The sequence below is a fragment of the Eretmochelys imbricata genome, chromosome 18 (genome assembly GCF_965152235.1).
Source record: "Eretmochelys imbricata isolate rEreImb1 chromosome 18, rEreImb1.hap1, whole genome shotgun sequence".
Taxonomy (NCBI): domain Eukaryota; kingdom Metazoa; phylum Chordata; order Testudines; family Cheloniidae; genus Eretmochelys; species Eretmochelys imbricata.
The window spans coordinates 4067042-4211220 of NC_135589.1; positions in this window are offsets into that span (position 1 = coordinate 4067042).

The window sequence follows — 144179 nt, forward strand, 5'->3', positions numbered from 1 at the left end:
TCCTCCAGCGAGGAGACAGTCGTAGCCAGAATGATTGAACTGTGCCAGTGGGTGACTCAGTCAGCTGGTTCCCGGGGGTGCTGGCGGGGGGGGGGGCAGCATGGAGGCCAGTGCGGAGATGGCAGGGAGAGGAGTGAACAAACACGCCCTGGAGACAAACATCATGAGCAGAGCGCACGGGTCAGGAGGACACACTGAAGGCAGGCATGCAGTGGGGGACGGGGGACTTAGGACCGAAATGCTGGCCACAAGGTGCTGGGACTCGATGCAGTGGAGAATAGGGTTGCCAGTTTTGGTTGGACGTATTCCTGGATGTTTTGTCACATGACATAACCTTTAATTAAAGATTGATCTTTAATTCCTGGAGACTCCAGAATAATCCTGGAGGGTTGGCAACCATGGAGAATGGGATTCAGGGTGAGGGGTGGCACGTTCAGAACAATGGGCACAAACCATCACTTTAGCAGCTGTGTCTGGTATGAACCAGAGGGGACTGTGGGGATGGGGGAGGATGGAGGGCTGTGGGTATTGAGGTGGGGGCCTGGGGACAGGGGGAGCTGGGGAGGTGGGGGATGGGGGGACTGTGGGTACTGAGGAGGTGGGGGTTGGGGGGCTGGGGGTACAGGGGAGGTGGGAGATGTGGGGCTGTGGGTATTGGGAAAGTGGGGGGTGGGGGGATGTGGGTAATGGGGAAGTGGGGGATGGGGGCCTGTGGGTACTGGGGAGGTGAGGGGCTGTGGGTATTGGGAAAGTGGGTGATGGAGGGCTGTGGGTACTGTGGAGGCAGGAGATGGGGGACTGTTGGTACTGGGGAGGGAGATGGGGGCTTTGGCTACTGAGGAGGTGGGAGATGAGGGGCTGTGGGTACTGGGGAGGGGAGGAGGAGGGCAAGGAGGGCTGTGACCCTGGGGATGGGAGTGATCCGGGGCTGTGGGTACTGGGGAGGTGGGAGGAAAGTCTGTGGTAATCAGAAGACAATGGGGCATGGAGAAGAGTTTCAGTTGTGTGGACAATGCAGACAGATCAGTCTTAGAGCTGTTGTTCTGTAAGCTGTGGCCTGGTTTGGGCACAGCCTGGGTGTGCCAGGAGTAGGCAGAGGAAGAGTTCAAGGGATGGAGGTAAGGCCCTTGATCACAGCAGAATGGAGAGGACTTGGGAAGGAAGGTGAAGGAGTCAGTCTTGGCCATGTTTAGCTTCAGTTGATGGTGCAATATCAGAGGGACAGGCCAGGGTTCATGACTGGAAGGAGGGAGATGGGTCAGGGATAGATCTGAGGGTCATCAGCATAGAAATGGCAGGTAAAGCTGTATGAATGATGAGGAGACCCAGGGATATGAGGAGTGGGACAGGGATATAGCTCTGTGGGACTCCCACAGAGAGTGTTGGAGGGGAAGGGGGATCACCATGTGAGATGCTGAGGGAGTGATCAGAGAGGCGGGAAGCGACCAAGGAGAGGGCACAGTCCTGAAAACCCAGGGATGGCAAGATGTCAGGCAGGAGAAGGTCACGGACAAAAGCAGCAGGGAGGTGAAGGAGGATGGGGATGGAGCATAGGCCCTGGGCTGTGGACAAGAAGAGGTAAATAAAGAAAGTCAGACAGCTGCTGGGCAAGGATGGACGGGCTGGGAAATCACTTTTCCTTGGTGCTTGGCTTGATCTGAATTCAGTCACTGTTCATTGTATTTACTCCATCAGAGAGGCAATGTGTGAAGTGGTTAGAGGAGGAGACTGGAAATCAGGATTCCTGGGTTCTGACGTTAACTTCTTGTTTGCAGTGTTGTTGTAGCCAGGATAGTCCCAGGCTATGATAGAGGCAAGGTCGGGGAGGTAATATCTTTTATTGGACCAACTTCTGTTGGTGGAAGGGACAAGCTTTTGATCTTCACAGAGCTCTTCCTAAGGTCTGGAGAAGATAACCAGAGGGTCTGAGCTAAATATGAGGTGGGATGGATGTTAAGCATAAGGGGTTCCCACATGCTGTAGGAAACCACTTAAAATAAAGTGGGCAACTAAGAGTTAGCAGGCAACAAGGTGTATTACAAATTGAGGTAATGAGTCATAATCCCAGTGTCTCTGTTAAGTCCTTGGTTTTCAGTGTCCAATAGAGTTCTGCAGCGGGCGATGTGATCCCTGTCCACATAGCTTGTAAAGTGTTTAGGCTCAGAGATTCGGTAGAAAGGTCAGACATTGCTAATACTGATTGCTGGGGGTACTGTGTTCCCATTTGCTCATTTGTGTTAGTGATCCTGCTCTGGCTATAACGATAATTAGCACTAAGGATAGCTTGCATTGCTACAGGCTCCCTCCTTAGGAAAAATCCCAAAGTGCCTCACAAATTACACATGTGCAGGGATTGCTTGATTTGCCCCAGCGACGCAGCCACCTCTCGGGTGTGAGACGGCAAGCTGACTCTAGAACTCTCTGACCTGCTCTGGTGGTTCCCACAGCCCCAAGGTGTTAGGGTGATTTCACTGACTCACCAGGCCTGCCTGAGGGGGTGGGGGGGCTGGCACAGCTGTGACTCCGGCAGGGTGGAGTTTAAAACCTATCAGTCTGTAAGTTCTGAGGGAGGCTGCATTTGCTGAAATGTTCACTGGATTTTTCCTGTCTGCTGGGGCCTGTAAATCTGGCTGTGCAGAGGCCATTCCTGCTTCAGTCGCTCAGCAAGCAGGGCTGCTATTTTTCTTGGAGGGCTGCACTGGTGTAACCCTCCTTCCAGCACCTGCTGCTACAGCTTTAGCCACATTCCAAAGCAGCACTAGAAAACGGGCCTGTCTCTAGGTGTTTGGGACGCTGGCCGCTCTGTATTACTGCAGGCTGGGGAGCCAGTCCCATCCCATCTCAGCTCTTCTGTGGCCACCAACCCTGATATCCTATGATTCTATGATCCTATGATTCATACAGCAATGACGCAGGACAAGACCGCGGTCTTCCTTCAAGACCCAACTGCTACAGAGAAACAGGCCGTGGTTAGGGACTGGCTTTGGGGCTGGGGCGTTGAACCAGACTATTGTTACTGAGTAGAATCATAGAATCATAGAATATTAGGGTTGTAAGAGACCTCAGGTGGTCATCTAGTCCAATCCCCTGCTTAAAGCAGGACCAGCACCAACTAAATCATCCCAGCCAAGGCTATGTCAAGCCGAGCTTTAAAAATCTCTAAAGATGGAGATTCTACCACCTCCCTAGGTAACCCATTCCAGTGCTTCACCACCCTCCTAGTGAAAAACTTTTTCCTAATATCCAACCTAGACCTCCCCCACTGCAACTTGAGACCATTACTCCTCGTTCTATCATCTGCCACCACTGAGAACAGCCGAGCTCCATCTTCTTTGGAACTCCCCTTCAGGTAGTTGAAGGCTGCTATCAAATCCCCCCTCACTATTCTCTTCTGCAGACTAAATAACCCCAGTTCCCTCAGCCTCTCCTCATAAGACATGTGCCCCAGCCTCCTAATAATTTTCATTGCCCTCTGCTGGGCTCTCTCCAATTTGTCCACATCCCTTCTGTGGGGCAGGGGGGGAGGGAACGACAAAAACTGGACACAATACTCCAGGTGTGGCCTCACCAGTGCCGAACAGAGAGAAATAATCACTTCCCTTGATCTGCTGGCAATGCTTCTACTAATACAGCCCAATATGCCATTAGCCTTCTTGGCAGCAAGTGCACACTGCTGACACATATCCAGCTTCTTGTTCACTGTAATCTCCAGGTCCTTTTCTGCAGAACTGCTACTTAGCCAATTGGTCCCCAGCCTGTAGCAGTGCATGGGATTCTTCCATCCTAAGTGCAGGACTCTGCACTTCTCCTTGTTGAACTTCATCAGATTTCTTTTGGCCCAATCCTCCAATTTGTCTAAGTCACTCTGGACCCTATCCCTACCCTTCAGCGTATCTACCTCTCCCCCCAGTTTAGTGTCATTTGCGAACTTGCTGACCGTGCAATTAATCCCATCATCCAGATAATTGATAAAGATGTTGAACAAAACTGGCCCCAGGACAGACCCCTGGGACACTCCTCTTGATACCAGCTATCAACTAGACATCGAGCAGTTGATCACTACCCGTTGAGCCCGACAATCTAGCCAGCTTTCTATCCACCTTATAGTCCATTCATCCAATCCATACTTTTCTAACTTGCTGGCAAGAATACTGTGGGAGACCGTGTCAAAAGCTTTGCTAAAGTCAAGTCACTTCCACTGCTTTCCCCATATCCACAGAGCCAGTTATCTCATCATAGAAGGCAATCAGGTTGGTCAGGCATGACTTGCCCTTGGTGAATCCATGTTGACTGTTCCTGATCACCTTCCTCTCCTCCAAGTGCTTCAGAATGGATTCCTTGAGGACCGGCTCCATGATTTTTCCAGGGACTGAGGTGAGGCTGACCGGCCTGTAGTTCCCAGGATTCTCCTTCTTCCCTTTTTAAAGTATGGGCACGATCGCCACGAGTTTTCAAAGATAACAGCCAATGGCTCTGCAATCACATCCGCCAACTCCCTCAGCACCCTCGGATGCATCAGATCTGGACCCATGGACCTGTGCACATCCAGCTTTTCTAAATAGTCCTTAACTTGTTCTTTCACCATTGAGGGCTGCTCACCTCCTCCCCCTAGGCACACACCATACAGTAGCGTGTGCCTCTTCAGCCAGCGCTCCAGAGAAGCAGTGCTATCTGCAGTAGAATCTCTGAGGGCCTCTGCATGGACAGAGGGGCAGATCTGTGGTGTCATAAGCCATCCTAGTATGGCCAAAGGGAAGAGACAGTCCCCTCAGATATCCATAGCGCCATGGTCAAGTGGGTGTTTTTTATCTGTTCTTCTCAGTGACTCATGTGTTATTATTCTAGGCTTTGGTCTAGTGTTTTCAACCCCTCTCAGTCTTGGGTGTGATCCATTGAGCAGTTTTGCTGAGGCCTGAGAGTGCTATTCTATTGCATAGGAGTGGATTGTGTTTTCATGTGGATTTCATTTGTGACCCTCTGGTGCTTTGCAGTGTCTGGGAAGGGGGAGGGCTTTCTGGTTTGATTGAGCTAGCACAAGAAGCTACATGCTCTGTTTAGTGCATTGTTCAGAAAGGGGAGCCCGCTGAATCTAGAAGCCCATCACTTGCTGAAGAACGGTGAAGATTTAAGATGATTTGCCTCAGATCAGCTGCGCCATGCTTGCATATTTGAATATGTGCAAGCCAAGTCTGTTGTGGGTTTCCCATGCAGCTGGCCAAAGACGAGCGTCATGAGATATGGGCAGAGGGCAGCGTAGCACAGTCTGGCATGATTTACTTATTGAAAACTACTTGGGCTGTGTGGTCAGAGCAATTGCTTGAACGGGAAGGAAATGTCCATCCTGACAGGACAGCACTGAAATAGTAGCTGCTGGGCATGTTTTCCTGTCTACAGGCTCAGTGAATGGCTCCCAAGTCAGACCTTTTTCTTGCACTGGGTATCACAGAACACTCCCTGTAGTTAGCCTTTAGGGGCCCTTGCAGAATGAGCCATGGTGCTGATATCAGCCAGAGCAGACTAATGGCCATGTGAGATTGGCATGGGAGGAGGAGTGAGAGGAGTTGTAAAATCAGACCTCCCTGACCCATGGCCACCATTCATCAAAAGGAAATTGCCTGGCCAGAGGGAAGGGTTTTAATTGCTTTGCCCTTGATTCTGTTTTCTCAAGCAAAATTTCAAGTATTCAGGCAGCCATGAAAGTGCCCATGTTAAGACACGATGTGGCACATTGCCATTTACTGCCAGCTTTGCTATGGTCACTGCCAATAGCATCCCCGCATCCCCGCCTAGAGAGGTCTCTCCCAAGCAAACAACACCCCTGTCACTGAGGTACTGAGCGTTTGTGTCATGGTGCCATAGCTAGGGTCATGTTCTGAAAGGGGCTTAATGTGGGACATAAATCCTGTTTTCGCTCTACACGCAGGTGGCCTTTCTTTGTGACATTTCACACAGGGCTAGTTTTTACACCCCTTGTGGATTTTCTGTGTGGTTTTTGTTTGGTTTCTTCCCATGAATGTTTTAACAAGAAGTTAAAGTCTGAAATTGGGCTCTGACTGAAATTAGTCAATGGCAGCCCGTCTTTGTTGTTGACTGATCTCTTTTAAAAACCATTGTCCATTTACAGGCAAACTGGTAGACAGGTGGCTCCTGAGTGGATCTGGCATAACAGGAGAGTTTTATAAAGAAATATTTAGGACCAAGAGTCAACTTTTAGCCTTTATTCTACACAATAGCAAGTTTCCCCTTCAATGGAGGCTGGTGCACCATCTTTTTCTTCAGAAAAACTCTCTAAAGTACCTTCTTTCAAAATGGCCACCATGACAGAGTGTTTCACCAGTACAGAGGCCACAGGCTGGTCTCAGTTAAAATGATTTTGCTTTTCCTCCAGACTGAGGGGGAAGTTCAGGCTGCCCTTAATAAAGATGGCCACTGCCTCCCATTGTTCCCAATGGGAGTGAAGGCAAGCAGTCCCCAGGGAAAATGTCTGCTCCATATGCTGTTATTAGGCACAAAGGGGCAGTGTGCAGAGCAGGGGAATAGGAGACACATAGGGCAGGAAGGGGTTCTAGGGCAATGTAGGGGATGTAGGCTAGAGCCTGACGGGCAGGGAATAGCAGTGGTAGATGGGGAAGGATAGGAAACTGTCTGAGCAAATGTGGGGCAGGGGCACATGAAAGGCTGGAAATCATAGGGAAGCAGTGGGAGAAAACGTGAGAAGGGTGGAAGGGGCAGGAGGGAGCCTGGACAGTGAGGAGAGGGGAGGGGAATGGAGAGGTAGGAAAGCAGCTCCTCCAGCCCTGCGGTTAGGAGTGGGGTGGTGGAATCCCTCTGGAGCAGCTAGCGGAAAGGTGGATGTTTCTGAGAGGGGAATTATAGTTCAGTTCTGACCCAGATACTGTCACATACTTTTGGGCTGGGTGGCTTCCCCACAGATGCTCAGTAGGCAGATTTTAAAACATGATTTCAGATAGTTGTGTAAATCTCATGATTTTAAGCCAATCTCATGAGTTTTGAATACTTGTGGCTGGCAGTAGCATTCTGTCCGAGCAACATAACCCTCCCGTGGATGGCCATCTTTAGGGACTGACCCTATGACCTTTAACAGCAGGAGCACAGACCCCCTTGCTCCTGAACGAAAGGCTCAGTTCTCTTAGCTATTGATAGTAGCGGGCTGATCCTTTCTGTGGACTGCCCCCTAGGGCAGAACATGCTTAGATAACAAGAGCACATTATTATTTGCTTCACTCTAAGGCTACATCTACACTACAGCGCTTACAGTGGCTAGTGCAGACGCTCTCAGTCAATGGGAGAGAGCTCTTAATTACTCCACCCCCAACGAGCGGCGGTAACTACATTGGCGGGAGAAGACATAGCGCGGTCTACACCGGTGCTTAAATCGGTATAACTTACATTGCTTGTGGGTGACTTATTCATATTCCTGAGCGACGTAAGTTATACTGACGTAAGCTGTAGATAGACAAGGTCTAAAAGTTTTCCCCAGCGTTCTGGCTCCTCCCATTACAAAGGGAAACACTTTAAAAATTACTGTAACATATTTTCACCACAAATTACTTAACAAAATGCAAAAACCATGTTGGTAACTTATGACTTGCTTTGGTTCCTATAGCATGATTTACAGGCCCAGTCCAAGTCTAGGAGCTGCAGGGGAGTAGCAGGTCAGGACCCAGGTGCATTGGCAGAATTGTGTGTAGGGAACCCAGCACTGGACTAGCAGGACTGGGGTACATTGTACAGCTGTGTTTCACGGTGGCTGGCCAAACTGTCTGCTTCTAGCCTTTTTTCTGCCACCGCTTTCAGAACTAAGCAAATAACCAAATAATAAATCTAGAAGGGGAAAAAATGTGAAAAGACCTGGAGGATTTGGGGGTTTTAGCTTCTGAGAATCAGGAATTATTTTTGGGAAGGAAAGTGGAGCAGAGTTGTGAAAGGCAGCCGATTGCCGTGGGGTCTGAGTCCCACAGGGTTTTGGATGCCATAAGGTCAGCCCATCTCTTAGATTTAATTGGGAAGATTCCCAGGGCGCAGAGCCAGCAATCTGATTTATTTCATCAGTTTCATATTATTAGAGTGTCCTGCTGGAAAGGCACAAACATGCAGCACAAGGAGTTTTGAAACATTATTTCCTCACAGAGCACATGGCAAGTGCACATCCCAGACTTGCCCCAGGCTCGCTGAACCTGCCATGGGCCCAAGCATGCAGCCAGACGGTGCCAAAGGAATATCACCTCTCCTGCAATGCTTCAGACACTGACAAACACACCCACACGCCTATCCTGTGCGTGCACATTCCAGCAGGGACATGCAGTCAGCCATAATACACACACCTACATATGCAAGATCTACGACTCTGCACACCCACGTGTATACTCACATGGCACACAACCTAGTCACACACACACACACACAGCCATGGTGCTGTGAATGATGCTCCAGACAACGGATAGTCACATCCCAGTCCAAGATCAACAGAGGAACTGTAGCTCCCACGTGGTGTCAGCAAGAGGTTAGGGGACTTCCTGGCATGTGGGAGGAGGCGGTGACCCTGCAGAGGGAGAAGAGAGGATCAGGCTGCCCTGAACACAGAAGGTGGGGGAGGGGAAGCTTGCCAGCTTGTCGTCTCCTCCAAATGGCAGAGGAGGTTTGGTATCTGCTGGGCTTTTCTTTCGATCTCACTGTCTGCTATGCCAGAGGAGGGGCACAAGGAGCTGGGATGCTGGGAGTGGTCACGGCTTTGGGAGCACAAAGATCCAGCTGGCCCAAGCCCTACCCTCCAGCAATCACTGAACTGTGGGGCCCCCACGTGTTACAAAAGGGCAGAGCAGAGTCAACTTCCAAGGCAGCCAGCACCCAGTGCCCTCCCAGCCCCTATTGCACCCACCCCAGGAACCAGGGCAGCCAGCCCCCAATGCCCACCCAGCCCCTATTGTACCCATCCCAGGAACCAGGACAGCCAGCCCCCAGTGCCCTATTGAATCAAGCCTGTACTGTACCTAGTCCAGGAGCAAAGGCGCTCCAGGTGCTATCAGTCCCTTGTTTGTTCTACCCTCATACACCAGTTTGTCGCACCACATGTCTGGCTGGGGAGACAACGGGGTGGGGCAGCCAGTCTAGTGGCAGAGGAAAACATGTTTCTCCAGGAGCCCCTTAGGAAGGAGATCCTGGGAAAGAGAGTGCTGCCTGCCCCCCTTGCCCTAGCTGTGATGAGCCTCTTCTGCTCCAGGAGTGCAGTTCTCAAGCAGGCTGCCAGGATCTTTGCGCAGTAAAATGCAGCCAGAGGAGGGAGGGAGAGACTCACCCATAAATGGCAAGCTGGAGGGAATTAAGCCATCCCAGCCCAAAGGGAGGGAATGTTTGGAAAAGTCAGTTCCCTCTCAAGCCTGAGCATGATGGGAACTAGCATCTGGCAGTAGGTGGAAGGGCCATGTCCTCCTCCTGTTCGTTTCAAGCCGTACAGAGCAGCACCCGTAGGCCTGCAGAGCTGTGTGGTCCCCAGAAGTCATGCACATGGAGCTGGAGCCATGGGCCATTTAGACACAGGGAAGACCAGGCCAAGGAGTTCAGAGCCTGACAGTAGCCAGCAGCCTTCCAGCGTGGGCATAGAAGAAGCTCTCTCTGAAACCCAGAGGTGACTCCTGCCCTCGGGTCCCTCTTCCCTCCCCTCTGCCAACCCTGGGTTCCTCTGTTTATCCTTGAGTGTTTGTCTAGCCATTCCTCTTTCTTTGGTCAAGTTGACACAGGCTCTTTGCTGGCAGGCCCCCTCTCCCCCCAAGCCCTGCATCCCGTGTGTCTGAGATGCCTCCACAGCGTGCTCGCTTCACAGTGGAGAAGCTGGCTGGGCATGCCCCCCCCCGGACACACTCATGCCCTGCACACACAGTGCACACGCTGGTCCTTTGGGAGGCATAGGAGGCAACAGGCCAAGGGGAAGGAGATGTTTGGTGAACCCCGAAAGCCAGACCCTGGTCTCCAGATTACAGTTAGCTGGATTCTCCTTTACATTAAGGCTCTTTCCTGACACTACAAAGGGGCCGTGCAGTGGGCATGAATTCCACAGATAAAAGTACATTTACACCAACTGTACTTCCCTTTGCACAGCCAGTGTGGTGCAAAGGGGCCTAAATGTAAATGAGAACTCATCCCGGAGGGATGGATCTGGGACTGCCTTTACTGAAGCATCACCTTGGAAAGCAGTGCTCAGCTTCCCGGGGGGCGGGGAGGGGGAGCCCGCAAGGGGTCCCATATCATGCGCTGTTTAACTCAGGCCTTCCACCTCCTCCTGAGGGTAGGGGGCAGTCTGATCAATGAGTGATACTCCCTCAAGTGGAGGGAGAACTTGGAGGTTCCTTTTAGGTGCTCAGACAGTTTACTACCCACACAGCTTCTCATCCTGCTGAGGTATGTCTATGCCTGTGCTACCTCATATCATGTTAATTGGTTTGCAAAGACATACATTTATGGTGCTTAAGAAGTAGTACCGAGTGGTGGCCGTCAATCCATAGTTAAGTTTGTGGCAGGCTTTCCATTGTGATTGTATCTTGTCCCGCACCCCAGTAATGCCCTCTAGCTCTAAGGAGGATCTTTGTCAGTCTCACCCTCCTCTGCTCCTGCCTGTTGAACCTCCTCTGGTTTTGCAGAACAGGGCTCCTTGCTTCCAAACTCCACAGGCACTTAGGTAATCGGGGAAGAGGATGCAGGAGCAAAGCTGGTGCTGTGGGCCTCCAGCAGTTTCAGCTCCATGTCTCCCCATTGGCCAGTTACAAGAATAATGGCAAAAAATGACCATTGATTCCCCCAAAAAGGAATTCAACAGTTGCACATGCACGAGATTTCAGTGACTTTGCCTACAAGGGAGGGCAGAAGGGTTTGCCTTTCTCTGTGCTTGGAAGTTATCCTAGGACAATTAAATGGTCTGACACAGGTTGCTACATTTCTTAAAGGAGCAACATTGTAATGAATTTTGACTCCAACTGATTGACAGACTGACTTGTAAATTCTCAGAAGCCATGGAGATCTGCTGATAAAAAGCCCTATATGGGAGCTAGGGTTTTGTTTTTTGTCCCCCCCCCCCCCCGCCCCATCCAATGCCTTCATAATCCAACAGGATATTTTTCTTTTGCACACAGCCATACCTTGAGGCCATAATTTATTGTAGTATCTCTTAAACTGCTTCCCAGAGAAATATAAACGGAGTTGTTTTAGCAGGGTATTACTTACAGTGCTGTACTGTCTCTTTTGCATGATAGTCAGTTCACATGAAAAATGCAAATTGAACAATCCTCAAACTTGTTTAAAGTTCATCTATTTCTCTGACTATTCCCCTCCCAGACCAGGTGCTCACCTTGATTTGCTCCCACCTCCATATGAGCCTGGATGCATACCCTAAATTTCCCACTCCCAGCTTGTGTGCTCACATAAACCAGGCCTGCTCTCCCAGCCCTGCTGCTGAACCTAAGCCGTCCCTCACCAAAGCACCAAAACACTGCATACACTAGTCTTCCCCCCAGTATGGGTGCTGACTATAAAAATGTCTCGCTTCCTTCTCTCTAGGTCTAGGTGCTCACCACAGATTGTTCCCTGTTTCTTAGCCTCTGCCAAATGCGGCCAGACCTATGGGAACATCTCTCCCTTCTGCTACTGCAAAGCCAGGATCCTGCCCATCCATGAGGAAGTCTCTGGGCCTGGATTTCCAGCCATGGGAGCAACTAATAGAAGCTGCTGCTGCACGCAATTATTGAAGGCTATTCTGAAGCTTCAGCCACTTGCTAGGGCAAACTTTGCCAGGACAAACGTGGGTGTGACTCAGGGCTTTGAATTATGCACAGTTTAGGTGTTGACCTTTGACCCTTGTCTCTCTCCATTCAAGTCAGTTCAACAGCTGAGATCAATGAGAGCTCTTGCTAACAGTCCCTAGATTAGCTGATCTGGGAGCTGGCATTTGCAGGGGGAACTCTTGACACTTGAACTTCCTTCTTGACTGTTTGTTGGCGACTGTCTGTCTCAAAAGGGGAGGGTGTAAGTGCCAAAGCAGGGGAGTGACTATGTGTTGTGCTGCAGGACCATGAGTGGCTACAAAGTCCAATTCTCCAGTGACTGTCCTCTCCACAGCTAGTGCAGGCACAAAGTGTGGGGCCAGAAGGTGAAGCCGGCACACTATTAGCACTTGAGGCCTGCTTCACTTTCCTCTTTACTCTCTTCCCTTTCCACTTTCAACCCCCTCTTCTCAGCCTCTCCGATTCTCTGGCCAGCACAGCCCTCCAATGGAGCCTGTTGGTAGCTGCATCTTTGCAGTTTGTGGTGTCGATGTTGAAAGTTTTCAAGTCCCTCCCAAACATCCTTGAACCTGTGCCTAGGTCAGCCCAGTGTCCTTGGAACATCTTCACGTTCTCCATCTTGGAGATCCACTGGAATGCTGCCTGCATGAAATAATCGCATCCTGGATTATTCAGATTCTGCAATTCAATTCACCTCAGATGGGTCAATGCCCTGCTTCCATCCTGTCCTGGATGATGCAGGTGTTGCTGTTGCACCCATAATTCATGCTGTCACTGCTGGCTTCACCCACCTTGGTATAGTCAGGTCTCTGATTTCATCCTTCCCAGCCGCAGCCCCATTCAACCCAGAGGGATTTTGGGTCAGTTTTGTGCCAGCTTGTGCTGGGGGGTAGTGCCCTGCCAGCTAAAGCCAGGGAAGCTGCAAGGGGTTTTAAAGGCAAAGTGTTAAGCCAGAAGGAGGGAAGATCAGCAAACGCAGGAGAGACCAGAGACTTTTTCCACAGCATGTGAAGGAAGATACAGGCAAAGTGAGAGGCCCTCCAGCACCATCTACCGGCAAATAATAATAGGTAGCACTGTTCACATGCTTTTAGAGTCAATAAAGTTGTTGTTATACAGAGCCATGGTTTCCCAAGTGCAGCTCTAAACAACGTCAGCTCTGGCCAGCATAGCACTGATACCAAAGGAAGAGGATGGAAAGCAAAGGAAAAAGAAACAGCTTTCAGCATGCCCGCCTCTTTGCAAGCATTTTTCCGCCCCAGCCTAATGTACAGGGAACTGGAACATGGAGCATTTTTTAGCCTGGTAAAATAAACTAAGCAAGGTACTTAATACAGGTACAGCTATTCTTCTACAGGAAAGGGAACAACAATACTGGTATAAGGCAGCTTTATACCAGCATAATGGCATCCACACTAGGGCTCCTAGCAGTATAACTGTGTCGGTAAAAACTCACCCCCCCAGCTCACCAGTTATACCCTGTACAACTTTGAAGTGTAGACCAGGCCTGACTGTAAAACTCCTTGTCTAATTTGTACCAAACTTTATGGAAAATTTCTACCCTGGTATAAGGGGCAATATGCAAAATCTTAGGAAGATAGGTGTCTTGTTTTTGCAACATTAGGGCCCAGATTAAAAATCAGAAATATACAATGGGAAACATGCAACAACTTTAACAATACTGTGAGTCGGCAATAATATTAATATTGCAATTCTAGAAAAAAAAAATCGAATCATTCCCACCACTGAGCTTCTCAATGCGCCCTGTCTTGGCCTCGTCTGACTTGTTTAGATTGTAAGCTATTTAGTGCAAGAACTCTGTATTTTCTAGCTTTTAAACACACCCACTACACTGTCAATGTTTAACAAGTAACAAATAATAATCACAATACACGACGACAGGTTTCCTTGTAGGACATTACATATAAGAATGTCAAGAAGTCTCTCTTTCTGTTGGAGTGAAGCTCTTATTTCAGCCAAGCGGGGGGTCCTCTATTCCTGAGAAAGTCCTTAATCTGGCAAGGAATTCAAAGCAGGAATAATAATAATTCCGGCAGGTTCCGGGTGAAGGATGGGAGAGATGAATATGCCTTTCTGGAAGGCAGCTCAGCTGAGAGGATCTCAGTGAAAACAAAACAGGCTTCTTAACAAGAATCACATCCTGAGTCATTATTCTCAGATACTTGAGTGTCTGCCAAAGGCTCACAGTGAGCATGTTAGCTATGTGAGGACGCTGGATCCAGTGCAAGCCACAAGTGTTATTGTTGATTTTATCACTCCGGTCTTCTATTGTACATTGGGTTCCTACCTATCCCAGATTGTAGGTGATTTGTCCAATTCTGCTGGGGCAGCCTGATTTCTTATAGGATCTCAGAAGTGATCAGACAAGTCTTTTGGGCCAGCTCAGTGTTGTTACATTGGAGGCAGCTGATGTACTGAAGAAACGTCATCAGATCCCAAAGTATTGATGTCTGATTGCAACACTGCTTTGCGTCCAGCATGCTGTACTTTCACTGAGACTCACAGAGTTTTCCTGCTTAGAAGGCTCCGGATAAGAACAACCTTAAGGAACTCTGTGGGCATCTGAGTGGCTCTTAATGTTTAATCCATATCAAATGACAGAAAATAGTTTCTTCTTTTCCATCCCCTCTGTGTGTGATGCAGAAGTGAGGTTTATGCCAAGACTTAGTCCAAGCTCCAGTGTTTGCTGCTCATTAACAGGAAGCTATAACATGGATTTCTAAATATACTTGTATGGTGCAATGTGTCTTTTTAAAGCACCAGAAGAACTTTTCAGTGAGCATTTTCCTACAGTCCAATGGGTCTTCCCTCTGGATGTGGATGCCAATGTGAGCTGATGGATATGTGAGATTATCATGCATAGATCAAGACCCAAGACAATATGATAAAGGAGCAGGGATGTTTCTCTTTGTTTCTGGGCTCTTCCATCTGTCTCCCCAAGGCAAAGGAGTCATTGGCAGCACCCTGTGAATGCCAGAGAACAATGACCAAACTGAGCAAGGTGCAATTCCCTGCCCTTGGCTAGAGCTGGTTGGCAGATTTTGGTGAAAATGAAATTTCAATGCAATACAACGATGAACATTTTCAGACATTTTCTTTTCATTTTCTAATGGGCTCCACTCCTGATAAATGGCTCCTGGGTACAATATAACTGCTCATCTCAAAGATCAAGTTGGCTGTTAGCTTCAGAATGTAGCCCCAGGTGTGAATGCTGGGATAAAGACTAGATTGGGCAGGGAGCTGGGTGAGTGACTGTCTGCCATGCTGACTAGAGACTTCCTAAATACTTCAGACATTTTATGCTAGATCTTCAGCTGGTGTAAAGCAGCATAGCTCCATTGACTTCAGTGCCTTTGATTTTACTAGAGCTACGTCAGTTTGCAGCACGTGAGAATCTTGCTCTTTAACAAGTGCACATGTTCTGCTTTCATTCATGGTCTGCTCCCTCTTCCTGTCCCTCTCTGCACTGGCCTACTCTCTCCCTCTCCTGCTGTGTCTCCAGTTCCCTGCACTCTCCCCTTTCAGGTTTGTCGTTTGCTGACATGGGACTGGAATGGGCATCCTGAGCCATCAAGTCCAGGCCCCTGCTATCACAGGCTCCACTGTCATGTAAACTCATTCAGAAACGTATCAAACTCCATTTTAAACCAATTCAATTATCTGTCCTCACTGCTCCTATTGGGAAGCCGTTCCAATGCCTGTCTTCTCTGATGGTTAGAAACCTTCTTCTCATGTCCACCGTGAATTTGTTCAGGGCCAGTTTATCTGCATTTGTTCTGTGCCACCATTGTCCTTTAGCTTAAATAGCTCTTCACCCTGCATGGGGTTCACCCCCTGCTGGATTTATAGAGAGCAACCAGAGCCCCTCTCCACCTGCGACCTGCTAGGCTGAACAAGCCAAGCTCTTTTAGTTGTTTTCTAAGAGAGGATCTTCATTCCTCTGAACATTCTGGCAACTCTTCTCTGCCCTGTTCCAGTTTTAATTCATCTTTCTTGAAACTGGGTGACCAGGGTTGTGCACAGCGTTCCAGATGAGGTTTTACCAATGCCTCGTACAACAGCATTAATACTTCTCGGTCTCTACTGGAAATATCTTGCCTGATACAGCCCTTTAATGGAGAGGTTCCTTTGCCTTTTCCTCTCTGTTTACCTGCCTCTCAGTGTCTTTCAGGCCTGCTGCGTCTTCTCTCTCCCTCGCCACCCGCTGCACTAGCTGGGGGACTCAGCTCTGTCTTTGGGCCTGTTTTATCTCATTTGCTCAGGAGGGAAAGGAACTGAGCTTCCCTTCTGTGCCTGGCTGAAAAGAGCAGAGGCGCCAGATGGAGTGAGGCTGCTGCCTCATGCTCTCTTGCAGAGTCTGGGCCAGCTCCCATTACATTTAGGATAAGCTTTGTAATGATGGAAGCATCACTGCTCATCTGCTGAGTTAGGGCTTGATCCAGTGGCCTACGGATGAGTGGTACTCTCTTCTTTAGAGAAGAAACAATAAGAGGGGACATGACACAGGTATGGGAAACAATGGGTGGTATAGAGAGGGTACACTGAGTGCCCCTACTTGCCCTTGCTCATAGCACAAGAACTAGGAGACATTGAATGAAACTGAAAAGCAACACATTTAAAACTGATAAAAGGAAATAAATACTTATACACAGGACATACTGAATCTGTGAAACTCACCAACACAAGATCTCACTGAGGCCAAGAGCTTAGCAGAATACAAAAAGCAGACTGGACATTTAATGAGAACATCTATAGCTATACTAGACAGGATACAAAATATATCAGGATTATAAACCTGCCTGTTACAGGACATGAGCTGCAGAATGAGGGTGAGAAAGGAACTTCCTTTGGGGGCAGGTTGTTTCATAAGGGCTCATTTCGGGGTTCTTGCACCTTCCTCTGAAGCAGCTGGTCTTGGCTGTTGTCCAAAGCAGGATACTGAGCTAGATGGGCATCTGGATTGGTCCAGTGTGATAGGTCCCACGCTCCTGTGCTCTCTCAGCTTGTGACTTGAGCCTATAATGTTAATGTCTAAATGGACACGAATGCTTATGAAAGACACTGAGGTTGGCTTGGGCCCTTGGCTCTGGGCACCTCTGATTTGTTACTAATTAACATGACTGTTCTCAGCTGCAAAGAAACAATTCACGTGGTTCCTTCTACCCTAGGAGAGTGAGGAAATGAGACCACCTCCTGAATGGGAGCCCTCCCTCACTGCTCCCCCCTACCCAGGGGTCCCCATCTCTCTCTCCCTCTTTCTCTGCTCCTTCCTGCTGAGCCAGAGGGAGAGGGAAAAACCCTGCCCAAGAGTGTGTTGAATTTTCACAGGATCCCCCTCCCCCCCAAGCCACCGCTGTGTGTAAGTGTTTTATTGTTTGCCTGTTGAGGTGTGAATGAAGTAATGGGCCTTCTCTGTCACTTCATCCGTCTCCAGCTGACAGCTCTGCTTAGACACATTGTGCTGTTCTGTATAAACCCTGTCACCTTGCCATCTCTGAACAGGCAGCTTCCTCTGGGAACCTGTAATCAAGCCCTCCTGGGCACTCAACTAGTGCTGTCTGCGGCTCATAAATCACAGCAGCTTTCCTGGAAAGCCAAGCAAGGAGACAGACAGACTGACACACATGCACACACAGCCCTAGAGCCACGTGCACAGAACAGAGCTCCTGAAGCTCAGGACACAGATGAAGAGCAGGGCACCGCAGTGCAGGACTGGGCAAAGAAAGGGCAGCAGGGAAACTCACTGGAGAATGCCAGCACCCTGAGTTAAGAACTCTCATTCTCTGCCATGGGGATTCTGCCACTGCCTGGTGGCTGGGGCCTTTGAGCAGGGCTCTCTCACAAGGGGAAACAGGGACTGCTAGAGTGGCAGGGCTGAGAGAACCAAAGCAAGGCAGCGATGCTGGAGTGATGATATCACACATGTGATCCCCGTTGCTGCCCCACACCAGGCTGGTGCCTGGATCCTTCCCTAACTTGCGGGGTATCATCAGCACCACTTCCTGGAGCACCACAGTGTTGTCACCCAAGCACTGGCCCAGCCTGACCCTGCCAGGATCCCAGCATGGATCAGGAACCCCAGTGTGACATCATGATCTATGTGCACAGTTCACAAGACTGGGAAATGCTGAGTTCTTCAATCCCTGTGGGCCTTCTTCTGTTCTCCATGTACCATGTGAGGGGATATGCCTCCCCATGGAACCCTGCAGGCACTGGAATGCCCAAGAGACAGGCTTCTCTGTGCCCACAGTCGTACAGTGGAGTCCCCCTTTCCCCAGCCAGTGCCTAGCCCCGATGACTCTGCTGAAACCCAGGTTGGGTCTACATTGAAAAGTTACTTTGGCACAGCTAGGTTGTCAGGGCTGTGCAAAACTACACCCCTGGCCAAGGCAGCTGTGCCAACAAACCCCGCAGTGTAGACACAGCCCCGTCAATGGAAAAGGGCTTCTGTTGGCATAGCTAACACTGTTCAGCTAAAACTCCTTCTGTCTGTATATCTTGCATCTCTGCTAGGGGCTATGCTGGCAGAGCCACACCAACAGAACTAGGCCAGCATAGTCTCCCCAGTCACCTTCTCACACAGGCAGAGGGGTACATGTAGCACTGGGAGCCCAATTCTGTATTTGGCAGCAGATCTAGCCCCAAGTGTTTGTCACTCGGCTCATCCATAGGGTCCTAGCCTGTTCCTGGCTGTGAAGTGCCCTGTGAAATCTTTGGACTCTGATGGTAGCTGGGTTGGGCCCTGGATGCTGATCCCTGGACACCAGACTCAGGTACAGGCCCTGAATACTGAACCTCCGACGCCCGACAATATCAACTGCAAGGCCCTGGGTGCTGGACTCTACACACTGACCTTACAGCACACCTGCCCCTCAGCCCAGACGCAGCATCACACCAAGTCCTACGCACTGGATCTCTACAGGAAATTTCATGAGCTCAGTATTGCCAACCCCAAATGCTCAAAAATCATGAGTCAGGCTCATCAAAAATCCCAAGATTGGCCTTAAAATCCTGACATTGTGTAAGAAAACTAGATGGGGGGGGGGTCTTTTTATTTGCCTTCTGCTTTTTGAGCCTTTAGGGTGCTCTGGGGTCACATTTTGAAACTTTCCCTGCAGCTATGAGGGATAGAAACTTCCAGGCTGAAATCATCACAGACCAACTTGATTCCAGGAGCCACGGCTTTAGGGAAAAACAACGATTGTCATGAAACTCATAGACCAAATCATGAGAGTTGGCAACCCTGTGACAGAGCCACTTAATTGTTATGGGGAAAAACATCCCCTTTGAAACGGTGCTTGGACCCATGGTAGACAGGCAGATCGCCCCCCCCCCCCACCCCGTTTCCCCTCCCAACAGCCGTGCCATCAACATGTCACAAGCAGAGCTGCCATGTGAACCTCTCATCAGCAGAAGAGCAATACAGGAGGCTTTTCATCATCCACCTGGGCTAAACAGCATGTCAGGAAGCAGGCAGACTGCTCCCATTAACAACCCATAACATCAGGAGTCACTCAGTGGCCTGACGGGGCCTCTCCAGGGATTTCCAGGCCTCATTTTTTTTGGGGATGATACTAGACCAAGACCAGCTTCAATGAAAGTCCAAGAGCCCAGGGCTAGTGGGAGGCTATGGGTATGTCTACACTGCAAGTAGACACCCACAGCTGGCCTGTGCCAGCTGACTTGGGCTCACTGGGGTCAGGCTAAGGGGCTGTTTAATTGTGGTGTAGGTGGGCCATCCCCAGGTGTCTAATGGCAGTGTAGACATAGCCTACGGATCCTCTCCAAACAGCTACCAGAGAGGAGAGTTCTGTGTGTGCCCTGGAGAGCAGTTTTCCTTCTGGGTCTATGGGAGAATGACTAGTGTTGCTGGGTCAATGTACCCCGGGCAAGAGGGGCCCTCCTGGCACCAGGAAAATATTTCCAAACGCTGCATGTACTGTAATCCTCATGTCAGCCCCCTTTTGATGCCAGCCATGCACTTTCTCTTGAGAGGTCACCCACATGCATGCATTCCACACAGACGCTGGCAACAGAGCCAAAGATGTGTGTTCAAAACTAGGGCATTCCTAGAGCTTGGGCTGGGTGTTGACTTGATCTGTTCTTGCCAGCAAGAGGCATATTTCGTAGGTTATATATTTTAACAGAGGAAGTGCAAGCAACCAATGCCACCCGTAAACAGTCACACACACATGTACATATGCAGAACATGCTCAGATGTGTGCACGTGTCTACTATCTATTTGTGCACATGTGCACACACAGACATGTTCTAAGATGAATACATCTGCACACATACTGGGCACTGAAATCATACACACACACACCCCCTTCAAGGGCCCCACTGGCCTCTGGTAATTTTCAGTCATGGTTTCTCTAGCCTCCACTTTCTGCCTGAGGAGTGAGCAGCAAGTTCCAGTCTGTCTAGGGAAGAGCTAGTCAAATAGGATGAAGAATGCCGAGTTTGTGGCCTCTGGTCATTTGGTATCTGTGAATGTCTGGCCAGCTGCCAGGTAGAGATGGGAAACTTTCAGGATTATTGAAGGTTTCCCAGGTTTTAGTACAAGTGTTTGTGCCTCTGAAAATTTGTAGCAGAAAGTATGCAAGTGCATCATTTACTATTCAATTGTAAACACTGAGTAGCATCATTATCATTATGATTGCCCTGCTTGAAAAATTTTGGCCATCCAATCAGGCAACAGAAATAATAGTATATGACCGAGGTGATCACCCACAGAACACAAATAACGAACACCAATGAACCAAAGCCATTGGCCGGAGATGGTTTGCTCATGTGTTGATTAGTAGCGAATCCATTTGAAGGGACCAGGATGGCATCTGGAAGCACTCGCTCACCAGGAACGAGATCACACTGTCAAGTGACCCCTGATCATTGCCCGAGGTGGGGGCAGAGAGATTACAGTCTAGCTATGAATTATCATCATTGTCTGCTTTTCTAAAACACTCGTCACTGCTGAATCTGATCTTCCCTTTGCCGTGCCCTCTGCATGCTGAACGGGCCCACAGCAGGCACTGGGCTGTGGCAGAGGTGCTGAGGTCCAAGTCTTCAGGCCAGGAGCTGTATCAAAGCCATGCGCCTCAGTCTGTGAATGGAGGGAGAGGGAGACCTTGCTCCAGGACAGCTGGCTGGGGGGCGGGAATTGGCGCTGTGATGATGGAGCTTCAGCTACTAACAGAAATATGAGGAAGACAAGGGGGCTGCGTGGGCGGCTCAGTGTGGCCGAGAAACACAAGAGGACATTATGCCTCAGTTAGTGGCCAGCTAATATTAAACCAGAGCATGCTGCATTAACCTGGGATTACGAGAAGAATAACGATCAGCTGTCCAGCCCTGTCATCCCTCAATGTGACAGGTGCTTAAAGAATTCGCCTTATGATCCTGGAAGCTCAGCCAGGTCCCGTGAGGGAACGAGGGGTTACTTGAACACACCCGAGAAGGCTGTCAGGAGAGGAGCCAGTCAGAGGAAGTGAACCCAGGCCCTGGATCCCCAGCTTGATTCAGGAAGCCATCAGTGTGGTATGCAGCCCTCATTAAAGGGGAAGAAACAGAGCAGAGAATTCAAACATGCCTTTGGCTTTGCTGAATTCAAACTTTGCCCAAGCTGTCCGGGTGGATGGGTCCCCCAAGGACCCATGTCTGGCTCTACACTGGCTCTGATTTATAAGGTCCTTTTGGATGTGTTAAATATAGTATTAAGTGTAATAAATGTAGATCACTTTCCTAAATAGTCCATGATTTATAGCCAGATCCCTTCCCCGTAGTGCCGGGCTCATAAATCCTCTGTGCAGAGTTGTCGCAGGGGGCACATTTGTAAAGGCAGGTTGTAGAGTTAATGGCCAGGGAAGGGAGCAGGAGTGTGAGAGGGAGCAGAAAGGAAAAGCGCTGTGGGGGAGGGGCAGAAGGGGGGACTGCAGGGAGTGGTGGGGCATGGAGGGAGTGTTCCTGACCCTCTCTCCTTGACTAGGCCCTGGTCTACACTACAAGTTTAGGTCGAATTTAGCAGCATTAGATTGATTTAACCCTGCACCCGTCCACATGACAAAGCCAGTTTTGTCTACTTAAAGGGCTCTTAAAATTGATTTCTGTACTCCTCCCCGACAAGGGGATTAGCACAGAAATCGACATCGCTGGGTCGAATTTGGGTTAGTGTGGACGCAATTCGACAGTATTGGCCTCCGGGAGCTATCCCAGAGTGCTCCATTGTGACCGCTCTGGACAGTGCTCTCAACTCAGATGCACTAGCCAGGTACACAGGTAAAGCCCTGGGGACTTTTGAATTTCATTTCCTGTTTGGCCAGCGTGGCACAAGTGATCATGCAGAGCTCATCAGCAGAGGTGACCATGGAGTCCCATAACCGCAAAAGAGCTCCAGCATGGACTAAACGGGAAGTATGGGATCTGATCGCTGTATGGGGAGATGAATCAGTGCTATCAGAACTCTGTTCCAAAAGACAAAATGCCAAAATATTTGAAAAAAATCTCCAAGGGCATGAAGGACAGAGACTATAACAGGGACCCACAGCAATGCCGCTTGAAAATTAAGGAGCTCAGGCAAGCCTACCAAAAAACCAAAGAGGCAAACAGCTGCTCGGGGTCAGAGCCCCAGACATGCCACTTCTACCACTGCCCCACCTCTGTACGTGGACTCCTGCAAGGGGGGAGTCTCACTCAACGGGGATGAGGATTTAGGGGATGAGGAAGATGATGAAGAGGAGGAGGATTAAACCGTTCTCCCCGACAGCCAGAAACTGTTTATCACCCTGGATCCAATACCCTCCCAAGGCAGGCTCCCAGACCTTGAAGGCGGAGAAGGCACCTCTGGTGAGGGTACCTTTGTAAATATAATACATGGTTTAAAACCAAGTGTGTTTAATGATTAATTTGCCCTGAAGACTTGAGATGCATTTGTGGCCAGTACAGCTACTGGAATAGTCTGTTAACATGTCTGGGGATGGAGTGGAAATCCTCCAGGGACATCTCAATGAAGCTCTCCTGGAGGTACTCCTAAAGCCTTTGCAAAAGGTTTCTGGGGAGGGCAGCCTTATTCCATCCTCCATGGTAGGACACTTTGCCACACTAGGCCAGTAGCGCACAGTCTGGAATCATTGCATAACAAAGCATGGCAGCGTATGGTCCTGGTGTTTGCTGGCATTCAAGAAACATCCGTTCTTTATCTCTCTGTGTCTCTGTGTTAGCCTGAGGAGAGTGATATGATTCATAGTCACCTGGTTGAAATAGGGGAATTTTATTAAGGGGACATTCAGAGGTGGCCGTTCCTGCTGGGCTGTTTGCCTGTGGCTGAAAAGAAATCATCCCTGCTGTTAGCCATGCGGTGAGGGGAGGGGTGAAGCGATCATCCCAGAGAATTTGGAGGGGGGGGGTTAGTTGGGTTTCTGCTGCATGTTAACCCGAAAACCACAGCCCCTCCTTTTAAATGGCCAACCCACCAGGTGTTTGGTATGGGAAAGGAGGGCGCTGCTGTTTGAAGCCATTCCCACATATTATGAAGGTTGAAGAAGCCAAAAGACTGTGGCGTACCATGGCTGCCTGCAAGCCAAATTCTGTTGCTCGGCCCTGTGTGTGTGATCTCTCACACCAAACTGGCAGGCCCTCAATATAAGAGGCAAAATGCGACCTTGTACCAAAAGCACATGTACTATGTAATGTCAACAGTTTGGTTCACCGTGAAAGAGTCTACCCGTTGTTCTCTAAAAGGTGTCTTTTTATATACTATTCTCCCTTTTTTTCCTCCCGCAGCTGCAAATGTTTCAATGCTCCCCCTATCATTTCCGTCCCAGAGGCTAGCGCAGATAAGAAAGCGAAAAAAACCACACTCGCGATGAAATGTTCTCTGAGCTCATGCAGTCCTCCTGCACTGAAAGAGCTCAGCAGAATGTGTAGAGGCAAGCAATGTCAGAGTCCAGGAAAGCACAAAATGAATGCGGGGACAGGAGGGACGCACGAGAGGAGAGGTGGCGGGATCAAGAGGAGAGGTGTCGGCAGCATGATGAGAGAAGGCAGGATGCAATGCTGAGGCTACCGGAGGATCAAACTGATATGCTCCGGCGTATGGTTGAGCTGCAGGAAAGGCAGCAGGAGCACTGACTGCCACTGCAGCCCCTGTGTAACCAACCACCCTCCTCCATAAGTTCCATAGCCTCCTCACCCAGATGCCCAAGAACGCGGGGGGGACACCCCCTCCGGGCACCCAATCACTCCACCCCAGAGGATTGTCCAAGAAACAGAAGGCTGGCATTCAATAAGTTTTGAAGTGCAGTGTGACCTTGTCCTTCCCTCCTCCACCACCCCACCTGGTGCTTTCCTCCTCCTCCACCCCTCCCAAGCTACCTTGGCAGTTATCCCCTGTGATAGGGTTGGGACTCACCTCCGCAGCGCCTCCTGTTGGTAACTGTGGGAATTAGCTCAGTCCATGTGGAATGCCCTCCGCTGGTGGTGTCCCATCCGTCTCTCACCCTCTGTTGGCGTCCGGACCCACGTTGCTCCCTTCTCGCAGCATCCTCTTCAGGACACTGCCCTCCGGCAGTGCCCCCTAGTCCACACTCACCCCCTTCAGGGGGGAGGGGGTTAACAGCAGCCTTTCCGCTTTGCGCCAGCCACAGTGGCCAACCACACCCCCAAAGTCTAACTCCTTCTGTCAGGGGTTGGGTGCAGTCCGCTATGGCCACTTCTAATGGCTGGGTGTAATACAAGGGGGAAGGGTGGGACCCAGGCCCAGCCCCTACTCTGGGTCCCAGCCCAGGGACCCTCTGGTAGCAACCTCCCTGCCCTCCTTCGCTTACCTTGTCCACCTCTCCTCCCTGGGCCACTTCCCCTTCAGCCCCTTTGCACCTTGTGGGCCCTTCTACCAGGGCCTGCAGCCTGGCGGGTACCAGGCTGGAGTTCCCTTCTGCTCCCCCAAGCCTGCCCAGCACTGTGCTGTCTCAGGTGCTGGTCTGCTCACTCAGAAGAGAGACCTTCCCCTTTAAAGGTCTGGGAGAGACTCCCTGACTCTTGCCTGGGCAGGCTTTATATAGGGCCTAGCCTGGCCCTGATTGGCTGACTCTTGCTCGGCCCTGATTGTCTCCCCACAGGCCCTTTCTGATTGGCTGCCTATCTGTGCAGCTGCTCTGGCCTGCTATAGCCTAATCTGTAGCCTGCTGTAGCACCGCCCCGCCACATCCCCCATTTTTTCTGTGACGAATTAATAAAGAATGCATGAATTTGAAACAACAATGACTTTATTGCCTCTGCAAGTGGTGATCGAAGGGGGGAGGTCGGTTGGCTTACAGGGAAGTAGAATGAACCAAGGGGGTGGGTTTTCATCAAGGAGAATCAAACAGAAGTGTCACACCGTAGCCTGGCCAGTCATGAAACTGGTTTTCAAAGCTTCTCTGATGCACAGCTCACCCTGCTGTGCTCTTCTAATTGCCCTGGTGTCTGGCTGCATGTAATCAGTGGCCAGGCAATTTGCCTCAACCTCCCACCCCGCCATAAATGTCTCCCACTTACTCTCACAAATATTGTGGAGCACACAGCAAGCAGTAATAACAATGGGAATATTGGTTTTGCTGAGTCAGTAAACTGCGCCAGCGTGCTTTTAAATGTCCAAATACACATTCTACCACCATTCTGCACTTGCTCAGCCTGTAGTTGAACAGCTCCTGACTACTATCCAAGCTGCCTGTGTATGGCTTCATGAGCCATGGCATTAAGGGTAGGCTGGGTCCCCAAGGATAACTATAGGCATTTCAACATCCCCAACAGTTATTTTCTGGTCTGGGAATAAAGTCCCTTCCTGCAGCTTTTCGAAACAGACCAGAGTTCCTGAAGATGCAAGCGTCATGTACCTTTCCTGGCCATCCCACACTGCTGTTGGTGAAACGTCCCTTGTGATCCACCAGCGCTTGCAGCACTATTAAAAAGTACCCCTTGCGGTTTATGTACTCGCCGGCTTGGTGCTCCGGTGCCAAGATAGGGATATGGGTTCCGTCTATGGCCCCACCACAGTTAGGGAATCCCATTGCAGCAAAGCCATCCACTATGACCTGCACTTTTCCCAGGGTCACTACCCTTGATATCAGCAGATCTTTGATTGCATTGGCTACTTGCATCACAGCAGCCCCCACAGGAGATTTGCCCACTCCAAATTGATTCCTGACCGACCGGTAGCTGTCTGGCGTTGCAAACTTCCACAGGGCTATTGCTACTCGCTTCTTAACTGTGAGGGCTGCTCTCATCTTGGTATTCTTGGGCCTCAGGGCAGGGGAAAGGAAGTCACAAAGTTCCATGAAAGTGCCCTTACGCATGCGAAAGTTTCGCAGCCACTGGGAATCGTCGCAGACCTGCAACACTATGTGGTCCTACCGGTCTGTGCTTGTTTCCCAGGCCCAGAATCTGCGTTCTGTTAGGGGGCTTATTCCTTCACCCACTTACTTCCCTGGTCTTTCTCGCATGAACAGAGAGCAACAATACCCGAAGTCCAAAGGTGCAAACAATTCGATGTTTATTGGGGTGAACTTCCAGCAAGCATGGTTCCAGTTTCCTTCCTTAGTGTCTCCCTTCCCAGCTCTGACACCACAGAGCCTTACCTGTGGCCCTGTTCCCATTCCTGCATGATTCCAATTCCCCACCCCCATTCCCTGTTCCCACATCCCCACCCACCCACTCACTCACTTCCTGATTGCAGACTATATAGTAAAACTTGAGTTCTGCTTAGCTATACTTTAACCAATCATTTTACTGAAATTTAACTAACCAATCCTAACATATTGTAACATGATTATTTAACCAATTATACCCCACCACCTTAATTAGTTTACACCCAGGAAAATTAATTATCCAGAAGACAGAAACAATCACAGAACCAGACAGAAATTATGCAGACAAACAATAGGGAAATGGGGACTACAGTGATAGAACAAAGACAGAAATGAGGATTTTACATCCCAGCTATTGATAAAGTGAGTTCTTGCCAGACAGGATGCTACCAAACTAAGTTTCTTTTTACATTGTCTAGGCACTTCCCTTTCTCTGGAGGCGATAGGCATCATCAGGACAGGATTGTATTCCTTACAGCCCAATAGCACCTTCTTTCAATGTGACTAGTTTGGAATGTGAGGATGTGAGTGGTCGCTTCCCAGCTTATGGCTGCCTCTGCTGCTTAGCCAAAGATCTTAGCCTAAGAACAGGGCCTCAGACTGTCACAGTAAGAGAAGGCCCTGACACCGGCAGACAGTGATTTTGATTGTTTCTTTTATACCTCTATAACTAGCCAAGTGATAAGAATACACCTAAATTCTTAGAGTCTAGGCCTTTACAGACAGGCCCGAATATCTATATCTTAACACGTTCCACCGCATGAACCTGCCCCATTAGCACCATCATGCCCACATTGCCAGGGCCCATGCTTTGAGAGAAGTCTGTGTCCATGCTCTCCTTCCCTTTGTGCCTGTATCTCCCTCCTGGTTACCCCCCCACAAACAACAACAGGTGTGAGGGACACCGTTTACGTCTGGCTGCTAATCACAGGTGGGATGTACAGCAAGCACTGAGGCCTACATAAAACCCCTTGGTGCATCGTTCACATTGGCCAGTACAGAAATGAAATCCACATCTCGGGAGTTCTTTGGGGCCTGTCAGGAATCCCCTCACAACTGGTATTTTAGTGCTTCTTCCATTGTCCCTTAGTTGTGAATTTCCCTAACTGGCTTTCCTGACTTCTAAGTACAGGCTGTGATCCCATCCGTTCCACTGCCTTGTGGCCACTGAGTGCATGGTACTTTGTAATTCCCACCTTGTCACAACTGGAACATGGGTGGTCTGACCTAGTGGTCAGAGCTGGAGTCAGGCCAGGTCAGATACCAGCAGGCCAGAGTCTGAGACAGGCCAGACGGCAAACCAGGAGGCAGATGTCAGGAGGCAGGTAGGGACAGGTTACCAGGAACAGGTGGTGCAGGGGACACAGTCCTGAGCAGGGAGAACTCAATTGCATGGACAACTTCCTGTTCCTGGGCTTAGGTTAAATAGAGGCTGGGAACCACAGGACCTCCAAGGTTCCACCAATCAGAGCCCAGGACTGGAGTCCTCTGTTAGAATTTAACTGCTATTCTAGCAGCTGTAAGCAGGTGCTTGGTTGATGGCCTCCTGCTTAAGAGTACTGTGGAGCAGGGTGCAAGACCTATTGTTCCTGACACACCTTCTTGCTCAGCCCCTTAGTGAGCTGCAGATCCAAGATGAGTTCCTGCGTCTGCATTATGAAACATAAAGTGGCCACTGTCTACTGGTCTTAGGAAGCCCTTGGCTGTTTCCTTATTGGCAGAGTGCTGATCAGAAGATAGCTGGATAATAACAATCCCCATGAGTCTCCTCTGGCTTGGGGCACTTTAAGAGTCAGTCATTCGCTGCCCCAGCGACAAGCATTGTTTTACCTCCTGTTGGGAGCTGAAGGGAACCCTCTGCCTTGGTTCTGTTCCAAGACCCCTCTGCTTCTGAGTGACCAGTATCTGCCTTTTGGGAGCAGCCCACCTGCCTTCGCTGCCCATTCAGGCTCCATCTCCAATTAGAAAGAACAGCCTGAGTGCTAGACTTGGCTTTATTTCAGTGCATTGTGCCACACTGAACCTGACAGCACTGAATAAAAGAAACCAATAAATAATAAATGTCTTAACTGGAACACTCCAGTGAGCCAGTAATTCAGTAGCTGGACGGCTTGGAAACTGGATTTTCCATCCCACACAAATTTCAAGATTAAAAAAAAAAAAATTGTCCTGAATCAGGATGAAAAACAAAATCTCAACTATTTTCATTGGGTCAATCAGAAAGTTTTGTTTTGATTTTGTCTGATTTAATTTAAAAAAATTAACTATCAAATAAAGTAAATTTCTAAACAAAAAGTAATTTCTATATGAAAAATGAAAACTTTTAATCAAAATGGGGCATTCTGACATTTTCAAAATGTTTTTCCCCAGTTTTATTTATAAAATGAAATTCTGTTGAAACTGATACAATTTTTGGAAAAAAAATTAGTTAAATCAAAATTGCATTTTCCAGCAGAAAATTGTTCCAATGAAAATTTTCTAACTAACTCTGATCAAAACCTTGAGGAAGAGATTGTGAGTGACAGCTGGTTTCAGGTCCTGGACTAAGACAAAGCCTGTCACGTTGGGCTAGTATGTGGAGCGTCCCAGACCTCATCAACTTGCACACATCACATATCACATCCATAGGCATGTAGCCACACTGAGTTGGATAAGGAGCCTGCTTAAGGAAGGAGCATCTGGCTGGCCTCACGTCTGGGATGCAGTATGTGCATGATATGGGAAACATACATAGTTGAGATTTCATGAAACAAGTGGAGGATGTTCATCAGCCAGTTCAGCAGCACAAAGAACATTGGATTTGGTTACAGGGATTTTATTTGTCCTCAGAGGGTGGATGAATATATGGGAAGAGCAGTGTCACATGTTGGGTCCTAAGGAAGCAGTGTCTCCAGAAGCAAACACTGAACATTCTTAGGGTGCTGCCAGAACTCTAATCAGGATTGTCCCCAGATGATCCAGCCTTTATACAATTTACTGAAAGCGACAGCTAGGGGAAGGAAAGCATTTTTGATCAAAATATGCAACAGAGACTTTAGTGCCTAGTAGTTAGGACCCTGGCCCGATATAGGGGAAACCAAGGTTCAAGTCCTTCTTGTGCCTGGCTGAGAGCAATTATTCCAGGTCACACCAAATCAGAATAGGGACTGGTGCTCCCATAGTGTAGGCCATAGTCTCTCTCCCTGATTCCTTGTGAAAAAAATTCAGAAGGTCTTGTTTTGTTCTGCGTGGGAACAGAAAACAAATTGCAAACTCTCAAAATGTGTTGCAAATGGGATTGCTGTTTTCCAGCCAGCCCAAGCTGTATGATTTTTTTAAGCTCTAGCATTTCATGGCTTTGGAGCAGGAACATGACATTTGGTAGGGGAATTGGCCTGGTGTCAAAATGTGTCTTTTGCTCTCCTTGTGAAAATCAGCCCAAATTTGGCCAAGTGACGAGCCTCTGAAAAATACCAGTTACACACACTCAGTAAAGACTTGCTAGACCTTCACAGCTAAATCCCCTGGAGTCCATCTGCATTGAGCATGCTCAAGGCTCTCTCAGATCCGACGTCTGACTAGACTGTGCATATGCCATCCCCACAGAGCAACTGAGCATGTTCTAGCCCAGGGCTGCAGGGGCTGGGCAGGACTTCCCCTACTATTGCTTCTCCTGGCTACTGTGGTCCAGTGTGGTTTCAGGCACCAGAACTGAGCATAGGGATTCTGGCTCTACTGTGCTTTATAGGTCTCCCCCCTTTCCCCCCAGCACCCACACAGCAGGGAGGAGAAAGAAGAAATTATCTGGCTTGAATGCAGAAGGAAAAAGACCCAGAGCTGGATGTTGGGAGACAGTGGAGGGAGTAGGGTGGGACTGGGAGCTGGTGGATGAAATAGATTTGTCAGGGAGGCTGGAATTGGGAACTGGGGGGGGGGAATGGGAGTGGAGTGTGGGGCTGGAAGCTGAGGTCGTTGGGGACACTGTGTGTGGGAAGAAGGGGTCATTGGCCATTGAGCAGCCAAGGGACGGAGGAAGACACAGGACTGGGACAGAAGGGGTCCAGCTTGCAGGGACAGGAGCTGAAGGGTTTATGCCTACTGGAGCACATGCCTCTCCAGAACTGCGGTTTTCTAACTCTCACTATTCTTCTGCTATAAATACTGTGAAACCCACTGGCAAAGTGTGTGTCCCATCCCACTCTAGTGGTCATTCACATAGCAGATGACAACCTACTACTGCTATAAGATACTGTATTAGCTCCAGTGGCACAGGTCTGGGGGGGTGGGGGGGGGGAGGTCTAATCGTTCCAGGCTGCTGATGGAGCAATACAATTCCACATTAGGGATTTTTTTTCAGTTTGCTTTTATAAAAACAGAAAATTTATACACAAAAATATGTTAAAAGAACATTATGGTTGCAAAGTCAAGCACTCAGAGAATGTCAACATTGAGTTTGTCTGAGCAACCTTAATTCAACTCCCCTGTGCATGTGTAATGCCAACAGACCCCAGTCGTCAGCGGGTAGGATTAAACCTGGAACCTCTGGAGTTTAGTGCATGAGCCTGTACAGTATAAGCTTAAAGAAAAGGAGTACTTGTGGCACCTTAGAGACTAACCAATTTATTTGAGCATGAGCTTTCGTGAGCTACAGCTCACTTCATCAGATGCATACCGTGGAAACTGCAGCAGACTTTATATATACACAGAGAATATGAAACAATACCTCCTCCCACCCCACTGTCCTGCTGGTAATAGCTTATCTAAAGTAATCTTCAGGTTAGGCCATTTCCAGCACAAATCCAGGTTTTCTCACCCTCCACCCCCCCACACAAATTCACTCTCCTGCTGGTGATAGCCCATCCAAAGTGACAACTCTTTACACAATGTGCATGATAATGAAGTTAGGCCATTTCCTGCACAAATCCAGGTTCTCTCACTCCCTCACCCCCCTCCAAAAACCAGTACTCTGAAACCAGTATAAGCTTAGTATAAACTCAAAGCCAACTGGCTCTTAGCTAAGGCTGTGGAGGGACTTCAGTATTGAGAGAGACTTCCCATTCCATCAAATGGAAATAGACACAAAAACTATGTTAAAGGAACGTTAAGGTGGCAAAGTCAAGCACTCAGAAGTTAGGAAATCCTTGAATTAGCGTTGCCATTAATTCAGCCTCTTTGTGCACATTGATTATGATACAGTCTTGATATCACAGATTATTTTTTCCACAGGACCCTGTTCATTCAGTGCACGGGATGGACAGTGCCCACTTAATGAGCAGCTATTCAATATTTTGTTTTCTGATTGTTCAGTATGTGGCCCCAGGCCTTATTTACTGCACACTGTTCAAACCCTGCTCTCAATACTGAATTATTCATTTCCTCCTGAACTTAGTGCCCCTTGGTAAAAAGTTTGATTTAAGTGAGTTGCCCAGCTTTCGCCTGCCTCAGCCATCCTTTCCCTTCCTGAAATCCCTTCCCTCATTCACTACACACCTTCCAGCTTCTGCAACAAGTGAAGCAGTTGTCCAACAGACAGCAGTCTCCTTCCCTACGAAACCCCATATCATCCCCAGAGGAGCTCCATACTGTACACTGAATGACAGGTGGCCCTGTGGAATCTGTAGGTAAGAACATAAGAACGGCCATACTGGATCAGACCAAAGGTCCACCTAGCCCAGTATCCTGTCTTCCAACAGTGGCCAATACCAGGTGCTTCAGAGGGAATGAACAGAACAGGGCAGTCATTGAGTGATCCATCCCCTGTCATCCACTTCGAGCTTCTGGCAGTCAGAGGCTAGGGATGTTCAGCGCATGGGGTTGCATTCCTGACTATATTGGCTAATAGCCATTGCTGGACCTATCCTCCATGAACTTATCTAGCTAGTTCTTTTTTGAATCCTGTTAAATTTTTGACCTTCACAGCATGCACTGGCAACAATTTCCACAGGTTGATTGTGCATTGTATTAAGAAATACTTCCATTAATTTGGTTTAAATTTGCTGCCTATTAATTTCATTGGGTGACCCCTGGTTCTTGTGTTATGTGAAGGAGTAAATAATGCTTCCTTATTCACTTTCTCCACATTAGTAATGAATTTATAGACCTGTATCATATGCCCCTTAATCATCTCTTTTCCAACCTGAGAAGTCCTAGTCTTTTTAATCTCTCCTCATACGGAAGCTTTTCCATACCCCTAATCATTTCAGTTATACCTTTTCCCTCTGTACCTTTTCCAATTCTAATATATCTTTTTTGAGACAGGACGACCAGAACTGCACGCAGTATTCAAGGACCGAGGATACCATGGATTTGTATACAGGCATTAGAATATCTTCTGGTTTATTATTGTTTCAAACATTCTTTTAGCTTTTTCACAACCACTTCACACTGAGTAGATGTTTTAAGAGAACTATCCACAATGACTTCAAGATCTCTTTCTTGAATGATAATAGCTAATTTAGACCCCATCATTTTATGTGTACAGTTGGGATTATGTTTTCCAATGTGCATTACTTTGCATTTATCAACATTGAATTTCATCTGCCATTGTGTTGCCCAGTCACACAGTTCTGTGAGATCCCTTTGTAACTCTTCGCAGTCTGCTTTGGACTTAACTATCCTGAATAATTTAATACCATCTGAAAACTTTGCCACCTCACTGTTTACCCTTTTTTCTAGATCATTTATGAATATGTTGAACAGCACCAGTCCCAGTAAAGATCACTGGGGACACAGCTATCTAATTCTCTCCATTCTGAAAACTGACCATTATTCCTACCCTTTGTTTTCTTTATTTTAACTGGTTACTAATCCTTTCCTCTTATCCCATGACTGCTTACTTTGCTTAAGAGCCTTTGATGAGGGACCTTGTCAAAGGCTTTCTCAAAGTCCATCAACGGGATCACCCTTGTCCATATGCTTGTTGACCCCTCAAAGAATTCCAATCCATTGGTGAAGCATGGTTCCCCTTTGCAACTCTTCCCCAACAAATCATGTTCTTCTATGTGTCTGGATCATCTCTGGTGCCTTTTTAAAAAAAACAGGTGTCACATTAGCTACCCTCCAGTCAGCTGGTACAGACACTGACTTAAGTGATAGGTTACATATGACAGTTAGTAGTTCAGCAATTTCCAATGTGAGTTCCTTCAGAACTTGTGGGTGAATATGTGAATGAATGTGATCATATAATTAAAGACTGTCTCATAATGCATGCACACAAGGGGGTGAATTAAGGTTGCACAAGCAGCCTGGCCTTCCTAACTTTTGAGTGTTTGACTCTGCAACTTTAACAGTGCTCTTACTATTACCATCATTTTTTGTGTGTAATATCTATATAAAATGGCGGAAAGGGGGGACAGTGTGGACTGAATGAGGACCAGTGCAAGTTCAGAGGGAGAATCTCAGGGCTGGGAAAGAAACAGGCCTGGGAGAAAAGAGCTGTAAGGAGAGACTGAAAGTAAAGCAACCACGGCAGGAGTAAAACAAGCAGCAAGTTGTAATAGCCTTTTAGAGGAAGGCTCACTGGCAATTACAGGCTGCACTTCTGCAGGAGGACGAGAGACTCATTTATCTATGATGGAATAAGGAGAGGGCCACTTAGAGAGAGGATGGGGTGTAAACCTGGTGAAAGGAAGATTCCATTGGCCCCAAGGGAAAGGAGAGAGAGGCCTTTGCATCACAGGTGTGACGCAAGAGAGACCAACAAAACCAAGGTGCCTGATCACCCAAGATGGCCATCTCCTGGAATGCAGGGATGGTGTGCATGAGTCTAATCTCACTGCACTAAACTTCTGAATTACATTCACTCAGCCTTACTCCAGGAAGGAGAAGCTAGAGCAGGGCACTGGGCCACGTCTTTAAGATCATGCTCTCCATTATGGATACTCAGTAAAAATCTACCTCGATTAAAGTGCTGTGTTCATCACAGACATGACAAAAACCATGAGTTCTTGGGTTTTCTTCTATCCAGTCATGTTCTTTGTAACCCACTGAGCAATGCTCCTCCATGAACCTCTACAAACTTGGCTCCGTTCATTTCCACTGGAGTCACAGATGGGAGAATGAACAGGGTTAAGAAATGGTCGCATGTTATTAGTTGATTTTTAGTAAACAGTTTACAATATTTTTTATTGCAAACCAAAGGCCATTTGGCTCCAAAAGATGTGAGCCATAGACTCTGCATGGTATTAGCTGCATCTATGTGATTTCTGCATGTTTTTCTTTCGCAAAGCCATGTGCCTTAGAACTAATAAATTAATCTAAGAAATGGCTATAAGAGATAATAGCCGATTGTTAATACGTAACAAAGTAGGTTACGTTTTAAATCTGAAATGCAAGAAACCTACAAGCTTAAGCCTGCAAGATATTTATCTTAGCCAAAGTAGGCCTTAGGACTTGACATGAATTAGCTGTATTATAAAGATAAATTAACACAGGTAAGTTCACAATAAACCTGCTGAGCTTGGGTCTATGTTTGTATGCTGATGTTTTGAAAAATAACTACTTCTTCTTCTTCTTCTTGTGCCCTTGTCACAAACTACACGTTTTTCCAGAACCGTGCACAAGGGATGGCTCTTTCCATCGCTGCCGCAATATCCTCCTTCATACAGGCATCCCCAAAGAGTCAGCAAACAAGCAGATGCTCCATGATCTGCACCTCACCACACTTGCATATATTCATGTCATTAGAATGGATCATATTAGTCTTTGGATCATATTAGTCTTTGATCTGCCAGTTTGCGTGCCCAGGAGGTTCAGGTATCGTCACATTGATCATTCTGTATTAGCCCCTCTGGGAAGCTCCTCCTAGGATTCCAGAGCTATTTCAAAAAGAAAAGGAGTACTTGTGGCACCTTCGAGACTAACAAATTTATTTGAGCATAAGCTTTCGTGAGCTACAGCTCACTTCATCGGATGCATTTCAGTGCATCTGACCATAACCTCAGTTGTGCCTTGCCAGCTGTCATAGCCAAAGGCACAAAACTAGTTATAAAACTCTTTTGCGATTTAAGGTGTTTGGTTACTCTTGTGTGACCATGTAATGGATATAGTGACCTTTCCCTTTGGCTGGCTACCGTCCTTCTGAGATCAGGTGGTGCACTGCCGCAGAGTGAGTACAGGCTATCCTTTGGTGTTGGCTTTAGATGCCTTGTCCTTAACAACTTCAAAAACAACTGCTGAGTTTGGACAGTAATGTCTAGGAGAGATCAGTAGACACCACAAGACGCCCATTGGTGGCTAGGCTGAAATATTAGAGACTTCCTTGAGGTAACTGAATGTTACTATGGTGATAACGTGACGTACATACTAATAACTTAAAAGAAGAACGATCCAAGTGACTTACTGGGTGAAAAGTCCCCCAGCAATATTGGGGTAACACTCCCAAAGGTGGGCACGTGGGGTTCCAATTAATGAGATTTGGTGGGCGTATGCATAATTTATAAAGAGGGCCCGGCAGATGGCTGGAGGGCATCACTTCCTGACCTTCAACACGATCCAGCCATGTCTACTCTTCTTCAGGATTCCACCTGGAGATGTGAGTGTGAAAGGACTGGCAATACTGGTGCCGCACATGATAAGACTTCTAATAAAGGTACATCTGATTCAATGTGGCTGTTGTTTCTCACATGCTCTGCAAGACTCCAGCAACGATGCTCGCCAGCATGGTGGCAGTAGCCCTAACGTTTTAGATATCAGAGTAGCCATGGAGACCAGACTTTTCTCTGACTCAAGAGTTGTATGGGGTTATCAATCTGATTCAATACCATAACCAATAAGGGCTCTGCCATGACTTTTCCTGTATTTTACCCTGACAATCAGACAACCTTAATGAAGATCACGGTAGAGAATCGGAGATGTTCCAAGATCCCATAGGCTGCATTCCTGAGCTACCTTTTGTCAACCAATGGGAAACCTGGAGGAGAGTTTTATTTATTTATTTGTAACACTGGTAGCACAGATGTATATTTAACAAAGAGCAGCAAAGAAGTTGCCAGGTATTGAAAGCCCTTTGTGCTCTATCATGCTTCTCATCTGGGGAGGATGGGAGAGAGAATAAACCCCACGTGTCGGGGATAATTTGTGTTGCTTAAGTCATGACTGGAAATTGTGGAGATACGACGGTGGTGAGGGCAGGATAAGAACCTATAAAGCACAGAACATGCTGATCAGTAGCATCTTGGCTGTGTCATTCATTGACATGACACCTCAATTTCCTCCTCCATCTCTTCCCTTCTGCCTCTTGCCTCCTTCTTTGCTTCCTGTCCCAAATTACTTTGTCAGAACAGCACTGAGGCCTTCTTATCTGTATGGGGGGCGCCTGGCACTCCCTTGGGTCTTGTAAAACAATAGAAGAGCCCAGGCATTTCTAAACTGGAAGTAGAGGGAAGCCTTACATTGAGATTTGCATTAGAACATAAAATGTCAGCAAATTACATCAGCTAGAAAAAAGAAAAGGAGTACTTGTGGCACCTTAGAGACTAACCAATTTATTTGAGCATGAGCTTTCGTGAGCTACAGCTCACTTCATATGTATCTGATGAAGTGAGCTGTAGCTCACGAAAGCTCATGCTCAAATAAATTGGTTAGTCTCTAAGGTGCCACAAGTACTCCTTTTCTTTTTGCGAATACAGACTAACACGGCTGTTACTCTGAAACCTGTCATCAGCTAGAAAGGAGTTGCCTCAAATAAGTGTGCAAATAGTTATATGCCCTTTTGTCTCACATTGACCGTAGCCCTTGCAGGGTTTATTTATATATTTATTGCAGTCGTGGAGGGGGTTCAGAGAGAGGTGATGAGAATGATCAAGGATGTGGAAAAACTCTCCTGTGAAGACACATTGAGAAGGCTGGGATGGTTACTTGAGAAAGAAAATGAATAAGAGGAGACATAGTAAAAGTAGAGAAGGTAGATCGGGGACTTGTGTTCTCCCATTCGCATAACATCAGAACAAGGGGACATTCAATTAAAAGTTTGAATATTCACAATAGATGAAAAGAAATACTTTAGCAAAACATGTGAATAGACTGTGGAACTCATTGCCTCAAGAAATAATCAAAACCAAGAACTTAACAAGAGTTGAAAGGGATTGAACATTTATTTGGATAACAAGAATATCCATAGTTGTCATAATTAATGATGATAAACATTTTGGGAGAGATATTGAACCTCCTGCTCAGTGATTAAGACAACCTCTAACAATTAGGGATGTGGGGGATAGATGTAGGTGACAGATTACCCCACATTTGCTATTAAGGGGCTCTTACACCTTCTTCTGAAGCATCTGGCACTGGCCCCTGTCAGCGACGGGGCACTGGACTAGATGGACCTTGGGTCTGCTCAAGGCTGCCAATCCCAATGTTCCTATATTCTCTTGTGAAGTCATTGGAGTTGCACAGCTTGTATACAAGACCAGATAACAGTGTGCTAGGGTAGGTCCATAATAGATAGGGGAAGGTTTTCCTCTCTTGGAAGGGGAAAGGTAGAAAAGGTTCCTGGGGAGATCAGAGCTGGGAAGGGTAGACTATATAGCAATGGGCATACTCCATCAGTCAGTACACTGTGACAGGAACAGGCCAGATGGCTACAGGAGAGTGATCCTATTGGGATCCGGGAAGTGGGCAGACCCGGAGGTGCAGCAGGTGACCCGGCACAGCCTCGGCGACCCCCAGCACCTCGGGCCGTAGGTTGGGGGAGAACAGGATTGCCACTCCAGCCGTACGAACTGTGAAATGCCTAAAGTAGACCCTGTCCCCCAAGTCCAGCCGCCAGCTGTCTTCAGCGGCCGGATCCGTATGGGTCTCCTGCAGGAAGACCACAGAGTACCCTCCCTCCTGAAGGAAGGAGAGCACCTGGGACCTGCGGAGACCCATCCTACAGCCCCAGATGTTCAATGTTGCGATGATGAGCGGTGCCATGAGGAGGGCTGGGGGGGGATCCTCGCTGGCAGGGATGCTCACGGCCCCCATTGGGCCACGCAGCAAACCGTGACCTACCCTGTAGGTGAGCAACAAGTCACGGAAGCCACAGACCCGCTGGTAGACTGAGGCGGCCTGCTTCCTGGTCCTTTTACCCTCCCCCATAAGGGCCCTTGCGGCCCGGAGGATCTGATGAAAGTCCCTCCATCACTGGAGAGCAAGCTGTACCTTGTTGCGGGAGCCATGGACGTCTTCTAAAAACTCCTGCAGCTCCCCTTGCAGGGCAGGAGGGGGTGGAATTACTGTCTCCTGGTCATCCCCTGACGGGGCCCACGGCACAACCCCGTGGCCCACCGAGATGGGCAGGCAAGGGGCGGACCCCTGACAGGGCGCCCGATGGGCTGGCGCCACGTGGCCCACCTTGAACCCTGGGGCAATAGGGGGCAGTGGAGGGACGATAGCAGCCCCTAGTGGGTCGGGACAGGGAAACACAAAGGCAGCTCCATGGGGGTCATTTTTCGAAAAAGGGAAGGGGACATCCAGAGGGACGGCAATAACATCATGGGAGGTGGAAGGGCTAGGGAGAGGGTCAGCATCAAGGGCAGGGCCAGGATCAGAGACAGGGGCAGGGGCAGGGGCAGGGGCAGGGGCGAGATTCTGGGCTTCAGAAGCTGAGCAACTGGGTAGTGGCACCTTCTGGTCAGGCTCAAGGGTTGCGGGGGTGAGGAGGGGGCTCTCAGCGATGCTGGGCGCAGGCTCTATGGTGGATTTGGCAGCCACGGCATCAGGAGGTGGACTGTCTTCTGTAATGCCCCCACCCGGGAAGGAGGTTGATTGCTCCACACCAAAGAAGAGTGCCCCTGGTGGCTCGGGTCCCGGCCGCGTGGCTCTGGCTGTTACCTGAACAGGCTCGGTGGCCGTCAGCAGGGTGCATTCTGCGGCCGGGTTGATGGAGGAGTCCAGGGCTCCTCGGAGGTGGGAGCGGAAGCAACAGTTAGGGGGAGGGAGCATGAGAAAAGGGGGGCTGGAGTGAGGTCGCCCAGATCGAGGCCTGCTGGCAAAGGGTCGTCATACCTCTTGGTGACCAGGGTCAGACCCAGGGCCTCGATCTCCTCATATATGGAGGCGAGATTGCTTTCCGCCACCCCGGGGCTCTCCCTGCTGGCACCCAACGCGACGGTCGCCTCGGGGCTCACAGTGGCTTCGGATGGTACCAGGGCAGAAGGGACTCTGTCGGGGGCCTCGGAGGGGAGGGACTCCCGTGGAGGGGAGATACTGCCTTCCGGTGCTGCCACGTCTTCCCCAGCCGGCACCAGTGGATGGAATACATCCATGGGCAAAGCGGAAGGCTTGGCATTGGTGCCCCCCTTCCTGGTCTTCCGAGGGGCCTCCTCATTGGATGGGAAGAGCGAAGCTCGAGCCTTCCGCTTGCCCTGCTTCCCCTGGACGAGGGCCCAGCCCTCCATGGCATCATCCGGGGGCTGGCTAGCAGGGGTCATGTTAGGGGGCGGAGGCGATGGCTCAGGGACTCGGGGGGGTAATGGTGGGGCAGCATGAGAGAGGGAAGATTCCCCCTGGGGCGGGCCCTCTCCCATGCCCGGCGGTGTCCCTGCCGCACCCTCCTCCACAGGCCCCGCCAGATTGCAAGCAGCGGGGGCGGGGCTCTCCTGCTCGTCTGGGCATAGTGGGGGAGCTGCCCCTTGGGCCCGAGGGGGAGCAGTGGTGGACTGGGAAGGAGGAGGGGTGGCTCCGGCCGCCGGGCAGCTAGGGGTGCTGGCGATGATGGGGCCGGCGCCCTGCCGGGGCTTGGGGGTCCCGGATGCCCCTCCTTGCCAGGCCAAGGGGCAGTCCCTCCGGACTTGCCCCATCGCCTGACAGAGGTAGCACCGGGCCTCCCCCGTGGAGTAGTGCACCCGGTAATGGGCCCCCTGGTAGGGGACCAGGAAGGACCCCTCGAGCGCCTCTCCCTCACGCGCCGCCAGCGGCAGTTGAAGCCGCACTTGCCGGTGGAATGAGAGGACGTAACGGAGGGCAGGGTCTTTGCAGCCCAACGGGAGAGGGCTGATGACAGAGATGGGCTTCCCCAGGGTGGAGAGGGCGGGTAACAGGGCGGCATTGGGAAGAAAGGAAGGGACAGAGGTCAGGACCAGGCGGATGCCCAGGTCCTCTAGCGGCTCCAGGGGGACGAACACGCCCCCCACTGCCAGGGCCTTCTCCACCGCCTCCTGGGCGGCGGCCTCCGATGCTAAGAAGAAGATGACCTTTCCGTACATTTTGGAGGCCGCCACAATGGCCATGGGACCCACCACCCTCGCCAACGCCCGCACGTAGGTCTCCACATGGGGTCTCCACATGGGGCGAGGCGAGCACCAGGAGGCAACGGACGCCGTGCTTCCTGGTCAAGGTGGGAAAGGTGCCCCTGCCGCTATAGATGGTAGTGGAGGTGGTGGGCGGGAGAGATGACGGAGCGGCAGGTGGGGGGGCTGCCGCCACCTGGGCATACGCCCTGGGGGCCGGGGGAGGGACACCCGCAGAGCTGGTGGAGGGAACAGTGGGGAGGGACGCCACGGCCGGTGGTGGGACCGCAGCAGTGGGGGCAGCCCCTGTCATGGAGGGCCTGGTCTTTTTAGTGGGGCCCTTCCCCTTCTTCTTACCCTGGCCCTTCCCACCGGCTGGGGGGGCTCCCCCTGAATCTGAGGGGGGGAGGGACGCGGCAGCAGCGGAGGTCACCGCGGGGGCGGCAGCAGGTGGTTCGGCAGCAGAGGTAGAGGCTTGGGGGAGTGACGGAGGGGCAGGCGGGGGAGGGGCAGCTGGGGCTGCTGGAGGGGCCCCACCCGTCTCGTCCCCCACCATCGTGAGCAGGGAGGGAAGGGGCGACACCAGAAGGAGGAGCGGAAAGGGGAAGCAGGTCGACCATTCCTTCCCGCTAGGCTGCAGGCAGGGGAGGAGGGCGCCAAAAGGGGTGGGCTGGGCGCCGGGACAAAACAGGGGTTATGGGTCAGTCGCCGACACGGGGTGGAATTCCGGCTCCTCTAGCTGCACTAGGAGTGGGGGGGATACAACAGCATTGGGGGTGCAGTGAAGAGGTTTGAAACTAAAATGGGGAGTGGCTCAAGCCCATGGGAGGTGGCATGGGTGCACGGAGCAAGGGGCTAGGCAGGCTGGAGTTAGGGCAGGGAAACCAAGGGGCTAGCTTCAAAGGCTGGGGTGGGGCAAACAAACAAAGTCTGCAGAGGGAAAACGGGCGGGGCAGGCAAACAAACTGAAGCTAGTAAGGGGGCCTGGGGCAAAAGGGGGGGCAAAAGCTGCAAAGGGCAAATGTGTCAGGTAGCAAGGGGAAAAGCTGTGAGGTGGGCAGTCCGGGGGAGGGGGGCACGTGCGCCCACGTGTGCTTGCACAAAGTCAATTTGGCTGGCTGCTGCTTCTGGCCCAAGGGTGGAATCAGGGTGTGGCAAGCCAAGCAAGCAGCTGAGTCCAGAGGCATGAGCTGAGGCAGATGGTAAACAGCCAGTGGGGGTGGTGAAGGGGGCAGTGGTGGTGGTTGGGGGGGACACAGATGGATTGGGGGGCAGCTCCATGCCACATCCCCTGTGTCCCTGCAAACACAGTCAAGACCCCCACCAGAAGAGCACAGTTTGAAAGTTACTCAGTCTTAAGGCCCCACTCCACGGTGGTCTGCAAAGTCTCTAGGTGCTCCCCCACTGGTAGATGGTCCTCTTCTTCTCCTCCTCGGGGCTTCAGCAGCTCCAGGCAGTAAACTTCTGCAGCAGGAGCTCCAGGAACTCCAGATGGTGGTCCAGGCAGGCAGAAAGGAACCCTCTCAGGTGGTGGTGGTGTCATAGAATCATAGAATATCAGGGTTGGAAGGGACCTCAGGAGGTCATCTAGTCCAACCCCCTGCTCAAAGCAGGATCAATCCCCAATTAAATCATCCCAGCCAGGGCTTTGTCAAGCCTGACCTTAAAAACTTCTAAGGAAGGAGATTCTACCACCTCCCTAGGTAACGCATTCCAGTGTTTCACCACCATCCTAGTGAAAAAGTTTTTCCTAATATCCAACCTAAACCTCCCCCACTGCAACTTGAGATCATTACTCCTTGTCCTGTCCTCTTCTACCACTGGGAATAGTCTAGAACCATCCTCTCTGGAACCACCTCTCAGGTAGTTGAAAGCAGCTATCAAATCCCCCCTCATTCTTCTCTTCTGCAGACTAAACAATCCCAGTTCCCTCAGCCTCTCCTCATAAGTCATGTGTTCCAGACCCCTAATCATTTTTGTTGCCCTTCACTGGACTCTCTCCAATTTATCCACATCCTTCTTGTAGTGTGGGGCCCAAAACTGGACAAAGTACTCCAGATGAGGCCTCACCAATGTTGAACAGAGGGGAACGATCACGTCCCTCGATCTGCTCGCTATGCCCCTACTTATACATCCCAAAATGCCATTGACCTTCTTGGTAACAAGGGCACACTGCTGACTCATATCCAGCTTCTTGTCCACTGTCAGCCATCGGTTCTTTTCCGCAGAACTGCTGCCTAGCCATTCGGTCCCTAGTCTGTAGCTGTGCATTGGGTTCCTTCGTCCTAAGTGCAGGACCCTGCACTTATCCTTATTGAACCTCATCAGATTTCTTTTGGCCCAATCCTCCAATTTGTCTAAGTCTCTCTGTATCCTATCCCTGCCCTCCAGCGTATCTACCACTCCTCCCAGTTTAGTGTCCAAGGCAGCAACAGCTGGGGCTGGGGTCCCTTGCTCCCCCGCTCTGGGGAGTGGGCTAGCAGGCTGCCCCCCAAAGGGGCTGCAGTTGGAGCAGTAGCAGCACCCGAGGGTGGGGGGTCCAGCAGCCGGCCAGCAACCACGTAGCAGCAGAGAAGGGGGGTGGTGTCTGGCCCAACCAGGGGAGCAGCTGGAGCAGCTGCAGAGAGAGCCTAGGGCCTAGGAGCAGGAGCAGCAGCCCTCTCCCTCCTTATCCCTCCAGGCCAGAGGGTACAGGAGAGTAATTTTTTTTTTTCACCAGAATGGCCATGGGCCCCACCACCCTCGCCAACGCCTGCACGTAGGTCTCCACATGGGGCGAGGCGGGCTCCAGGAGGCAACGGACATGGTGGGAAAGGGGCCCCGGCCACTATAGATGGTAGCGGAGGCGGTGGGCGGGAGAGATGATGTAGCGGCAGGCGGCGGGGCTGCCGCCACCTGGGCATAGGCCCTGGGGGCTGGGGGAGGGGCACCCGCAGAGCTGGTGGAGGGAACAGCGGGGAGAGTCGCCGCGGCTGGTGGTGGGGCCGCGGCAATGAGGGCAGCCCCTGTCATGGAGGGCCTGGTCTTTTTAGTGGGGCCCTTCCCCTTCTTCTTACCCTGGCCCTTCCCGCTGGCTGAGGGGGGCTCCCCCAGAATCTGAGGGGGGGAGGGATGTGGCAGCAGCGGAGCAGAGGTAGAGGCTTGTAGAGGTAGAGGCTTTGTGCAGCGGCAGCGGAGGTAGAGGCTTGTGGGGGTGACGGAGGGGCAGGTGGGGGAGGGGCAGCTGGGGCTGCTGGAGGGGCCCCACCCGTCTCGTCCCCCACCATCATGAGCAGGGCAGGAAGGAGAGACGCCAGAAGGAGGAGAGGAAAGGGGAAGCAGGTCGATCACTCCTCCCCGCTAGGCTGCAGGCAGGGGAGGAGGATGCCAAAAGGGGTGGGCTGGATGGGGGACAAAACAGGTGCTACAGGAGAGTAATTTTTTTTTTGAAGCAAAAATGTTTTCATTTGCATAACACACTTACAAAACAAAAACAGCAGCATATCCAATGTGTAACACAGCAACCAATCACAATTGTTTTCTCATTAGCTTCAAGGGAGGGAAGTGTTCAAGCTTGCCTGGGCCCAGAGCGAGGGGGCTTCATCGACTCTCAAGGTCTGCCACCCCCTCGAGTTACCTGGCGCCACGCCCAGTGTCACCAACAATTCCCTCCATTGAAAGCACCCAACAAGAGGGGCAGGCTGTGGGGTGGACAATCCGGGGGGGGGCACCTGCACCCACGTGTGAAAGGACCCCTCTAAGGTGGTGGTGTCCGCAGCAGCAAAGGCTGGGGCTGGGGTCCTTTACTCTCTCCCCCGATCAAAGGGTCAAACAAAGGGAACCGGATGGGGACACCAAGCAGAGAACCTCGGACAGCGCCCACCGCTCCTCAAAAGCATCAAGGGAGTCGGGGGTTGCCGCCCAGAGGAACTCCACCCGGATACGTGAAAGGACCGAGGATCGGAAAACGGCCCCACAGTCACAGGAAACTCCATCGGCCAACCTCCTCTCTTTGGTTTTATAGATGGCTGTTTTAGCCAGGGCCAGGAGGAGGTTAACTAGGAGATCCTGCGACTTTCTGAGGCCATGGATGGGGAGTGCATAAATAAAAAGGTGAGGGGAAAAATGCAACCAAATACGTAATAGAAGATTTGTGAGGAGCCGGAACAGGGGCTGCAACCTGGCACACTCCAAATATACGTGCGCCAGGGTTTCCCTCACACCGCAAAAGGGACAAGTATCTGGGACGGGGGTGAACCGCGCCAAGTACGTGCCCGTGCCTACAGCTCCGTGAAGGAGCCTCCAACTGATGTCTCCGACGGGCCCCAGAACCAAGGTGGAATATAGCCTGGCCCACCGGGGCTGCTCACCCTCCAAAGGTGGCAGAAGGTCTCGCCACTTTGTGTCGGGGTGGGACACTAGGGTGAGGGCGTGAAGGGAGTGGAGCACGAGCGTGTATAGATGTTTCCTTGGTGCAGTTTGGAAGCATACCGGCTGCAGTTCATGCAGCCGGCTCGCAGTAAAGGGGTGAGGGGGTCGATTGGGTCTACGGGACAGGGGTCCAATTAAAAGGTCCGGCGGGCCTGGGGTAGAGGGTGGGCAGGGCATGCCCTCGAGCAGGACCCGGTCGAGGTAAGCTCGAGCAGTGGGCGGCAAAGCGGCCTTCACCTCCTGAAGTACGCGCCGGGGGTAAGAGGTCTGGAGACCCCATGTGCCGAGCGAGCGTCAGAGGATACAGCCAGTCTCCCCGGTCGTAGTCCAGGAGGTCTCCGACTCTCGTGACTTCTGCCAGGATCAAGCTCTGGCACACCGAGCGGGACTCCGCCACCTGCACACAGAGTTGGGGGTTGTGTAGCAGGGGCTCCGCAAAGAGATCTGCCCCCTCGGTGGCCGCCACGGACCTGGTGATTAAAAACAGTTTCCAAGTCCAGAGGAAGCCCTGGTAGAAGACCGGCAGCCCGGAGAGGTCTCGCGGAAGACCTCCCGGACGGAGATAAAAGAGCTGCCGGTCATATCGGAGCCCTCGGATGTGGCGCAGGATGGCGTGCGCCAGTGTGCTCCACGCCGAACTGCCTGCACCATAGAGGAGCCTCTGTAGGGCCTGGAGGCAGAAGACGCAGATCTGAGTGTGCAGACACTTCAGACCCTGTCCTCCTTCCTTCAGGGGTAGATGAAGAACCCCTACAAGGGCCCAGTGCATTCCTGACCAAAAGAACCCCAGAATCGATGTCCAGAGGTTGGTCAGGAAACCCGGGGCCGGGACTAGGGTGTTGAGCCGGTACCAGAGCATGGATAGGACTAGTTGATTAAGCACCAGCGCTCTCCCTCGGAGGGAGAGACATCAGAGTAGTCCCATCCATTTCCGGAGCTGCTCTATCACCCCGCCCTCTAAGTTTTCCCAGTTCTCCGGCGGAGAGGGATGCATGGCAGAAAGGTAAACGCCAAGGTAGAGCAGTGGACCCGCGCTCCACGGGATAGTCTGAAGCGCAGGTGGGAGGGAGCTCGCCTGCCGCCAGTCTCCTACCGCCAAGCCAGAGCTCTTGATCCAGTTGACCCGGGCGGAGGAGACTGCCAAATAGATGGCCTGGCAAGCCTCCACCCGCGCCAAGTCGCCCGGGTCCTGGACCACGAGGAGCACGTCATCAGCATATGCCGACAGGACCAGCCGCAGCTCCAGCTCCCACAGCACCAACCCTGTCAACCTCCTGCGGAGGAAACAGAGGAAGGGCTCGATCGCCAGCGTGTACAGCTGGCCCAAGAAGGGGCACCCCTGCCGTACTCCTCGCCCGAAGCTGACTGGTTCGGTCAGGGTCCAGTTGAGCTTAACCAGACACTCTGCGGAAGCGTACAGCACCCGGAGAAAACCCACAAACTAGGGTCTGAAGCCAAACGCCTGCAGAGTGCTCAGGAGGTACCTGTGGTCCACCCTATCAAATGCCTTCTCCTGATCTAGGGACACGAGGGCGAACGACAGACCGTCTCTACACCCGAGTTCCAAAAGGTCCCGAACCATAAATAGGTTATCAAAGATACTGCTGTCCGGGACGGTGTAGGTCTGGTCTGGGTGGATCACGTCCGCCAGCACAGACCCTAGCTGCAATGAGATTGTTTTCGCTACGATTTTGTAGTCTGTGCTGAGGAGCGAAACGGGACGCCAATTTCGTAAATCGCGGAGGTCCCCCTTCTTTGGCAATAAGGCGAGCACAGCTCGCCTGTATGAAAGAGGGAGGACTCCGCTCTGCAGAGACTCGGCCCAGACGGTGACTAGGTCTGGGCCGAGGACGTCCCAAAACACGCAGTAGAACTCCACGGTCAGCCAGTCCATGCCTGGAGACTTATTAGTGGGCATATGACGGAGGGCTTCCAAGAACTCGGCCAGGGTGAGAGGCAACTCTAGCTGGTCTTGGTCGCTTGCGCTGACCGTAGGGAGCTCCTCCCAGAGCACTCTGCAAGCGCTAGGGTCGGTCGGATCCGGGGAGAAAAGACTTGCGTAGAAGGCTCAGGCCCTCCCACACATCTCCGCCGGTTCCGTGATGGGGGTGCCGTCTTCTGCCAGGAGGCAGGTGATGTGTTTCTTGGCTCCCCTCATTTTCTCTAGGGCATAGAAGAAGCGGGAGCTGCGATCCATCTCCCGAAGGAGGCGGATGTGGGATCGAACGAAGGTGCCCCGGGCCCGACGGTCCTCGAGGGCCCGAAGCTCCTCCCGCTTCTCCCGGCACGCTCTGCAGAGGAGCGGGTCCTCGGGGCTGGTGGCCAGATGCCTCTCCAGCTCTAAGACCTCCCATTCCAACTGCTCTATCGCCGCATTTCTCCGTCGGCTGGTGCCCCAGGTGTAGTCACGGCAGAAAAGCCGGGCGCGCACCTTCCCCAGGTCCCACCATCGCCGCGCCGAGGGAAAGGCACGCCGCTGCCCTCACCAGGCCAGCCAGAATTCCTGGAAGGACGTCACGAAGCCCTCATCCTCCAACAAGCTGTTGTTAAAATGCCAATAGGCTGTCCCCGGCCTCTCCACACAGAGGGAGGCTGTCACGGTGGCTAGGTGATGATCAGAAAATGGGGCCAGCCGAATGTTGGAGGAGTGGGCTTGTGAGAGATGGAAGCGTGATAAATAAATGCGGTCCAACCGGGATTAGCTCGACTGATGGGCCTCTACCTGGACAAAGGTGAACGTGAAAGTGTCATCCAAGTGGTGGTCACACCAGATGTCCACTAGGGAGTGATGTTCGACTATCTCCCGGAGGGTGTTCGCGGCGGCCGGGCTCTGCTCAGTCCCCGAGTGGTCCCGCTCTTTGAGAGTGGTATTAAAATCCCCTCCCAGGACCAGACACTCGTGAGAATCTAAGGTGCCAAGGAAGGCGGACGCCTGCTGATAGAATTGCAGCTGCTCCGGGCCCGATGTCGGGGCGTAGACATTAACGAGGTTAACCATGAGCCCCTCCATATGGACCCGGAGATGCAGCAGGCGACCCGGCACAGCCTCGGCGACTCTTAGCACCTCGGGCCATAGGTCGGGGGAGAACAGGGTCGCCACTCCAGCCTGTCGAGCCATGGAATGGCTAAAGTAGACCCTGTCCCCCCACTCCAGCCGCCAACTGTCTTCAGCGGTCAGATCCGTATGGGTCTCCTGCAGGAAAACCACAGAGTACCCTCCCTCCTGAAGGAAGGAGAGCACCTGGGACCTGCAGAGAGCCATCCTACAACCCCGGGTGTTCAACGTTGCAATGATGAGAGGTGACAGGGGGAGGGTTGGGGGGGATCCTCAATGGCAGGAACGCTCACATCCCCCAGCGGGCCACGCAACAATCCTTGACCCATCCCGTAGGTGAGTAATTGGTCACGGAAGATGCGGATCTGCCAGTAGGCCGCGGCATCCCGCTTCCCTGTCCCTTTACTTTCTCCCATGAGGGCCCTTGTGGTGTGGAGGATTTGAGAAAAGTCCCCCCATCGCTAGAGAGCAAGCTGTACCTTGTTGCGGGAGCCATGGACATCCTCTAAAAACTTCCGCAGCTCTCCTCACAGCTCATGGGGGGTGGGGTTACGGTTTCCCGGTGGGGCCTTTGGTGCAGCTCCGTGGCCCACTAAAACGGGCAAGCAGGGTACGGACCCGCAACGGGGTGCCTGATGAGCTGGAGCTTCTAGGCCCGCCTCAAGCCCTGGGAAGATAGGGGGCAGTAGAAGGAAAATAGCAGCCCCTAATGGGTCAGGGCAGGAGAACGCAAAGGCCGCTCCCTGGGGGTCATTGGTTGGAAAAGGGAAGTAGACAGCCCCGGGGGCGGCGATAACATCGCAGGAGGAAGACTGGACAGGGGTACGGGCAGGGGCAGAGGTGAGGTTCTGGGTTTCGGGAGGTAAGCAGCTGGATGGTGGTGCCTCCCGATCAGGCTCGAGGGTTAAGGGGGTGGGGAGGGAGCTCTCAGTGATATCGGGCGCGGGCTCTATGGTGGATTTAGTGGCCACAGCATCAGGAGGTGAATTATCTTCTGTTGGGCTGCCGCACGGGAAGGAAGTCGATTGCTCCGCACCAACAGGGGGTGCCCCTGGCGACTCGTGTCCCGGCCGCATGACACCGGCTGTCACCTGAGCAGGCTCGGTGGTCGTCAGCAGGGTGCCATCAGCAGCCGGGTTGATGGAGGAGTCCAGGGGCTCCTTGGAGGTGGGAGCAGAAGCAGCAGTTAGGGGGAGGGAGCATGGGGAAAAGAGGGGTGGAGTGAGGTCGCCCAGATCAAGGTTTGCTGGCAAAAGGTCATCCTTCCCCTGGGCAACTGGGGTCAGATCTAGGGCCTCAATCTCCTCGAACGTGGAGGAGAGGACACTTTCCGCCACCCCGGGGTTCTCCCCGCTGGCACCCGCCACAACGGTTGCCTCGGGGTTCACCGAGGCTTCGGGTAGTGTCAGGACAGAAGGGGCTTCCTCGAGGGTCTCGGAAGGGAGGGTCTCCCGTGGAGGGGAGACACTACCTTCCGGTGCTGCCATGATTTTCCTGGCTGACACCGATGAATGGGACACACTCGTGGGCAAAGCGGAAGGTTCGGCATCGGTGCCCACCTTCCTGGTTTTCCGGGGGGCCTCCACTTCGGGTAGATGAGGTGGAGCTCGAGCCTTCCGCTTGCATCGCTTCCCCTGGACTAGGGCCCAGCCCTCCATGGCATCATCTGGGGGCTGGTTAGCAGGGGTCGTGGCAGGGGGTAAAGGTGATGGCTCAGGGACTTGGGCAGGGATGGTGGGGCGGCATAAGGGAGGGAGGATTCTCCCTGGGGCAGGCTCTCTCCCATGCCTGGTGGTATCTCTGCCACACCCTCCTCCATAGGCCCCGCCAGATTGTCAGCAGCGAGGGCGGGACTCTCCCGCTTGTCTGTGTGTTGTAGGGGAGGTGCCCCTTGTGCCTGAGCGGGAGTAGTGGTGGTCCGAAGAGGAGGGGGGGCGGGTTTGGGTACTGGGCAGCCAGGGGCGTCGGCAATGACGGGGCCGATGTCCTGCCGGGTCTCGGGGATTCCAGATGCCCCTACTTGCCGGGCTAAGGGGCAGTCCCTCCGGACATGCCCCGACGCCCGGCAGAGGTAGCACCGGGCTTCCCCCATGGAGAAATACACCCAGTAACGGGCCCCCTGGTGGAGGAATAGGAAGGACTCCTCGAGCACCTCTCCGTCACATGCCGCCAACGGCAGTAGAAGCCGCACTTGCTGGTGGAAGGAAAAGATGTGACAGAGGGTGGGGTCCTTGCAGCCCAACGGGAGAGGGCTGATAACAGAAACAGGTTTCCCCAGGGTGGAAAGGGCAGGTAACAGGGCAGCATTGGGGAGAAAAGGAGGGACAGAGGTCAGGACCAGGCGGATGCCCAGGTCTTCTAGCGGCTCCAAGGGGACGAACACCCCCCCACACACACACAGCCAGGCCCTTCTCCACCGCCTCCTGGGCAGCAGCCTCCGATGCTAAGAAGACGACCTTGCCATACATTTTGGAGGCTGCCACAATGGCCGTAGGCCCCACCACCCTCGCCAACGCCAGCACGTAGGTCTCCACGTGGGGTGAGGCGGGCACCAGGAGGCAACGGACGCCGTGCTTCCTGGTCATGGTGGGAAAGGGGCCCCAGCCTCTATAGATGGTAGTGGAGGCGGTGGGTAGGAGAGATGACATAGCAGCAGGCGGGGGGGCTGCCATCACCTGGGCGTACGCCCTGGGGGCCGGGGGAGGGACACCCGCAGAGCTGGTGGAGGGAACAGCAGGGAGAGTCGCCGCAGCTGGTGGTGGGGCTGCGGCAGTGGGGGCAGCCCCTGCCATGGAGGGCCTGGTCTTTTTAGTGGGGCACTTCCCCTTCTTCTTACCCTGGCCTTTTCCGCCGGCTAGGGGGTCTCCCCCAGAATCTGAGGGAGCGAGGGACGTGGCAGCAGTGGAGGTCACCGCAGGTGCGGTGGCAGGTGGTTCGGCAGCGGCAGCGGAGGTAGAGGCTTGGGGGAGTGATGGAGGGGCAGGCGGGGGAGGGGCAGCTGGGGCTGCTGTACGGGTCCCACCCGTCTCGTCCCCCCCCCCTTTGTGAGCAGGGAGGGAAGGGGAGTCACCAGAAGGAGGAGGGGAAAGGGGAAGCAGGTCAACCACTCCTCCCCGCTAGGCTGCAGGCAGGGGAGGAGGGCACCAAAAGGGGTGGGCTGGACGGGGGACAAAACAGGGGCTACAGGAGAATAATAAAAGGCAGATATATTAGCCCAGGATTAAGCAGATCCCTTTTCCCTGAGTAAGGTAATGGGCTGTTCCTGAACAATCAGGAGGTTGCTGGAACCAATTAGGACAGGCTAATTAGGACACCTGGAGCCAATTAAAAGCTGCTAGAATCAGTTAGGACAGGCAGGCTTATCAGGGCACCTGGTTTTAAAAAGGACCTCACTTCATTTCGTGAGGAGTGTGTGCGGAGCTGGGAGCAAGAGGTGCAAGAAGCTGAGAGTGAGTAGGTGTACTGCTGGAGCACTGAGAAGTACAAGCATCATCAGACATCAGGAGGAAGATCCGGTGGTGAGGACAAAGGAGGTGTTGGGAGGAGGCCATGGGGAAGTAGCCCAGGGAGTTGTAGCTGTTATGCAGCTGTTACAGGAGACACTGTAGACAGCTGTAATCCATAGGCCCTTGGGCTGGAACCCGGAGTAGAGGGCAGGCCCGGGTTCCCCCCATCCCTCCAACTCCCTATTTAATATGAGAGGAGTTGATCTGGACTGTGGGTCCCACCAGAGGGGAAGGTCTCTGGCCTGTCCCCCGACCCATTAGATGGGCCATCAGAGAGTGCGGGGATTGTTCTCCTCCTTTTCCCCATGCTGGCCAGTGAGGAGGTTAGCCGAGTGAATGGCAGGCTTGTGCCACTAACAAAAGGAGGCGAACTGAGGCCTGCTGTAAACCTCTGAGGTGAGCAAAGCGGAAAACCCACCAAGGCAGAGGAGGAACTTCGTCACACTACCTCTGCGTCAAAGAGCCCACGGACCCGAGCTCGCCTGAAAGAAATCTGTGCTGAGTCCAGTAAATTGGAGATGGAAAGGTTCTAAAGTAAATTAAAGAGCAGAACCTTCTCCTATTATTTGACCCAACAGAATCCCGGTAGGTACTGCTCAATAAACTGGGGCACTTAATTTGGGGGTCGCATCAGTCTCTGGGGCAGTGGCATACACTGGGTAAAGTGGGAAGGAATTCTGAGATGTTGGGAGAAAATGTGCTGTTTGGGGGATTTTGCCCTGTTAATGTTGCTGCTCTTGGGTGAAGACCCAGCATTTGCCTGGGTACCATTTATCCAAAACCGATAGTTTTTCCCCAGTGTTGTTCAAGATGATGCTGATGGTAAGAGATGTGCGGGCAAGAGGGGAGAGCTGCCCAAGGAGTGCTGTGAGCTGGGCAGGGCTGTGGTGATTAACAGTATTTACCATGTTGATTGGAATGGTATCAAGGAGTCTGGAGCATTGTACGTAGTTTTGACCCTGCTGAGAAATTTAAGGTGAAATCAACAACTTGTGACAGAAGCTGTAAGTGTTGGGTGTAATTATGCACGTGTGAGAGCTAAATGGAGGAACAGTGACTGCATCTGGGACCCAAAGTGGGGAAAACCTCTGGTAATGGCCAGCCTCAACAATATCCTTCCAATGGTGACGTGTGAGATGCCAAAATAGGCATGGGACTATCAACAAGTCTGTCCATTCCATTGCAGACAGGGAGTGCAGCTGGAGTATCCCAGGGCGGGCTGATGACTAATGAAGAAATCACGTGTGGTTAACTAGCTCAGCTAGGGAAATGCCAGGGTGACCTTTATGTCGTGAAAAGAAAAGGAGTACTTGTGGCACCTTAGAGACTAACCAATTTATTTGAGCATCAGCTTTCGTGAGCTACAGCTCACTTCATCGGATGCATTCAGTGGAAAGTGTAGAAGATCTTTTTATGCACACAAAGCATGAAAAAATATCTCCCCCCACCCCACTCTCCTGCTGGTAATAGCTTATCTAAAGTGATCACTCTCCTTACAATGTGTATGATAATCAAGTTGGGCCATTTCCAGCACAGATCCAGGTTTTCTTCCTCCCCCCGCCCCACACACAAACCCACTCTCCTGTTGGTAGCTATTACCAACAGGAGAGTGGGTTTGTGTGTGGGAAGGGGGGGGGGAACCTGGATTTGTGCTGGAAATGGCCCAACTTGATTATCATACACATTGTAAGGAGAGTGATCACTTTAGATAAGCTATTACCAGCAGGAGAGTGGGGTGGGGGGAGGTATTTTTTCATGCTTTGTGTGCATAAAAAGATCTTCTACACTTTCCACTGAATGCAGCCGATGAAGTGAGCTGTAGCTCACGAAAGCTGATGCTCAAATAAATTGGTTAGTCTCTAAGGTGCCACAAGTACTCCTTTTCTTTTTGCGAATACAGACTAACACGGCTGTTACTCTGAAACCTGTCTTTATGTTGTGGGAAATGACGCTACACCTCAGAGTTCTACTCCCACCTCTGCTTCTGACCCACTGGCTTTATCTTGGACAAGTTGTTTCCCCTTCCACTTGGTTTAGCGCTACTTATCGGAGGAAGGGCTATGGCTCGAGGGGTCTCTGTAATGTTTCCTCAGCACTTTGAAAACATTTTGCCCCTCTGCTGAGCTGCAGTAGATGGGGCCCTGCATGCAGGTTTCCCATTGAAGGGGAATCCGTGATGTGGAGTCTGGGTATTTGCTTAGTGTAACTCATTTATTGTTTGCACCAGAGACACCAGTCCTTGCACAGAGGTGTCACAAACAGCACACATGCAAATCCCTGTCAGGAATCTCAGCCAAAACACCAATGTCCAGTTCCCAGGGAGCTACTCTGTCCCAAGAAATGACTCTAGCTGGAAAGATGCAGGCAGAGAACAAACTCTTCCACTGCTCGCCACAGCCGCCCAAGAGAAACAGTGTCACAAACGAAGGCTGCGGTGTGAGTCCCAGTCAAGCAGAGAGACGTGTGCGAGTGCGCTAAGAATAGTACTGTAACCATCACAGCATGGGCTGCAGTGAATGGCTGGCCTGAGTATGTTCCCACCGGATCCAGGTGGGCTCCCCCTCAGCGCAGCTAGCATGTACTCCACTCGTTGCTGCTTGTGCTACCCTGGCTACGCTACTGTTTTTAGCATGCTAGCTCTGTGAGAGTTAGCACGAGTGTCTCCTTTAGCTGGGAATCACACCCCTAGTTCATAAGGTAAAAATAACCTAGGAGCCAGGCAGCATTTGTTCCAAGTGCTCACCTGTCACACTGTGTGTAACAGCGCCATCTGGTGTCTCCCACCAGAACAATAAAAAAAGCGCTGTAGACGTGGGAAGTAGTGGTTTTCTTGCCCAGAAACTTGGCCATTCTCAGCTTTGATTCTGTCTCTGAAACAGGCACTAGGGCAAGGCCAATAAGATCATAGAGTTATAGACCCTAGAGACAGACGTCTCATCCAGTCTTTCCTCTTAAGGCCAGGGTGGTGCAGCAGAGGAGGACTTTAGGTGCAGCTCCATGACACTGCTGCAAGCTCCTCTCTGACTTGCTGTTTGCTTTCCCTGCTGTGCCCTTTTCAGGGTTATTGTTTCCCACGTTCTCCTTTGGATTGAATAGCTGATTTTTCCCACAGTCCTGCCTGGCATTTTTCAGGCTGAGTCCCCTTTTGTTTTTTTCTGACCATAATTCGAAACTCACTCAGATCCTTGGCTTTTTCCTGTTCTAATTGGCATTTGCAATTTCTCCCAAATTCATGTCATTTGCATGTTAAATTATTGTGCTGTTACCACACTTTCCTGTTTATTAAGGAGGCTGTAATATAAGACTGGACCTAACCCACACCCCTGCTGCATCACCTGACTGTGCACCTTCCCGCTGATTCAACACATTGCCATTTGTTTTGGATCCTTCTGCCAGTTCTCAGGCCACTGGACAGTGTTCTTGTCCAAGCCACTTGGAATTTTTTAAGGGAAGATAAATGAGATGATGCAAGAAATGCATTACACAAATCTGGATGTATTAAACCTACTGCATTCCTAGCATCCCCTAGGCTGATAATTCTTTCAGAAAAGCAAGCAAGTTGGCATGGTTTGTTTATTAATCATGCTGATTATTTCTCCATTATAGCCTCGATGTTTACCTAGTTTCTTTTATAAAATCTGTCCCATTACTTGACTTGGTTTAGAACATGGTAATTATCAGTATCCCTGTTTTTGCCTTTTTGTAAGATTAGTACCACAATTACTTCAGCCAAGACTTTGGGCCACTCCCTAGTTTCTTCCGACTTTTTACAAATCAGTGTCAGTGGTTTGGTGGGTTATGTCACCGGCTCCCCTAATGCCCCACGGCACATGGTTTCCAGACCTTTCTATGTAAATGCCTGATTTGTCCAAGTGTTCTCTTACCTGCTGCTGAATATCCAGCGATGCATTGGCTGGCTCTATGTCATTTCCTAATGAGCCAAACGTCTTCTCTTTCCTGTTTGTAAAGAACAAATGTAAAAAGCCCTCCAGAGCCAGAAAGAAGAACTCTGTGGGGGACAGTCAAACTGGTGTGGATTGGCAGAACTATAGGAGGGCAAAGGATAGAGTTTGAGATGGAAAGGAAAAGAAAGTGGAGGGGACAGAAAGCAGCCAGTAGGGATGGAAGTGGTGAGCAAAGGTGACAGAGTAAGCTAGAAATGTGAAAGTCAGAGAATAGCTAGAGGTGAAAGGCAAGGAGGAGAGAGAGAGGCCAGGGAAACCCGCCCAGCCACAACAGAAACTCACTTCCATGCAGAAAGGGCGAGACCTACTTTGAAAACTTGTTTTAAAGTGGGATGACAGAGGGGTTCACTGGTTTCTGACAGAGGGCTGGCCAGTCTTCAGCCAAAGCCAGGGAGAGAAAGATGATGGACTTCACTTGGTGGCATAGTTGACCTCGCCAATGCATTCATGCTGTATGTCCCCATGCAGTGAGCTGAAAAGCTTTCCCAGTTTGTTTATGCCATAAGGCCCCATGCAGTGCCCTGATGGGCTGTGCCAGTGCATTCATGTCATTAATGTGGGCTCTGTATCATAAAATCCTGGGGTTAGTGCATGCCTGTCCGTGGAGTCCCCTTAAAGGGAGGACTAAGTTAGCCATTCAGCGCAGAGCAGTGTAACACATTATACCATGGGGCCTTGTGAATCACGTATCTGCTGAAATGAAAAACCCGAGGAAAGGGCGGAAACTGCTGAAGGAAAGTGGCTGTGCTCCAACCATAACATGGAAGGTGCAGCTCTGGGCAGGGAGGCGTGTGTGTGTGTGTGTGACCTATTCTCTCTGGACATGCAGTTGCCAGGCAAACTTCATGGCCATTACCAAGCCAGCCATGCTATCAGCTGCGCAGAAGGCCTGACACCACCTTTCTTCCTGAGATAACGGGACACTTACGGTGAGCAGGGATTAGCCAGCCTGACAGTCGGAATGACCCAGTGAAGCCCTTGTATCCTACCAGCAGCTGGGAGGGTAAATCCATTCACTGCTGTGACTGTGAGGGAGTCCCAGGAGCGGATCGCCCGTGTATATGTGCATGAGGGATCTCAGGGACCCGCCAGCTGCCACTTGTGTGTGTGGAGGTGATTTATGCTGACATTTCATTTTGTTGTTTGGTAAATCAGGAACTTGGAAATCAGCGTGGTTTCTTGCTGCCTAGCCCTGCTAACGGCTGAGGTTATCACAACAGCTATAAATCCCCCACAATTCTGGATGGGAAATCTCATTATTTCTTCTCTCCCCTTCCCTCCCTGAGCTCTGAGACCTGGCAGAGCCACGGGAAAGAGGAATTGATTCAAACCAGCTCCAGCTAAAGTGATCAGCTATGAATCATTCTCACCAGGAGACCCTCCCTTCACAGAGCCCTGACTGCTGGGAAAGTTAGATGGGTTGTTTCATGGAGATGTACATCAGCTCCAGTTGGGTGCGCCTGGGGCAGCTGTTACTGTCCATGGGGCATGTGCAGCCTTACTCCCCATGCCCTGCAAAGATGCAGGCGGAAATGAAAAATCTGCACCCTATTTCCTTCCTCCTCCTCCTCCTTTCCTGAGAAGGCAGCTTGTAAGAAGGGAGTCATGAGCCCTTTCTCCTCCAGCTGATGGATCCAAATGGGGCCTTCCTGTGCACTTATAGGGGCTGAGACCCGGCTGTTAGAGTGGCCCCTAGAGGGCCCTGGGTGATGGGTGGCCCCTTAAAGTCATGGCAGGATAGCTCCAAGGGACAGGTCCCTAGAACTTCCTGTGGCAGGGTACAACAGCCAGTATAGGGTGGAGGACTCCTTGTCTGCCCCATGGCTCCACAGAGGGCAGAAAGGAATCCGGGATATCTGCTTTGGCAGGTGAGTGGGGAAGATGCAAGAGGCAGGGGAAAGCCTGGGGACTGCGCAGGGCAAACCTCTTTGCTTCGATGCCATTTTTGTGTTTGAACAATAATTTGTGCCCGAGGCAAGGGCCTGAAAAGGACTCAGGTGTGGCCCTGGTTCCTTCCTGGCTGGATGCTCCCCAGCCTGCACCCCTCCTTCTGCTCCACCTGGCAGGCCCCAGGTGACAAGCCCCTGGGAATTCACCAGCCTGGAGACAGTTCCATCTCAGGGACTGTGCACATGCCTGCCCACCTATGAAAGAAAGGACAGTAGAACCAGCCAGGGGAGCCCGCAGAAAGATCTCCAGCAGGCTATGGGCAGAGACTAGGGCTAGGAGAAAAGAGCTAGCTAACAAGCACTGGAGAATCAAGTAGACAAACAACCCTCCACCCCCTCTGAGTCCCCTGCTCCCTGTCTCCTCTTTTTGTTTCCACTCTGACCTAAGCAAGGATAATGTTGTCAAGAGGAAGTTTTTCATAGCAACCTAGGAATGGCCAAGTTCAATCAGAGCCATGCTTCAACTGGTCCAGGCTCTTGTCTCTGACAGTGGCCAGTACCAGATGCCTCAAAGGAAGGCGCAAGAAAAGCGGCAGTGGGTGGAGGTGGGGTGATCTGCCCTTCCTTCCCCCAGCAGTGAGAGGCATACTGAAGCAGGACTTATGCCCTTCCCAGAACACATGGATGCATTTTTTTGAATCCTTGATATTGTAACTCTGGGTTGTTCATATTATCTGTAGACATGTCTGACCCTTTACTCAATCCTGCTAGGGTTGTGACCTCAGTGATATCTTGTGTCAATGAGTCCCATAAGCTAACTTTGCTATGTGGGAAAGCATTCTTTTTATCGGTTCAGTTTCATTCAAAGTCTCCTTGTACTATGAGAAAAGGGCAATAGAAGTTTCCAATCTACCCTTCTCTAGCCTAGTAATTATTTTGTATATCTTTATCATGACCCCTTTTCTTCATCTGCACTCTAAATTAAACAGTCCCAATCTTTTCAATCGCTCCCTCTTACAGATTCATAGATTCCCAGACCAGAATGGAGCCTGGTGGAGCCTGTTCATTTGTCTGATCACTGCTCTCCAACCCCGCTTTGTTTCTGCCATATCCCTGTTGCGATGGAATGACCAGAAATGAATGTTCTATTCCAGATGAGGGCATCCCACTGATTTGGATAATAGCTTTATAATATTTTCCATATTAGTCTCCATCCCTTTCCTTCTGCATCCCATCATTTTGTGCTCTTATGATGGCTGCTGAACATTGACCAGAGATCTTCACTGAGCATGTTTTTGTTAGTAGCTCAGGCCCTTTTTCCTTAAGTTCCTACACAGATCTTGAATGAATCATCTGGTCCTAATGACTTATTGCTCTTTAATTTACCAATTTGTTCCAGCACCTCTTCTTTTGACACCACAATCCCTCATTTTTATAACCTGAAATGAATAGATGCCAGGTAGCTTTCTTCCCAGCATCCTCTGTGGTGCTGAATGAGGCAAATAAATCATTTAGTGTCTCAGCAATGTCCTTACCCTCCTTAATAGCTCCCTTTACTCCCTGTCAGTCCAGTGAACCCACTGATTCAGTCAGGCTTCCTGCTTCTGACAAATGTAAAGAATTTTTTGTGATTAGCTTCCATGCGGTTCCGTCCTAATTTCCTTCTTGCATTCAGATGATCTAGACCATCCCTGATGGGTGTTTGTCTAACCTGTTCTTAAAAACCTCCAGTGCTGGAGACTCCACAACCTCCCTAGGGAATTTGTTCCAGTATGTAACTACTCTGACATGAGGAAAAATTGATCACCGGCTTCTTTACAACAGCCCTTAACAGACTGGAAAACTGTTATCAGGTTCCCGCCTCTGTCTTCTTTTCTTAAGACTAAACATGCCCAGTTTTGTTAACCTTCTCATAGGTCAGATTTTCTAAACTTTTTATCATTTTTGTTGCTCTTCTCTGGACTCACTCCAATTTATCCCCATCTTTCCTAAAGCGTAGTGCCCACAATTGGACACTATACTCCAGCTGAGGCCTGACCGGTGTCAAGTACAGCGGGACAGTCACCTCCCGGGTCTTACATACGACACTCCTGTTAATACACCCGAGAATCATATTAGCCTTTTTCACAGCTGCATTGGATTGTTAACTCACATTCAATGTGTGATCCACTATAACCCCAGAAAGAAAGGGAGAACTTGTGGCACCTTAGAGATTAACCGATTTACTTAAGCATAAGCTTTCGTGAGCTACAGCTCACTTCATCAGATGCTGTAGCTCATGAAAGCTTATGCTCAAATAAATCTGTTAGTCTCTAAGGTGCCACAAGTACTCCTTTTCTTTTTGTGAATACAGACTAACACGGCTGCTACTCTGAAACCTACAACCCCAGAGCCTTTTCAGCAGTACTATCACCTCACCAGTTATTTCCCCATTTTTTATTTGTGCATTTGATTTTCCTTCCTAAGTGAAGCCCTTTCCGCTTGTCTTTATTGAGTTTCATCTTGTTGAATTCAGACCAATACTCCAATTTCTCAAGGTAATTTTGAATTCTAATCCTGTGTTCCAAATTGCTTGCAACCCCTCCCAGTTTGCATCTTTTATAAGCACACTCTCCACTCCATTATCCAAGGCATTAATGAAAATATTGAATAGTACCAGATGCAGGACTGACCTCAGCTGTACCCCACTAGATATGCCCTCCAAGTTTGAGAGTGAACCATTGATAGCTATTCTTCAAGTGTGGTCTTTTGACCAGTCGTGCCACCCACTTTATAGTAATTTCATCTCAACCACAATTCCCTAGTTTGCTCATGAAAATATAATATGCATAGAATCATAGAATCATAGAATCATAGAATATCAGGGTTGGAAGGGACCCCAGAAGGTCATCTAGTCCAACCCCCTGCTCGAAGCAGGACCAATTCCCAGTTAAATCGTCCCAGCCAGGGCTTTGTCAAGCCTGACCTTAAAAACCTCTAAGGAAGGAGATTCTACCACCTCCCTAGGTAACGCATTCCAGTGTTTCACCACCCTCCTAGTGAAAAAGTTTTTCCTAATATCCAATCTAAACCTCCCCCACTGCAACTTGAGACCATTACTCCTCGTTCTGTCATCTGCTACCATTGAGAACAGTCTAGAGCCATCCTCTTTGGAACCCCCTTTCAGGTAGTTGAAAGCAGCTATCAAATCCCCCCTCATTCTTCTCTTCTGCAGACTAAACAATCCCAGCTCCCTCAGCCTCTCCTCAGAAGTCATGTGTTCTAGACCCCTAATCATTTTTGTTGCCCTTCGCTGGACTCTCTCCAATTTATCCACATCCTTCTTGTAGTGTGGGGCCCAAAACTGGACACAGTACTCCAGATGAGGCCTCACCAATGTCGAATAGAGGGGAACGATCACGTCCCTCGATCTGCTCGCTATGCCCCTACTTATACATCCCAAAATGCCATTGGCCTTCTTGGCAACAAGAGCACACTGCTGACTCATATCCAGCTTCTCGTCCACTGTCACCCCTAGGTCCTTTTCCGCAGAACTGCTGCCTAGCCATTCGGCCCCTAGTCTGTAGCGGTGCATTGGATTCTTCCATCCTAAGTGCAGGACCCTGCACTTATCCTTATTGAACCTCATCAGATTTCTTTTGGCCCAATCCTCCAATTTGTCTAGGTCCTTCTGTATCCTATCCCTCCCCTCCAGCATATCTACCACTCCTCCCAGTTTAGTATCATCCGCAAATTTGCTGAGAGTGCAATCTACACCATCCTCCAGATCATTTATGAAGATATTGAACAAAACCGGCCCCAGGACCGACCCCTGGGGCACTCCACTTGACACCGGCTGCCAACTAGACATGGAGCCATTGATCACTATCCGTTGAGCCCGACAATCTAGCCAGCTTTCTACCCACCTTATAGTGCATTCATCCAGCCCGTACTTCCTTAACTTGCTGACAAGAATACTGTGGGAGACGGTGTCAAAAGCTTTGCTAAAGTCAAGAAACAATACATCCACTGCTTTCCCTTCATCCACAGAACCAGTAATCTCATCATAAAAGGAGGTTAGATTAGTCAGGCATGACCTTCCCTTGGTGAATCCATGCTGGCTGTTCCTGATCACTTTCCTCTCATGCAAGTGCTTCAGGATTGATTCTTTGAGGACCTGCTCCATGATTTTTCCAGGGACTGAGGTGAGGCTGACTGGCCTGTAGTTCCCAGGATCCTCCTTCTTCCCTTTTTTAAAGATTGGCACTACATTACCTTTTCCCAGTCATCCCGGACTTCCCCCGTTCGCCACGAGTTTTCAAAGATAATGGCCAATGGCTCTGCAATCACAGCCGCCAATTCCTTCAGCACTCTCAGATGCAACTCGTCCGGCCCCATGGACTTGTGCACGTCCAGCTTTTCTAAATAGTCCCTAACCACCTCTATCTCCACAGAGGGCTGGCCATCTCTTCCCCATTTTCTGATGCCCAGCGCAGCAGTCTGGGAGCTGACCTTGTTTGTGAAGACAGAGGCAAAAAAAGCATTGAGTACATTAGCTTTTTCCACATCCTCTGTCACTAGGTTGCCTCCCTCATTCAGTAAGGGGCCCACACTTTCCTTGGCTTTCTTCTTGTTGCCAACATACCTGAAGAAACCCTTCTTGTTACTCTTGACATCTCTTGCTAGCTGCAGCTCCAGGTGCGATTTGGCCCTCCTGATTTCATTCCTACATGCCCGAGCAATATTTTTATACTCTTCCCTGGTCATATGTCCAACCTTCCACTTCTTGTAAGCTTCTTTTTTATGTTTAAGATCCGCTAGGATTTCACCATTAAGCCAAGCTGGTCGCCTGCCATATTTACTATGCAACTGTGTCAAAAGCCTTCCTAAAATCAAGATATATCACACGTACTGCTTCCCCCATCCACTAGCCCTGTAAGCCTCTCAAACAAGGAAATTAGGCTGGTTTATCATGATTTGTTCTTGATAAATTCATTCTGGCTATTCCTTATAACCCTACTATTCTCCAGATGCTTACAAGCATCTTTCCGGGCACTGAAGTCAGGCTGACTGCTCTATAATTCCCCAGGTCCTCTTTGTTCCCCTTTTTAAAGATAGGTGCTATGTTTGTCCTTGTCCACTCTTCTGGGACCTCACCCGTCCTCCATGAGCTCTCAAATATCATTGCTAACAATTCCAAAATTGCTTCAGCTAGTTCCTTAAGTACCCTAGGAAGAATTTCATCAGGCCCTACTGACTTGAATACATCAAACTTACCTAAATATTCTTTAACCTGTTCTTTCCCTATTTTGGCTCTCATTCCTTCCCCGTGTTGTTAATATTAATTGTGTTGAGTATCTGGTCACCATTAACCTTTTTAGTGAAGACTGAAGCAAAATAGGCATTAAACACCTCAGATTTCTTGATGTCATCAGTTATTAGCTCTCCTTCCCCACTAAGTAGAGGACTGACACTTTCCTTAATCTTTCTCTTGCTCCTAATGTATTTCGAAGAATCTCTTCTTATTGCCTTTTATGTCCCTTGTCAGGTGTAACTCATTTTGTGAATTAGGCTTTCTGATTTTTTTCCCTACAGGCTTATGCTTTTTTATTGCACTCAATTTGCCTATGTTTCCACTTTTTATAGACCTCCTGATGGAGCCATATTGGCTTTTTACTATTCTCCCTATCTTTCCTTCGCATCAGGAGAGTTTAGTATCAGGAGGTAGCTGTGATAGTCTGTATCCAAAAAAACAACGAGGAGTCCAGTGGCACCTTAAAGACTAACAGATCTATTTGGGCATAAGCTTTCAAGGGTAAAAAACCCACTTCTTCAGATGCAGATGCATCTGAAGAAGTGGGTTTTTTACCTACAAAGGCTTATGCTCAAATAAATCGATCAGGAGAGTTGGCAGTTGTGACTTTAATCTTGCCTCCTTGAGAAACTGCCAGGTCTCTTGAACTCCTTTGTCCCTTAGATTTCCTTCCCATGGGACCTTACTCACCAGTTCTCTGAATTTGCTGGTCTGGGTTTTTGAAGTCCATTGTATTTTCTTTCCTTAGAACCACAAAATCTATCATTTCATGATCATTTTCACCCAAATTGCCTTCTACCTCAGATTTGCTATCAGTTCCTCCCTGCTGGTCAGAATCAAGTCTAAAATGGCTGCTCCCTGGTTACTACTTCCACTTTCTGAAACAAAAAGCTGTCCCCATACATTTCAACAATATATGTTTTGCTATATTACTTTTCCAACAGATGTCTGGGTAGTTAAAGTACCTGTTATTACCACATTATGCTTTCTATTGGCTTCATTAAGCTGGATTTCCATTTTCTGCAAGATACCTTTTTGGCTCAAATACCCTATTGAAACCTTATTATTTAACCTTACTATGGGTTTTTTCCTTGCCTTTCTGCTTCCTTTTCTCTTTTGGAGTCTTCAGCCTTCTGGACCCTGTCACAGAAATTTAAATAACTTCCACAACAGATCTAAGGTTTTCAATTTAGTTTTCACTTCAGGGCCTTTTTCATGAACTTCCTCTTTTTTCTTCTTCTTTGAAGTTTAATGGCATCATGGCAGTTTTTGGTACAATTCCTTCCCCCCCCCGAAGGATGTAAACCTCTAGGTAGACACCGTTATATCTGCTTATCTACATGGCAACTGGAACCTCCCAAACTATGGAACTAACGTAATGTTTGCTTCCATCACATTGCTCTCCAGCCTGTGTTTTGTCATCTAGTTAGACAACATTCATGGAATCATATAGTCTCATTGTGGCTTTACACTCCCCTATCAGTCTGTATCCATTTGTTGTCTCTTGTCTTATACACAGATTTTTTTGGTTCTCCATTGTAGAGCCCTAGCACAATGGTGGTGTTGCCCATGACTGCAGCTCTTAGGTGCTACAATAATGATAATAATAAATAATAATAAACCAGTTGGAATTCACAGCTTTACTTATTTCGGTGCAAGTCTGTGTGCACTCACCCTTATTTTGGAAACAAAGAGACATAGCTTGATTTAAGTTGGTAAAAAATCGACTTAACTTATGTTGAAATAGGACAGCCATAGTCTGAATTGCAACCAATTTAGGTATTTCAGTTCCGATTTGTATGCAGAAAAGTCCTTATTTATAAGTGCAAACTAAAAGCCAGGTTTAAACCAATATGCGGGTGTCCACACAGGGATTTGCACCAGTTCAACAAGATCCATTTAAATTTGCAAGTGCAAGATCGTGGGCAGACCAGGTCTCAGTCAAGAATAGTCTTGTGTGTGTCTTTGAAGTTGCTGTTGCAAGATGCAATTGCTTTGGATGTGATAAATTGTTTCTCTGAACCTTGTGACATCCCCCATTGTTACTGTTCTATTGGACCTAGTTGCCTGTTTGATCTCTCTCGGCATTGTGAGCTCAGAGTCCTTATTTTGAGCTGGGGCTGATGGTACCATCCCATTGGCATATTTCTGGGGTCTTGGGGTTTGCATCAACACAGATTCCTTTGTGTGTGCCTCTCCCCTGAGAAATGGGATGTCTTTGGACTCTCTGAGGCTCTTCTGTTCCTTTTCTGCTGTACATCAAGCTGAAACATTAGTGAATCTTCAGTTCCTCAGGCTCCCCCAGAAAGTGCAGAGGGATGCAAATCAAGTGAAAGTATGGAGGCCCTGAGCAGGGGGGAGGGTAGCTGAGACCTGCTGGGCTGAATTCATCTGTGCCCAAGAGAGAAGACTGGGTGGAGCAGCATTATGTGGCTGATGCAGCTCCACACATACCCAGGGAATCTCCTGTTCTATGTCACAAAGCCTCATTCGCCTACCTACCAAAGGCCAGGGGGGCAGTGCAGAGGGCAATGGGGAAATACAGTAGCTAAGGACATGCAGGACAAGAAGGGGGTATCTGCAAGGCCCCCTCCCTCCCTGGCTTCTGTGCTGCTTCCTCTCATCAGAATCCTGGTGGAGCCACCCCTGCCTGCCCCTCCTCTCTGCCGAGTGGGCCTGCCCTACCATGGCAGAGGCTGACTCATCGCCCTGCAGTGCCAGTCTGGCTGGACCACTTGCCTCTCCCACCAGCAGGGAAAATCCTCCCCCTCGAGGGCCCCGTTCTTCTGTTTTTCAACACAGCAGCTTTATTCTAAGCCCCCTCACCCCTGCCCCCAGCACCCTTCCCCGCATGGGGTGACACAGCCACACCGTGCCCCACATGAACTCCTCACCAATGAGGAGCTCACGGGCTCTGGTGGATGGCAGGGCCCCGAGCCCCCTGACAACCGCTGCTCGGAGCCAGCATTCCTGAAGCAGGACTCTCACTGCCCATATGAAAAGCTCTGATTCAGCTGCGAGTGCCTGACACCTTCCCCCGCACAAAGAGGCCTTTTTCCCTGCATGCAGCTCCAACTGCTCCTGGGATAGCACTGGGCACAGGGAGCTGCCTCTCACAAAGCCACATCCTGCACACACACCGGACAAACCCGGGTGTCTGCGGAGCGGCAGAGAATGCACCGAGGGGCATGCGACTGCTGGCTGGGCCGCACCGAAGCTGCCAGCTACCCTGCCCTAGGTCATTTGAGCTTGTCCTGCAGGGCCTCCAGGCCGGCCCTTCTGCTCAAGGCCCCACACCTACCCCGCCCCTTCCACCCTCCTCCCCAACCAGAGCTCGAGCCCCCCACCGCGGCTGGAGGAGCCCTGCCCCAGCCGCCACAAGTCCGGCCGCCCCACCCCAGGCCACTGTGGCTGGCCCGCTCTAGCCCTGGGCCTGCTGGCCCAAGCACTAGGCAGCCCCAGTCCTGGAGCACCGTCCCGAGTGCCAGGCTGCTGGGCAGCCCACCCTAGCCCCAGCCCCTGCCTGCTTTGGGGGAGAGGCTGAGCAAGGGCAGGAAGAGGAGCAGCCTGGGCTGGGGCCCCGGGGGAAGAGTGGGACACAGGACAGGGCCTTAGGGTGAAGCGTGGGCAGGGCCACACCTGGCTTAGCCTCCCCTGGCCTACGATACCCACCGCCCATGTTGCCCAGCTGGCTGGCCCCAAATCACTGCGGCTTCGGGCACTGCATTGCTTGTGGCTGATCTCCTGTGACAGACTCCGGACCTAGCCTGGTTCACCAGGCTCCCATGTCTCCAGGAGCCCAGTACTGGCCCCAGTAGCCTGCCTTCCTCTTCCATGTCGCAGCGCTCCATGGTGGTCTAGAGCTGAAACAGCATCGGGAAAGCAGATTGGAATGGTGAGGGAAGGGGATATCATGGGGGATGTGAGGCACCCAGCTGTGGCTTGGAGCTGAGCAGTGGCGCTTGGACTGAAACAAGGGTTGATGGTAGAGCGCAATGGATTGAGCTGGGGGAGGTGTCTAATGGGAAGCCATTGGGAAAGGGGTACGCCCCAGCTTTATTTAGTATCTTTATTAACACTCTGATGCAGGGAGTGAACCCAACATCACTGACAATCCCAGGTGAGTCCCAGCTGGGAGGGGCTGGATGCATACCTCCCCCAAACTGCCAGTGCCCAAATGTGGGGCACAATGGACCCAAAATGGCAGTGTCTCAGAAATGACTTATGTTAGTTGACATGCCACAGGTCCAGGGGCCGGAACGGGGGATGGGCCAGAGGGCCATGACCCCATCACTTTTTACCGGCCATAAGGGAGAGCAACAGAGGGGGAGGGGACAGAGAGGGGCAAGTGGGCGGCAGGGTTTTGAGGAGAAGAGGCAGCATGGGGGCAGGGCCTTGGGGGGGGGGAAGGGAGGCATGGGGTGGGTCCTTGGGGGAAGGGGCAGCTCAAGGGGGGGCTTTGAGAGGAGGGGCTGGGCCACAGTTTGGGCACCGGTGACCTCCCACTTTTAGCGAGCTTCCACCTCTCTTGCGTGGGTTGCCTTCCCAGGATGTAACCAGCTCTATCTGAAAACTGAGTTTCATGATTCTTTATTTCTAATACAAGTAAAGACACAAAGTCCCATTTTCAAAAGTGACCTAGGCATGTAAGAGCCTGAGTTTCAATGAGACAAAGGGATTTAGGATCCTAAGGGGCACATTTTAAGGTATTTAGGCATCTAAAGATGCAGATAGGCACCTAGTAGAATTTTCAAGAGGAGCTAAGCCAGTCAGGGGCCGAATCCCCATTGATTTCAGCCCAGCCCAGCAATTCACAAATCTGTCCCATCCTCTGTACGCAGCAGCAGAGCAGGCTGTGGCCAGGTACATTGCTGCTCTGCATAGGGTGCCAAGTGAATGGAGCGGCTAGAACTGCAGGGGAATAATTTTTTATACACTTTGAGGGCCAAAGTTTCAAAAGTGTGAGCAGGCACCTCTCTCCCATAGGCATGTGACCTGGGGCTCAGCTGGGAGCTACCCATGCCTTGGGGTGTGCAATGGGGCTTCCTTCTCACATAGGGCCACAGGATACTTCTCAGCCTGCCTGTGTGTACCCATGATACCTTAGAGAGCATCGAAGAGTTATGTGATCCTTGGGCATTATACACACTGTGTGTGCAGCTGCCTCTGAACATTGACCCCATAAAGGTGAGGAACTCAGCTTTCCCAGGCACCTTTCTGAGCCCCCCACAAATCAGGAGATGCTCAAAACCCCCAGATCCACTCGCCTTGGCCTCCCCAATGGTTCTGTTCACTCTCAGCCTCCGAGAGGCCCCAGGGCTTAGACAAGAAGAAGGGGGCTTGTCTACACTTACTGGGGGATCGACATGTGGTGATGGATGGGTCTAGTGAAGACCTGCTAAATGGACTGCAGATCGCTCTCCTGTCAACTCCTGGACTCCACCTGAACGAGAAGCATAAGGGGAGTTGATGGGAGAGCATCTCTGGTCAACATCACGTAGTGTGAACCCCGCGGTTAGTAGATCTAAGCTACATCGACTTGAGCTACGTTATTCACATAGCTGAAGTTGCGTAACTTAGGTTGATCTCCCCCCATAGTGTAGACAAGATATTCGAAGGCTCAGGGGACACTGCCCCATGGATAAGGAGCCCACAGAATATGGGAGTGATTCCTTTGTGGACCTTGCATCAGAACAGGCGCTGGGAGGGGCCAGAAAAAGTCACCATGAATCACTTGTAATGGCAACAGTGCCACTAGCAATAATTTAAACCTACAGTCGCTATGAACCTTGTACTCTTAAGACCCTTATTGACTTCAGTGGGCTTTGGATCAGGCCCTACGTTACTTTTCTTGCGCTGTGGCACTGTAAGAGCAATGACATATACTTAAAGTCCTATGGGTCCCAGGAGCTCTAGATGTTACCCAAATAGGCTCAGCTTGTAATGAGAAATCACAGAGACATTGAAAGCATTGCATTCCTTTCGAATGCAAATCACATGTGATGTGAAATGTCAGGGTTTAGATGAACTGGCAAACAAACTGAAAACAGGATTGCTTTTAGCGAAATGTGAAAACACTTTACTGTCTCCACTTTTAAGTGCTACATATTTTATTGCTATGCTGCAGTGCCCAAAGCACAACTGAATTAAAAACAAAGCTATTAAAATCTAGCCCCCACTTCTCCAAAATGATGTCTCGTAAAGTATGGAAAATGAGATTGGCATTCACCTTGCTGAACTAAATTTGGCGCTAAACTGAGGGATAAGAGTCTGGGATTTTAGTTGTACGCTGCAGGACCCAGGTTCCAAAAAAGTGACCTAAAAGGTGCAGGGCTAAAGAGGTAATTGCAGGGGCAAAATATGCATGTGTGTGTCCATGCAAGGTCCCAGGTGCATGTTCAGATTGCTAACCGCGCTGTCTTGCACGTACACTGACGTGGCTAGGCCTGCTGTGGAGGCACAGCCTGGCTTGACTTGGAAAAGTTTCCGAGAGCGCTGAATTGGGCTGCGGTACAGGTGATGGGGTAGATCACAGAAACCCCTTTGGGACTGGCACCTGGTGTGCCTAGACTATCTCTGAGCCCGTTTTCCCTGCCAGCTTGGGACTTCAGTACTTTGCCTTGTTTGAGCCAGACACGCTTGCCTGCTGTACACACAGATCCAAGTCTGAATCATGTCCCCCACAAGCTGCGGGCTTAACTGAAAACAGCTTAAGAACTGCTCCTGCCTCCAGCACTCAGGTGCCCAGCTCCCAATGGGGTCCAAACCCCAGACAAATCTGTTTTACCCTGTATGAAGCTTATACAGGGTAAACTCATAAATGGTTCGCCCTCTATAACATTGGAGAGATACTCACAGCTGTTTGTCCCCCCACCACCACCTCCCAGGTATTAATACATACTCTGGGTTAATTAATAAGTAAAAAGTGATTTTATTAAATATAAAAAGTAGGATTTAAGTGGTTCCAAGTAATAACAGACAGAACAAAGTAAATTACCAAACAAAATAAAATAAAACACGCAAGTCTAAGCCTGATACAGTAGAAAACTAAATACAAGTAAATCTCACCCTCAGAGATGTTCCAATAAGCTTTTTGACAGACTAGCCTCCTTCTAGTCTGGGCCCAATCCTTTCCCCTGATACAGTTCTTGCTCCAGCTCAGGTGGTAGCTAGGGGATTTCTCATGACTGCAGCCCCTTTGTTCTGTTCCACCCCCTTAAGAACATAAGAATGGCCATACTGGGTCAGACCAAAGGTCCATCCAGCCCAGTGTCATGTCTACTGGCAGTGGCCAATGCCAGGTGCCCCTGAAGGAGTGAACCTAACAGGTAATGATCTAGTGATCTCTCTCCTGCCATCCATCTCCACCCTCTGACAAACAGAGGCTAGGGACACCGTTCCTTACCCATCCTGGCTAATAGCCATTAATGGACATAACCTCCATGAATTTATCCAGTTCTCTTTTAAACCCTTTTATAGTCCTAGCCTTCACAACCTCCTCAGGCAAGGAGTTCCACAGGTTGACTGTGTGCTGAGTGAAGAAGAACTTCCTTTTATTTGTTTTAAACCTGCTACCCATTAATTTCATTTGGTGGCCCCTAGTTCTTATATTATGGGAACCAGTAAATAACTTTTCCTTATTCACTTTCTCCACACCACTCATGATTTTATAGACCTCTATCATATCCCCCCTTAGTCTCCTCTTTTCCAAGCTAAAAAGTCCTGGCCTCTTTAATCTCTCCTCATATGGGACCCGTTCCAAACCCCTAATCATTTTAGTTGCCCTTTTCTGAACCTTTTCTAATGTCAGTATATCTTTTTAGAGATGAGGGGACCACATCTGTACACACTATTCAAGATGTGGGCGTACCATGGATTTATATAAGGGCAAGAAGATATTCTCCGTCTTATTCTCCATCCCTTTTTTAATGATTCCTAACATCCTGTTTCCTTTTTTGACTGCCGCTGCACACTTTGTGGACATCTTCAGGGAACTATCCACAATTACTCCAAGATCTTTCTCCTGATTAGTTGTAGCTAAATTAGCCCCCATCATACTGTATGTATAGTTGGGGTTATTTTTTCCAATGTGCATTACTTTACATTTATCCACATTAAATTTCATTTGCCATTTTGTTGCCCAATCACTTAGTTTTGTGAGACCTTTTTGAAGTTCTTCATAGTCTACTTTGGTCCTAACTATCTTGAGCAGTTAGTATCATCTGCAAACTTTGCCACCTCGCTGGTTACCCCTTTCTCCAGATCATTTATGAATAGGTTGACTAGGATTGGTCCTAGGACTGACCCTTGGGGAACACCACTAATTACCCCCTCCATTCTGAAAATTTACCATTTATTCCTACCCTTTGTTCTCTATCTTTGAACCAGCTCTCAGTCCATGAAAGGATCTTCCCTCTTATCCCATGACAACTTAATTTACGTAAGAGCCTTTGGTGAGGGACCTTGTCAAAGGCTTTCTGGAAATCTAAGTACACTATGTCCACTGGATCCCCCTTGTCCACATGTTTGCTGACCCCCTCAAAGAACTCTAACAGATTAGCAGGACACAATTTCCCTTTACAGAAACCATGTTGACTTTTGCACAACAATTTGTTTTTCTATGTGTCTGACAATTTTATTCTTTATCCCCCTTATACAGCTTTGGCACAAGGTGGGAATCTTTTGTATCTCTGGGTCTCCACCCTTCTTTCTAAATGGAAAAGCCCCAGGTTTAAGATGAAGTGAGCTTATGATCAAATAAATTTGTTAGTCTCTAAGGTGCCACAAGTCCTTCTTTTATTTTTGCGGATACAGACTAACACGGCTTCTACGCTGAAACCTGTCATTATGCAAGGTTTAAGATGGATTCCAGTACCAGGTGACATGTTCACATGTGTAAGCGGGGGAATAGTCCTGCTATTGTGGGGAACTTTCCTGGCTTCTGCACTACCCTGGTGAAGTGGGCTAGCAAAAGGATCTGACTCCTCGCTCCCACTTCCTTTGCCCAGTGGCCTCCCTGCCCTTGAGGACTCCCCTTCCACTCTCCTGTTTGGCAGAGTCCTTGTAACCCCAACAAGGCTGGGCCCAGGATTCCTGGGGGGCTCGACCCCCAACCCTGCTGTGGTCACCTAGGACAGGGGCTAGGGTGTCCCTACTCTGGGATACTCTCTTTGCACTGGGCACTTCTCTGACCCACTGAGCATTACATACAATTTAAAGCAAAAGCAAGTTATTTAATCAATTAATTTTTAAAAGAATAAGGAAAAATGGGAAAGGTTAAAGGAAACACATCACCCCGCTCTGTGGCAGGGAACATCACAAACAGTGTCCCTGGAATGTCAGGGCAGTTCACAGTCTGTTCCTTGTAAGTCCCAGGCCTCCTTCTCCGGCCCTGGCTGTGCTGTAGGGATGCTGTGGGTTGGACACTTGCTCTGGTGGTGGCCACACGCCCTCAAGCTCTAAGTGGTAGGACCCTTCTTCCCAGTGTCGCCCCCGCCCTGTTGGGGTTATGAGCCAAGCCTGGCCTGCAGAGCCTCTTGGCTGAGGTGTCTCCCTGGGCTGCCCAGAGACCCCCTCGCTCTCCCCAGCTGCTCACCGCACCCGGCTCCGGACTGCTCCAGCCCCAGCTCCACCACTCTGTCTCAGCACTGCTGCTGTTCTGCCTCCAGCTCCCTGGGCTGCTTCTTTGGCCCCTCTGGCTCTGGTTGCTGCAGCTCTGCTCCCAGGACAGGTCTGCTCTGCAGGCTGCTTCCGTGACTCTGCTCCCAGCCCTGACCTGCTTCCTGGGCTGCTTTTCTGGTCCCTCTGGATCTGGCACAACTCTGCTCCCCAGTTTAGCTTGGGCCCTGCTTTCTCCTTAGCTCGGCCCCACTCTGTCTGACCCAGGCAATTCCAGCTCACATGGAGAAGGGGGCTTCCCTGGCCTCCTGACTCCCTGATTAGCCTGCCCGCCCTGTCATTCAGGCTGACCTGGAGCATTGGCCTCTCCCCATTGTTCCTGGGGACTGTCAGTCTCAGGGTCCTGATTCCCCATTGACCCTTCCCCTTTGAGAACTGGGAGCTAGCAACTAAAACACCCCCACTGAATGTTAGTAAGGGGGCAACAGTCCCCTTACACATATCCTGTGAGACCCCAAGCCTTCATTCTTCCCAGCCTGACTCCCAGGAAGGCTTGCAAGTAAACAGAGCCATCTACAGTCAATTGTCCTAGTTGAGGGGAGCCATCAAGATTCCAAACCACGATTAATGGCCCTCACTTTGCATAATTGCAACAGGACCTCAGAGTTATATTTCATATTTCTAGTTTCAGATACAAGAATGATACATTTATACAAATAGGATGACCACACTCAGTAGATTATAATCTTTGTAATGACAGGTTTCAGAGTAACAGCCGTGTTAGTCTGTATTCACAAAAAGAAAAGGAGTACTTGTGGCACCTTAGAGACTAACCAATTTATTTGAGCATGAGCTTTCGTGAGCTACAGCTCTGTAGCTCATGAAAGCTCATGCTCAAATAAATTGGTTAGTCTCTAAGGTGCCACAAGTACTCCTTTTCTTTTTGCGAATCTTTGTAATGATACTTTACAAGAGACCTTTTGCATGAAGCCTATTCCAGTTACATTATATTCACACTTATTAGCATATTTTCATAAAATCATATGGAGTGCAACATCACAGTACATTCCTCCAAGAAACAAGCACACACACTCTAGACTCGCCCTTCCTACAAAGCGAGGTTTGGGAGACGCTTGCCAGTTCCCTTATTTTGATTTCTGGGAAGAGCGAAATAATGCTGACTCTTAATCCTGCCCCAGGTGCCGGTCTAAAAACACTGCAGAGCTCAGACTCCAGAGGACCCTGCAGAAGATTGAAGCAGGGGAGTTAGTGAGAGCTGCAGAGAGAGTCTCCAATCCCAGAAGAATGCTGGAGAGATGAGCTTGAGGCCTGGAGAACAGGAATTGCCTGCAGAGTTAAAAGTGCTGCAAAGCTCACAGGCACAGCAGGGTTAGGCAAGACCATTCCAGACACCCAGGAGAGGAATGCGTTACTCTTTAATAGGCGAGTCCTGAGCAATCTGTTGGCTCTGGGGCTTGACAGGCTCAATTCCATTTGCAGAGTTGTTGTAGCCGTGTTGGTCCCAGGATATTAGAGCGACAAGGTGGGGGAGGGAACTCACTCTGTGACAGACCTGAAGACGAGTGCTATGTGAGCTCGAAAGTTTGTCTCTCTCACCAGTAGAAGTGGGTCCAATCTGGGCATCCCTGTGCTTCTCTGTGTAACTCACATGCACCATGTACCCTGTTCTGTCATGGGCATGGTGCTCAGAGTTGAGTAAAGGACATTGGGGGAAGCCAGTGCTCAGTAGTATGTGACCCTTCAAATACTCTGCGATGGGCTAGGAGAAGCCACATAAGTGCTTGCATGCCATTCTCCTTCTCCACTTCTCTCCCTACCCTTCTCCACCAGTTTCGCTGTCTCCTACCCTTTCTTCCTCATTTCAGTATCTCTCCCTCTGTCCTTTCTCTTTTTGTCTTTCCTGCTTTGAGCTCTTCCCTGCAGGCAGCAGTGCTACAGATACTAATCTGGGAAGCTGAGGCAAGCAGGAGCAAATGAAGACATTTCACAGAAACTTGGTAGTAAACAAGGATAAAGTAGGATCAGCTGCACAGAGCAGGGAGGCAGTGTCAGAAATAGTTATTTACTGAAATGGGAAACAAATATGCTTCTGGCTTTCACCGAAGAAAGATTTCCTTAAAAATACGTTAATATTAGAAGTAAAAATGCAGCTTTTAACCATGTTAAGTGGCCACATTCATTAGAGTTTTATTTACTATATAAAGGTTAACATTGGCCTGTTTATGCTACGGCCAAGGTTTCCAGCAAATTACAGGAAGGGGTCATGTAACAGTCAGCTTCAGCTAGCCTGAGATTATTTGCAGCAGCCAAGTCCCTTGGGCCGGCGGAGGGGGGAGCAGCGAGGGGATATTACAAGGGACATCAAGAACCAGAATGCTGATGGAAAGGCACAACTGAGGAGTAAATTGTCATAAGTTCACACTTGGGACAACGATCCTGGAAAACGGTAACTGAAAAGAGTGAATCCAAGGGCTGAGACCTAAAAAATAGGAGCTGAGATGAGGCACCAGCCACTGAGCAATGGAACGTGGGACTATAGGACTGGCCAGACCCCCACAGATCCATCTGGGTCCAGCTAGCCCAGGGTCCTGTCTGACAGTGGCCAGCACCAGATGTTTCAGAGGAAGGGTTACAAAACCCTGCAGTGGGTAGAAGTTGGGTGATCTGCCCTCCCCTCGCCATGGAAATTTCCTCCAAACCCTTATTAGCTAAAGATTGGCTGAAGCAGGAGGTTTTAGCTCACAACCAGAACTCTCTATTTGGGCTTATCTAACTCTACTTTGCATATTATGATTCTCCAGTCTCTCTTGGAAACTAGCTACATTCTTGGCTTCAACACCAATGAGCCACAGAACAATGGGGTCTGGGGCTCAGACCTACCAATGATGGGGTTAGGCCAGTGCTTAATTTGTACTGAAAGAGGTGCTGGGGCTCAAGCAATTTTTTTTTTTTTACATTCATAACTGATGCAGCAAGTCCAGATGTCCCAGGGCTCTGAACTACAAAGTCTAGAGGTGCTGGGGCTCAGCCCTGGCAAACCCTGGCACAAATTAAGCCCTGGATTGGGGGCTGGGTCACAGAGTGATGGGGTGGGGGTATAGGCCATAGAGTGAAATGGTCGGGGGCTGGGCCACAAAGCAGTGGGGGCGGGCAGCACAAGGGTTTACTTGGTGTGATCTCTGATTGGAATTAACTCTTGAGGCAGGATTTCTGTGATGTCCTGTCCCTTTAAATTTCTGAGCACTCTCCCCTCCCCAGCCCAAAGCCTCACTTGCCCGTTAGTTTCAGTTTTGCAGCCAAAACAATAAAGCAAGCACAGCAGACAGCTGTGTGTCCATCAGCTCCCTCTGAGTCTGTCTGTCTGCTCCTCTGCTGGAACTGGGCATTTGCGCTGTGCTAGGGTCCCTGGAAGAAGGGATTGTCCTGCCTGCTGTTTGACCACCTCATTTCAGGACTGGTGCATGTGTGCACATAAAGCAAGTTACTTAGAATATATGCTGGCTCCACAGCACTGATTTCTCCTGCACTGTGGACATTGGCCTGGAAGGCCCTAGGCACCTGCCTGCTCAGCAGAGGGCTGACACTGGTGTCAGAAGAAAGAGCAGCAATATAAACTTTGTTCTAACCCTTTCCTGAATCCTCCTAAGCTCTGCTTTGCAATGTCAGTCTTGTGGCAGAGAGTTCCACTGGCTACTTATGCACTGTGTGAAAAAGATTTTCCTTTTATTGCTTTTAAATTTGCTGCCTTTCAAAGACAGAATACCACCGTTCTTGTATCGTGAGAAAAGGTAAACAGAAGCATCCGTTATGCCTCTTCTGTACCATCCCTTGTTTTCCATTCACCTGTCACATCCCCTTACACATCTCCTCTCCAAATTACACAGCCCCATTCTTTTTAGTGTCCCTCCAGATTGAAGCCTCTTGTGAACTCAGAATTTCTTCTATATCTGTATTCCTTCTAGGGCGCGTCTGAGCTGGGGTGACTGTAGTGAACAGAGTATTTCAGGTGAAGGAATCCCGTTGACTTATACCAAATCTTTATGTTATTTTCTAGTTGACTGAAACATTTTGTGAATTTGTGTCAATTTAGGCAAATTGCTCAGTGGCCAGTGCCTTATCTCCGCTCCTACTTTTTAGGTCTCAGCCCTCAGATTCACTCTTTTCAGTTACCATTTTCCAGGATCATTGTCCCAAGTGTGAGTTTATGACAACTTACTCCTCAGTTGTGCCTTTCCATCAGCATTCTGGTTCTTGATGTCCCTTGTAATATCCCCTCGCCGCCCCTCAAGTCAGAAATGAGCTCTCTCATTCTGAGGCTAGATTCACCTGGAGATTTAGGCACCAAAACATCCAGAAGCAGGATGTGGGGGGGGAGGTGGACACCCCCTCCCCTTATAATCATTAGCCCAGGGTATTCACCTGCAATGTGGAAGACCCAATTTGCCTCTCTGCTGTGGAGCAAGACCTTGAACCCAGGTCTTCTATTACTCAGCTGAGTGCTATAAAGATCAGGCTACCTGTCTCTGATTTGCCATTATGCTACTACTCACTTACTCTCAGGAAGACCCTCTGAAGTCCCTCCCAGTCTCCTCTTCTCTATAACCTCAATAACGATGTGCCTTCTGCCACCTCACCCTCATCCCGTGATTTGTCAGCTTCCTTAATAGCCTCTTTCAAGGAGGTTTTAAAGAGTCCAGATAAAATCAGGCAGTTCCCCTTTATCCTCTGGTTTGCTGATACGTTCAAAAAATTCCGGTAGAAGGAAGCGGTAAGGGTTCCTTTCAGTGAAGCCTTGCTGGCCGGTTCCTATCATCTCAGGAGCTTCCAGGTACTTTATCATTCTGGGAGTGAACAAATGGGTTTAACTCCCATTACTTGCTGATGACAGGGAGGGCCCTAATTGGCACTTCTGCCTTTTGAAAATCTCACCCTCTGTTTTTAATGATCACTTTAACAAATCGACTGGCCCTGGAGTAAGGCTCCCCACTCTGTCGTTCCCAGGATCAGCCCTATAGCCTTTTTTAAAGGCTGGCACAACATTTTCTACCGTCCAGCTCTCTGCTGCCGAAGCTGGTTTTAATCTAGGATTGTGTATTTTTGTTGGCAGCTCAGCCACTTTATTCTTAAACTCCTTTGGAACCCCTGGATGTACCATCAGAGGCAGATTTGGGGTTTGTGGGGCTCTGGGCCAGAGCAAGTGGGGGCCCCTCCCCACCCCTTCTGCCTGCAGTCCACCCACCACCACCCTGGGAGCTCCTGGTGGGGAATGGGGTTGGGACGTCGGAGCTTCCCCCACTCCCCAGCAGAAGCGCCGGGCGGGTGGACTGGGGCAAGCCCCCGCACACCAACCCAGCTCCCCAGCAGGAGTGCTGAGCAGGCAGGCAGAGTGGGGAAGCCCCTGCACCCCAATCCCACTCCCCGCAGGAATGCAGGGCAGGTGGAGTGGGTCTGGCCGCAGGGGTGCCCATTTTTCCCAGGGTCCCCCAGTTGCCTGTGGCCTCTGGGCCTGGGCCCCATTGGTCCAGTAGCTAATCCGCCAGTGCATACCGTCTGCTCCTGGTGGTTTGATTTTTCATGTATCACTTTTTTCCAGCACCTCCACGTCTGACAGCTCAGTCCCTGGCAGTGCTCATATTGCACAGGTGCACAACAGGGCTAGGCTGTGGATTGTGGGGGCAGCATCTGGGTGTGGGAGGGGCCAGAGAGCAGGTGGCTTTGCACCAGGACGTGCCTGGCCAGTGAAGTCCCAGGCTCCACTTACATTTGTCATTCTGTTTCAGGAGCCCGTGTGTTCAGAACCGTTAACTCAGGCAGGGTCGATATTCTTAAAGTGCTCTTAGAATGATTAAGAACACGTCTCCCTTGTGTGATGACCTATTTTTAAACCAAATCAATTTCAATTCAGCTGGCCAAATGAAGATGGGTTTTCATCAGGGCACTGACTGCCAATTCATGTCTATCGGCCAAGTTTCAGCTCTCTCTCTGACACTGCTGAGGCACCGGAGCTGTCAGAAATAAAAAAGTCACAAGACTATGTTAATAATGGGAGGTTTTTATTCTTTTCTGTTCTCTTTGTTCTCAGTCAGCTGCACTGTGTCTGCTCAAACTTTCAAAACAATTCACCCTTAGACCAAACCTGAAAAATGTTAGCCAATCACTGAAAGTTAGAAATAGCAACGAGCCATTCTGCAAGGATGTATCAAAGAAACCATTGCACAGCCTTACCTATAACCATCGCAACAGGCTCTGGCTGAAATGAGAGGGAAAACAATCTGAATCGCATGTACAGAAGGGAAAGGAGAAACCAGGAGCTGGTAAGAGCTGAAGGAGAGACAAATCTTCCCAGAATATTAGCTCATTTGATCAACTCTTGTAGGGATCTGCAATCATTTCTTGTGCTATGCAGAGCTCATGTAGTGTCCACTTCTTTCAGATCTAGTTCACCCTGACAAATAAACCTGACGGGTACTGCAGGACTGAGTGTACAAGGCTAATCGCTGACCCCAACAGAGGCTGTAATTGAATAGGGATGAAGTTCATCTGTCATGAGAACATGGACCTAATCTACCTCAGAGCTTGGTCTTTCCACATAAGAGATGTATAAAGGGTGGCACTGAAAAATAACACAGATGCAACCAGTGTCACCACTGAGATGTCCTAATGGCCTGGGGAGATCAGCTTCTTGATGAAGAGCTTCGGACACAAGCTCAGCCAGGCAAGACCGAAGGGATGCTGGTCAGAGCGGGGAAGGATAACATACAAACATGAGAACGGCCCGACTGGGTCAGACCAATGGTCCATCTAGCCCAGTCTCCTGTCTTCCGACAGGTGCCCCAGAGGGAATGAACAGAACAGGGAATCATCGAATGATCCATCCCCCGTCACCCACTCCCAGCTTCTGGCAAACAGCGGCTAGGGACTCTTCAGAGCATGTTTTTGCATCCCTGCCCATCTGGCTAATAGCCATGGATGGACCTATCCTCCAAGAATGTAGAGTTCTTTTTTGAACCCTGTTATAGTCTTGACCTTCACAACATCCTCTGGCAAAGAGTTCCACGGGTTGACTGTGCGTTTTGTGAAGAAATACTTTCTTTCATTTGTTTTAAACCTTCTGCCTATTAATTTCATTTGGTGACCACCCTAGTTCTTGTGTTATGAGGAGTAAATAACACTTCTTTATCCACTTTCTCCACATCATTCATAATTTTATAGACCTCCATCATATTCCCCCTTAGTCATCTCTTTTCCAAGATGAAAAGTCCCAGTCTTTTTAATCTCTTCTCATATGGCAGCTGTTCCACACCCCAATCGCTTTTTTTGCCCTTCTCTGTACTTTTTCCAATTCTAATATATCTTTTTAGAGATAGGGTGACCGGAACTGCATGCAGTATTCAAGATGTGGGCATACCATGGATTTACATAATGGCATTATGATATTTTCTGTCTTATTATCTAGCCCTTTCCTAATGATTCCCAACATTCTGTTCGCTTTTTTGACTGCTGCTGCACATTGAGCAGATGTTTTCAGAGAACTCTCCATGATTACTTAAGATCTCTTTCTTGAGTGGTAACAGCTAATTTAGACCCCATCACTTTTCTATGTATAGTTGGGATTATGTTTTCCAATGTGCATTACTTTGCATTTATCAACCTTGAATTTCATCTGCCATTTTGTTGCCCAGTCACCCAGTTTTGTGAGAAAGAGCATCCTATTTGACAAAGCTTTCCCACCATAGTGAGAATGACCGTTAAAATCACCCTGTCCTGCCCTCTCCACAAAACCTAACCCGAGTCAACCAACCTATAGCCAAGAAAGGAAAAGAGCTGAAGACTCAGTGAAGTCTTCTGGAGACCTCCCTATACCAATCTTATTAACATGGGAGGTTCTCAGCTACCATGGTGATGGGTGCCAGTTCCAAAGCCTGAGACCAGAGAACGGTTGAGGTGAGGAGAGGCAAAGCAGTGGTGGCAGTGTGCTCCGGGTATTTGGGAGAGCACTCAAGGACTCAGCAGTAGGGCAGGGAGTATGGTGGCGGCACAGTGCAGGCAATGCGGGCTATTGTAACAGCAATGATACATCCCCCACTCACCCCCGAGGTGGGTACTTGTCACCTGGGGCCGAGCTATTCAAGCCAGGTGCTGAGCAGGATATTGGCCACTTTGGGAGTTCATTCAGCAGCAGGAGAAGCCATGTTTCTATCTCAGGAAACTCCAAAGGGACAGGAGGAGCCTGGCCCTGCAGTTCCCAGACAAAGGACCCTATGCCTCGGCTTTTCAGCTCAGCTGCCTGCCCCCTCTGCATAGAGCCCAGCCGGCCCTACCAAATGGGTCTCCTAAAGTCTTTCTCTGAAAAGCTTCCCCCCACCATGCTACTCCTTGAGTGTGAACTGCCCACTCCAGTGAGGCATTCAGCAACAGGAGACTGACAATCTGGGCAGTGCATGCCCTGCCATGGGAACCCCTTCTAGAGCCGCCCCTTCTTGGGAATCCCGGCTTCTCAGCTCTATGGATCGACAGAACACTTGAGGGCTGGGACTCTGCAAAGGGATGCTGGGATTTTCAGGGGTAGATACTTGAAAGTCATCCAGGGGAGCACATCTGAATGTTGTCAGGCAAATTAACACACCAGATTCAAACTCCCCTTTGGAAGGGAGACGTGAGCTCTGTCTCACCCCATGGAGTCATCGTAAACAGAGAAGCCCTGGAGGAGGAGATTTCCAGCGTACAGAATTTCCTCTCCATCCCAGGAAGGAGGGGCAGTCAGTGCTAGGAGGCCTGTAAAAGACCGGGAAAAGAATGTGGATGAAGTTAGAGCCCAAAGGATGGCCAAGAATTAACAAGGGTGTACAGTATCATTGTGAAATCAGCACAGCATATTATTGCACAAGGACCCGGTTGCCACAAGGGGCCTGAAATTTCTCTCAGTAAGTGCAACAATTTTCCCAGAGCATCCCTGGTGCGTAGGTCTCATCCCCAGTCTTGTCTGATGAGCCATGCATCCAGCAGGGAGATCTGTGAATGTGCATGCTTAGCATGGCTGTTTTCTCTGTGCCCAGAGGCCACATTTTCTCTGGGACACATGAGGATGAAGATATCAGTCCTTACAAGCCTCTGGTTTTGCTGACTCTGGCCAGAAAGTGCCTCATTCTGGTGTGACCTATGGCACACAACTGGATAGACCCATCTTCCACTGAGACAAGTCAATCCCTGTTGTAAACCAGCCCTGGCCAGCTCAGTCTGACAGGCACTTGTGAACACTGGCATATCAGAAATGAGGCAAGCGTGATGAGTCACCCACAGGGGAGGGCAGCCCAGCCATGTCTCTCTGCTTGTCCCTCAGTTGCCTGATGCCCTGTCATTCTTGGCCTGTTTACAGCCTCACACTGGTTAGTTCTTGTTTCTAAACAAGTGGAAGTTAAAAGACAAAACAAATGGAGGTTCCCAATTTGTCTTTGCTGATTTAGTTGGGGTTGGTCCTGCTTTGAGCAGGGGGTTGGACTAGATGACCTCCCGAGGTCCCTTCCAACCCTGAGATTCTATGATTCTATGCCTCAGAACCAAGGGGCCCAGCACTGTGGAGTGCTGAGGGCGATGTTCATTCCTATGTAGGGGGCAGCACATGGTTCAGGTCCCACTTAAGTTGTTATGCAGCTGAATGGGTTCCTCAGTCTGGCAGGACACAAGTGGTTCCTGGATCTTGTGCTCGCCCCCTGCTCGGGGCAAATGTCCCCTTGAGTGCAGGGCTTAGGCAGAATCTAGGGAGTCGGGCTGCTTGCCCAAAAGTTGCAAGTTGAACATTCTTTTAAGAGGCCTCAACCCTGCCCCCAGTCTCCATGGATTGGCACCATCAGCACAGGCACAGTTAGTCGGGATCAAGGAAGAAAGCCGAGAGGCAGCCTCTGCTCCTCTCCTAGACGCAGGAGCTGGTGAATTATTTACAGCAACAGTGAGGAGTGTTTCGGGGGGGACGACCGCTGTCATTGGATTTCTTGTGCATCAGTATTTGCCAAATAGCCTGAATGGTTTCATGCACAGGGCCATTTGTGGCCTGTGCCCTGTGGCTGCTTGCTCCTGGCAATCTGTGATGTATGGTTGGTCACCTACATCACATGGCATTATTTCTGCTTCCTGATTGGATGACTGACACAACGAGGTGACGGTGGCATGCCGAACTGCCCTAGATGGCCCTCTCGGTCCCTTCTAACCCTATGATTCTATGAAAGCAGCTTTCGTCAAACTTACTTTACAGATTTTATTACACACATAACGGCAGCCCAAAGTCACAGCTGGGCACCCGAGCATGTCCTTCAGCTCTGCCTTCTCAAAGGCAAGAATTCCTTCCCTATAATCATTGTTCTTTGCCCCACCTCAGGTGCTCAGCTCAGGCTTCCCCGTGACATCAAGCATTTATAGCGAACCATTTATGGGGGGGCCTTCCTGATAGCTGGCCCTTTGAAGTGGACATAGACAAGCAGCCTCAACCTTAAAGGGACCATTTGGCAGCTGGCTGCTAAGCCCCGCTTCCGTCCAGCTGGTAAAGCTCCTGTCAGGTTTCCCCTCTCTCTGGCCCTTGAAGAGATGACCCATCTTCAAACTCTGACTAGGAGCAGTAGAATAACAAACTGTGAGTAGCAAACAGTGATGTGCACATGGCCCAGAGGTGTGGGTTAAATCACAATTCATGGTGAAATCCCTGAAATGGCTGCGATTTGTGATGGCTTGGAGCTCATCCAAACACTCCTGCAGAGCGATGAATAAGACTCCCTCAATCTCTGCTCATGGAAGAGAAAGATCTGCTGAGCCCTTTACTTACCATTTGCCCTTCACTTTCTATAGGTCACAGGTCCAGTAGCAATCACTCCACAGTAGGAGGATGGGTCTTGAGTTTTGGGACATGGGAGCTGCCAGATTGGATCAAAGCAGGGGTCCATCTAGCGCAATGTCCTGTCTCCAGGGCTTGAGAAGATGGGGCAGGGGCTTGGCCAGAGCATGCTGCACTTTGGCTGTTCTGGGCTAGCAGACAGTCTATAGTGGGCCACTGTAGTCAAGTAGGTTAGAGCTGCCTTGGGGGCTGCTCTAGTTTATGCCAAGGCCCAGGTTCCCAGATAGACCAGAGAATTTTCCTTCCCAGTCCCTGGGATTGTTTTTGCTTCCCACTATTAATGATGGACTCAGTCTGCTTCCTGCTCTTGCACCAGCAGTCAGGTGCAGTGGTGCCTCCCTGCAGGCTGGACTGGTAGGGCTCTGGCAGAGCCCTTTTCTGGATGTCCATGGTGCTTTCTGTTGGTTTCCTTGCTGGAATCAGAAAAATTGGGCCCTGAGCCAGCTGGCTCAGCAGGGGAGCCTTCCCATGTGTGGCCACCTAGGAGCATCTATATCTTTGTCTTTTGTTACTCTGTGGCCAGCAGACCCCAGGGCACGAAAAAGATCTGAGATTACTCACCTCAGACAGACATGGTGGTTGCTTGGGACAATGCACCCAAATACCTGACTGTCGATTCAGAAGTACAGATGCCAAGAGCAAATCCTTGACTACCACAGGGCCAGCTCCCAAGGAAGGATAGCAGAGAATGGCCAGTGATTCAGTGACAGGATGCTGCAACTGCTTTGTCTTTCAGCTCACACGCTCCTACATGTAGCCTGCTTCATCTGCCATGGCCATATCCAGAGAGGGCAGAGTAGTGGTTTCCAAGCAGCTGCTGCTCTCTGCCATCAGTTACTCACATCAGAAGGCAATCAGGCTGCACCCCCTCCTTGCCTGAGCTCTCATTTGTTTCTAATAGCAACCATGTCTCAGATCCCCCCTGTACCCCTCCAGAACAGCATACCTCCTTCTCACTAGCCAGTCAGCTTGCCACTGCAGGTGGGGCAGGCTGTTAACTCTTTTCTTTCCGATGATCTTGGGAGAGCGTTAGGCTAAATAAGCCAGAGTCTCTTCAACAGATTAAGTCTGATGCAGACCCCAAAAGATGCTCCTGGCAACAAGGGTCTGTCACCCAGGGCATTTTGAGGCTGCAGCTTCTATAGCTTTTAGACATCCCTCACAGCCCCAGGTGAGACAACAGACATTGGTAGTATTTTGGTTTTGGGTGCTTGACAGAACATGTGAAAGGCCCAGCACTTGATTCTGAACTCTGGCTCACCGGTGTATCTCCAGAGGGATTCAACTGACATCAGTGCTGGAAAAGTCAATGGAGTCCCTCCAAATTTACAGCAGGGAAAATGAGAACAGAATCTGGCCTTTGGTGCCTGACTGAGAAGGCACAGAATAATTCTAGACTCAAGGCAATGAGTGGGAGAAACAAACCTTCTCTCTGTGTTCACCAAAGGAAGAAAAGGGGGGTTGAGGGTGTTTGTTTTAATGGGGGAAGTACTGTGGACACTGTGACTGAATGGCAGGAGCCAACATTTGAGTTCTTTAATCAGGCAAACCTGGAGAAGTGCTGTAAAACATTTACTTTGTATTAAAATATTGTATTGTAAACCTCTTAGAAGTTTCTGCCTGCAGAGCTGGAGGGGTGAGCCGCCTGAGACAGGTCTGTAAAACCTAACACAGTAACTTCCTGGTGTCTAGCATTTCCCCTGCTGTTAATTCCAAAGCATGTGTCACAGGGTAGATACACCCCATCACTGGGTGCGGGTCAGGTGTGGCAAATCAGGGGTTATGGCTGAAGTGGCTAGAGTGGATACTGCTGTCCTAGCCTATAAAGCTGGGTAGTGTGGACTAGCAGCCACGGTAGGGGAACCTGGCCCCACCCTTCTACACCGGTCCAGACGCAGGGCCCTGAGAAACAAATAGTCCATGGTTTGGCTCAGTTTCCTATTTTAACTGGGTTGCTTCCGACCCTTGGTTCCTGCTCTGTCAGTTCTCCTGGGGGTGTTGGCCCTCCGGCTCATGCTTATCCTCCGGGGTCAGTGGGGGTTACACCATCGATCCCACTGGCTTGATCTCAGCAACTGTAGTTCCCGCAACTCCCTGGCAGGAGCCCACAATGTGCATCCACTCTCCTCCACCAGCCCACCAACTAATTTGTCTGGTACTGACGTTAGACTTACTGGTCTGTAATTGCCAGGATCACTCCTAGAGCCCTTCTTAAATATTGGCATACTGGCCACTCCCTTTTATATCCTGTCTCCAAGTTAAGCAGGTCCAGCTGGGGTGAAGGGGCGTGGCCTCTTCGGCCCACGGTGTGCGGTTAACCCCCGCTGGGTCAGTGCAGGATAGATACACCCCATTATACCATGTCTAACACTCAGGCTGTGAAATCCTAGCCCGTTGTAGTCCATAGCAAATCTTCCATTGACTTTGGTGGGACCAGGATTTCACCGAAGGCCTTTGCTACATGTCACCATGTCAGCGGGCTGCTACCTACAAATGGAATGGTCTTACGGCACTTAAGTTAAAAATAGAACATCTACATTATGGCCTTGACTGCGGGCATCTCATCTCCTGTGCCTTTCCACTGGGTTAGGAATGAGCCCCCGTTCTAGGCAGCTCCCATGTAAGGGCCTTTCCATTACAGACTGTGCTTCCAAGGGACATTGGAGCCCAGTAGCCTGACATGGACCCTTCAGGAAACAGGATCCAAATGTCTCCAAGAAGGTTACAGAAAGTGGCTCTTCCCAGGTTGTGGGACAGAGCCATGCTGCGGGAGGCAAGATGATGCAGCAGGGCTGTCATTGACTGATTTAGCATGGAGCTAAAACCTGTCAAGAGAGTGTTCTAATGGGATTTCTGCAGTGCAGATGTCCACAAATACTGCTTTGATGGAGCTCTCAGTGGTTAATAATGGTATGAAGAAAATGGCTGAGCATGTGCTGCAATCCCATTTCTAACCGAGCAGCAGAAGCCACTGTCCTATAAACAGCCCTGTGCTCTGCGATCTGGTGCCTGAGCCCAGCAGGCAGCCTGGGAGCTGCACCATTTCATTGTAAAGGTTCTGGGTTGAGCTGCCTGAGCACAGAAACCCTGTGACACAAGAACTCTCCCTCTCTTTCGAGACTCATCATTCAGAAACGGCTACTCAGACTGTTTGCATTAATTGGAGGAAACTCCTCCTCGGTTGAGCTAATCTGCACCAAGTTTCGTCTGTGAGCCAAGCCATGAACCTCTGGAAATAGGAATCTGGAGTGGAAAAGGGGATACAGAGTGCCTCGGATACTAGGGAGGGGTCAACAAAATTAACTCCAGATGGGTGCCTGGGCTGCAGCACCCATGGCTTAAGAGCTGCTAACAGGATGTTCTCCACAAACGGATTCTCAGCTTTGGAACTCACTGCCCCGCCTGCTCTTCAGAGAAAGATGAAAAGTTCATCTCTCTTTCCAGGCTTCTGGGGAGGAAGAGATTCACTGAGGGCTGGATCCTGTGCCCCTGTAGCTGGTGTTTGGGGCCGGGGTGCTATGGTTTTGGGTGTATTTGTACTTGTGGAACTGCATTTTTAACATGTGGCCAAGTTGCCCAAAGCTCTGGATTGGTACTTTTTAATATGTATCCTATAAATCTAAATCAATCAATCAAACAGAAACCAGAGATCCCAGCACACAACAGCATCTCTCAGGCAGGCAATTCCCACCTGTGCTGACCAGAAAGCGCAGGAACTGGCCTCCTGTGCATGTTTAACGTCAGGCACTGAGACATGCCAGATGTCACTCCCAGTTCCCCAGGTTTGTTTTGTGCTCTGGGCTATTGATGGTTTGAAAGCCCAGAGAACAGGGTCTGAGCTACCAGAAGTGAACGCTTTCTCCAACGAAGGGAAACATCCTTCACGTACTGAGGGAAGCTTTGGATTTACTTTTAGCAGGTGGTATCACAGAAGGGAGAGATGGAAAAAGCCATTTAAGTCCATCTCCTGGCTATTGCCAGATTGTTCCATCTCTTACGTTTCCAGTGCCTTGTTCAGTCTCATTTTAAATATCCCAATGGATGGGATTCCACCATTTCCTTTCCTTTAACCTAGATCCCAGTCTGCAGTGGACTCTCTCCCTCTCATTGTCACGATCGGGACATGGGCGGTCTGACCTAGTGGTCAGAGCAGGAGTCAGGTTGGATTAGATACCAGGGGGTCAGAGCCAGAGACAGGCCAGAGAGTGAACTGAGAGTCAGGAAGCAGACTCCACTTTCGGGAGAAGTGAAGACCAATCATCCTGGTGATTACTGATGTAGCATCACAGATTCTACTCAAGAATTTGGTTGGTCCTTTCTCTTTGGCTGTTGGACTGGGGATGGTAAGCAGTGGAAAGACATGTGAAGACCCCCAGCAGGCACAGGGCCCCGCATCAGAATTAGGCCATGACCTGAGACCCCCTGATTAGAGGTGATGCACTCTGGAAGGCTGTGGACTACATGGCTAATCCATAGCTGGGCTGTCTGTCAAGCAGAGGGGAGACCTGTGCAAGGGATGAAGAGATCATTTCCATAAAGTGGTCCACTACTGTCAAAATTATTTCAAGTTTGTTGGACTCTGGTAATTCTACAACAAAAGCTATGGCAATGGCATCCAGGGTAGAGATGAGGTGTCCAAGGGCTGGATGAGACCACAGGGCTTGTGGCATGGTGCCTTGGCATGGGCACAAACATCACAGGAGGCAGTGAATGACTGTATCGTTGCATGCATCCAGGGCCAACAAAAGGAGTGGGGTATTAGTTATAGGGTCTTGAACCACTCCAGGTGTCCCACTATTGGAAAATGATGGCATTGGTGCAGGACTGCCTCTCTTGTGGGTCCTGGGGGAACACAGACATGGTCCCCTACATACATGATCCCTTCCTGGGAGTCACGCAGTTGCTTGTTGATAATAGCTTCTTCATCAGGCAGAATTCCTGAGCCAGAGGCAGAGTGCATCAATCTGAGCATATCCTGGTGATGAGCTGCACTGAGAAAGTTACGGGATTTGAGAATGAGGGCTGATTCCTCGTGGGGTGGTACGTATCTTTAGGACAGGGCATCAGCCTTGCCATTTTTGGATCTGGGATGGTATGTGATAATGAAGTCAGATCATGAGAAAAATAGGGCTCATTGAAGCTGCCATTGGTTTAAGGTTTTCCAGATTTTTACAGTCAGTGAATACCTGGACCAGGTGGCAAGCTCCTTCCTGGTAGCGCTGCCATTCTGCAAAGGCATTTTTCATCACCGGTAATTCCTTATCAAGTATTTCATAGTTTAGCTTGGTAAGGGTGAGCTTCCTTGAGTAATAAGTGCACAGGTGTAACACTTGTTCAGGACCAAGTCACTGGGAGAGGACACCCCTGATCGCCATACAGGAGGCATCAGTTTCTACAGTGAAGGCTTGTGTGACATCTGGATGAGCCAATATGGATGTTGTAGTAAAGGCGCTTTTCAGCTGATTGAATGCATGCTGGGCCTCTGAAGACCAAAGGAATTGGGCATTTTACTAGAGGAGAGTGGTGAAGGGTTCAATTTGTTTTGAAAAAGTTAGGATAAATGGTCAATAAAAATTGGCTAACCCCAGGAAGCATTGCAGGTTGTGCACTGTGTGAGAAGTTGGCCAATTGTGGATGGCCTGGACCTTGCCTGGGTCCATCTTGTTCCCTTCTGGGGAGAAGATGAAGCCCAAAAACTCTGTTGAGGCCTGATCAAAGGCACATTTCTCAAGCTTGGCACAAAGGCCATGGTGCTGTAAGCATTCCAGGACCATTTGGACGCAAGCCATACGCTGTTCAAGGTAGTTAGAGAAGATCAATATATTGTCTAGATAGACTATTATGTACTGGTCCAAAGTATCTGGAAACACATCATTTATAAAATTATGGAAGGTGGCCAGTGCATTGGTCAACCTGAAGGGCATTATGAAAGATTCATAGTTGGTCATATCAGAAAATGGTCTTCCACTCATCCTCTTCCCTAATTTGCATGAGGTTGTACGTCCCCTGTAGGTCCAATTTAGTGACTATACAGGTAGCCCACATGCTATCCAGAAACTCGGGAATCAGGGATGGCAGGTGTCATAAATATAAAGGGCAGAGTAAACACCTTTAAAATCCCTCCTGGCCAGAGAAAAAAGCCCTTTCACCTGTAAAGGATTAAGAAGCTAGGATAACCTCACTGGCACCTGACCAAAATGACCAATGAGGAGACAAGATACTTTCAAAGCTGAAGGGGGGAGAAACAAAGGGTCTCTCTGTCTGTGTGATGCTTTTGCCGGGAACAGAAAAAGAATGGAGTCTTAGAACTTAGCGAGTAATCTAGCTAGATATGCGTTAGATTCTGTTTTGTTTAAATGGCTGATAAAATAAGCTGTGCTGAATGGAATATATATTCCTGTTTTTGTGTCTTTTTGTAACTTAAGGTTTTGCCTAGAGGGATTCTCTATGTTTTGAATCTGATTACCCTGTAAGGTATTTACCATCCTGATTTTACAGAGGTGATTCTTTTATTTTTTCTTCTATTAAAATTCTTCTTTTAAGAACCTGATTGCTTTTTCCTTGTTAGATTCATAGATACTAAGGTCAGAAGGGACCATTATGATCATCTAGTCCGACCTCCTGCACAACGCAGGCCACAGAATCTCACCCACCCACTCCTGCGAAAAACCTCTCACCTATGTCTGAGCTATTGAAGTCCTTAAATCATGGTTTAAAGACTTCAAGGAGCAGAGAATCCTCCAGCAAGTGACCTGTATCCCATGCTACAGAGGAAGGCGAAAAACCTCCAGGGCCTCTTCCAATCTGCCCTGGAGGAAAATTCCTTCCCAACCCCAAATATGGAGATCAGCTAAACCCTGAGCATGTGGACAAGATTCACGAGCTGGATATCCAGGAAAGAATTTTCTGTAGTAACTCAGATCCCACCCCATCTAACATCCCATCACAGGCCATTGGGCCTATTTACCATGAATATTTAAAGATTAATTAATTACCAAAATCATGTTATCCCATCATACCATCTCCTCCATAAACTTATTGAGTTTAATCTTAAAGCCAGATAGATCTTTTGCCCCCACTGCTTCCCTTGAAAGGCTATTCCAAAACTTCACTCCTCTGATGGTTAGAAACCTTCGTCTAATTTCAAGTCTAATCTTCCCAATGACCAGTTTATATCCATTTGTTCTTGTGTCCACATTGGTACTGAGCTTAAATAATTCCTCTCCCTCTCCAGTATTTATCCCTCTGATATATTTATGGAGAGCAATCATATCTCCCCTCAACCTTTTTAGTTAGGCTAAACAAGCCAAGCTCCTTGAGTCTTTCATAAGACAGGTTTTCCATTCCTTGGATCATCCTAGGAGCCCTTTTCTGTATCTGTTCCAATTTGAATTCATCCTTCTTAAACATGGGAGACCAGAACTGCACACAGTATTCCAGGTGAGGTCTCATCAGTGCCTTGTATAACAGTACTAAAACCTCCTTATCTCTACTGGAAATACCTCACCTGATGCATCCCAAGACTGCATTAGCTTTTTTCACGGCCATATCACATTGGCGGCTCATAGTCATCCTATGATCAACCAATACTCCAAGGTCCTTCTACTCCTCTGTTACTTCTAATTGATGCGTCCCCAGCTTATAACTAAAATTCTTGTTATTAATCCCTAAATGCATAACCTTACACTTCTCACTATTAAATTTCATCCTATTACTATTACTCCAGTATAAAAGGTCATCCAAATCTTCTGTATGATTTCCCGGTCCTTCTCTAAATTGGCAATGCCTCCCAGCTTTGTATCATCCACAAACTTTATTAACATACCCACTTTTTGTGCCGAGGTCAGTGATAAAAAGATTAAATAAGATTGGTCCCATTGTTCTTAAGATCCAAGGGTTTGGGTCTGTGTTCACCGATGCAAATTGGTGAGGATTTTTATCAAGCCTTCCCCAGGAAAGGGGGTGTAGGGTTTGGGAGGATTTTGGGGGGAAAGACGTTTCCAAGCGGGCTTTTTCCCTGTTATATATTTGTTAGACGCTTGGTGGTGGCAGCAATAAAATCCAAGGGCAAAAGATAAAATAGTTTGTACCTTGGGGAAGTTTTAAGCTAAGCTGGTAAAAATAAGCTTAGGGAGTTTTCATGCAGGTCCCCACATCTGTACCCTAGAGTTCAGAGTGGGGAAGGAACCTTGACAGCAGGTAACGAATCCTGATAGTTATCTGATCCAATTAGAGGTAGTTAATGCAGAGTTGGAGACTGCTGTCTTTCTTCTTGATGAAAAGGACTGGTGTGCCAGGCAATGAGGTCAACTTGTGGATAAACCCATGGACCAGGTTCTCCTGGAGGTATTCTTAGAGTGCTGTCAGATCAGGTTCTGGCAGGGTATAGATTTGTCCAAATGGTATTTTTGCTCCTGGCTGCAGATCTATTGGGTAGTCATAGTCCCAGTGCAGAGGTAGGGTTTCCATATTCCTCTTTTCAAAAACAACACTGTAGTCTTGGTATTTTGAGGGAATTTCAGGTGTAGCTTCAATAGAAAGTTCTGCGTGGATAGTTGCCCCCACCTGAGCCCCTCAAGGTTTAGATGCTGGGACAGAATCTACCGCTCCCCAGCAGTGCTGCTGAAAAAAACTCTGATGGAAAACAGACTTCCTCTGCTTTCCACCAAATAAGTGGATAGTGGCAAGCCAGCCAGGAGATACTGAGGATCAGGGGAAAGTGTGGAAAATAGATCACCAGACTGTAATGTTTCTACGTGCCCCTGAATCACAGCCTCCTGAGTACCTGTTTCTTCTGTTACTGGACCAAACAGCAAAGAGGACCCATCAATAGGCTCTATAGGGTTGGGAGTGGCTTTGCGTTGCAGGGGAAGTTGCAGGATTCAGGCTGCTGTTGTCTCTATGAAGTAGTCAGCTGCATTCAAGTCGCTGATAGGATGGGAATTTGCAGCGGTATGTGCATCTGGATCAGCACTTGAAAGTGGGGAGCCCTTGGGTGGAGCCCAGGGTGTGTTCCAGTCAAGACTGAAGTGCAAGAGAGCCCTTTTCCCTGATTCCTCAGAGTTCCTACTGGGCAGGCAGAGATGGAGTGACCTGACTCACTGCAGCAGAAGCAGAGATGGTGCTGGCATCATTCCTTTTCTACAGGGATGAGCTGTCGACAACCCACATCCACCTGCATTGGCTTGGCAGGAGGCCGTGGTGAAGAGGTCAGAGCACATGGATAGGAGAGCTGCAAGACTCCCGGTTTTTCCTCCCTTAGTTCCCATAACCAATGGTCTATACGGATGGTGAGATCCATGACAGCATCCAGACTCATGGGCATCTCCACCCAGGCTACCTCATCTTTAATATCTTGTACAGCTGCACTGCTTCATTCCAGTCTGTATTAGCCACGAGGCAGTGGAACTGCATGGCATAGGAGGTTATGGTGCTCTGCCCTGTCAGAGCTTTGTTAGGGCTGCCTCCACCTTTTGAAGTGCAGATCATCAAATAGCACCGACATGGCCTGGGGGAAGACCTCCCAGTTTGATAACATAAGGCTGTCATGCTCCAAGAAGGGGGAGACCCAGTCTTCCCTGGATAGCAGGCTGATAACCAGGCTCACCTCTGTATGATCAGTAGCATAGGACTGAGGCTGTATCACGAACAGGAGGCAACACTGGTTTATAAAACCCCAGAATTGCTGGCAATAACCATCAAACCATTCTGGCAGCTGTACTGGGGAACAGGGCTGCACAAGCTATGTCTGGAGTGCAGTGTTTCTGGCATGCAGCTGTGTGACTTGCTCCTGCAATAGCTGGTTCTCTGAGGCAAGCTGGACAACCTGGGCCTGCAAGGTGTGGTTGTCCACCTGAAAGGGGCAGCCCACTTGAGCATGTCTGGTGTGTGACACCCCAATATTCACCAGTGTCATGTAATTCTGATATATTTTGTACAAAGTATGGCTTGTGAGGTATCATTCTAAAAGTCTTGATCTGCTAGACATTACTATCCTGTTGGATTGTATGCGCTATCGTCGTGGTGTGTGAAGTTATGACGTTTGGCTCTGTGTGTGTTACTGAAACACGTGGTGAGGCTGAAAGCACCCACAAGCTGCCTTTCGGGTACAACAGTAAAAAGGCCAAACAGTGTGAATGGCTCATTCAGGAAATGCACAAGCACCAGGGTCACCCCAGGAACTGTGAACAATAGAAACCTCTCAGAGACAGCACTGCACAATGGGGACTGTTTGACCCAGGTCACAGCAAAGGAGCTTTCCAGCAAATGGGAAGAAGATTTAAAAGGGGGACAATGACAACATGGGGGGACCTCACTCTCCCTGCAACAACACACCTGGCAACACCTGGGGGCAAGGACTGAACTGTGGTAGTGATGGTCTGAGGCTAGAAGGATCTTTAGCCTGTGTGTGAAAACCTGGGAAAGTCAAAGCAACTTGTCCCTTAAGAATCTGCCAGCCTGTTTATCACTCAGGGTGAGAATCTGCTAATTCATATCCTACCTATCTAGTGTGTTAAGCTCAGTTTGCATTTTTTGTTTACTTACTAAGGTAATCTGCTTTGATCTGTTGGCTATTCCTTATAATCACTTAAAATCTACCTCTTCTACTTAAAAAACTTGTTTTTGTTTTTAACCCAGTTTGTGTAATTCATAACTGGGGGGCGGAGGAAGACGGGGAGCAAAAAGCTGTGCATATCTCTCTCCACATTGAGGGAGAGGGCAAATTTCAATTAGCTTATGCTGTACAGTTCTCTGTGCAGTGCAAGACAATACAATTTTGGGTTTACGCTCCAGAGGGGGAGTGCACTTGAGTGCTGGGCAATTCCTTAGCTGAAAGCCTTCCCAGGCAGTACTGATTTCAGTGCCTGTGTCTTTCTGCAGCTGTGTGTGTCCCTACCTGCGTGTGTGCTGGAGGAGGCTTGAGGGCCTGGCTCAGCAGGACAGGGTGAGGGAGCCAGGCTGGTGGAACAGGCGGGCTCAGTGGTATCCCAGTACGTCAGGTAGCACCACAGAAAGGGGGGCAACTCATCACGGTGGCCCACTCATCACGGTGGCCCAGCGAGCAGGGTAATGTGCACAGATTAGTGCTCTGAGAAACTGGTGGTGATTTTGAGTGAGTTTTAAGTGAGTTGGCTGGAGAACAGACAAAGTGGTTACAGGTTATTTTCTGTTTGCTTATTTTGGGCAAGGGAAGTAGGGACAGAAAAGCAGAGAAATGAGTGAAAGTGAAGCTACCAAAACACTGGAGCTCTACAGATTGCAGGTACAAGAAAATGAAAAGATGCACAAGAGACAGGTGGAATAAAGACAATTGCAGATAAAAGAACAAGAGGCAGAAGAAGCCAGACAAAAAGCAGCCCCTGAGAGGGCCATGGAAGCCCAGAAGCAAGCCATGGAACTGAGAGACAAAGAAATGGAAGAGAGGGAAAAAGAGAGAAAGCATGCACTGACCTTGATGGAGTGGCAGAAACAGAACCCCACACCAGGGGGGCCCCACATCCCCAAAAATCCACAAATTGTAACGGTTGTGTCCTGCATGCAGTGAGACTGGGGACATTGCTGAACACTTCATCACCTTTGAGAGGCTGCGTGTGCTCCATGAGATTCCTGAGGATCAAAAGATGACCACTTTGGTTGCAAAGTTGTCTGGGAGAGCTCTGGATATATTCAATAAGATGCCACTGGGTGATGCTTCAAGTTATGGTAAATTTAAGGAATTGGTTTTAAAACAATTTCAGATTACATCTGAATTTTATAGAGTAAAATTTAGAAGCCTTAAGAGAGGGGCTGGGAATGAGTAAGGTTTACATAGGCCACATATCACATGGTGCTCCCAAAGGTTTAGCCAGGTCCATTCTGCTGGCACCAGGCCTACTCCTGTGATCTAAGTGATCCATGCAAAGTGTCACAATCAGGGTGTGAGTGGTCTGACATAGTTGTTGGAGCAGGAGTCAGGAGCCAGGCCGGGTCAGATACCAGGAGGTCAGAGTCCAAGACAGGCCAGAGGGCAAACCGAGAATCAGGGGTCAGGCAGGGCCAGTTTACCAGGAGATCAGCAGCAGGCAGTAGGAGCAGGTATTGCAGGAGAAGCAGTCCTAATCAGGAGGACCCAGCTGCATGGATAACTTCCTTTTCCTGTGCTTGGTTTAAATAGATGGTGGGAAGCACTCAGGACTCCCAGCGTTCCTCCAGTCAGATCTCAGGAGTTCAGCTTCAATTCTGGCACTTATTAGCAGGTCATTGTGTGGCAGGATGGAACTTACTAGGCCCTAAGAGTCCTATAGACCAGGGTTCAAGACCCATGCTCTCTGACACTCATGCTCTTGCCCTGCTCTTGTGGCCACCAGCAGTATGGACAAATGGGGACTCCTCATCTATCAATCATGAAAGTGGGAGCTAATCTGAGGGCAGGATTTTCAAACTCTTCTCACCACAAAGCATGCAGACTGTCTGCCACTGACATTCTCAAACAAAGATAGAGCAGAAGTGGCTCGGAACTGTGGTCCAGGAGGGATATGTCACACAATTCTGTCCTTCCTCCCACCCCACATCTCTTTCATTCCCCAGGAGCCGCAGCAAAGGGAGAATGTCCTGCAAGATATTCATCATCTCTGCTCCATAAGGGTCATGTACTCAGCTCCCAAGGAAAGGGGACCTACACAAGCTCTGCAGATATTGGAGTTCACAGGGCTGGATCCATTTCTCAGACACCAGGAATTCACAATGGAGTTTGTCTGCTGGATGCTAAAGGCCCTGGGACTGTGGGGTTTCACTGAGTTTTACACCCTTCACAGATTATTCAGGTTCTCCACAGGACATCTGCACTTCTGAAGCAACTGGCCACCCTTTGGCTTGGCACCAGCCCCAAAGACCTGCGGGAAAATAATCTGCAATCTGGGGGTAAAGATTACATTTTTTGGAGATTTTCAACTAAATCTGTTAGTCAGAGTAAGAGTTAAAATTAATTTTAAAATGGGACCTTAAGGATTTCCAGAGCCTGGCCTCTTCTGGCTCTTGATTGTTAACTAATGGCTGGTTTGTTAAGCTTCAAACTTTCCATCTAGTCAAACAGCCATTTGAAGAAATTGGATTGGAGTTAAGTAAAGTTATTAATGATTGTTTTTTTCCTTTGTTCCCATTATATTTACAGTTTCCTTTACTCAAACTGGCAGAAAAAATGGCCAGTGTTTTACTACTGCATGGGAGATACCCCTAATAAATGTTGCTTGGGAAGATGGGGGCAGAGGCCATTATTCCCCTGGGAAGAAGAGCACTCTTTTCACTAAAGCCATCACATCTCTCAGTCTCCAGACCTGGCAGCGTGTGGTACAAGCCATCAGGTTTTGTGATCAGTAAGTAAAATGTAGGGCACCTGGGGTTTGTTGTGTGTCATAGAATATCAGGGTTGGAAGGGACCTCAAGAGGTCATCTAGTCCTACCCCCTTCTCAAAGGGGGACCAATCCCCAACTAAATCATCCCAGCCAGGGCTTTGTCAAGCCTGACCTTAAAAACTTCCAAGGAAGGAGATTCCACCACCTCCCTAGGTAACGCATTCCAGTGCTTCACCACCCTCCTTGTGAAAAAGTTTTTCCTAATATCCAACCTAAACCTCCACCACTGCAACTTGAGACCATTACTCCTCGTTCTCTCATCTGCTACCACTGAGAACACTCTAGCTCCATCCTCTTTGGAACCCCCTTTCAGGTAGTTGAAAGCAGCTATCAAATACCCCCTCATTCTTCTCTTCCACAGACTAAACAATCCCAGTTCCCTCAGCCTCTCCTCATAAGCCATGTGTTCCAGTCCACTAATCATTTTTGTTACCCTCCGCTGGACGTTTTCCAATTTGTCTACATCCTCCTTGTAGTGTGGGGCCCAAAACTGGACAAAGTACTCCAGATGAGGCCTCACCAATGTTGAACAGAGGGGAACGATCACGTCCCTCGATCTGCTGGCAATGCCCCTACTTATACATCCCAAAATGCCATTGGCCTTCTTGGCAACAAGGGCACACTGCTGACTCATATCCAGCTTCTCGTCCACTGTAACCCCTAGGTCCTTTTCTGCAGAACTGCTGCCGAGCCATTCGGTCCCTAGTCTGTAGCGGTGCATGGGATTCTTCTGTCTTAAGTGCAGGAGTCTGCACTTGTCCTTGTTGAACCTCATCAGATTTCTTTTGGCCCAATCCTCTAATTTGTCTAGGGCCCTCTGTATCCTATCCCTGCCCTCCAGCGTATCTACCTCTCCTCCCAGTTTAGGGTCATGTACAAACTTGCTGAGCGTGCTATCCATGCCATCCTCCAGATCATTAATGAAGATATTGAACAAAATCGGTCCAAGGACCAACCTTTGGGGCACTCCACTTGATACTGGCTCCCAACTAGACATGGGGCCATTGATCACTACCCGTTGAGCCTGACAATGTAGTCAGCTTTCTATCCACCTTATAATCCATTCATCCAGCCCATACTTCTTTAACTTGCTGGCAAGAATACTGTGGGAGACCGTGTCAAAAGCTTTGCTAAAGTCGAGGAACAACACATCCACTGCCTTCCCCTCATCCACAGAGCCAGTTATCTCGTCATAGAAGGCAATTAGATTAGTCAGGCATGACTTGCCCTTGGTGAATCCATGCTGACTGTTCCTGATCACTTTCCTCTCCTCTAAGTGCTTCAGAATTGATTCCTTGAGGACCTGCTCCATGATTTTTCCAGGGACTGAGGTGAGGCTGACTGGCCTGTAGTTCCCAGGATCCTCCTTCTTCCCTTTTTTAAAGATGGGCACTACATTAACCTTTTTCCCATTGTCCGGGACCTCCCCCGATTGCCATGAGTTTTCAAAGATAATGGCCAATGGCTCTGCAATCACATCTGCCAACTCCTTTAGCACTCTCGGATGCAGCATATCCGGCCCCATGGACTTGTGCTTGTCCAGCTTTTCTAAATAGTCCCGAACCACTTCTTTCTCCACAGAGGGCTGGTCACCTCCTCCCCATGCTGTGCTGCCCAGTGCAGCAGTCTGGGAGCTGACCTTGTTCGTGAAGACAGAGGCAAAAAAAGCATTGAGTACATTAGCTTTTTCCACATCCTCGGTCACTAGGTTGCCTCCCTCATTCAGTAAGGGGCCCACACTTTCCTTGACTTTCTTCTTGTTGCTAACGTACCTGAAGAAACCCTTCTTGTTACTCTTAACATCTCTTGCTAGTTGCAACTCCAAGTGTGATTTGGCCTTCCTGATTTCACTCCTGCATGCCCGAGCAATATTTTTATACTCTTCCCTGGTCATTTGTCCAATCTTCCACTTCTTGTAAGCTTCTTTTTGGTGTTTATGATCAGCAAGGATTTCGCTGTTAAGCCAAGCTGGTCGCCTGCATATTTACTATTCTTTCTACACATCGGGATGGTTTGTCCCTGTAACCTCAATAAGGATTCTGTAAAATACAGCCAGCTCTCCTGGACTCCTTTCCCCCTCCTGTTATTCTCCCAGGGGATCCTGCCCATCAGTTCCCTGAGGTTGTCAAAGTCTGCTTTTCTGAAGTCCAGGGTCTGTATTCTGCTGCTCTCCTTTCTTCCTTTTGTCAGGATTCTGAACTCAGCCATCTCATGGTCACTGCCTCCCAGGTTCCCATCCACTTTTGCTTCCCCTACTAATTCTTCCTGGTTTGTGAGCAGCAGATAAAGAAGAGCTCTGCTCCTAGTTGGTTCCTCCAGCACTGCACCAGGAAATTGTCCCCTACACTTTCCAAAAATTTTCTGGATTGTCTGTGCACCACTCTATTGCTCTCCCAGCAGATATCAGGGTGATTGAAGTCTCCCATGAGAACCAGGGCGTGCGATCTAGTAACTTCTATGAGTTGCCGGAAGAAAGCCTCGTCCACCTCATCCCCCTGGTCCTGTGGTCTCTAGCAGACTCCCACCACGACATCACCCTTGTTGCTCACACTTCTAAACTTAATCCAGAGACTCTCAGGTTTTTCTGCAGTTTCATACCGGAGCTCTGAGCAGTCATACTGCTCCCTTACATATAATGCAACTCCCCCACCTTTTCTGCCCTGCCTGTCCTTCCTGAAGAGTTTATATCCATCCATGACAGTACTTCAGTCATGTGAGTTATCCCACCAAGTCTCCGTTATTCCAATCACATCATAACTCCTTGACTGTGCCAGACTTCCAGTTCTCCCTGCTTGTTTCCCAGGCTTCTTGCATTTGTGTATAGGCACTTGAGATAACTTGCTGTTTGTCCTGCTTTCTTAGTATGTGGCAGGAGCCCTCCCCTCTCGCACTCTCCTGTTCGCGCTTCCTCCTGGTATCCCACTTACCTCAGGGCTTTGGTCTCCTTCCCCTGGTGAACGTAGTTTAAAGCCCTCCTCTACAGTGTCATGCTATAACTGACAGATTGCAGTCATTTTTCATGCTAAAACCTGTTTTAAAAAGATGTTTCCTCACTGTGTAAATAATATAAACTTAAAAAAAATTAGAAAAGCAGGAATTGAGGTCATTGCGAGGATTTGAACCCTGTACGATCATAAATCCTGGTCTAGGAAAGCAGCACTTAGGTTGCTGGGATAGTTACTAATCTCTGTGTAGAGTAGCCACAAGAATCCTAGAATTACAGGCCTGAAAGGGACCATGAGAGATCATCTAGTCCAGCCCTCTGTGCTGAGACAGGAGCAAGTCTACTTAGAGGTAAGCAGATAACTACTGGTTAGACAGCAATAGAATGCTGGGAGTCAGGACTCCTAGCTTCTAGTCCTGGCTCTAGGAGGGAAGTGGGACTCATGAGTAGAGCAAAGTTAATAGGAGTGAGAACTCCTGGGCTTTATTCCCAACTCTGAGAGTGGAGTGTGGTCTAGCAGCTAGACTGGGGAAAGTGGAGGTCAGGAATCCTGAGTTCTCTGTCTTGCTCTGAGAAGAAGCTGTGACACTGCACTCTCTATTCTTCACAGTGATATTGTTATGATAGGAGTATGACATAATTATAATGTATTTTATGAAAGATAAGTCATGTGAGGTGTCACTGAAAAGGTTATGGTTTGCTGAATAGGATTATCCTATTTGTATGTGTAAGCAGTGTCAGGATGAGCTCCACCTGGACATCTGGTGGTGAGGTGTGGCAAGTTGTGGAAAAGAACTTCAGGAGCCAATCTCATTTGCATAGGCATACCCACCCTGCCTAGAATGAGGCCATAGCTGCCCAAATGGTCACTTTGGCTGCTGTGGGATCCCCAGTGTCTCTGTTATTGTGGCAGGAAGAATAAATTGTTATTACCCTGATTATGGGAATCAAGGACAGTGGAACTGTACTTGGCTTTTTGTTATGATGGAGGGACTCGCCATCAAATAAATAGCACTCGCTAGGCAAGGGACATGGGTTCCAAAACTCTGTGACTTGAGAGAGGCTGGGAACAGGTATTGGTGCTTGGTGGCATGCCCCCCCCGTTAGGGCCTTACATGCTAATTGCACTTCCTCCTCTCTCCACTGTGGAATATCAGAGCTAATTTTGATTCCATTAGGAGTCTAGTTACAGGCTGCTGAGCTGAATTCACTTTGGGCTAATGGTGCACCAGCACTGAGGCTCCCCTACTACATGCTGAAATCACAAAAGAGCTAAATTTACTAAGAGCTGAAATCACTGAGTGTTGTGTTAAGTAGTGGGGGCGCCTGAAGATATGTGGTGGAGCAATTTGTGGGATGGCAAGCGGAGCAGCTGGTGGAGCGGAGCAGAGCAGTTTGCGGGACGGCGAGCGGAGTGGCTGGCAGAGCGGAGCCCCATGGAGAGGTGGGGCCATCAGCTTTGGACCACGTAAGGTGCCCCTTAAACCCACCCCATTTCCACCCAGATTGGGAGGTAAAACTCTGCAGATAAACTTTTGAACTCTGGGGCTGCCCTGACGAGGGACAGAGACTTTTGGGACTTTGGGTGATTTTGGGTTGCTGGACTCAAGAACTAAAGGGAAAGGACATGCCCCAATTTGCTTGGGGTGGGTTTTTGCTCATGGGTTGTGTTATGAATCCTGTTCGTGGTGTTTCCCCAACATAATGCCACATGGTTTCTCTCTGTTATTAAAAGGTTTTTTCTGCTACACTCAGACTATGTGCTTGCGAGAGGGGAAGTATCGCCTCTTGGAGGCGCCCAGCGGGGGTGGTATATATTTGTCCCAGGTCACTGGGTGGGGGCTTGAGCCGGTTTTGCACTCTGTTATTGGAATGGATCCCCTAGAACCCGGCCCTTGTTGCTGCCAACTCTGACAGGCAAAAGGGTTACATTTTCATGTATCATTTTTGTATCTGAAGTTATGAATATTGACTATGTATCTGTATTTCAAATATAGTTACACCTGAGTAACACCCACTAGAGAAGATGTTTTCAGTCTGGATTGGGGGTGCGCAAAATACAGCCTGTGGGCCGAATCCGGCCTAACATTTCTCCCTGGCCTGCCATGACTCCAGCGGTGCACTGGGGCGCTCAAGCAGGCTGCCTGCATGCTGTAGCCCCACGCCACTCCCAGAAGAGGGCAGCTGCTGCAGGCATGACTCTGCGCGCCCCTGGCGGGTGGGGGGAGAAGCAACTCTGTGCGTTGTCCCCACCCCCAGCACCATCCTCACAGCTCCCATTGGCTGGAAACCAGCCAACGGGAGCTGCAGGGGAGGTGCTTGTTGGCATGGGCAGCGCACGGAGACCCGCTGCCCCCTTCCCCCCAAAGGGTGCATAGAGACATGCCAGCAGCAGCTGGCCGCAGCTGCTTCCGGGAGCGGCGCGGGGCCACAGCATGCAGGCAGCCTGCCTGAGCCCTGCTGCACCGCCACCCAGGACCTCCCAGCCAGAACCTGGTAAGCACCTCCCAGCCAGAACCTGCACCCCACACCCCAACCCTCTGCCCCAGGTCAGAACCCTCTCCTGCATCCAAACTTCCTCCCACACCCCTCACCCTCTCCTGCACCCCAAAACTCTGCACCAATCCGGAGCTCCCTCCAGCACCCAAATCCCACACCCCACTTTGCAGTGACACCACGCAACAGCCATACAGTTATGATCAGTCTACCATAGTGTTTATACAACCAGATTAAACTGATTTTTAAACAAACAGACGGGGTTTTTTTTCCCCCACTGTCCCCTCTCAGATAGGGGTATCTGAGTGAAAAGTAATGGCCTGGGATATGCAGAAGGTCAGACTGAATGATTTGATGGTCCCCTCTGGCCTAAAATTCTATGAGATGTACAACTGACAGAAGCTAGATGTGTTCATCAGCTAGGTGATTTAGAATTCTGCTTGTAAAGATTGATTTAACCCATTTTCCTGGTACAGACATAAGGCTCCCTGCTCTATCATTCCCAGCATCAGCCCCGCACCCTTTGCTAAAGCATTGCTACCTGCAGCCCTCTGTGACACAAATGCGAGATTGCATATTTTTGTTCCCAACTGAGCCATTGCACTCTGAAACTCTTCCAGAGCTCCTGGATGCACTGGCTGGTCTCGGTGAAGCAATTTGTTTTACCACTTCCAAGTCTGACATCTCAGTCTCTGACAGTATTTCATCTGTATTACCTGTAAAGAGTAGCTCTGGGGTAGGTTTTACCCCAGCATCCTCTGCGGTGAAGACTGATGCAGAGAAAACATTTTGTTTCTCTGCAGTGTCCTTTTCCTTTTAAATTGCTCCTTTCACCCCATGGCAATCCAGTGGACCCACCAGTTCTCTCACAGACATCCTGCTTTTCATGAACTTGTAAGAATGTCTTGTTTTCCCCCCTACATATTTTGCTATTTGTTCTTCAAATTCTGCCTTAAACCTTCTATTTTTCAACACCTGTTTTACCTGCCTGTTATGGTGCGCACTCACCAGCAGAGCTCCCCCAGCACCAGGGCACAGCACTGCAGGGGGTTCTGTCTCCAACACTCCCCAGCTGAGAAGTGTCTAGTTCAGATCCTTTCAGGGTAACAACAGCTCTAATTAGTATCCAAAGTTTCACAACAAACCAGTCACTCCTGTGGGCTCTGTCTTCAATCTCCCATCTCAGCACTCAGGGGGTCTCATGCCCCAGCTCTGGGGCAGAGCACTGGCCCCTCCAGCTGCCTTCTGGAGGTGTCTCCTGCAAACTCTGGCTCAAGCCCCACCAGAGCAATCCCTCTGCTCTCTGTGGCTCCTCCCTTCCGACTGAACTCCCTCTCTTTTAAGAGGCCCAGGTGTCCATTAAATTATCACCTGATGCCTGCTAGTCCTGCTCCTCTGGGTGAGAAGCAGCTAATTAATTGTAGCATAGGAACCAGATGTACCTACCTGGCTGCTAACCCCTTTCAGCCCGTGCCAGGCTTTCATCCCACCACACTGTCACTGTTCATGTCCTTGTCGACCAGCTTCACGTGTGCTGGATTTTCTCCCTGTGTATTTCTTATGCTTTGGCATTTGTATCTGTACAGATTCTACCAGATCATCCTCTCCATGCAGAAATGTCTCAGGTCTAGCACTCCTCCTCTGCCAGGATTCTAAATGGACTGGTGTCATTTCACCACTTTCAGTAACATCTCTTATGCCAAGCTCCTCTCCTCTCCCAGTTATTTTAGTTCTCTGAGCTGCGCTGTTGAGCCTCTCACTTTGATATATAGGCATTTAAAGTCTGAGGGTTTGGCCGAGTGGCTGTTTTTATTTAACTCCTTTCTCTGATGTTCCGTTATTTTTGGGAATGATTCCAGCCTTTCCCTTCTCCAGTTCAGCTGTACTTTCTGTCCTCTCCTAATGACCAGCTCTGGAGTGCTCTTTCTGACCTCCCCAGTGGATGTGTTTGTCTCAGCTGAGAGGTCCTCAGCACCTGTCAATTTCCCCCCAAGTCCTGGGTTAAATCTGAATTCTGCTTTAAGTGAAAACCTCAGTGGAACCATAATCTGGGAGCCACAGCTGGCACCTGCATCATGCCATGTCTCCGGGCCAGCACTCTTCTTCCAAGATAGATCAGGTGGAGCCCATCACTTCTGACTGGACTTTACCTTCCCCCCAGTACCTGATACTGAACCCCCTTCTATTTACCCAGCCACTCAGACCCCGCAGGCCCCTGAGTAGCTGGCCCCATGTGTGGTACGCCCAGAAGTATTCCAGAGAAAGTTACCGGATACCACAGGCTTAAGACTTCCTAATAATTTAAACGTAGCTTCTTGCTACCTCTCCTGCTTCTCCCTGTGTCACTGGGGTCAGTCTGTACCACAGCCAGGGCTCACCCCAACCTCTTGATGTGTCACAAGATGCACCACCTTCCCATCCAGCAGGCATGGCCCCAGACAGGTTTCCTAGTCACTACATTCCTGATAAAGACGGAGTCCCCATCCCCACAGCCTCTCTGTCTCATGACTGCTACCTCCTCCCCAGGAGCCACCTGGTGCTTGGGAATGATCAGCCTCCTCTACTCTGAGCAGGTGAGGCCCAGCCAAGGGAAATTGTCCCTCCATTCTCCCATCATGAAACACCACGGTGCCTTCTGCGGGGGGATCAGGGCAGCTCTCAATGGCCCTGTATTCAGTTTCTAGCAACATTTCCATCTTTCTCTTTCCCTCCGGCCCAGCAGCTCTCAGCCCTTGATGCTGCCCCTGCACTCTGAGAGCCAGGAGCTGCTCGTGCCAGGACAGGCATATGCTGCTGGCTCAAGGCAGTTACATTCTGCACTCCATCCCCAGACTAGCAAGGTACTTAAGCACATGCCTAACCTTTCATGTAACACTTCTGCCAGGGGTTGTCAGCAGCAACAGGGGCTGGGTTCAAATACTTGGGGTCCCTCTTAAAACTAACAAACACCACTGAGCCAAGACCCCACACAGAATTTCTGGGGTCACTAAATACGATTCCTGGGTACTCTTAACAGGCAGCAAACACAGCATCAACTTGGGAAGACACAGCAACAATCAATGTTATTATTTGTATTATCCTGGTGCCTGGGAACCCTAGTCACGGACAAAGACCCCACTGCGCTAGGCACTGCATAAACACAAAACAAAATCTATGTGAATGATTAATAAAGCACTCGCCAGGGTGACTTTGAGAGCAGTCTCTTAACTCAGTTCCCCACCCGCTGGCATGAACGTCCAACAAGCAAATGTCCCATTACCACATCACGTCGCCCTTCCCCATCTGCTAAACACCAGTGGGCAGAGGAGACTCAGAATCCAGAGGTCTCTCAGGCAAGCCTCTTTCCAGTTGCACAGGAAGGGCTGCCTGGTCCTGTCCTGAGGCTCCACCAGCCAAGCCAGCTGTAGTGATTTCAGCTTTATTTAGTGGCTGAATAGGAAGGGCATCCCCAGAATTCACTCAGATCTGCTGCTGTCCTCTGTGGCTTCAGTAAAGAGCCCTGTCAGTATTCCATCTTAGAGATGGGGTGGGGGAGGGAATATCTTTTACTGGACCAACTTCTGTTGGTGAGAGAGACAAGCTTTCCAGCTACACAGAGCTCTTCTTCAGGTCTGCGAAAAGTACATCCCAGCATCACAGCTGAATGCAAAGTGGAACACATTATTTAGCATAACTTTAGCACATATTCTAAGGGACCATTCAAAGTGGAGCAGCCCTGTCAAAGAATCCTCCCACCAGCACAGGATCCTCAGTGGAGGAAAACCAGAACTGTATAAGGCCCTTGAGCAAAGAAAAGTCCTTGTGTTTATCGAGCTACTGGCTGGTGGGCCAGGCTGACCTGCCTACCACAGAAGAAGGTTGGGGGGGAGGAAGAAAAAGGGAGCCAATGAGAATGTAGGAGTACTTCTAAACGGGTATTTAGTTTAACATCATCTACACCCAAAGTCTTCAGTCCCTTTTCCCCATGAGTTTTCTTACCTCTCAAGGAAGTCCAAGGTTTCTTGGGGATACAGGCCCCAGTCTGGGCCCCATTCTGCCTTGCTCAGTAACTTTTTCCTAAGGAGATTTTGCCTCTCCTATTCATGCCCTTTTTCTTGAGCTTGTTTTTCCTCAGCAGCTTGTGAAAGAATTGGATAATCAGACTCAGCTGCTTGGGTTTCTGTTTTCTCTCCCCCCTCTGTGATAGTTCACTTCTATTACAACTTATCACCAGCACAGCACCTCCTGCAATCTGATAATAACCCTTTTGCATATGCCACGTGCAGACCCACTACCCAACAATTCTGAGTTCATGTCCATTTATGGTGACTATCAAAGTGTCACTGGAAGAATTCTGGGTAGAAATCTTGTGCAAATATTGCTGTTTCTGTAGCCAGACTTCCCGTAGTCACCACTAGATGGAAGCAGAGAGCTCCACTGGCTTGTCCTGTGGCATTCTGGCTAAACAGGTTCTGCAGAGGAAGCAGCTCTGGAGCATTCCCCCATTCACCAGCAGCTCCCCCATTCACCAGCAGACAGGATCAGAGAGCTCCTTGCCAGGGCTTAATTTGTAATGAAAGACTTAAGCAATTTCTTTTACTTTAATAACTGAACTGCCAGGCCCAGAGGTGCCGGGGCTCAGCCCTGGCACAGATTAAGTCCTGCTCCTTGCCCTCAAGAGCACCAGGCCACAGGGCTCACACCCATTGGAGTCAGAGAGATCACTCAAAGTTAGAGCAGGTGCTCATGTCCTTTGCTAACTAGGGCCTCCCTGCTGTGCACAACTGCAAGTCAGTTCTTGTGAGCGGGTCCCTCATGCTCAGTCGCTGCTCCCTGGAAAGGCAGCTGTCGAATCCAATGGCACAGTCAGATGACAGAGGGGTTGGATGGGCTGGGGAGGGCGGAAGATGGCTGTACATGTCTGGATGTCACACATCAGTACACACGGAGAGCAGAGCGGCAGCGAGTGGAAAAAGCACCTCCGAGTAGAGGCATGAAAGATTTTACAGACTGTCCTGTCTCCAGTGTCATTGATGTCACTTCTCTTTGCCAGGAACATGGCAGTAAATCCCCCTCCATGCCCCAGATCTCAGAGGCATTTATAACAATGTCAGCCTGGGCTGTAGCTTCTCTGAAAATGAACTCACAGACCTGGCCGCAGTGAGCATCACAACACCGAAGAGGAATGTCCGCGGACCAAAGCTGCAGTGTCAGCGTGGGTGGGAGCGTTCTGGCTCTGGCTGGCGAAGCAGCCCACACGAACCGTGCCTCAGCCGCCTGCCGCGGGGTCACAGTGCTCTGCGGGCACCCTGCTGGGGGAGACGAACTGAAAGGCAGCACCCTACATCCCCGCTTCCCCTGCAGGCTGGTGCCTACCTGGCCCTGGCATGACACACGTACATACATTCCTGGAGAGAATAGCTAGCAAAGAGCATTAAGCCCAGACCTATCCATAGAATCATAGGATGGAAAGGGACCTCAAGAGGTCATCTAATCTAGTCCCCTGCACTCATGGCAGGACTAAGTATTTTCTAGACCCCATCCCTGACATGTTTGTCTGACCTGCTCTTAAAAATCTCCAGTGACTGAGATTTCACAACCTCCCTAGGCAATTTATTCCAGTGCTTAACCACCCTGACAGTTAGGAAGTTTTTCATAGTGTCCAACCTAAACCTCCCTTGCTGCAATTTAAGCCCATTGCTTCTTGTCCTATCCTCAGAGGTTAATGAGAACAATTTTTCTCCCTCCTCTTTGTAACAACCTTTTATGTACTTGAAAACTGTTATCATGTCCCAACTCAGTCTTCTCTTCTCCAGACTAAACAAGTTTTTTCAGTCTTCCCTCGTAGGCCATGTTTTCTAGACCTTTAATAATTTTTGTTGCTCTTCTCTGGACCCAGTTATGCACCCACCTGAAAGTAGCTCCGTCTAGGTTGTATTCCCCTAGTTTGTCTATGAGAAGGTCATATGAGATAGTATCAAAAGCCTTACTAAAGTCAAGATATACCGCTCTACCACTTCTCTCCTATCCACAAGGCTTGTTACCCTGTCAAAGAAAGTTATTAGGTTGGTCTGACATGATTTGTTTTTCACAAATCCATGCTGATTGTTACTCATTACCTTATTATCTTCTAGATATTTGCAAATAGATTGCTTAATGGTTTGCTCCATTATCTTTCCGGGTACTGAAGTTAAGCTGACTGGTCTGTAATTCCCTGGGTTGTCCTTATTCCCCTTTTTATAGAGGGACACTATATTTATCCTTTTCCAGTCCTCTGGAATTTCTCCTGTCTTCCATGACTTTTCAAAGATAATCACTAATGGCTCAGATATCTCCTCTGTCAGCTCCTTGAGTTTTCTAGGATGCATTTCATCAGGCCCTGGCTACTTGAAGGCATCTAACTTGTCTAAATAATTCTTAACTTGGTCTTTCCCTATTTTAGCCTCTGACCCTATGTCATTTTCACAGACGTTCATTGTTAGATGTCCAATTGCTACTAAACTTTTTAGTGAAAACTGAAACAAAAAAGTCATTTAGCACTTCTGCCATTTCCATATGTTTTTTGGAACATTGAGTAAGGTCTTCCTTGGTCTTCCTTTTGCTTCTAATGTATTTGTAGAATCCTTTCTTGTTACCCTTTATGTCTCCTGTTAGTTTAACCTTGTTTTATGCCTTGGCCTTTCTAATTTTGTCCCTACATGCTTGTGTTATTTGTTTATATTCATCCTTTGTAATTTGACCTAGATTCCACTTTTTGTAGAACTCTTTTTTGAGTTTCAGAGCGTTGAAGATCTCCTGGCTAAACCAGGGTGGTCTCTTGCAGTACTTCCTATCTTTCCTCTGCAGTGGAAGAGTTTGCTCTTGTGCCCTTAATACTGTCTTCTTGAAAAATTGCCAACTCTCTTGAACTGTTTTTCCCGTTAGACTTGCTTCCCAAGGGCTCTTACCTACAAACTCCCTGAGTTGCTGAAGTCTGCCTTCTCGAAATCTATTATATTTATTGGGTTGTTTTCCCTCCTACCTCTTGGCTTCAGTTCCTACCCCCCACATTTTCACAGCCATTGGCTTCTCAGCAATATGGAAATACACACTGGTCTCACTCCTGTTCCTAATTACATGGACCTTGTTTAAAAATGCGCGATGAAGATAAGCCCATCAGTCACCTGCCTGGATATCAGTTCTGGGGCTGATGAAACACTAACACTGACCCTTCCTCATTGTCCTTCCAACACCTCCTCTGTCCTCTCTGCCACCTGCAAATGCAAATGGACCCAGGCCCTGGCTAAGTCTCCCTAACAGCTCTTTGGGCTGATCTGCCTGACATAAGAGACTGTTCATCACCTAGCCCTCACTCAGCATGGCACACTGTCAGAAGTAAAATTCCACCACTTGCTTATAGTTCTGATTTTTCCCCTTTCCCCTCTTTTGGTTCCTGGCCTCCTGCCACACAGTCTCTGAGGCCCAAGGAGAGATGGGACAGTTTATAAACCAGGCCTTCTCCCGGCTCTCTCCCTGAGCCCCTCCAGCTTCCAGCCATCTTGCCACCATTTCCCCTCAGCCTCATCTGTGTGAGGGATGGTGGGCGGTCAGGCAGGGTACAGACTAACCTCTACCTAGCTCTCTATCGCCCAGCTGTCTGCACGTCTCAGTCAGCCTGCCTGACAGTTTATCAGTGTCTATTGTCTGGCCTTCAGCCCCTCGGTGTCAAGTTGTGATCTGGTTTTGATTGATTTTTATGGACTAAATATCTGATACCAGCCCCGAAAACAGCTGGATAAAGGAGTCAGGAGGGAGGTGGTGAGAGAGAAAGAGAAGGCGAGTGGGAGACGGCGAGAACAGACACAAGTTGAGATAAACTGAGTAAGATGTGTCTGCGTGTCCTTGGCCTACCTTGGGAACCTCTCCATCCCATGTCCATGCCCATTCCCAGAACCAGAGCAAGGCCTGCTGCTCAGCAAAGTTTGAACAACAAGCTGTCTCACCAGATCAGCCTCCAGGGAGGACAGAGCAGAGCCAAAAATCCACGAGAAAAATGTGATACAAAATTGTTCATCTGTTACTGATTGGGAGGCTGAGAGCTCACTTCAAACCGCCCAATAAAATAGGCTTGGATGAGAATTTCCTGCATCCCAGATTAAGTGAATAAAGATGTTCCAGGAGGTCAGGGCAGCGGTTGGGCGGTTTGCACACAGTTTGCTGTTGCTTTCACCCTTTGTTGCTTAATGAAGAACAGAAGGCGGGTCTCCCCATCTTATTGGACCCACACAAAAAATCTTTCTTCTAAATTTAAATTAATTTCCTGTTGCAGGCCCTGGTCTGTTTATTTGACCTCGATGGAGGTTCCATCTTGGATGGGCAGCTCCTGCTCTCCGCACCTTTCTGGAACAGTGCTGGTCCCAAAGCTGGCGGTCTACGGGCAGCATGGCGGGGTGTAGAGCATGACCTAAGATTAACTCAGGCTAATTACAGCAGGACATGCTTTGGAGGAAGAGCTCCGGTTCCAGATCCTGCAGGCAATGCTGGGATGTCATTGTCTCTTACTCCAGTGGCAGGACGTGGGCAAGCCAAAAAAGAAATGGAAATTGAGGACGTGACCATGACTCAGAGCATTCCTGGAAAGCTGGTGTGAGTGCCCAGTGCAATAGGAGAGAGATCTCCGGGCCTGGCTGTTCACAGGGCAGAACTCCAGCTAAGCCAGGATGTGGCTGAGAGAGGCAGACTGAGCCCCAGGCAAGCCTTGCACACTGACATATTTCACTCCTCTCCAGGAGCGATACCTGATCAGACAAGTCTGCAGGGTAAGGCCAGCCAGTCACACAGTGTGGCAGGCACTAGGGCTGGAATCTGAGCAGAGGGACAGTGGGATTTCAGAATGGAGCCTTCTGCCCTGGTCATTCGTCTAAACCCAGCCAATGCTGGTAGTGACTGAAACTCGTCACTGAGTGGCCCATGGCCTGGGTGGGATGAGCTGGAGGACTCAGTCCAGTTGCTACTGGGCCAGGTTGGAGATCTTTGCCCGGGTGATGAAGAAGAACACGTCCCATCGCTGTGGTTCAGTGTCCACTTCTTCCTTCACCCCCAGCCTCAGCATTTAACCTGCCATGTCCTACATTCCCTGTCGCTCTCTGAATATGAATGTTATGCCCACCAGACTCTACACTGGGACCCGAGGCACCACTGTCCCTCGCACCTGCTTATTGTAGGTACCTGCAATTTCATACAGTGCAATGCATTGTGAGGCGTTGCATGTCCCAGAGGTGACCCCAATGCATTGTACCTTAATATGGGTGATTTTAGTAAAAGGCAGTGGCCAAATCACTACTAATGTAGGGCTGGGGCAGCTGGCCACAGGGGAGGGATGGAGAATGGGTGAGGGGTTCGCAGGGAGCTGGCATCATAGAAAAGTAGGGCTGGAAGGGACCTTCCAAGGTCATCAAGTCCTGCCTCCTGCGCTGAGGCAGGACCAAGTAAACGTAGACCATCTCTGACAGGTGTTTGTCCCACCTGTTCTTACAACCCTCCAATGCTGGGGATTTCACAACCTCCCTAGGAAGCCTGTTCTAGACCTTCACTACTCTTCTAGTTAGAAAGTTTGTCCTAATATCTAACATAACCCTCCCTTGCTGCAAACTAAGCCCTTTACTTCTTTTCCTACCTTCAGTGGACATGGAGAACAATTGATCAGTGCCCTCATTAAAGCAGCCCTTAACACTGGAAAAGTGTTACGAGCTCTCCCCTGAGTCTTCTTTTCTCAAGACTAAACATACCCAGTGTTTTAAATTTTCCCTCATAGGTCAGGTTTTCTAAGTCTTGTATCATTTGTGTCGCTCTCTTCTGGACTCTCCAATTTGTCCAAATCTTTCCTAAATGGTGGTGCCCAGAGCTGGGCACAGAGCTCCAGCTGAGACCTCACCAGTGCTGAGAAGAGTGGGTCAATGGAGAAGAGGGAAAGATGGGAGGAGGGAAAGCAGTGAGAACCACTGCACACATGGAAGAGAGAGGCTAGAAATCCAGCTGTCCAGTGCTGTCCAGGTGTGATGTGCTGGCCGGTGGCAGAAAGCTACAGCCCACACTAGCTGGGGTCAGAGGAACTGTAGCTGGTGGATTCCCCCATGAGCACAGCCTGGGAGAGTGACGCTGCACATGACATGGAATGATGCCTGCACAGGAAAGGCACATTCCCCTGTTCTGCAATCAGCTCAGTCAGTGTTGGACCTCAGAACCTCAATGTCATGGGAATGTGGCCAGTCTTCAGAGGGCCACAGGAGTTGCCAGGCTGGCTCAGGCCCAAGGACCATCCACCCCAGGATCCTGTCTCTGGCAGTTGCCACCATCACATGCCTCAGAGGAAGGTGAAGAACCTGGTGGATATTCTGCCACCAGGAAGGTCTCATCTTAAACCCTATTAGTCAGAGATTGGCTTAAATTCTGAAGCAGAAGGTTTTACCTCCCTACCTGCATTAACGGTTACAACCCTGGGTACTCTTGTTGCCACTGTCTCACCCAGCCTTTTACTGAGCAGGACCCTCCTCTGTCCCCGGCACCATCAGCACGTATCTTACACTATGGAATGAAGGCTACATGTGTAAGAAATGACGATGTGCCCTGCTGGGCTCGTAGGAGCACCAGTTTCCTCCTCTCTGACTGTGCTGCGCCTCACTTCCCCATTCCCAAGGGGCAGTGGCTGCACAGAGCAGACATTCCAGTAGATCCTCTCCTTCGTTTCTGGGGTCCAGGCCCCTGATGCTGAGCAGTTGTAGGCCATCCAATTGCACCCATCATTTGACAGAAATGTGGCCTGATTTGCAGAGGTGCTGAACACCCAGGACTCCAGACAAAGTTGGGGGAGCTGTGGGTGCCGAGTAGGACCCTATCGGGTGGACTCGAGGCCAAATAGTTAATAAGATCACGCCCAGTGCAATCTGTAGAGGAGCAAGCTCACTGCAGGGGTCTACCCACCCACATAGTATCCAGCATTAGAGCTTTATTCCACTGCTGGCTTGCACAGACTTGCTAAGCACTCTGTTTAACGGGTCCCCTATTTATTGACCGGACAAGGGGCAGGGCCTTATCTACTCAGGGATTTTGAATGCAACTTCAACAACAACAGCAACCACAACAACAACAACAACAACTTCTTCTTCTTCAGCGCTTAGCTGAATAGTTGCCTGTAGCAATCATTCACCGTTTGGTCTGTTCCTGTGCAACAGCAAGAGCTTGATAGGCCAAAAGTCCAATGTCAGAACAGACTTGATGCACCATGTACTAGGGGGTCTGCCTTTGGGCTGCCTTCACCCCTAGGTTGGTGGAATTTTATCCCAGATGTTACAAGCCACCCAGAGAGCAGCATTCGCCGGAATGTCTTGCGGCATTTTTGCAGCATGTCCAAAAAGCGTAAGGTGCCTGCTGCCGACAATGACCCCAGTAGACCAGAGCGACCGTAAACGTCTGCATTACAAATGAAGTCATTCCAACTTTATGCCCGATATACGACACTGGCATTTTGTGCGGAAAGCCTCCATCTTTGCCCAGTCTGAGCGGCACAGCGTCCATGTTTTGCGACCATACAGCAGTATGGAGAGGCTACAGCTCGAATAGATCCTGAACTTGGTTGTCATGCCGAGATGATGTTGATTCCATATTCATCATTGCAGAAATGTGGTGTTTAGATGTTGCTTGTAATTATTAGAATTGGGAGCACTGGCTGCTGGGAGCCTGAAAGGCCAGGAAACAGGAAGGAGGCGGAGGAGTTGAGAGGCTGGGAGAAAGCTACAGAGGGTGCATCAGCAGCTAGTGAAGAGGTTTCCACTTAGAAAATAAAGTACTGTTGAAGCTTGTTAGTAACTTGCCTGGTTAATACAACATTTTGGCGATGAGGATGGATCTTCTGCCTCTGAACTCACCTGCACCCTTTCTGCAAAGCCCAAGTGAGCCTCCAATTGCTTTTACTACCTGGATCCATATGTTTGAGACTTATCTGCTTGCAATCAGTGCTACAAAGATTTCTGAAGTAAGAAAGCATGTTCTGCTAATCCACTGCCTTGGAGCAGAAAGGCAGCATATATTTTACACTTTTCCCCTTGCAGATGATAAATATGAGACTGCACTCACTGCATTAAAGAATTTTTTTGTGTCAAAAGTGAATGTAGTAGCTAATCGCTACAGATTTCACCAGCATGAGCAGAAACCAGGGGAAACTATTATGCAGCATATTGCTTCCCTGAGGAGTCTGATTGTAATTTGTGACTTTGGGAATATGGCAGATGAGATGATTAGAGACCAGCTCATTGAGAAAACAACCATGCTTCATGTAAGAGAACGCTTACTTCTAGAACCACAACTTACACTAGAAAAAGCAATAACCATTGCTACTCAGATTGAGTCAGCTACAACTGAAGCCAAAATAATGAGCATGGATACAGGAGGCACAGTCCAGGCTGTGACTTCTTTGCATAAAAGTTCACTACCACTGCAGACACACAATTGCAAGAGGAAAACTAATGTATAACCACCAAATCAGCAAATTCAAAATACAGTAAAAGCCTGTTTTCGCTGTGGATCCCCACAACACCTTGCAAGCTACATAGGATGTCCGGCAAAAGTAGCTCAGTGCAATCATTGCAAAAAGATCGGACATTTTGCTAAAGTATGTCGCAGTAGCCAGTTCAATCAACATGCAGTTACAATACCAGAGGTTACTGTGCTGAGCATGGACAAAATCACTACTGCACATATTCCAGAACAGATAAAGTGCACTGTAAACGTTTCCACCGTACCCTCAGGCAAACCACACTCTATTCAGCTAATGTTGGACACTGGCTCAGCAGTATCTATACTGCCTGATTCCATCTATCTGCATTACTTTAAAGATGTGCCTCTTACTGAACCCAAACTTCTCTTGGTGTGCTATTTGAAAAACCATATTCCAGTACATGGCTGCCTGCCAGTAATAGTTACATCTGGTGATTGCTGTGTAACTGCAGAGTTCTAAATTGTCCACAAAGGCACTCCTATCCTTGGCAGAGATTTATTGGCTGCTTTAAATCTCAGGGTAGTTAATGGACGAATGGATCTTCCTCAGCAAAGCACTCTTGCAGTACACACACCAGTTTCAGCTGGGACCCAACACCAGGTTGAGGAGAAACTCGGCTGTGCTTATGGGTTTCTGCATAAAGTTAAAATGCAGAATAATGTGATGCCTGTATGACAGAAGTTACTGTGCTTACCATTTTCAGTTAGGGAAGCTGTTTCAGAGGAACTTAGAAAACTTTTTCAAAAGGACATTACTGAAGAGAGTGACTGCTCAGAATGGCTTTCACCTACAGTAGTGATGCAGAAGAAGGGTGGAGGCATTCGCCTTTGTGTGGATTTAAGGGAGCCAAATAAAGCTGTTGTGATTGACAGCCATCCTCTTCCTCACACAGAAGAAGTATTTGCAGAACTCCGTGGAGCAAAGATGTTTTCTACTCTTGATTTGCAGAGCGCATACCACAAGGTGATGTTGCATGAAGATAACAGAGACCTCACAGCATTTATTACACATAAGGGACTATTTCATTTTAAACATGGTCCATACGGTCTCGCTTCTGCCCCAAGTACCTTCCAAAAAATGATGTCATTGATTCTGAAGAATCAACATGGAGTTCAGTGCTATCTGGATGATGTTATCATGTTTGGAAATACTTCTGAGGAGCATGACAATAACTTGCAGTCTGTACTAAACTGCATCAGCACAGCAGGCATCCAGCTCAATCGGTCCAAATGCAAATTTAGACAAACTGAACTCTCCTTTCTGGGGCATACAATTTCACAGGCTGTACTAAAACTTGATCCAGGTCATATACTGGCAATTTCAAATGCTCCTCCTCCAACAGATTTGCAAACCTTACATTCCTTCTTGGGTCTTACCTCCTGGTATGCAAAATTCATTCCCAATTATGCTTCTGTCCCTCGAAATAGTCCCCTGAAATAGTCCCTTGTAATAAATGCTGTGAGGTCTCTGCTATCGTCATGCAACATAACCATTATGGGAATTACTACGGAGAAGTTCAACCTTAGGGTGGACAACAGATGCACAAGCTAGTTTTGAAACGGTGAAAGACTTGATCGTACATAGTCCAGTACTTGCACTATTCAGCCCTGCTTTGCCCACAATTGTAACTACAGATGCTTCTGATTATGGACTTGGGGCTGTCCTCACACAACTGCATGAGGACAACACAGAGAGGACTGTTGCATTTGCTTCAGGGACACTAAGTAATGCTGAGAGAAAATATTCTACAGTCGAAAAAAGAAGCACTTGCTTGTGTCTGGGCTACTGAAAAATGGAGAACTTACCTGTGGGGGCCGCACATTCAAGTTGCGCACAGACCATAGCCCTTTGACGTCGTTGCTCACCACAAAAGGACTAGGAAGAGCAGGAGATCGTATTGCTAGATGGTCTGCAAGACTGCTCTCTTTCAATTATGAACTGGAATATAAGCCTGGAAACCAAAATATGGACGCTGATTGCCTTTCTCACCTGCCTTTGCCTTCACCAGATGGTCCACCGGAGGATGAGGATGTAGTGGTTGCGCTTATTACAAGCGCTCACTGCAGTTACAAGAGAACAATTTCAAGCCGCTTGTGCAGCATGTCCAATTCAACAAAAACTATGGGAATTTCTGACAAAGAGATGGCCCAGTCAGCCTAAAAACCTTGACCCAGGTTTGCTGCCTTATTTTAGAGTTCGGGATGAACTTTCTTTGTTTGATGGCTGTGTGCTATGAGGTACACAATGGCTCCTTGTGCCAGAAGAATTACAGTCAAAACTCATACACCTGGCACACGATACTCATCAAGGAATTGTCCGAACCAAACAATGACTACGGGATCTGTATTGGTGGCCAGGGATGGACTCGCAAACTGAAGCACTTATAAAATCCTGTATCACTTGCCAAATGCATGATAAGACAGCAGTGACATGTACCCCTCCATTACAGCCTGTTCCTCTTCCTGAATCTGCATGGGAAAAAGTGGCGATTGACATTGTAGGACCCTTTAATACTGCTCCAATTGACTGCCATTATGCCATCACTTTAATAGACTATTTCAGTAAATGGCCTGAGGTAGCGTTTACATTGCAAATCTCTTCTGCTACAGTAATTAAGTTCCTCTCTTCAGTTTTTAGCAGGGAAGGTAACCCCAAAGAACTGGTTTCAGATAATGGTAGTCAATTTTCTTCCCTGGAGTTTGAAACTTTTCTAGCACAGTGGAACATTTTACACAGAAGGTCATCCCTATATTACCCTCAAGCCAATGGGGAAATCAAACGGTTTAACAGAAGTTTGAAAGAGAATTTGCAAACGGCTAAACTGGAAGGGCGATTGTGGATACCCTTCACTACTGATTTCTTGCAAGCATTCCAGGCTACACGACATGCCACAACGCAAACATCACCCGCAGAGTTACTGTATGGGAAACATATGAACACTAAACTGAACATTGCTGGATTGTTAAAGGCAGGACCTGATGCCCCAAACGAGAATGATGTGAGAAAAACAGTTGAACAGAACCAAGCAAAGTCTAAAGCTTTCACAGACAAGCGGCGGGGTGCTAAGGAACCAAAGTTTGAGTGTGGTTCCTTCATTAGAATACGAAAACCTGGAATTTTACGCAAAGGGGACCATAAATTCACAGCTCCTCTTAAAATCATAGAGAAGAAGGGACCTTACACCTATTGACTTTCTGATGGGCGGGTATGGCATACTTCTTATCTTGCACCTGCCTATGCACCAAAAGGAGATTATGCCAACACCCAGTCTGCATTGTGTGACATCACCGTAGTACCAACACAACTAGACATTGCACTGGAACCGGGGCTTGAGAGACGGCCTGTCAGACCCAGACGGCCACCTGTCTGGACTAGAGACTATGTTATGTAGTATCTACAGTGTTTTCAGTGTAATATTTCTGCCAACAGTATAGTGTCTTGTTTCATATTTGTTCCTGTGGTTAGAACAATAATGTTTACTTTAATTGGGAGCGTTTCTTAAGAGTGGAGGGAATGTGGTGTTTAGATGTTGCTTGTAATTATTAGAATTGGGAGCACTGGCTGTTGGGAGTCTGAAAGGACAGGAAACAGGAAGGAGTGGGGAGGAGTTGAGAGGCTGGGAGGAAGCTACAGAGGGTGCAGCAGCAGCTTGGTAAAGAGGTTTTGAAAATAAAGTCCTGTTGAAGCTTGTTAGTACCTTGCCTGGTTGATACCACAAGAAGCTGTGAAGCCAATCCGTAGAGTTGGAGGAACTGGTGGGTATAGAACCCAAATAGAAAAAGCTGGAGCCTCCTTCAACAGGTTAATTAGTCAAAGAGCTTGGAGTCACGAGTGGACCTGATCCTTGGTTTTGCAAATTTGTCATTGACCACAAAACATGGAGGCCGACCTTGGCCGATTCCTATTCCATTTGCTGGAGTGCCTCACGCAACTTGTCGGGGCTCTGTACTAGAAGAACAACGTCATTGGCATAGTCTAGGTCTGAGAGCAAGAGATCACCGATCTTAATGCCTGTGGACCTGACGGAATGCTGCATTATGAGATCCATTGCCCAACAAAAGAGTGCAGGGGCCAAGACAAAGCCCTGCCTGACACCAGATCCCGATTTAAAAGGTGCTGACATCCAATTCCTCAGCTGTACATGGGCATGGTTCCGTTCTGCAGCTCATTAATTAAGTCCAGCAGAGTGGTTGGGACACCTCCACGCTTTAAGGCCTTCTGTAGCATGACTCGGTCAACTGAATCCAACGCAGCCTTAAGATCAACATACGCTATGTACAGGGGCTTCTTGCACTTGCCGTGTATCTCCCAATGCCACCCATGCCCCTTAATCAGTGTTAGTGCCCAGCAGAGACATCCCACCAGCCGGGCCTTCTTATCTTTTTATTTGTTTTGGGGCTTGAGAGCTTGTTGTTGGGCAATGGCTCCCAGGTCTATTTATGGAGATGAGGTGGCAGTTTCTTTCTGTCTCTCAAGAAGTTAGACCACAGGCCTTGGAGTCGGGAGTTGGGAGACTTAATGTATTATCGCATGAAAAGAGTGTTCAGTCCCACAGAAGGAAGGCTGTGCAGTATAAAGGAAAGCACTGATGTATTATTAATTACTATTATTAGTGTTGATTGTGCTGGGAAGGATATTTCAAGGCCGGGGTGTGGTTAACCTTTTTAGCTTTAGTTAGGCTTGTAAGGATTAGATTTGTATTGATAAATGTTGGTTGTTGTCGATTTCACAGTGAACACACAAACTGATAAAAAGATATTTTCACTGATAATGACTGAAATGTACATATCATAGAATCATAGAATATCAGGGTTGGAAGGGACCTCAGGAGGTCATCTAGTCCAACCCCCTGCTCAAAAGCAGGACCCATCCCCAATTAAATCATCCCAGCCAAGGCTTTGTCAAGCCTGACCTTAAAAACTTCTAAGGAAGGAGATTCCACCACCTCCCTAGGCAACACATTCCAGTGTTTCACCATCCTCCTAGTGAAAAAGTTTTTCCTAATATCCAACCTAAACCTCCCCCACTGCAACTTGAGACCATTACTCCTTGTCCTGTCCTCTTCCACCACTGAGAATAGTCTAGAACCATCCTCTCTGGAACTACCTCTCAGGTAGTTGAAAGCAGCTATCAAATCCCCCCTCATTCTTCTCTTCTGCAGACTAAACAATCCCAGTTCCCTTAGCCTCTCCTCATAAGTCATGTGTTCCAGCCCCCTAATAATTTTTGTTGCCCTTCGCTGGACTCTCTCCAATTTATCCACATCCTTCTTGTAGTGTGGGGCCCAAAACTGGACACAGTACTCCAGATGAGGCCTCACCAATGTCGAATAGAGGGGGACGATCACGTCCCTCGATCTGCTCGCTATGCCCCTACTTATACATCCCAAAATGCCATTGGCCTTCTTGGCAACAAGGGCACACTGCTGACTCGGATATTAGGAAAAACTTTTTCACTAAGAGGGTGGTGAAACACTGGAATGCGTTACCTAGGGAGGTGGTAGAATCTCCTTCCTTAGAGGTTTTTAAGGTCAGGCTTGACAAAGCCCTGGCTGGGATGATTTAACTGGGAATTGGTCCTGCTTCGAGCAGGGGGTTGGACTAGATGACCTTCAGGGGTCCCTTCCAACCCTGATATTCTATGATTCTATGATTCTATGACTCATATCCAGCTTCTCGTCCACTGTCATCCCTAAGTCCTTTTCCGCAGAACTGCTGCCTAGCCATTCGGTCCCTAGTCTGTAGCTGTGCATTGGGTTCTTCCGTCCTAAGTGCAGGACCCTGCACTTATCCTTATTGAACCTCATCAGATTTCTTTTGGCCCAATCCTCCAATTTGTCTAGGTCCCTCTGTATCCTATCCCTGCCCTCCAGCGTATCTACCACTCCTTCCAGTTTAGTATCATCCGCAAGTTTGCTGAGAGTGCAATCCATACCATCCTGCAGATCATTTCTGAAGATATTGAACAAAAATATAGTTAGGCAAAGTACAGGAAATGCTGCTTGAGGACTTACTAGAGTTTGATTTAAGGATATTTACTTTGTATATTTTGATGTGATCTTGACAATTAGTGTTTTGACGGTTATAAAGCTTTGACTTTTTGAATTTCAGTGTCAACTGTCATTAAATAATTATTGTCTGACCGCCATTGTCTGACTCCTCCCATATTTTGCACAACTGTGAAAATTTAAATAAATAAAAATTTTAAAAAGCTTAAAAATAAACAATATAGCCTGTCAAAATGATAAAAATGAAATTCTGACAATCCTACTTATATGCCAGACAATTTTTATATTATTTCACCAAATATTTCCAAAATTAGTGCATTTAAAAAAAATCTTTTTTAATCTGTGAATTGTCACAAATTACCAAATTTACAAGGATGAAGAAGCTAAACAAAATTTGTTGTAAGGCTTAAGCCCTGGTTTTCATGTGCTAGTAGAATGAGGGAGATTTGGCTGTTCTTAGCCAGATAGACACCCCGGCACTGCAGCGAGAGGAGAAAGCTTCAGAAAATCCTCTTCTAAGTATCAATCCCTTTCTGTGCAATTTGAAGCACCAAAGTGTTATCACACACAGCTGACCTCTGTGAGCCAGAGACGAGCCAAGTTAGGCACCAAAGGTAAAAGTTCCCAAAGTTCCAAGGGATGAGAAACTTGCATCCCATTTTCAAAAATGCCTCAGTCACTTTGAAGGGTAAGTCACTACGAAAGGCCATGAGATCTAGCCTTCCACATGCCCTATGCCTTTTTGAAAATCATACGCCCACATCCCTATTTACATAGCTAAGTGAGTGGCCTCATTTCCAGGGCTGCTGAACACCTACAAATTCCAGTGACTTCATGAGAGCTGCAGCAAATCCCAGTGCCTTCAGCGCCTCTGAAGCCCCTATGTGTATTGATCAGAATGGTACTGGTCCTCTGCATTGCAAGCACAGGTCCAATCTGCTGGCCACTCTCACTTCACTCCCAGGTTTCTTTCAGATTTGCTGCTTCCCTTCTCCTTCCCACTGTTGTACTAGCTGCATTTTCTCAAATTTAATCCTACACTTCTAATCTCTGAGGGTACAACTACACTGCAGTTTGATAGCCCTGCTGCCTGAACCCTGTGAGCCTCAGTCAGCTGTCATGAGCTAGCTGTGGGTTTTTTATTGCAGTGTAGACCTACCCAGTAGGCTCTAATTCAGCTCAGTAGTTAAGCATGTGTTTAAATCCAACCCTAATCAGCAAGGCACTTAAGCACATACTTAATTTTAGGCATATGCTCAAATCCCATTAAATCAGTGGGATTAAAGGTGCATAAGTGCTTTGCTGAACAGTAGTGGACATCAGAATTGGCACCAAAGTTCCTTTGTGTGATGTTCCTGTCCTCTGCCTCAGGAGAAGCTACTGGCAAGCTTCATTCTTGGCACCAGATTCTCTCTTAACAGGAAAAAGAAAAGGAGTACTTGTGGCACCTTAGAGACTAACCAATTTATTTGAGCATAAGCTTTCGTGAGCTACAGCTCACTTCATCGGACGCATGCAGTGGAAAATACAGAAGATGCTTTTATACACACAAACCATGAAAAATGGGTGTTTATCACTACAAAAGGTTTTCTCTCCCCCCCCACACACACCCTACTCTCCTGCTGGTAAAAGCTTATCTAAAGTGATCACTCTCCTTACAATAAGAAAAGGAGTACTTGTGGCACCCCAGAGACCAACCAATCCATCCGAGCACAAGCCTTCGTGAGCTACAGCTCGCTTCATCGGATGCATCTGTAGCTCATGAAAGCCCACGCTCAAACAAATTGGTTAGTCTCTAAGGTGCCACAAGTACTCCCCTTCTTCTTGCGAATACAGACCAACATGGCTGTTACTCTGAAACCTCTCCTTACAATGTGTATGATAATCAAGGTGGGCCATTTCCAGCACAAATCCAGGTTTTCTCACCTGGATTTGTGCTGGAAATGGCCCACCTTGATTTTCATACACATTGTAAGGAGAGTGGTCACTTTGGATAAGCTATTACCAGCAGGAGAGTGAGTTTGGGGGCGGGGGGCGGAGGGTGAGAAAACCTGGATTTGTGCTGGAAATGGCCCAACTTGATTATCATACACATTGTAAGGACAGTGATCACTTTAGATAAGCTATTACCAGCAGGAGAGTGGGGTGGGAGGAGGTATTGTTTCATGGTCTCTGTGTATATAATGTCTTCTGCAGTTTCCACAGTATGTATCCGATGAAGTGAGCTGTAGCTCACGAAAGCTTATGCTCAAATAAATTGGTTAGTCTCTAAGGTGCCACAAGTACTCCTTTTCTTTTTGCAAATACAGACTAACACGGCTGTTACTCTGAAACTTCTCCTTACAATGTGTATGATAATCAAGGTGGGCCATTTCCAGCACAAATCCAGGGTTTAACAAGAATGTCTGAGGAACAGTGAGGGGGGAAAGGAATAAGCAAGGGGAAATAGGTTACTTTTTATAATGACTCAACCATTCCCAGTCTCTATACAAGCCTAAATTAATTGTATCCAACTTGCAAATTAATTCCAATTCAGCAGTCTCTCGCTGGAGTCTGTTTTCGAATTTTTTTTGTTGAAGGATAGTCACTTTGAGATCAGAAATCGAGTGACCAGAGAGATTGTAGTGTTCGCCGACTGGTTTTTGAATGTTATAATTCTTGACATCTGATTTGTGTCCATTTATTCTTTTATGTAGAGACTGTCCAGTTTGCCCAATGTACATGGCAGAGGGGCATTGCTGGCACATGATGGCATATATCACATTGGTGGATGTGCAGGTGAACGAGCCTTTGATAATGTGGCTGATGTTATTAGGTCCTGTGATGGTGTCCCCTGAATAGATATGTGGGCACAGTTGGCAATGGGCTTTGTTGCAAGGACACGTTCCTGGGTTAGTGATTCTGTTGTGTGGTATGTGGTTGCTGGTGAGTATTCGCTTCAGGTTGTTATTATTACCAAGCCAAGCCCTGAACTCCTTTCCCAGCTCCTACTCAGGCAGCAGGCCCAGTGGCTTCAATGGCACTTTCGATGATTAAGGCCCAAGGCCACACAGGCAGAGCCCTGCACCATCCAGAGCATCCCCTAGGGCTCCAGGCAGAGAGAGGGGTCGGGACTTTGGGTTTTAGCCAGTAGAACATCACCTACAGAGCAGCAGAAACTGACACACCCTGGTCAATCTGGGTGCTTGCTCCAAAGAGTTCACCATCTGAGACAGCCAAGGAGACAAGACGATAGTGATCAAATAGCTGGGGAAGGGAGACTGTGGGGGGATCCCTGAGGAGGAGTCAGGAAGGACTCCTGGATGAAGTGAGTTTTAAAGTGGGATTTGAAGGAGAATGAGAGAGTTTGGCAGAGGAGAAGGGAGGTTGTTCCAGGTGGAGAGGACAGTCGGATAGAGGGTTAATAGCCATGTCCCAAAACACGCCTTTGGTTCTGTGACTATAAATGGCTGGGCATCTGAAGCCCTGTTTAAGCCCAACACGTGAGAAGCCAAAGAGTAGTCAGGGCCTCTTCTAGCCAGGTCCAGAGAAGAATCCCTCAGGATAAGAAGGTGAGCGCCCTTCCCCTTGAAGGCCCCAGCATGTTAGTCAAGCAGATTTAGTCCCTGGGTCTCTCTCCACAGCAGGTGAGTCTATGGCTGGCTTTGCTGTCAGTCAGGCACAAGGAGCAAGATCTGCTCAGACCCTTGCCTGGAGCAATGCTCCATGTGGAATGTAGGGAGATAGCGGCTGGGGATATCCTAGTGCTGCTCTGTGGAGATCGCTGTCTGCTGTGTGAGTCAGTGTTACACCTGGCGGGGGAGGCACAGGGAAGGGACACTACTCTGGAGGGTGGGCGGCGGGTACCCAGTGTCCCATCCAGGCATCTGATTTTTCTGCTGCACTGGAAATGTCTTATTTCTCTCTCTCCGCTTTCAGCCGTGTGAACTGCCTGCTGGGTCTACATTGCCCACCTCCTTCCTCTCCAGGGAGCACTGTGTCCCTCAGCTGCACTCACTGCCAGGGCTGGTTGAATATTTTTGGATAATGCAAAAATTGCCCAGTCAAGGGAATTATCTGGCTCTGGAGCAGCAAAGTCTGAGATGGCAGGAGCTGAGCAGAAGAGCTCATCTAGCTTTGCCATGCAGCCTCTGTGTCTGGTTTATCTCTGACATAGCCTGTTTCTTGTACTGAGCTCCCTCTGGAGCTCTATATCTTATGCTCTGAGGATCAGGAATCAGATCATTGTGACTCCTGTACACAGCACCAGCCCAGCTACAAGGATGGGACAGAACCGAGCAACAAGTCTGCAGCCTGCTGCATGGAAATCTTGTGGGAGGGAAATGCACTTGGTTTGGCTGAAGTCATGTAACACCCTGGGATTTGCCCAGAGGCATTAAATAAAGGAGTTAGAAATATTAGTGGAACAAATTCACATTCTGTTCTCCAGACCTTCATCACCTTGAGTCAGACAGATCTGGTGCAAAAAGACTGTCATAGAACCAAATCTGTCATAGAATATCACGGTTGAAAGGGACCTCAGGAGATCATCTAGTCCAAACCCCTGCTCAAAGCAGGACCAATCCCCAATTTTTGCCCCAGATCCCTAAATGGCCCCCTCAACCCTGGGTTTAGCAGGCCAATGCTCAAACCATTGAGCTATCCCTCCCCCACTCTACTTGGGCTAGATTATAATCAGAGACACTAGAGATGGAAAAGACCATTAGGTCATCTAGGCCATCTGCCCTCGTCAGCCCTGGGCTGTTCCCTGCTGCGTATTATCTAGTGCTTAGTTCGGAATGACTCAAGTGATGGAGCTTCCATAGCTTCCCGTGGGAGATTTTTCCACACTCTAATAACCTAATAGTTGGGATGGAAACATTTCCTGATAGTCTGCCTAAATATTCTATTGCTCACATCCATCCCATTACTCCTTCCGACACCCCCTTGGGTACCCTGAAAACACGCCTCTCTCCTTGGTGTTTATACCCTTCAAATTCTTGCTGACAGTTATCATCATATTTTCCCTTCATTGCCATCTAGCCAAGTTATACATTATGGTGTTACAGGAATGGATCCATGGTTAAGACTGTAAACAGCTTTCCTCTATTAGCCTTTCGAGCCTATTTTGACTCCTCGTATCCAGCTTCCTCAAAACTAGTCCCTTCTGTCTGAAATTGTGCGTGTGTAGCCTTTATCCAGAGGAAAGGAGGACTTGTGGCACCTTAGAGACTAACCAATTTATTTGAGCATAAGCTTTCGTGAGCTACAGCTCACTTCATTGGATGCATTCAGTGGGGGGGGGGGGGGGGGTGAAACCCTCCAGAGGGGAGTTCTTCTGGAAAGTTTCAGATAAAACAAAGCTGGTGTTGTGCAGATATGGGACTTTGGAAAAGGAGTTTGTTCTCTCCTAGATGGTGTTTTTTGTAGAGTTAAATCTCAGAAATGGCTCAGGATAGAAACTGCAGCCCCCCTTTTTTCTTTAGTCCTTGATAGGGTGCAGTGCACGGGGTGACTGCAGCAGTTATGCTGTGAGAAGCTGAAGGCCAGGTAAGAAAATCATCAGAATCATACCTAGAAATTGCTCATGTGGAAACCCAGATATGTGAGTATGTCAGAAAATGTGTAGAAAGTCACGATTAGGTTTATTTTGTTTATTTCTTATGGCTTGTGGATTCCTCTGTGCTAACCCCAGGTGCTTTTGTTGCTTGTAACCTTTAAGCTGAACCCCCAGAAAACTGCTTTGGGTGTTTAAAATTTGGAATTGCTCTTTTAAAAATCTAGCAATAGCCTGAGTTTTCAGATATATTTTCTTTCTTTTTGTTTTTAATAAAATTTACCTTTTTTAAGAATAGGATTTGGATTTTTGTGTTTTAAGAGGTTTGTGTACGTTTTTTAGTTAGCTGGTGGCAACAGCTGATTTGTTTCCTTTCTCAGCTCTTCCCTAGAGTGGGGGTGGGGGTGGGGTGAAAGGGCTTGAGGGTACCCCACAGGAAGGAATTCCCAAGTGCTCCTTCCTGGGTTCCAAGGGGTTTTGCATTTGGGTGGTGGAAGCTGTGACCTTGGGAGTTTAATACAAGCCTGGAGTGGCCATTATTAATTTTTATAATCCTTGTGGGCCCCCACCTTCTGCACTCGAAGTGCCAGAGTGGGGAATCAGCCTTGACAGGGGGTCAACACATTTGTGGACAAGGGTGAACCAGTGGATATAGTGTACTTAGATTTTCAGAAAGCCTTTGACAAGGTCCCTTACCAAAGGCTCTTAAGCAAAGTAAACAGTCATGGGTTAAGAGGGAAGGCCCTTTCATAGATAAGTAACTGGTTAAAAGATAGGAAACAAAGGGTAGGAATAAATGGTCAGTTTTCACAATGGAGAGGGGTAAATAGTGGTGTCCCCTAGGGCTCTGTACTGGGACCAGTCCTATTCAGCATATTCATAAATGATTGGAGAAAGGTGTAAACAGTGAGGTGGAAAAATTTGCAGATGATACAAAACTACTCAAGATACTTAAGTCCAAACCATACTGTGAAGAGTTACAAAGGGATCTCACAAAACTGGGGGACTGGGCAAAAAAATGGCAGATGAAATTCAATATTGATAAATGCAAAGTAATGCACATTGGAAAACATCATCCTAACTATACATATAAAATGCTGGGGTCTGAATTAGCTGTTACCACTCGAGAAAGGGATCATGGAGTCATTGTGGAGAATTCTCTGAAAACATCCACTCAATGTGCAGCAGCAGTCAAAAAAGCAAACAGAATGTTGGGCATCATTAAGAATGGGACAGAAAATATCATGTTGCTTCTATATAAATCCATGGTACACACACATCTTGAATACTGCGTGCAGTTCTTGTTGCTCCATCTTAGAAAAGATATGTTGGAATTGGAAAAGGTACAGAGAAGGGTAATAAAAATTCCATCTGAGGAGAAACTAAAAAGACTGGGACTCTACAGCTTAAAAAAAGAGACGACTAGGGGGGGGTATGATGGAGATCTATAAAATCATGACTGGTGCGGAGAAAGTGGATAAGAAAGTGCTATTTACCCCTTCACATAACACAAGAACCAGGGATCACCCAATGAAATTAACAGGCACTAGCTTACAAAGAAAAGGAAGTATTTCTTCACACAATGCCCAGTCAACCTGTGGAACTCACTGCCAGGGGATGTTGTGAAGGCCAAAGGTATAACTGGCTTTTAAAAGGAATTAGATAAGTTCCTGGAGGATAGGTTCATCAGTGGCTATTAGCTGAGATGGACAAAGACACAAGCCCATGCTCTGGATGTCCTAAGCCTTTAACTCCCAGGAGCTGGGAGTGGATGGTAGAATGGATCAGAGTGGATGGTAGAATGGATCACTCAATAATTGTACTGTTCTGTTCATTCCCTCTGAAACACCTGGCATTGGTCACTGCTAGATGCACCATTGGTCTGACTCAGTATGGCCGTTCTTATGTTCTTACCATGCAACGATCCATCAGGCTCCAGCTGAGTTTAAAACTTTGCAGAAGGCTGTATGAAGACCCCATATGAGATATGTAGATAGACAGATAGATTTCCTTAGTAGTAACCATGTGTTCCTCCTCTGCCTCCTCCTGCCATGCTTTTGGGTATGTCTAAACTGTAATTATGGGGTATGATTGCAGTTTGAGCTGACAAACCCGAGCTAGCTTTAGTCATGCTGACTTGGGTCCTGGAGCAGTGAAGCTGCTGCAGCTCAAGTCAGCATGGGCTAACCACACAAGGAATTACTCAGAATTCCAGAGCGGCTGGCCCTCAGAGACCAAGTATGGGCTCTTGAGACAAGAGAGACTGAACTGGAGGAGCTAAGGGAGACAGAGAGGTACATAGGGGAGACTTTCCAGGACACAGTAGATGGGTCTCACTCCCTGTCTGTCAGCCTCTGTGCTGTTGAGAAGGATGAAAGTCTTGGTGAAGAAGAATATCAAGCTGGAGCAGAAGGAAATGGTTCCATAGTGGGACCCTCCCTCCAGATGATGTCATGGTATCCCCTCGCACTGAGGATACCCCTCTAGGGGCAACCCATGTACTAGGAAGAGACAGGTAATAGTAACGGGGGATTCAATCATTAAAAATATAGATAGCTGGTTGTGATGACTGGGAGAACAGAATGGTGACTTGCCTGGGTGCGATAATTGCAGATCTTTTGAGATATCTAGACAGGCTTATGTGTAGGGCTGTGGTACATTTAGGTGCCATGACATAAGGAATGGTAGGAGAGAGGTCCTGGAGGCCAAGTTTAGGCTGCTAGGTAAGAGATTAAAGTCCAGGACCTCCATGGTAGCATTCTCTGAAATGCTTCCAGTTCCAAGTGCAGAGACAGTTAGACAGGCAGAACTGCAGGATCTCAATGCATGAATGAGACAATGTTGTTGAGACGAGGGATTTAGAGGAATCTTTTGGGAAAGGAGGAGCCTATACAGGAAGGAAGCACTCCACTAAACCAAAACAGAACCAACTCCTGGCATGTAAAATTTGTAGGTTTATAGCAGAGTTTTTAAACTAAGGGCTGTGGGAAAGCCAACAGGTCCAGAGGAGCACATGGTATGGACAGAGACATATCTTAACAGAGGATTTGGTAAAGAAGACATGCTGTATCCTAGTAGAGAACAGAAGTTGATAAAGTACAGGTAGGAGCTGAAGAGTAACAGTCAAATGAAAAAAGAGTCCCCATTCAGTTACACCACATGAAGGCAGACAACTAAATATTGACAAATTTTACAAGAGCTGGTGTACAAATGCAAGAAATCTAACTACTAAGGGGGTGAACTAGAGTGTCTGGTGTTAAGGGAAGATATTGATATAAGAGACATAAGAGAAACGTAGTGGAATGATGATAATCAATGGGACACGGTAATACCAGGATACAAAATGTATAGGAATGACAGAGTAGGTCATATATGAAAGAAAGCATAGAATCAAATACAGTAAAAATCATAAATGAATCACACTATGTCACCTCAAGAGAGATGCAGAGATAAAATTTCTAGACACCATTAATGACTTGAACCCACAAGAGGAGAGGCAATTCTTGATTAAGTCCTTAGTGGAGCACAGAATGTGGTCCAAGAGGTGAATAGGGCTGAACTGCTCAGTAATAGTGACCACAGTGTAATTCATTTTAACATCTTTGTGGGGAGGAGGTAGCATTTGAAAAAGCGGAACCACACAAAAATGAGGAAGCTAGTTAATTGGAACAGTCACAAGAGTGAAATGCCTGCAAGCTGCACGGAAACTTTTTAAAAACACTATAATAGAGAATCAAACCCTAATTATACCCCAAATTAAAAAAAACAGAAAGAGGACCAAAAAAATTCCACCAGGATTAAACAGAGTAAAAGCTGTGGTTGGAAGCAAAAAAGACATCTTTTAATAATTAGAAATCAAATACTACTGAGAAAAATAGAAAGGATGAACTCTGGCCTGTCAAATGTAATAGTATAATTAGGCAGGCCAAAAAAGAAGTTGAAGATAAACTAGTAAAGTACATCAAAAGCTGGAAGCTGCCAAACAATCAGTGGGGCCACTAGACAATGGAGGCGCTAAAGGAGCACTCAAGGAAGATAAGGCCATTTCAGAAAAACTAAATGAATTCTTTGTACAGATCTTCACTAGAAACATAGATAGCTGGGTTTGTGGTGATCGGGAGAACTGTATGGTGACTTGCCTGCCTGGTGCGAAGGCTGCAGATCTCTCAAGGCTTATGTGTAGTGCTGGGGAGGAGCCGGTGGTCGTGGTACATGTAGGTACCAGTGACGTAGGGAAGGGTAGGAGAGACGTCCTGGAGACCAAATTTAGGCTGCTAGGAAAGAGACTGAAATCCAGGACCTCCATGGTGGCATTCTCAGAAATGCTTACAGTTCCAGGCGCAGGGCCAGGTGGGCAGGCAGAGCTTCAGAGTCTCAATGCGTGGATGAGATGATGGAGTAGAAGGGAGGGGTTTAGATTTGTTAGGAACTGGGGAAACTTTGGGGATGGGGGAGCCTATACAGGAAGGATGGGCTCCACCTAAACTGAAGTGGATCCAGGCTGCTGGCACTAAACATTAAAAAGGTTGCCAAGCAGTTTTTAAATTAAGAAATGGGGGAAGCCAATTGCTGCAGAGGCGCATGTGGATCAGACAGAGACTTCTCTTAGAGGAGTCTAGTGAGGGAGATTCTCTAGGTTTTTGTAAAATGAGGAGAGGATGGAAGAGGATAAAATATGGGCCAGATCAGATGAGAAACATTCACATAAAGAATCTGACACGTCAGAAAAGGGCAGACAAATAGTGACAAGTTTTTAAAGTGCTTGTACACAAATAGTAGATGTCTAACTAATAAGAGGGGTGAACTGGAGTGCCTTGTGTTAAAGGAGGATATTGACATAATAGGCATCACAGAAACCTGGTGGAGTGAGGACAACCAATGGGACACAATCATTCCAGGGTACAAAATACATTGAAAGGACAGAACAGGTTGTGCGGGGGTGGGGGTGGGGGGTGGGGAGTGGCACTATATGTTAAAGAAAATGTAGAATCAAATGAAATAAAAATCTTAAATGAATCCACATGTTCCATAGAAATGAGAAGGTTAGTTAAACAGAAATTAAAAGATACAGTGACTAGAGTGAAATCCCTGCAAGCTGCATGGACACTTTTCAAAGACACCATAATAGAGGCCCAACTTAAATGTATACCCCAAATTAAAAAACACAGTAAAAGAACTAAAAAAGAGCCACTGTGGCTTAACAACCATGTAAAAAAAGCAGTGAGAGATAAAAAGGCATCTTTTAAAAAGTGGAAGTCAAATCCTAGTGAGGTAAATAGAAAGGAGCATAAACACTGTCAAATTAAGTGTAAAAATGTAATAAGAAAAGCCAAAAAGGAGTTTGAAGAACAGCTACCCAAAAACTCAAAAGGTAATACCAAAATGTGTTTTAAGTACATCAGAAGCAGGAAGCCTGCTGAACAACCAGTGGGGTCCCTGGACGATCGAGATACAAAAGGAGCACCTAAAGATGACAAAGTCATTGAGGAGAAACTAAATTAATTCTTTGCTTCAGGCTTCATGGCTGAGGATGTTAGGGAGATTCCCAAACCTGAGCCGTCCTTTGTAGGTGACAAATCTGAGGAATTGTCACAGATTGAAGTGACACTAGAGGAGGTTTTTGAATTAATGGAGAAATTTAACAGTAGCAAGTCACCGGGACCAGATGGCATTCACCCAAGAGTTCTGAAAGAACATAAATGTGAAATTGCGGAACTATTAACTATGATTTGTAACCCTGTCCTTTAAATCAGCTACTGTACCCAATGATTGGAAGATAGCTAATGTAATGCCAAAATTTATGAAGGGCTCTAGAGGTGATCCTGGCAATTACAGACTGGTAAGTCTAACGTCAGTGTACTTAGATTTCCAGAAAGCCTTTGACAAGGTCCCTCACCAAAGGCTCTTGTGTAAATTAAGTTGTCATGGGATAAGAGGGAAGATCCTTTCATGGATTGAGAACTGGTTAAAAGACAGGGAACAAAGGGTAGGAATAAATGGTAAATGTTCAGAATGGAGAGGGGTAACTAGTGGTGTTCCCCAAGGGTCTGTCCTAGGACCAATCCTAGTCAACCTATTCATAAATGATCTGGAGAAAGGGGTAAACCATGAGGTGGCAAAGTTTGCAGATGATACTAAACTGCTCAAGATAGTTAAGACCAAAGCAGAGTGTGAAGAACTTCAAAAAGATCTCACAAAACTAAGTGATTGGCAACAAAATGGAAATGAAATTTAATGTGGATAAATGTAAAGTAATGCACATTGGAAAAAATAACCCCAATTATACATACAGTATGATGGGGGCTAATTTAGCTACAACTAATCAGGAGAAAGATCTTGGAGTCATCGTGGATAGTTCTCTGAAGACGTCCACACAGTGTGCAGTGGCAGTCAAAAAAGCAAACAGGATGTTAGGAATCGTTAAAAAAGAGATAGAGAATAAGACAGAGAACATCTTCTTGCCCTTATATAAATCCATGATACACCCACATCTTGAATACTGCGTACAGATGTGGTCTCCTCATCTCAAAAAGGATATACTGGCATTAGAAAAGATTCAGAGAAGGGCAACTAAAATGATTAGGGGTTTGGCATGGGTTCCATATGAGGAGAGATTAAAGAGAATAGGACTTTTCAGCTTGGAAAAGAGAAGACTAAGGGGGGATATGATAGAGGTCTATAAAATCATGAGTGGTGTGGAGAAAGTGAATAATTAAAACAAATTAAAGGAAGTTCTTCTTCACTCAGCACATAGTCAACCTGTGGAACTCCTTGCCTGAGGAGGTTGTGAAGGCTAGGACTATAATAGGGTTTAAAAGAGAACTGTATAAATTCATGGAGGTTAAGTCCATTAATGGCTATTAGCCAGGATGGGTAAGGAGTGGTGTCCCTAGCCTCTGTTTGTCAGAGAGTGGAGATGGATGGCAGGAAAGAGATCACTAGATCATTACCTGTTAGGTTCACTCCCTCAGGGGCACCTGGCATTGGCCACTGTCGGTAGACAGGATACTGGGCTGGATGGCCCTTTGGTCTGACCCAGTATGGCCATTCTTATGTTCGCTGCAGAGGATGTGAAGGAGATTCCCAGACCGGAGCCATTCTTTTTAAGTGACAAATCTGAGAAAGTGTTCCAGACTGAAGTGTCAATAGAGGATGTTTTGGAACAAACTGATAAATGAAACAGTAATAAGTCACCAGGACCAGATGGTATTCACCAAAGAGTTCTGGAGGAACTCAAATATGAAGTTGCAAAAATATTAATTGTGGTATGTAACCTGTTGCTTCAATCAGCCTCTGTACCAGGTCACAGGAGGATAGCTAATGTAATGCGATGGTTTAAAAAGGATCCAGAGGCGATCTTGGCAATTACAAGTCGGTAAGCCTAACCTCACTTCCAGGCAAATTGGTTGAAACTATAGTGAAGGACAGAATTATTAGACACAGAGAAGAACACGATTTGTTGGAGAACAGTCAACATGTCTTGTGGAAAAGAAAATCATGCCTCAACAGTCTATTGGAATTCTTTGAGGGGATCAGCAAGCATATGGACAAGTGTGATCAAGTTGATATATTGTTATTGAATAAGGTCCCTCAGCAAAGCTCTTAAGTAAAGTAAGCTGTCATGGGATAAGTAGGAAAGTCATCTCATGGATCAGTAAAAGATAGGAAACAAAGGGTAGGAATAAATGTTCAGTTTTCACAGTGGAGAGAAGTAAATAGCAGGGTCCCCCAAGGATCTGTACTGGGACCAGTGCTGTTCAACATATTCATAAGTGGTCTGGAAAAAGGGGAAACAGTGAGGTGGCAACATTTGCAGATGATACAAAATTACTCAAGATAGGTAAGTCCAAAGCTGACTGTGAAAAGTTACAAAGAGATCTCACAAAACTGGGTGACTAGGCAACAAAATGGCAGATGACATTCAATGTTGATAAGTGCAAAGCAATGCACTTTGGAAAACATAAACCCAATATGCACTCAGACCGCTGGGGTGTAAATGAGCTGTTACCACTCAAGAACAAGATCATGGAGTTATTGTGGAGATTTCTCTGCAAACATCCGCACAATGTGCAGCACAGTCAAAAAAGCTATAGACCATTAGGAACCATTAGGAAGGGGATTGATAATAAGACAGTAAATATAATGTTGCCTCTATGTACATCCATCATATGCCCACACCTTGAATACTGAGTGCAGTTTTGGTTGCCCCATCTCCAAAAAGTTATACAATAATTTGAAAAAGTACAGAGAAGGGCAAAAAGGTGATTACGGGTATGGGACAGCTTCAATTTGAGGAGAGATCTGTTCAGCTTAAAGAAGAGAAGACTAAGGGGGATATGATAGAGGGCTATACAATCATGCGTGGTGTGGAGAAAGTGAATAAGGATGTGCTATTTACTCCTTCACATAACACAAGAACTAGGGGTCACTCAATGAAATTAACAGGTAGCAGGTTCAAAGCAAACAGGAGGAAGCACTTCCTCACACAATGCACAGGCACCTGTGGAACCCCTTTGTCAAGGTTCCTTCCCCACTCTGAACTCTAGGGTGCAGATGTGGGGACCTGCATGAAAACCCTGCTAAGCTTATTTTTACCAGATTAGGTTAAAACTTCCCCAAGGTACAAACTATTTTACCTTTTGTCCCTGGACTTTATTGCTACCACCACCACCAAGCATCTAACAATATATAACCAGGAAAGAGCCCACTTGGAAACGTCTTTCCCCCCAAAATCCCCCCAAGCCCTACACCCCCTTTCCTGGGGAAGGCTTGATAAAAGTCCTCACCAATTTGCATCGGTGAACACAGACCCAAACCCTTGGATCTTAAGAACAAGGAAAAAGAAATCAGGTTCTTAAAAGAGGAATTTTAATTGAATAAAAAGTAAAAGAATCACCTCTGTAAAATCAGGACGGTAAATACCTTACAGGGTAATCAGATTCAAAACATAGAGAATCCCTCTAGGCAAAACCTTGAGTTACAAAAAGACACAAAAACAGGAATATACATTCCATTCAGCACAACTTATTTTATCAGCCATTTAAACAAAACAGAATCTAACGCATATCTAACTAGATTGCTTATTAGCCCGTTACAGGAGTTCTGACCTGCATTCCTGCTTTGGTCCCGGCAAAAGCAACACACAGACAGAGAGAACCCTTTGTTTCCCTCCTCCCCCCCTCCAGCTTTGAAAGTATCTTGTCTCCTCATTGGTCATTTTGTCAGGTGCCAGCGAGGTTATCTTTAGCTTCTTAACCCTTTACAGGTGAAAGGGTTTTTCCTCTGGCCAGGAGGGATTTAAAAGTAGTTAGCCTTCCCTTTATATTTATGACAAACCCCTTGCCAGGGGATGTTGTAAAGACCAAAAGTATAACTGGGTTCAAAAAAGAATGAGATAAGTTCATGGAGGATAGGTCCATCAAGATGGTCAGGGATGCAACCTGACGATCTGGGTGTCTCTAAACCTCTAAGTGCCAGAAACTGGGACTGAATGAGAGGGGATGAATCACTCTAAAAATGCCCTATTATGTTTGTTCCCTCTGAAGCATGCATCACTGGCCATTGTTTGAAGGCAGGATCAGGGCTGGTCAACAACCCTTTGGCACCTGAGCTGGGGAGCTCAAATGATGCCCCAATGCCCCCTTGCTTGGGCCAAAACTTTGAAAGGTCTCAATTCTGCCTTCTTCCTGTTCATAGAATCATAGAATATCAGGGTTGGAAGAGAACTTAGGAGGTCATCTAGTCCAACCCCCTGCTCAAATCAGGACCAATCCCCAACTAAATCATCCCAGCCAGGGCTTTGTCAAGCCTGACCTTAAAAACTTCTAAGGAAGGAGATTCCACCACCTCTCTAGGTAACTCATTCCAGTGTTTCACCACCCTCCTAGTGAAAAAGTTTTTCCTAATATCCAACCTAAACCTCCCCCACTGCAACTTGAGACCATTACTCCTCATTCTGTCATCTGCTACCACTGAGAACAGTCTAGATCCATGCTCTTTGGAACCCCCTTTCAGGTAGTTGAAAGCGGCTATCAAATCCCCCCTCATTCTTCCCTTCTGCAGACTAAACAATCCCAGTTCCCTCAGCCTCTCCTCATAAGCCATGTGTTCCAGTCCACTAATCATTTTTGTTGCCCTCCGCTGGATGCTTTCCAATTTTTCCACATCCTTCTTGTAGTGTGGAGCCCAAAACTGGACACAGGACTCCAGATGAGGCCTCACCAATGTCGAATAGAGGGGAATGATCACGTCCCTTGATCTGCTGGCAATGTCCCTACTTATACACCCCAAAATGCCATTGGCCTTCTTGGCAACAATGGCACACTGTTGACTCATATCCAGCTTCTCGTCCACTGTAACCCCTAGGTCCTTTTCTGCAGAACTGCTACCTAGCCATTCAGTCCCTAGTCTGTAGCGGTGCATGGGATTCTTCAGTCCTAAGTGCAGGACTCTGCACTTGTCCTTGTTGAACCTCATCAGATTTCTTTTGGCCCAATCCTCTAATTTGTCTAGGGCGCTCTGTATCCTATCCCTATCCTCCAGTGTATCGACCTCTCCTCCCAGTTTAGTGTCATCTGAAAACTTGCTGAGGGTGCAATCCACACCATCCTCCAGATCATTAATGAAGATATTGAACAAAACCGGCCCGAGGACCAACCCTTGGGGCACTCCACTTGGTACCGGCTGCCAACTAGACATGGAGCCATTGATCACAGCCCTTTGAGCTCGACAATCTAGCCAGATTTCTGTCCACCTTATAATCCATTCATCCAGCCCATACTTCTTTAACTTGCTGGCAAGAATATTGTGGGATACTGTGTCAAAAGCTTTGCTAAAGTCAAGGAACAACATGTCCACTACTTTCCCCTCATCACCAGAGCCAGTTATCTTGTCATAGAAGGCAATTAGATTAGTCAGGCATGACTTGCCCTTGGTGAATCCATGCTGACTGTTCCTGATCACTTTCCTCTCCTCTAAGTGCTTCAGAATTGATTCCTTGAGGACCTGCTCCATGATTTTTCCATGGACTGAGGTGAGGCTGACTGGCCTGTAGTTCCCAGGATACTCCTTCTTCCCTTTTTTAAAGATGGGAACTACATTAGCCATTTTCCCGTCGTCCAGGACCTCCCCCGATCACCATGAGTTCTCAAAGATAATGGCCAATGGCTCTGCAATCACATCCGCCAACTCCTTTAGCACTCTCGGATGCAGAGCATCCGGCCCCATGGACTTGTGCTTGTCCAGCTTTTCTAAATAGTCCCAAACCACTTCTTTCTCCACAGAGGGCTGGTCACCTCCTCCCCATGCTGTGCTGCCCAGTGCAGCAGTCTGGGAGCTGACCTTGTTCGTGAAGACAGAGGCAAAAAAAGCATTGAGTACATTAGCTTTTTCCACATCCTCTGTCATTAGGTTGCCTCCCTCATTCAGTAAGGGGCCCGCACTTTCCTTGACTTTCTTCTTGTTGCTAACATACCTGAAGAAACCCTTCTTGTTACTCTTAACATCTCTTGCTAGCTGCAACTCCAAGTGTGATTTGGCCTTCCTGATTTCACTCCTGCATGCCCAAGCAATATTTTTATACTCTTCCCTGGTCATTTGTCCAATCTTCCATTTCTTGTAAGCTTCTTTTTTGTGTTTAAGATCAGCAAGGATTTCACTGTTAAGCCAAGGTGGTCACCTGCCATATTTACTATTCTTTCTACACATCGGGATGGTTTGTCCCTGTAACCTCAATAAGGATTCTGTAAAATACAGCCAGCTCTCCTGGACTCCTTTCCCCCTCCTGTTATTCTCCCAGGGGATCCTGCCCATCAGTTCCCTGAGGTTGTCAAAGTCTGCTTTTCTGAAGTCCAGGGTCCGTATTCTGCTGCTCTCCTTTCTTCCTTTTGTCAGGATTCTGAACTCGACCATCTCATGGTCACTGCCTCCCAGGTTCCCATCCACTTTTGCTTCCCCATCTAATTCTTCCCGGTTTGTGAGCAGCAGGTCAAGAAGAGCTCTGCTCCTAGTTGGTTCCTCCAGCACTTGCACCAGGAAATTGTCCCCTACACTTTCCAAAAACTTCCTGGATTGTCTGTGCATTGCTATATTGCTCTTCCAGCAGATATCAAGGTGATTGAAGTTTTCCATAAGAACCAGAGCCTGTGATCTAGTAACTTCCATTAGTTGCCGGAAGAAAGCCTCGCCCACCTCATCCCCCTGGTCCGGTGATCTCCAGCAGACTCCCACCACGACATCACCCTTGTTGCTCATGCTTCTAAACTTAATCCAGAGACACTCAGGTTTTTCTGCAGTTTCATACCGGAGCTCTGAGTAGTCATACTGCTCCCTTACATACAATGCAACTCCCCCACCTTTTCTGCCCTGTCTGTCCTTCCTGAACAGTTCTACTCCTCTGCTACCAACCCCAATAAAGGAGAACTGACAACTTAAAATGCCTTGTTCAAAAATGTTAAGTAACACTTCACTTTCAAACACCTGAACAGCAAATGTAACATTTCCTATCTGATTAGTAAACACTGGCATTGTTATCTGTTTGAATAATCAAAGTGGTGCTTTCAGTGCTGTCTTGGTTGCAAAGGTTTGAACTGCTTCCTGCTGAAGGTCCACAGTCTGGGCCAGCTCATGCTCTATTGAGATGATTGCAAGGCCGACCAGCCTCTCCTGTGTCATTGTCGAGCGCAGATTGTGTTTTTATTAACTTCAGCTTGGAGAAGCTGCGTTCTCCACTGGCAACTGTTACAGGAAGTGTTAGAAGTATGCGCAGAGCAACAAAAACATTTGGAAAGAGGGTGGTCATTTGTGCACATATTTGTGCACATATATTCCAGAACAGCCTTTGGAGTTGATCCTGCTGAAATGTATCTTGAAAGGGCTTTCAGTTTATCACCTAAATCACTCGCATCAATATCATGCATCAAATATACTGCTGTGTTCCCTGAGCTGCATGAAATGTTCTTCAACTGACTGTATTGCACAATCTAGCAGTTGGTTAAAGAATTCAACTCCGATTTGTTGTTTGGCGTCTCTTATGGGATTATCCTGGGCCTCGTCATCAAAATGTCTTCTTCTTTGGTGACTCTTGTATTCTTGAATGGCTGGGAAAATAGTTTCAGGGTGAAGTGCCTCTGCCAACTTCTGTGCTCTTCAAAACGTTTTGACATCCCCCATCTGACCGGTAAGACTGTAGGTATGACTTTGCTTTGTCCAGTTGTTCCATTGCTCCAGACATATCAAGGTCAACACCTTGGAGTCTCTTGCTTACAACATTTATTTCAAACAGTATGTCATGCCATAACACTAAGCCACACAGAAATTTGAAGTTAAGTATGTTTCTGGTGATTCCATTTCCCTCTGCCACTGTTCTCCCACGAACAGTTCCTGTCATAGCCTTATCCTCCATAATGGCAACTATGGCACCATCTATCTTCCCAATTTGGTGTTTCATAGGCTTTATCACCTCCACTCGACTTTCCCATCGTGTGGCACTCAGTGGCTTCAGTGTCAGAGAGGATGTTCCCAGCGGTTGCTTCAAAATTTGCCATCGATGAGCTGATGCAGAGAAAGATACATCGATGCTTTGAATTACATTAAAAAATTCAGGAGCAGAAGCTGATGCTGCATCACTGACCACCAAGTTCAATGAATGAGAACTGCATGGGACAAAAAAAGCTCAAGGCTTTACCTCTCGGATCTGTGTCTGCACTGCTCTGTTCTTTCCTCTCATGTTGGCACCATTATCGTAGCCCTGACCTCTCCTGTCAGCGATCGCAATTCCCGTCTCTTTCAGCTTTTTAAGAAGCACATTTGTCATACCAGCTCCTGTAGTATCATCAATGTCAATACATCCTAGAAAATGCTCTGACAGTCACCATTGCAGGGACATTTTCACTAGGTTCTGTTGTTGTTACAAGACGCACCGTTAAAGTAATTTGTTCCATATGGCTGATGTCAGGTGTGCAGTCCAGAATAACAGAGGAATCTCTTGCTGACTTCAGATCTGCCCCAATCTCCTGTTGGACTTTTGTTGCCAGGAACTGGACGATCTCATTTTGAATGGTTTTTCCAAGTAGTGGTGTGTGCACGTGTCTTGGGTGGTGACTCTTCTTAGATGCTCTTGGAAAACACCATCAAACTCCGCCATCAGCTCCACAGTTTTAAGGAAGTTTCCATTGTTTAGCACGTACAGCTGATCTGAAGTGCCACACAGGGCTAGGTTTTGGGGAGCAAGCATTCTCACAATGCAATGAGCCTTTTCAGAACATTTGGCCAGTAAGAGACTCTGACGCAATCTTCTCTTGATGCTTATCATCTGTGATGGCCTTTAACCTTAGTCTCATCTCAAGCTCTTTCCACCTATCGAATGCTCTCTGGTGATTTGCTGCCTTCTCATGGCGTGCCAGATTTCTAGCCAGATTTTTCCAGTCCTTTGTTCCTGTAGAACCCAATGTGGCTGGAACATTAGACTGGAAGAGTTTGCAACAAAAACAGTATGCAGCATTCTGGGTTTTTGAGTACATAAGCCAGGCCTTTCCACTTAGTCACCATGGGGTATTTCACGCCAATAATGTGTTGGATGGAAACTTCTATTTTCATTGTCTTTGGGGAACATGAAGTTTTTCACTTGCTGTGGCCCATGCAGTACAAGGAAGTCCCTCAGGCTACTGCTCAAGTGAGTCCACAGTCCTGGATCATCTAGACTTAAGGAACTAAACTCAGCATCAGCTGTTTCTTATGCCTCCACCACACTCTTCTCTGATCTACACTTTTCTTCAGGAATGTGCATGGCTACATCCATTTGAGATGGAGATATGGATGCTGCAGTAGCTGCCAGGTCACCTGCACTCTGACTGAGTGGAAGATCAGGCATCTCCTCACCACTCACATCCTCACTGGGGCCGGAAGGCTCACCATGAACATTTGTGTCTATGTAACTCAGGAGAGCTCCTTCCTGCTTAGATAGAAAAGCTTCCTTTGCTTTCTTTCTTTTTGTGAATGCTGCCCCAGAGGGGCATTTTCTTCTTGCACTCATGACTGCTGTTCTGGGCCAGCTATAGTGGCTCTCAACACACAATTGACGGGGACAACTAAGCAAGCTGGTAGCAGGGCCTGAGTGAGGGAAAATAACAGTGTCTTAAGGTCCTAAAAAGAAAAGGAGTACTTGTGGCACCTTAGAGACTAACAAATTTATTTGAGAATAAGCTCACTTCATTGCATGCATTCAGTGGAAAATACAGTGGGGAGATTTATATACACAGAGAACATGGGGGGAGGCGGGGGAATAAACATGGGGAAATAGTTTTACTTTGTGTAATGACCCATCCACTCCTAGTCTTTATTCAAGCCTAAGTTAATTGTATCCAGTTTGCAAATTAATTCCAATTCTGCAGTCTCTCGCTGGAGTCTGTTTTTGAAGTTTTTTTGTTGAAGAATTGCCACGTTTAGGTCAGAAATCGAGTGACCAGAGAGATTGAAGTGTTCTCCGACTGGTTTTTGAATGTTATAATTCTTGACGTCTGATTTGTGTCCATTTATTCTTTTACGTAGAGACTGTCCAGGTTTGCTCAATGTACATGGCAGAGGGGCATTGCTGGCACAGTCTGGTACCTGAGGCGGCCGCCTCAGTTCGCCTCATGGTAAGGCCAGCCCCAGACAGGATACTGGAATAGATGGACCATTGGTCTGACACAATATGGCCATTTTTATGTTCTTATCTACTCATCTGGGATGTAGGTGACCTCAGTTCATGCCCCCCCACCTGAAGGCAGGCAGGAATTTGAATAGGGATCTGCTACCTCTCTGGTGAATGCTCTAAGGAGGGATATTCTAAAGTTGGGGGTGCTCCATCTCTCCTGTTGATGCTGCTGTCCTCTGAATAAATAGTTACAAATATGTTATTGAAGCAGGGAGCAGTGCTCTAGCCCGCAGGGGACAGAATTATTCTCCTGCTTGTGCTGCGCCTCTCTCTTGAAGAGTCTTTTGGGCCAGAGAGAGACAGAGAGAGTGTTTGCTTGGCCATATTTTATGATTAGCTGAGTCAAGTGAGGCCTACCCTCAGGTGATGGCATCTCTTTGTCTGTCAAAAGGTCAGGGAATAGCCAGAAAAGTCATTCTGGATCCAGTGAAGTCCCCTCGTCCCCCAGCTCTGGCCTATCCCACAGCTGGATCCCTTATGCCCAACTCCATCCTCTCGCCCCAGCCAGACACTTTGTGCCCAACTCCAGCCAACAGTCCCCTCCCCCCCGCCCCCAGGCCTCCATTTGCATTTAAAAAGTTGGCTAATACACAGAGCTCAGAAGACATAAGCAACCAAGTATATGGCCCGCTGATTCAGGGTTTTGTATAATTGTTACATCAGTAAAGACATTAAACAAAATATCCTGTGTTGGGCAAGGGACATCCAGTGTGAAATTAACAGATGATCCATTCAGCCACATTCAGCCACAGTGGGAATTACACTGGAGAAAGAAAAACCACCAGCAACAGCCCATTCCAGGCACATAATCACACAGCAGTCTTTCCCAACAGTACCATATAAGAAATAGACAGATCTCCATTCTGACTCTGCTCAGACTGCCTGTAAGGGATAAAAGGAAAGGACTTGTGGCACCTTAGAGACTAGCAAATTTATCTGAGCATAAGCTTTCGTGAGCTACACTTCATCGGATACGCTTCGTCGGATGCATAGTCTCTAAGGTGCCACAAGTCCTCCTTTTCTTTTTGTGGATACAGACTAACACGGCTGCTACTCTGAAACCTGTAAGGGATAAATGTACCCCTTTTGTAGTAGATGGGTTAGATACTGCAAACTTTACTCATGTAGACTAGCATTTCTTCATCCAAGCAGTCCCCTTGGGGTAAATCACAGGATTAAATACAACTCACTGCTACTGAGGGTTTCAGATTAGGGCCCTGTACATTCCAGCTACCCATCTTCAAAATACAATTGAAGATGCTGGGACGTGTCCAGGCTTAGAACCACAATAACAGCTTTAAAGGCAAAGTGAAGAATAAAGCAGTTTCCGAGAGTGCAGAAAGTGCTAGTCGAGGCTGCAAAGCTATTTCCATTTGAATTCCCCCTTTTTTCAGGTTGCTCAAAATCTGAATTCTTTTCCTTTGGGAACAGAACTTTCAGCCCAACGGGAACTTTTTGTTTCTTCATTTGGCAAACTTATAAAAAAAAGCACTTTCCCCATGTAGAAATACTCTCTGCATTGGTTATTTTAGACAGCCAAGCGGGCTGAAATGCCATGTTTGGGCAATGAGTCCTTCATGAGCAGGGCCAGGGCCAGATCTGAGAAGGGATCAGCAGTTGAAACATTGTTTCTGAGCATGCTCAATGAATGACACGGCCCTGAAGGTTTTAGCAAAACCCTGCCCCCTTTCTGACATCACTACACAGTCACCCTGCAAAGCCGAACAGAAGGGGGATTCCTGGGCTTCCATTCAGTCAGAGACAGGTTTCTGCCTGCAGTTACTTGCGTCCTCTAGTTAGGTTGCTGTAATGTCCCAGGCTGTGATTTGTAGGTGCAGATTTGGACCCCAATTCTTCACCCGGGTCATGAGGATCTGTTCGAACAGGACCATTGCAGGATCAGGGCATTTGATATCTGAGTGCTGGCTCCAATAATTGCAGCTTGAGAGCTCAATGTATGCCCTTCACTGTTGACAGTGCAGGAACATCTGTGCAAATGGGTTTGTGTGCACACAGATCTGTGTGGAACAGCTGCTCTTTGGGAGGTTACTGGTATTCACCTGCTGGCAAGAGGAGCTGGGCACAGACCAGGGGATTTGCCATCCATTAGTTACTTTTTACCTTTCATTGCCCTTCTGTTTAAAAAGTTTCAGTCATCCAGTGGATGAGCAGCTGCAGCAGCCTGTTATTCAGAGCCCAGGTGCGCACCATGAGTAATGAACAGCGAATGGGTGAACAGTTCTAAAATAGCACGAGGCTTCACCCGTTATTTGCCCACAAGGTTTGACCCATAGCCACAAATAATGAATCCACTGGCAGAAGCTGGGCTCATCTTGGGAA